The sequence below is a fragment of the Poecile atricapillus genome, chromosome 17 (assembly GCF_030490865.1).
Source record: "Poecile atricapillus isolate bPoeAtr1 chromosome 17, bPoeAtr1.hap1, whole genome shotgun sequence".
NCBI classification, from domain to species: domain Eukaryota; kingdom Metazoa; phylum Chordata; class Aves; order Passeriformes; family Paridae; genus Poecile; species Poecile atricapillus.
This window is the reverse complement of record NC_081265.1, coordinates 7,283,359-7,421,321: the sequence shown is the minus strand read 5'-3', so window position 1 is coordinate 7,421,321 and position 137,963 is coordinate 7,283,359. Positions and strand designations below refer to the sequence as shown.

Here is a 137,963-nt window from a genome sequence, read left to right as displayed (position 1 = left end):
TCTGGCTGAGCTGAAGGCCAAGAGGCTGGAAGGACCTTCTTTTCCCTGGCAATTGGCAGGCTGGCTTTCGTAATCCCTGGGAGGACACTGCTGCTTGTAAACTCTTCTCCCCTCGCTGAGACCCAGCCAGGCTGACACCAGCAAAGTCCACATCCTTGGACCTCAGATTCTGCCTGAGGCCCTGAGCTTTCTCCTTCAGGGACTTGTTTATAACCACACAGCCCTCCCTAACCAAACAGGGCACCATCACTGGGCTGCTCAAGCATCCCCCTGTGGGCACAAGCCCTGGGTGCTCCCTGAGTGAGAGAGGCAGCCCAGTCAGGGGCAATGCCTGAGTGCTGGTCCCTGCACTCACTTGGGTGACCTCTGCAATGAAAAACACGTCTTCTGGAATCAATTGACTTTGGCACTGAGGTCATTGGGTGACCTTGGGAGACAAAACTCACCCCTGTGCGGGAATGTATCACCTCCAAACACTCTTGATTGATGCTGAGAGGTGCTTGGTTCAAAGGCAAGGTAATGTGAGTGGATTAGTTAATGCTTCTTGCCCTGGCCCTTGAAAGCAGGGCTGGAATGACGGGGCAGACAATGGGTTTTGAAGGCTTTTCTTTTTAAGATATGAATCAATGAAGCTGTACAAGGAGCATGGATAATGTGATCAGAATAAGAATCAGGGCTTGTCTTTGAACCAGAGCGAAGTCCCTGACGGTGTTTACTTCATGTCCTGGCACCAAATGTGAGATGATATGAATATATTAGCTTACTGGCTTTCCTAAGCAACCTCTGCCATGCTCAGACCAGCTTCAGGAAGGAAAAGAGCAGCAAAGAGAATCAGTTTGGAAGCGTCGACTTGTTTTCCAATAACCTTGTCACCCTTGCTTACCACTGAAGAGGTGGAAGAGCTGGGTCCTGGGGGTGAAGGGGAAGGTGGTGACACCAGAGACTGCTCAGGATCTGGGGAAGTTTACCAGCTGCCTAATGTCTTGCTCATGAAGCCCTGTGGTGCTGGATCTCTCCTCTGCTTCCTGGGTGTCTCTTGCTTCATCTCCCTCAGTTGAATCACAGGGTTTCAGTTTCTTCAAATCCCAGTGTGGAACTGGGAGTTTTTGCAACATTCCCAGTCCAGGAACAGGTTGGTCTGGGTTGGAAGTGTTCTCCAGGGTTGTCTTGGCAGCACCTCACCCTGCCCTACCCTGCCCTGCCCTGTCCTGACAGAGAGCTCTAGGCAGCACCAGCCCCACCTCCCAAGGCTCCTTTCTTCCTGTTCCCCTGGATTTCCTAATCCTTGGGGGTTTTTAGATTGTGTGGGATGGTAGGGATTTTTTGGAGAGGAAGCCAAAGGCTGTCATGAGGTTTAAGGTCATGGGGAGGTTGTGTTGACCCCATCACACCCAGGGCCTCTACCCTGCCTGCTGCTGCCAAGGGTCTTCATCCAGACATCACCTCAGTGCTGCTGCTGTCCCAGTCCCCAGCATCCCACACCTTCCTGCTCCCACACATGGGGGTGGTGAGCTGAGACTGGAGTGGCCACACGGTTTGGGGTCCCCTCTGGGATCTGGGGGCTTGGGGCAGGGTGCCACTCCCAGAGCAGAGGAACCCTGTTCCCATGTAAGAAGGAACTGGTCGTTTAAGCCCATTCCCCGCAGCTCTGGCAGCACCACCTGCAGTCTGGATTCCATCAGCAGAGGAATGTCTGCTCCCAGCTTTGCCCCTCACCACAGCCCACATATCACAGAGCTGCCCAGGGCTGGGAGGGGACAGCAGCTCTCATCATTGTCACTTCCCTGTCTCTTCCCAGCCAAGCTGAAGACAAATGGAAATGGGGAAGCCCCAGTTTCTTGGTACTTCAGCTCTTTCTGAGGAAAGCGGTGACCAAGCCTTCCAGCAATGTGGAAGTGGATAAACTGGGATCATCCCCACCTTGGGATGGGGATTCAGGCAGCAATCCAACCCCAGCTGGATATGGGGGGGTCCTGCTGCCTGCAGCCCCTTCTGTCCTCCAGCCTGATCCTGCAGAGATGGCTCAGGACACAGGTACTGCCAGCACAGAGCTGGAGCATCAGGATTGCACACAGGTCTCCTGGGATCAGAGGAGCTGGGGGAAGGAAACCTGCAATAAGCACAGAGCATTTATACAGGCTTTAGGCTAAATCCTTCCCTCCCTGGGTAGCAGCACTGCAAAGCCATTTCCTAAAGTCTTGTTATTCCTTTTCAGGCCAGGACTTTGCAGTTGACAGCAGGGCTGGATTAGGAAAGGGGAGAGAGAGGCCTGGCCTGCTGAGAGAATTTCTGGGTGAGCTGGGCTGGCAACCAGAGGCTTTGTTTCAGTGAAGGTCAGGGTGACAATCCAGTATCTCCAGGTCAGGTACTGCAGCAGCCCAGAGTGGCTCTGGGAGGAGAATGAAGGAGGAACACCCAACCTGGCATGCACCACACTGGTGCCTTCAGCCTTATTCCACCCAGAAGACTGCTCCTGTTCTGGCCAGGTTGGTGTCTTGAGGGTCTGGAGAAGGGATCCTCGCTGCACCCCTGGAATCCCCCCAGCAGCGAGGCCTTGGGGCAGCTCCTGCAGCTCCTCCCCAAAGCACTCCCTGATGGATCTCATGTGGTGTCTTCCTGGGATCACCCCAAGTAATGGTGTCTGTCACAAGGTCCCAGGGAGCTGACATTGCATGGGACACAAGAAGTGACCTGTTATTCTCCAGGAACCAGATACCAAGGCTGTCCCCCTGCACCAGGAAGGGTGGACTCAGACCCAAAGGCCTGGATTTGGGGTGTCTGCCTCCGCCCCAGAGACAGTGAAGTCAAAGGTGGGGATCTGCCATCATCCACATCCCACACACCGCTGTGGAGATGAAGTCTTGGGGTTTTTTGCCTTCACCTCCCACTCAAGGATTAGGAGCCAAGTACATTTCTCATTGCACCCAGCACATAAGAGGAGGAGAGGCAACGTGGGAGGGCACGGGAGGAGTGGGAGAAGCCGTCGGCAGGTGGGTACGGACCCCTCAGGAGCACGGCATGCCACAAGCAGAGGCTTGGAGGGCCTGGAAACCCATCCTCACCTGCTGCAGCCAGGATGGAGGATGGCCTGAACAAGCACTTGATCTCCTCCTGCTGTGCAGAAGCTCTGGGAGAAGCAGGCTCAGGCTCAGCAGGGACATGGCACCACAGTGTCACCCCACCACAGGGACAGGTCCACAGGAAGGAGATGGAAAGCAGGAGGGCTGTGATGCTCAGCTGGTGAGGGGAGAGGGATCAGGGTGTTGAATCAGGATCTGAGAGAGATGGATTGATTTCTTCAGTATGGATTATGCAGGCTGACCCCATCTCAGCCTCTGCACTGGCCGTGGGGACCAAGTTCTCTGTCCCCCTCCTTGAGTCCCATGGTTCTGAGCTGCCCTGAGCAGCAGACACCGTGCTGAGCTCCCCTCTGGGCCAGCAGGCAGCAATGGTGTCAACACAGCATCTTTCTCCTTCTGGAACAAGTCTCCTCCTAACCCCAAGCCCTTGAGAGCAACAGTCATGGGAAACCATGGAAACGGGTGGCAGGCACGTGACAGCGTGTGCCTGCACTCCTGCCCTTGATTTATGTTCCACGTCTGGGACCAGACGCAGAAATGCAGGGCTGTTGGGATCATTTGGGATTTTGAGGCAGTGTAGAATCACCAGTGCTTTACTCCCCGTCTCCTTTTGTGGAGCAAGATGGGAATGGGGCTGGGCTCCTGCCAGGGCCAGACGTGATGAGCCCAGAGAGGGAGGCAGAAACCTGGAAAAGGCTGGGGGATTTCTCACTTACTTTTCTAATGTTTTCTAATATTTTATTATTTCTAAATGGAGACTTTTGAGCCCTGATATTTTGACTCCTGGTGCCAGGGAGTGAGGAAAAGCACTTGCTGCACCCAGGAACCACGTGCCAGGCTGTGAACCTGGGGTTGACTAAGCCACCAGATACAAAAGCTCAAAGACTTCTTTTCTGTAAACACACAGCAAGTGATAACTAATGCTCGACCCAGATTACCCTCCCCAGGGTTCACATTGGTCAGAATTTGATTTTTCCCCTTTTTGACAGCACTTGCCCTGCATTGCAGTTTTGTTCTGGGTTTAAGCTGGGTCTTTCTGGGTTTAAGCTAAGTCTAAAGCACCTCTTCCTCTGCACCTGAAGGGAAGGTGATAAGCTTGGCTGTGCCATCCCGTGTCCAGAGGGGTTTCTCTGCTGCCTGGTGACCACCTGGGGACCTTGTAGTTAATGTTTGAGCTGGGGCCCATGGCTGTTCATCCCAGGGGCTAATGGGCACAAGGCAAATCCAAACTTGGTGAGAAGCTGATGATTCAGCAGCTGCTGCTGGTGGTATTGAACAATTCCTGACCTCTGGCCACTCCAGGCTGGCCACAGGGCTCTGCTGTGCCACTGCGGGGTTCAGCAGCTCGCAGTTGAGCTTTGCTGTGGATCCAAGGAGCTCTGGGATGTGTGGGGCTCCCGGTCTGTCCCAGCACAGGTTCCCTGGGGTCCCACACAGGGGGATCTGCGGGCATCACGTTCTCCACCAGCTCTCATCAGCTCTGCAAGAGCAAATTTGCTGACACCACCAGTCTGGCGGCTGCTAATGGGGAGGTGGCCAAGGCTGGTTTGGAGGAGAAATACAGCAAAAAAAAAAAAAAGCCTCGACAGCTCTGCAGTAACAAAGCTGCAGCCCCTCAAGGGGCTCAGCCACCCCGCAGCCCGTCTGTCCGTCTGTCCGTCCGTCTGCCCTGTCCTGGGGGGCGGCGGGGAGCGCTCTCTGCTCCGCTGCTCGCTGTTCCCTCCCGGGGGGACTCGCGGTTATTTCAAATCCCCGTAGGATTTTCCTGCTCTCTGTGCTAATGGACTGGGTTTAACACGCCGGATTGTCAGGGAGCTGGGAATGGCATTTGGGTAAAAAGCAGCCCCAAAAGCACACCCACGGAGGCGGCGGGGAGCCTGGAGTGGAGGTGTTCCCTGCCAAGGCGCTGCCAGGAGCGATGCAATCCACAATAATACCTTCATTTCACAAGTGCCTTAACTCTGGCTCCTGCCACAAGAACGGAGAGCAAATTCTCAGCATTAAAAAAGTCCCTTTGGGACAGACCTCGATCTCTTTTGGGGGGCAGAGAGATTCTCGCAGCTCTCTCGACCCAGCTCTTCGCAGCCCAAGAACTGGAGGTGAGGGGTTTGTCCTTCTGAACTTCCAGCAAAATCAGGGAGTGCAAAGAGCACAGCCGGGGCAGAACTCGGCGCAGCCAGCGGGATAAAACCTAACTTTAACTCAGCACTCTGGGTTCTGAATTTCCTCTGAGCTGTTTACAAAGGGCTAGGAAAAAAAACTTCCAGCACTACCTCCCCCCGCCAGCCCCGTCCTGATGTTGCCCAGAACATCTCTCTCATCCCTCCCTTTCAGGGAGAGAAAAAAAAAAAAAAAGAAAAAAAAAAAAAAAGAAAGGAGGGAGGGAGGAGTGGGAGAGAGGAGGAGAGAGGGAGAAAGTGAGCTCACGTTCACACATTGGTGAAGAGGCTGGTCTTGCAATGCCTTTGAATATTTTACTTTTAGGCAGTTCCTCATCAGTCAGCCACACACATCCGAGGCGAGCTGAAGCTAACTACAGCCATGGACAGCACTAGGAGATCTCAAATCTAATCGCACGCATCATTCCTCCAGGATATTTTTTAAATTCCATATCTAAACACGCTGACAGGCAGCTGCACTCACACTCTCTCACACACACATCCACATCCACACGTCGCAGAGCCGCCGAGCAAACACCTTGTCTCCTCTCGCAGGATATACCCGCTCACACACATCTCTCTTTATCTCCTCCTGGCTTCCTGGAGGATCCTGCCGGCTGTTTTTCATGGAGAAAGTCCAGGGAGAAATGGAGATTGAGAGATGGGAAAGAAGTGAAGAGATTTCAGACGCAGAAAAAAAGGTTATTCAAGAGATATGGAGCAGAGTATATGCAAACTGCGAGGACGTTGGGGTCTCCATACTCATCAGGTATTTAAAAAACAAACCAAAAAAAGGAAGCAGCAAATCCAACTGAATCTCTTTATAGCTGAGAAAGAGGCAGAACAATATATAGAACTGAGTGGAGATGAATGACAGCGAGTGGGGAGCTGGCTGGGTGTATTTGCTGCCTGGGAGCAGGGAGGGATTCACAGCGCTCCTCGGATTCCCACACCTTTGAGCCGGGTGGCAGAGCAGGGGGAGCGGGGGGAGCCTCTCCGGGGACTTTGGGGGAAGCTGTTTCCATGCAAAGGTCACCTTAAGCTGCGGCCGGGGCTGGGGGCGGCGGAGGCGGGGGCAGCTCAGCCCCGGCTGCGGGTGGCTTTGGGGGCCTGGGGTTTGTGCCCCCCCAGGGAGCGGCGTGAGGATGGCACGGGTCCGTAGCAGGCTGGCGGGTGAAATAATGCGAGTTGGGAGCCAAGATAAAACCCAAGCAGGTGTGTCTCCGAGGGCACCATCTGTCCCTCCGGCGGCAGCGTCGGCGGGAAGGAGAGCGCTGAAGTTGGCGGTGGAAGGGGGCTGTGGGGGGCACAGGAGGGCGAGGGGGGCAGGGGGGGACAGCAGCCCCGGGAGGGGGGTGCGGAGCATCTCCCGATGGCAGTGGGGCACAGACAGCAGCTCAGAGCTCTGCACATGCAACCAGAGCAGGGGAGATGCTCTGGAGGTGGGGAGCAGAGGCAGGCGGGGGTTCTTGTGTTGTCTGGGAGTAAAACCATGTCCAGGTACACCGGGAAGGCGCCAAGTGGAAATGCCACAGGGTGCCACAGGCACTGGGAGTTTGGGGTATCGGTGGGGTATGGCACCAACAGGCCGTTTCCTCTGTTTAGGAGGGGATGGGAGGATGGGCAGGGCAAGGAGAGGGGCAGGTGAGATGCCTGCAATGACCTACGGGCAATCAGCAAAGATCCTGTCCAGAGAGTCACAGCGCTCATCCCTGGGGTCAGCAATGCTGGGGTGTCCCCGGTCAGACCCCCACCTGCACCAAACCAGGCACCCCAGGTGGGAGACCTGAGACTGGGTTGTGTCCTTCCCATCTTCTCCTGCAGCAGGGGACTGTGGGTGTGCAGGGAACTCCTTGGATGGATGTGCTGTTTACTAATAATCATCTGAAAGTTTTCCAGCTGACTGAGCTGAAGCCCAGAGCCCGTGGGGTCTGCAGGGAGCAGAGCCTCCCTGGACATCACAAGCAGAGCCAGTTCCCTCCCGGCTCGCTGCCAGCACTGCAATGGGATTTTCTTACCAAGACCCCTCTGCAGATTCCAAAATGACATTGGAGCCCCTCTCCATCTCCTTCACAAACATTTCCTTCTCTCAGAGCCAGCTGATGGCTGAGCCCATTCTCGTGGCCCCCACTCCGTGTAGGCAGTCAGGGCAGTCAGGAGGTGTGACAGCTCCACGGCTGGGGACACCAAACCTACCTAGGCTGGGGTTGAAGTAGAAGGAGCAGAGATCTGGGGGCTACATGATTCCCCTCAGCCCCATCCCATGAAGTTCAGCCTGGGGCTTGGCCACCAGCCATGCATGGCCAGCCCCTTGCCCAGCATCTGGGTCATGCCATGGCCCCATCTGCCAGCACTTCCAGGTGCCCGCTGCCCACAGACACAGGGAGGGGGGCTGTGTGCCCACAGCTGGCACCGAGGGACTCGTGGCAATGCCATGGGGATTCACCCAGGGCAACTCGTTGCTTTTGGAGTCCCCATGGTGCTTGGAGCAAGGTTGGGCACGAGGGGAATTGAGATGTGGCAGTGGGGACCGGGCAGCTGAGCTCTGATCCCAACTCAAACTTTCCCAGCAGAAGTTTTTGGTCCAGTTTGTTTTTTATTTTAAATCCAGGCAGAGTTGTGCACTGTGGTGAAGGTTTTGTCCTGCTGTGACAACAGGGCAGGACAGAGCTGCCTGCTAGGATGAACCCTGGCTCTTTGGGAGTCTTTACATCCTTAGTCATGGCACATGCCCTGGCACATCCCAGCTAAACCCACCTGAGCCAGAGCTTCCCTGGGATGCCTAAAGTGCAGTTTGGCCTTGTGCATGTCCCTGGGGACAGTGATGCAATTTGGGAGAGGTACCGTCCCCTCCAGCAGCACCGGCTGGAGCAGCACATCCCCCTGCACCCGCATGGCACAGCTGTCCCCAGGTCACAAACCCTGTCCCCAAAGAGACCTTTGCGCTGCTGCTCTGCCCCGCTGTGAGCTTTGAGCTGCACCTGAGCTCCCTGGGGAAGCAGGTGCGGGGAAAGCAGGGCAGCCCTGGCCGGGGCTGGCAGCTCGGGCACTGCCGCTCTCCCGGCCGCGCTGGCAGCTGGCAGCAGCCAGGAGAAGTGGGTCATGCGTGAGCCCGGCCCGGAGGCAGACACTTCCCAAGACGTGATTCAGCAGCTCCAGAGGTCGGGGCTGCGGAGGGGGCAGTGGCTGGCCGCTGGTGGGGTCGGTGAGAGGTGACCCAGCACATTTTGGATGGGCACACACACGACGTGCCGGGGGCTGGGAGCTGCCCCAGTCAGCCTCTGTTTCACCAGTGCCCGCCTGGTGCTGCTGCTCACCTTGCTAGGGAAACTGAGGCAGGAAGGGGTTTGCACCGGTGTGGCCAGGGAGAAGGAAGGGGGATGCGTGGCTGTGGACCTGCCTTTGCTGTAGCCCCCGCGGGCAGAGCGGTGAGAGCAGGTAAATCTATCAGCACGTCTTGTGGTCGGGGTCACAACTTGGCTCCAGGGACCTGGTGGCAGAGGGTCTCTCCCTGCTTACCTGCTCCATCCTCTCTCCATCCCTTCAGAGCTGCTGAGGGCAGGGAATTCCATTTTCCCACGTGGGAAGGCCTGGGGGGTTCGCAGCAGTATTGAAATTAATCTGGGGCTGATCCTGTGCCCCAAGGGGGGAGGAAGGGAGGCAGCAATGCCCCCCAAAAAGCAGTGATGGGGGGTCTGCGGTGTTGCCATCCTGCAGGAGCCCAGTCCAGCTCCCTCTGCCCCTAACCAGCATCCCACCCCTCCACCCCCAGCCTTTCCATGCTTTGCAGGTGGGGAAACTGAGGCACAGAGCTGGGCATCATGCTCCCATCGCTCGTGGCTGCTGCTGGTGCTTGAACCCACAGCAAACCCCTGGAGTCCTGCCCTAGCACGATGGGTCCCTGATCTCACAGAGCTCTGGGACCCCGGGGGACACAAAAAAGAATAATGGGGGCTACGGCTGAGCAGCCACCGGATCCTGGGAATCTGCGCTCTGTGGTTAAAACTATGTCACTAATTGACAATTTCCTCGGTGGGGAGCCTCGCCCCGGAGGAAGCAGAGTCTCCTCGCCACGCTCATCTTCCTCCTCGGGAGCTCTGGGGCCTCTGCAGGCTCCATCTCACAGCTGCCTTAACCCTTGCTGGAGCAGGAGCTGGGGCTGGAGCCGGAGCCTGGAGCGGCTCAGCGGGGCTGTGGCTCCTTGGCTGAGTGGTTCCCAGGAAGGCCGGCTGGGAGCCCTGGGCTGAAGCTCTCCCGGAGCCTCCCCATGCCCCCAGGCTCGCTGCTGCGCCTCAGTTTCCCCGCTGTTATTTGGAAAGCAGTCCTTTTTGAACCCTCGCTCACCACAGAGAGCAGGGCAGCCTTCAGAACCTGCATTAGCCCTGGCTGTGCAGTGCAGGAGCCCTCCAGCATGTGGCCATCCCTCCCAGGGTCCCCCTTTCCCTTCCAGTACTTTATTGGCAATACTCTGAGACAGAGCTGGGGGATGCAAACACCTGGGGGTGGCTCAGAGCACCCAGGGGTGAACATCAGAGGGGGTTTGGGACCCTCTCTCCTTTGCAGACCCCAACTAAGCCCAGCACCCAGGGCTAAAACCGCAGCCTGTCCCAGCGCTTGCTCCCACACCCACACACACGTACCAAGGCACAGATGTGGGACCACAAAACTTTATGGATCCCATCAGGGGACAAAACCCAGGGATAGTTTCTATTAGATCCCAGGAGAATCTGGACCAAATGTTAATGCCATGCCAAGTGCAGGGAACACAACCCGGCTCAGCCACCACGGGCTGTGCCACCTCCACAGGGCTTCTCCATCACTGCTCCCTCCGTCTGCACTTCAGAGCCATCAGCATTCCAAATTTCCACCTTCTCCATCACTCCTGATGTGCTTTTTCCCCCCCAAAAAGTGTAGGAGGGGAAGCAAAAGGTTTTCCAATGCAGGATCAGGCCCCTGGATTTCAACGGCTGCTTAGTCTGAGCAAACACACCTGGATTCAGACAGTTTGCAAAGAGATTTAAAATATGAAAGCACTCCTTGGATGCCAGACGTTATTGTGAGTTCTAGGTTAAAATAGCAAAAAATCTGAGTAATGAGTCTGGCAATGCAGAAAACCATTTTTTTTCCAGCTGAATCAAAAAAGTATGGTTTGAATCTACCCAAAAATAGCATTTAAAGAAGGGATTTTGCAGCTACCCCCAAAGCCAACATGTGTTTTGCGGAGGCGTCCATAGGGAAAGGCTCCGTTCCTGGCTGATGAAGGACACATTTCAGGGCAAAGTGGCTCAGAGAGATGCAGAATCTTTCTTTGAAAAGAGCCCACTGAAAAGACCAGCAGCAGAGTCCCTGTCCCATGTTCACGAATGGTTGTGGTCGAGCTGAGATGTTTTCTCTGGGGACAAGGAGAGCCAGAGGGCAGCGGGGCCCTGCTCTGCTGGCACAGGCAAGCGTAAGGGACATTTCCCAACCTTACAACCACGAGCAGTGAGTGTTTAATAAGCTCAGTCTCAGAACAGCCCTTTCTCCTACCACTGTCTCTGATCACAGCTCCCAGGACCAGCTCTTCTGGCTTCTTCATGGCCAAGGCAGCTGTGTGGGGATGCCTGTGGCACATCCCACACCAGCCACAGCCTCGGGGCTGCCAGCAGCTCTTGGGATGTCCAGAGAAGAGCCTTTCCCATGTTCCCTGTCCCCGTGCTGCCCTTGCATCACCTGCAAGGCACTGAAGTAGAAAAGCCCCGCTCAACACGCCGAGAGCTGCGAGGACATCCATGACCAAGGCAAGCAAAGGCACAGAGGGTGAGCGGTTTCCCTGGCCACTTTCCCTGGCTGTGGCTGAGGATGGGTCGGTGGCAGCCGTGACAATCCCTCCTCCAGAGCAGGCGGTGAGGGCAGGCTGAGGCTCGGCTCTGCTGCTGCTGCTGTGGAGCGGGGCCATGCCCGCCTGCCCAGCTTCAGGGCTCATTAGGGGCAGGGAAATGCCAGGACAGCCCTGGCCAGGCTGGCACTGAGGGTGCCTGGGCAATGCAGGGTGCTGGCCCGCTGGCCATCCTGCCCGAGCACAGGCACGGCTCAGCCGGGGCTGCTGGAAATCGCCAAGGGAGCGTTGGAGGGCAGAGGTGGTGGACACCAGTGACACACAGGTTCACAGTGTTAGTGGAACATGGACTACGTCCTTGTGGATGTGTGTCACTCACCTCTTTACCCAGCCAGGGGTCTCCTTCCAGCTCCAAGGGAGGTGGGTCTCCAGAGACATGTGGGAAAGCTGCTTTGGCACTGTTAATTCACTTCTCCCGTGAAAGGTGTCCTTACCCCTACCCTAAAGGTTCATCTGTGCAGCCAAGAGGCTTTTGGCTGAATCCACATTTGTGGTATGGAAAAACAACAGCAATGAAGACTTGGAGGTGTGAGTTGTGCACACAGAATGGAGCAGGACATGCCCCTGGGAGTTTCCAGCTCACATCCAAACATATTTGGTGGAATCTTTGCTGCTGAGTCCACTCCCAGACTCACTGGGGTGTCCTGGTCCCTCTGCCTTGGGGCATTACAGCCTCTGAGCACGGTTCAGTGCTGTGCAGGATTGGGAGCCTGAAGCTTGGATTGAACCTGTTGAGCAGATTCAGTGTTGTGCTGGATTCTGCCCCCAAGGCTTTGCAGTGGGATGTGGGTTTCACCTGGAGGAAGGCCAGCTACACACTCCCCTCAGCTGCAGAAGCTGAATTTAGCATTACTGTGTGGATGGGGGGCTTGGCCCTCTTCCCTCCAGCCCTCCCATGACAGAGATGTTGCCCACCACCATCTCCACCTGTCCAGGAGCTTTCAGAGAGAGGACATGGGAGCAGGCAAGCACAACCCCTTTTTTATTTGTTAGATTTGCCTTTTTCTCTCTTGCTGAGCTGCGGCATCGACACCTGTGAGACCTTCCTCACCCTGGGTTGGGTAAACAGCCAGGCAGCATTTCCCCAGCCTGAAAAGGGGATGATGGGCTACAGGTGGCTGGGAGGAGCAGGGGGAACGTGCAGGCGAAGCGGTGAGACAGCCCTTGGCATAATAAATAGCATCACACACCACCTGCCTACCCATTATCAGCTGCTTTGTAGGCACCCGAGCAGAGAGGAGTTGGAAGGAGAGGTTTGAAAAGGGGACAGGGAGGCTCCAGGCTGCCTTAGAGTTTCTCCCACGTAGAGGGACGAGGCGAGAGAAAACACGAAAGCATTGGTAGGGTTGAGTCACCAGCCCTGGAGGGAGATAGGGATGTGTACATGTGGCACTTGGGGACATGTTTTACTGGTGGGCTTGGCAGTGCTGGGTTAAGAGATGGACTTGGTGGTCTTAAAGTCCTCTTCCAACCTGAATGATTCTGTGGAAATCTAGAAAAAAAGCAGTCTCTAAGTGCTGGCTGGGGGTTCAGCTGAAGCCTCCCAGCAGATCTGAGGGCTCACAAGCATTTTCACCTCACAGTTTGCAAACAGAGTAAGTGAAGTATCAAGAGTTTAGGTGCTTGGGGGAACCACACAGCATCCAAGTATCCTCTTTCCAGCTGGGGATGCAAGGAGGTGGCTGGGTCTGGAGGTTTCCTCCATGCAGGATTTGCTCTGCATGCTCTGGGGAGATGGAGGAGACACCACTCCTCCCTAACAGAAAACAGGTTTCCAGTAACTGCAGTGGGTTTGCACCTTAATTATTTCCTTTGGCTCTGCTACTGGGAATGGTTGTGTCCTTAAAGTTGTTATAAGGGCAAAAGAGAGAGGAAAAGCAATCCTGGCATCCTGTCCACTGGGTCCAGATGTAGCTGGCAGAGTACAAATTAGCGGGTGGAGAATGGAATCACTTAAAAAGAAATTTAATGAGATCGGTATGCAGGCATCTGGTTCCTATCAATCATCATTTTCTGTGATATGAAATGGTAAATATCATCTTTTAATGACTCTGATGAAGAAAAAAAAGCCCAAACCGCACGCACATAATGATCAAAAAAAACGTACAGAACCCAAGAGGTTTCAACTCTCAAAATTTTCTGGAGATGGAAAAACCCCAACCAACACCTCTTGTAACTCACTGTTGTTGGAACTATTTTATTTTTTCTCCTTTCCTCTGGTTATATTTAACCTTTGTGTTAAATTAATCTTCTCTGTTTATTAACAACTACCACTGAGTGAATCTCCTTCCCCTTTCTTTGTGGTTTGACAGCTCAAATATTTGCTCCAGGCAGAAGTTCTTGCTGCAGGCGCCTGCTGCTCTCCAAGGAGAGGTGGCTGCAGGTCTCTGGCCATCCATGGGCTTGCAAAGATGTTTTAGGGCTCCTCTGTTTCAGTTCCCCACCAAAGAAATCCAGCAGATACAGGATTGAACATGAGCTGAGGGTTTGATGGTTTTACATCCCCAGCACTGCAGATCCCCTGGGAAAGCTGCTGGGCTCAGCTCCTGTAGGGCCATCACCCGAGGCTCTGCAAAGCAGGAAAGATGGAAACCCAGTATTTGGATCCTTCATTTGTCTGGTCTCATGCAGGTTGGGGTATTTTGAGGATTTAACCAGTCTTTGCTCCTGGCATATCTGGCCAAGAGCGGGGAGAGGTGGAGGTGATGGTCCCAGGGCCTCCTTTTGGCCCTTCTCTTCTTGGGGACTCACTGTAAATCCTGATGATGCAGAGATCAGTCCCCCCTTGCTATTCCCTTCCTGGTTCAGACCAGGAATTTTTCTCAACTCATTTCCCGTGCCTTCAGAACATCCTGCTCTTCAGCTGAGATAAAATACAGCTTTTCAGGGAGCTTCCTGTGGTTTGGGGTTCAGAGGCTGAGGCATGCAGGGACCAGCTGGCAGCCTCCATCCCCTGTCTGGGGCAGCAGGTCCCACTTCCAGTGACATCCCTTGTTCCCAGTGCCTGGGGGGAGCGTGTTAAGGGGAAAGATCCACTAGCAGGGATGGTAAAAGCCTGAGCTCTGACCCCAGCAGGATGATCCCTGTTGGAGCTAGAGGGCTTTGCTGGGTGACTGCAGCTGCAACAGCTTGAATAGAGGTGGGGAGAGATGGGATGGGGGCAGAGGGATGCTGGGTCCAGCTGGAAAAAATGATTCCATTAAATCAGAGTGGAACATTTGCCCTTCTGTGGGGAAATGCCCAGGGCAGAAGCCTTAAATCCTGGGAATGATGTTATCCATGGAGCCGTGGCCAGCTCCATCCCCCAGCACCTCTCTGACAGCTCTGGGCTGAAGGACCGAGCATCTCTGTGGCAGCAGGAGCTGGAGACAGCCAGACCTGGGAGTGATTTCTCCCAACAGGGACCAGATGTGTCAGGAGGAGCTGTGCTGGGGGTAGGAGGCTGCACAACAACAAGAGGAGTTTTGTCATGGGTCTCCTCTTGGTTTTAAAAGCAACACCTTATCTCCCCCTTCCACCTTCCTTCCTCCCCCACCCTTTCTGCTGCACACTCTTCACACCTCCAAAACCTATTTTGGGCCATCTGATGAATCCCAGATGCCTTGGGGAAGCAACAGAAGCGATGGTGCACTCCAGGCGCTGCTTCACGCCGCTTCCTTGGCAATGCCCCCAAGCTTTCACAAGCCAAGGGAGCGGGGGAAGGAAGGGAGGGGGGAAAAAGGAGGATAACAAATTGGTAAAGGAGCCTGGTACTCAATATTGTGATTATTCATGGAGTGGTGAGTGGAGAAGAGGATCCCACCTGGTTCTGGAGAGAAGCAGTGATGGTTGGAGAGAGAGGTGGGATGGGTTCAGGTTCCTGTGGTTTGGGATGGTGCTTGGGATGGGGGTTAGGGAGGGGAGCAGGCAGCCTGCCTGGAGCCAGGAATGGTGGGGGACAGCCTGAGAGCACTCTGCTGCCTCCTGAGCATCCTTCAGCAGTCCATAGCCAGGGAGAGCCCCGTAGGAGGGAGGGAGCTGTGTGAAAGCGGGGAACAAACACTGACGTGGTTCTCTCCTGCATAAATTAGGGGGAAGGGGGTGGTTAATGTGACTCAAGTGGCAGCCCCAGCTGCAATCCTGGCATGGGTGGTGTTGGCAATGGTGGCTCCAGCCCTGCTCTCTGTTACCTTGTACCCTTCAACTCCCTGCCCTCTCCAGCCCTCCACCTCCCTGGGGAGCTCAGCACATCGGCTGTGACCACAACTTCATTTCTTTCAGCTGCATTTCATTGGGGTTGATTTAATCCTGCAGAAAATAGGGTCCCCAGACCACACACACACAGAGGGGCTGGTGAGTTTTGGGAGTATCCTTGTGCTGGGAAAAATGTCACGAATGAGCAGTGACATCAGCTCAGGCCTTAGGTCCTGCTGGAGACTCAGGTGGGGCAGCTCGGACAAGGGGAGACTGTTCTGGGTGGCAATGCAGAAATAAAGCCCATGGGAGCAAGGAGAGGCTGGGTGGGATAGAGAGAGGTTTTCCTGCTCATCTCCAGCTCTCTGAGGCAGGATGTGATGTTCTGATATATGTGGGCACGTATCCAGCATCTGGCATGCCTGGGTGGCATCTCTGGGTATCAAGAACTCGGTCTTGCTTCTGCTTTGGGAATGAATATCCAGCTGTGATGACCTTGTAGCAGATGGGGTTTGGGGAAAAGGCATCAACCTGCTGGTTTTCAGACAGCTGAATGCTGCAGCTCCTGGGGAATTAGATAGCAAAATCAGCCCTGGCTGTGTGAGATGCAGGGGGTGGCTTCCAGCATCTCCATCCCCTGTGCTTTGCTTTAACCCTCCAGCCTGCTCTCCCCCTCCTGATGGCATTTCCTCTCTGTTCCTTCTGGAAGGTTTTTTGTGAATTTCCCCTCGGCCAAGCAGTACTTCAGCCAGTTCAAGCACATGGAGGACCCTCTGGAGATGGAGAGGAGCTTGCAGCTGCGCAAGCACGCTCGGAGGGTCATGGGGGCCATCAACACCGTGGTGGAGAACCTCAACGACTCTGAGAAAGTCTCCTCCGTCCTGGCCCTGGTGGGCAAGGCCCACGCCCTCAAGCACAAAGTGGAGCCCATCTACTTTAAGGTAAAAGATAGGAGCAAAATAACCTTTGGGCTGCTTTAGGAAGAGGGCAGGGGAGCAGGAGCTGGTGCTGCCTGTCCTCGGCTGGAGAAGCTGGGCTGGATGTGGGGGCTGCTCCCCACACAGCTGGAGTGTCCCACTGTGACACTGTCCTGTGGAGACCACCATCCCCACACCCAGCCAGTGCCAGAGCCCCCAGCACCTCCCCCTGCCCAGGGAAACACCCCTGCCTGTGTCCATGTTGTGCCTGTGTTGCCCTTCTTTTGGAAATAAAGCACGATAGCAGGGACTCAATTAGCTGGCTAATTAACTGATTAGAGTAATAACACCAAGACCACAGGTTTGAGCCACACGTTGCCATCCACTTAAGAATTGGACTTGATGATTCTTATGGGTCCCTTCCAACTTGGAATATTCTGTGATTCTGCAAATAATTTGAGGTGCCCAGACTGGGGAGATGCTTCAACCTGCCAGCAGCTCCCTCCCCATGCCTGGGTCTCTGTCCTGCTGCCTGGGCAGGCTGGTTACCTGTCCTGTGTGCTCCCAGGGCTGTCAACTGACCTCCAGGACATCTGTGTCCTACAGACAGCAAGAGGGTTCCAGTGTTTCTGTAGGAAAGAGCTGAATTTGCTGTGAGCAGCTCCCTGGAGAGTTGCTAACCCCTTGCTTGCTGTGTGCCTCCCCTCAGAAACTGACTGGAGTCATGCTGGAGGTCATTGCTGAGGAATACCCCAACGACTTCACCCCCGAGGCACACGGAGCCTGGACCAAGATGAAGACCCTGATCTACACCCATGTGACAGCAGCCTACAAGGAGGTGGGCTGGGCTCAGTACCCCACTGCCACCCTGTGAGTGCCCAGGGGGCCACCAGAGGGGCAGGGAGGGCTTTGCTCACCCCAGGACTTCACTCTGGTCTCTTCTCAAGATCTTTGCTCGGTTTGGGGAGCCCGGTAGGGCCAGTTCTGTCAGCTGCCAAGTCACAATTTGATCTCCATGGGGTTTAAAAAACAAACTTAATAAGCCAAAAAAACCACAGAACCGTGAAGGGTGTGGGTGGGTCGGGGTGAAGCAGTTGAAGGGGATGCAGAGGGCGAGGGGAGAGCATTGGTTGTTGGCTCCATCTTCCTGTTCTGGCCTGTCCATCACCACCTCCCAAATCCTGCACCTCACTTGCACCATCTCAAAGTCCCTTGTACAAGTGCTGCCCCTTTCACTGACCAACAACACAACCCTCATTTTCCATGTGAAGCCCCTGGGTAAACCTGGCTTTTGGGGGCACACATGGAGACCTGCGACTGGCACCGAGAATGCTTTGCTTTGCACTTTCTGTATCACCTGGCAGGGCTGGCAGCCAGAGCCACTCTGGGTGCCCATCACCCTGTGCTCCAGGTGGGCAGCAGCCCTTCCCTCTCCTGTCACCCACAGTCCCTGCCCTTGGCTGGCTGCTGCAAACCCTCCTGGGCTGGGGGAGACTGGGAAGGAGGGGGATGCCTTTGGGCTGCCTCCCCTCGTGGCTCGGAGCACAGTGTGTAGGTGGGGTCCCTGTGCCACACGTGGGGAGCTGGTGAGCCCACCCACTGCCCTTCAGCTCCCTGAGGATGGGCTTGGGTGGCACATGATGTGCCACTGCCCTGGCAGGTGGTGTGTGTAGATCTGTCCCCCTCTCAGTGAAAAGAGGGGGTCAGGCTGTGACCAGGAGGAGAAAAGATGGCATGGACCTATCAGGAGGGATTTCTGGGTATGAGGAAAGGTCCCTTTTCTGTTAAAATTAGTAAATACCTTGTACAGAGCATATTCCTGCCCTCGTGGTGAGACTGGGCTCCTCCAAACAAAGTGCCTGGTAGAAATCAGCTCACGCAGGAGCTGTGTCCCTCTGGGGACAGCAGTGCTCCTGCCTGTGCCTGACAAAGGCTTCTCCCACACCCCCCAAAACGTGGCTGCATGGCTTGGAGCACTCATCCCGCCTCCAACACCAACTCCTCCTGAACCTTCGGGTCAGTCTACCTGATTTGTGCCTCAGTTTCCCCTGCAGTTATGAAAACGGGAGGAGGAGCAGCCCCTTCTGCCCACATGTGGTTGGATTTAAAGGATTTCTGGGAACTGAATGGCAAAGGATTGAGGATAAAATGTCAGATGCGCTGGGAAGCTTTGGAATCCTTGCCACCCAATATTTCCCTAAAGGCCTCTGCTATTTTTAGAGCTCTAGCAAGCAGTAAGGGCAATGTTATCTGTTGAAGAGGGAGGAGGGTTCCCTTCTGAGATTTCCTCTGGCCTCGCTCCACCGCTGTCCTGGAGAGCTGGCAGCTTCCTGAGAGAGACCAGCTCCTCTCCTGGATGCCAGCTGGGCAGGCAGCAAGCCCACAGTTCCAACTGGGATCCCTACAGCCACCTTGGGGACATCCCTCCACCGTGGGGACACTGCTGCAGGGGGCAGCGGTCACTCCTCCAGGCTGACCTCCCTCCTCCAGAGCAAACACACAGATGCTCCTGCTTTGCTCACCTGTGCTTTTAATCATCCCCAGGGACAGGTTTATTCTGTCTCAAAATAGCCCCAGGACTCCAATAATGTCACTACAGCCACTCTGGCCTCGCAGCTCTTTCCTTTCTGCATCCCACATTACCACTGATGGAGAGGAGCAGTGGAGCCTGGAGCAATGGCACATCCTGGGCATCCAGGGACAGCTGGGTGGCACCAACAGCTCGGGCACCGCTGTCCTTGGCCTGGCAGCATCCAGGGGGCTGTGGGGAGGGGACAGGCAGCGGGTGCTGAGCCATGCTGCTTTGCTCATGGGGCTGCTGTCAGAGTCAGCACCCCCAAAATTCAGCCCATCAGCCTGCACTGGTGAGGGTGCCACCAGCTGCTGCCTCCAGCTCACACTGGAGTGTCACAGCAGCTGCTCCTCCCTGAGTGCCAGTGGAGGCATCCCTCCAACAGCCGCTGCTGCCTGGGGCAGGGATGGATGGGAAAAACCTGTCCAGCCATTGACTTCCCTCCAGGGCAGGACTGGAGGGAGATGGCTTCGATCAAGACTGTTAGATGATATTTGTGTGTGTGCACATCACGGGACTCTCACGAGCACAGCTTTGCTGACTCCTGCCAAGGCCTTGAGGCCAGCAGCACGTATTTCTGATGAGTTCATGCACTCCCTGTGCTCTGCAGATGCTGGGCCAGGGATGTTTCCGTACAGGGACGTTTCATCTTTCGACAAAATTTGCACATTAGCCTTTGAGGTTAATAATCTCCAGGTGGAAATTTTATTTTTGCAGCGCAAACCCTTCCCCTCCCTTCCCACAATCAAAACTGGGCTCCCAGTCCACAGAGAAGCCACTTTAGAGTGTCTGGAAGTTCTCCATGTTCATACCCAACCTACCCGTGTGCCTTGGCTTTTGGGGAGCAGCATCAGGGAGGTTCCCCCCACCTCCCCATTAAACAGTGCTTTGGTTTCTCCTTTCTTTTTTTACACCCCTAGGAAAAGCTGGCCCGCGGCCTCGTGCGCCCACACGTGTGCATGTGCTGGGCTTGGGGTTTTTTCCAGGCACTTTTTCCTAAAGCAGATCCAGATGTGTGCAGCTGCTGTCCCTCGAGGAGCAAACCCCCCCATCAGCCAAATTGCAGGCCACTCCAATAGATGCAAACAAAAACATGTTTATTTTTATCAGCTTTGTAGGAAGTAACATGAAGCAGGAGGGCAGCCAGGGCAAAGCTCGGGAGGGGAGGAGATGGAGATAAAATGAACGCCCCCTCTTTGCCGCCCGCAGTAGAGGAGGCATTGCTTAAATCCAGGAACATTCTCCTCTGGGGAGAGATGAAGATCTACTGAATAAGGAAAAAGTACCATTCCAGAGTGACAGGGCTGATAAATGCCATGTGGAAGAGCAGAAAGGCTGTGTGTGGCTCTCTGGCACACACACATCCATGCACAGCCATTCCTTGTCACTGCCAGCCCACTGCTCCCCCCTGATCCCACCACAGCTGACTGGGGGCCCCTTATCCCTGCTTTGTTCAGGTCTTGCTCTCTGGGGCTTGACCTTTCACTTCCTGGCACACTTAGGCTGAGCTAAGGGCACTTTGGGCGGAGCTTTGCTCTCCTTGGTGGTGGCAGGTAAGGACCAGCTTACAAAGTCCTTCCCCGAAGCTCACAGGGGAGAAGCTGAGGCTCAGGGCATCCTTGCCAGCGCATGTTGGGGTCGGCTGGTCTCTCTCCTACCCTGTGGAGGACCCCTGTGCCTCCCAGCCCCAGCCCACCCCTGGCACTATCATCAGGGCTGGGAGCTGGGAGCAGGTGGGAAAGCCTTTGTGCCCCTGCCAGAGGTAGAGAAATGCTGAGTGAGGGGGGGATTCGGTGTCCCTGGGGCAGGGTTCCCCTTGAGCACCTCGTCCTGGCTCTCTTTGGCAGCACCCACTCATATCAACCAGCTCTCACCCCCTGCCCTGAAGCTCAGTGTTTGGTCAGAGGGAGGTGGGCACTGGAGGGAATGAGAGGCACTGGGTTGGGGTGGGGCACAGGTCCCACCCACCGTGTCTCCCCCTCCCACGGCAAACATTCACAGCAGGCTTAGCTCTGCAGGCACCCAGCTAGAGACACCCCCCAACACCACCAGAACCTCTATGGGCCTTGGGCCACCAACCTCATCTTCTCTTGGGAGGTGACAAATCCCCAAGGCAGCCGAGCCCTGAGCTCTCCCAGGGGAGTCCTCTCGCATCTCTGCCGCTCTGTCCCACCAAAGAGGTCGCAGTGTCCCCCCACTCTCTGAGGGGATGCTCAGCGACTGCAGGGGGGACCAGACATCACCTGGCTGGACTCTGGTGCCAGAGCTCAGCCTTCCCTGCCCCTTGCCATAGGGAAGCTGCCCCGGCGTGGGGATGTCAGAGCGAGGGCTGCTGGGGGCCAGCACCATCAACGCCAGGCAGAGGGATAAAAGCGAAACCCACGCGCTGACCTTGGACCAGCTTAGGGAAAGGGAGGGACAAAACCACCGGCCTGGCTCCCACCTCTTGCCAGGCTGCGGCGCTAATTATTTTCCATAGCTGAAGTCGTCTCTAATTGTTAGTACGTCTGAAGCAGCCCCAGCGTGACCCACAGATGTGAGCGGTCTGATGTAACTCCGTGTCTTTCCTGTTCCTGCTGCGGATCCTGTTCATGTTCGTGTTCCTCGGCGCTTCCGTGCTGGTTTTATACCTGCGTTCCGTGTATATGGGTGTAACTTGTTTTTTTCTTTTTGTAGGTTTTTAGTATGTTTGTAACCGGACAAAATGGTGTTATTAAACTGAAACTTGTATCTTCAGTGGATAAATCAATCAAACCCTCTCCAGCTCCGCTTGGTTTCTTTCTGATGGGGTGGCTGGAAGGTGAGGGGGTGTTGGGGGGCTGCCCCATGGCTGTGTGGGTCTGGGGGTTCCTGCTCATTCTCAGGGAGCTTTTTTGGCTGGAAAGCAGCAGCAAAGGGAGTGGATGTGCCCACCAAGGGTGGTAGAGGCATCTTAGCAGTGCACCCAGGTGGGGAGGGAAAGGTTTGTCCCTCCTCCAGGCTCTTCACTTGGCTTCCAGGTACATTGTGCAAACCAGTGGAGGGTCCCTGGATCAGGAGCTATTCCTGTGCCTTCGGCAGCCCAGCCAGCCCAAAATGCTCCCTGATGGCCACAACATGCAGCAACCACAACCACGGAGGGCTGTGAACCCATTCCCAGCCTGTAAAAATAACAAACAGCTCCCTGAGCAGCAGCAGCAGCCCCATTTTCCACATCTCAGTCCCTGGTGGCTCATCCTGTGCCTCTTGCTGAGGCTGGATCACGCTGCAGGGGGATGGGTCCCAGAAGGGTTGGGTCACTCTGTGGTTTCTCCCCATGGGTCTTTCCAGCTCCCTCATTTGTGAAACAGGCCCTCTCAAGTTCAGCTGACACCGGCCAACCTTTCCAAAGTTGTTTGCAGAGGATGGATGGACAGACAGACAGACTCATGCTATTGTCCCATAAGCTCCATTGCTGTGGGATACAGGGCTTGGAAAACAAGTTCAAGCAATCCTGTTTATTGTTACTCTTTACCCCGAGTACAGAACATTCTTTCAGGGATGGGAAAACCCATCCCACCAGGGTGGTGGAAAATACCAGCACCTGGCCACAAGCTATTTTACAGGGAGCAATCCCAGTTTCAGACTGAGGCTGGGGGGAAACAGTTCTGAGAGGGAGGAGGGCAGAGATTGGTGTCTTGGAGGCTGCTCAGGGTCTTGGAGAGCCTTGTGCCAACTTCTCCTGTTGGGCTGAGGGCAACAACGCCATTCTATACCCCCTTATGTTGGGAAAAACCAGCAGTTAAGTGTTGTAGTTTTGCATGGGCAGGCACTTGAGCTACTCTGGAGTCCCCAAGCCACAATTACAAGGGTGGTCTTACAAGGGGAAGCTTTTTCTTTCCCTACAGCTTCACAAAACTGAGCCCAACCAGCCACGGCCATGGAGAAGGATCCAGAAGCCTCCTCATGTGGGGAGGGGAAAAACTGCCTGGTTCAATCTGTCTTCTCCTGCTGTGTCTTTTCTTGTGGGGTAAAAAACCACTTGGTGTTGTTAATGTGATTAATAAGCCATCCTTGGAGTCTCTGCCACATCCTGTACACGCTTCCAGGCGGAAGTGAACAGTCAGCAAAGCCTGCAAACTGCTCTGCTCCAGATGGGAAACCACGGGCAAAAGGACTCAGCCCTGGGGTGGGGAGCCTGCAGTGGGGACCTGAAGGTCACAGACCTTTGCATGCTGAGCTGAGAGTAGTCAGGACCAGCAGTGGCCAGAGGGTGCTAAAATGGGGCTGTTTTTTCCAACAGCTTATTGAAAAGGAGCAGGGAATTTCAGCATTACCTTGCAGGGAGAAAATATGTACACAGCCCTTCACTTCGTACTAATATTTACCCCCAGATCCTGTCACGTCAGGGTGGCTGTGACGATCACGCCTTGACCCAGACCCTGTGGCCTCGCCAGTGCTCTGCAAGTGCTGGTGGAAAAGGAGACCGTGGGAGGCTGTGGCTCACACCACAGAGGAAAATTGGCCCAGGACAATGGGCCCACACCCTCACTGCCCTGTGCTCGTGGAGTGCTAAACCCACCTTGTTCCCAAGTGTCCCAGCCTGGGGATGCTGCTGTCCAGGAGCCACCCTTCACCCAAGGTGGAGATCCAGCTCTGAGAAAGCACCTTGGTGACCCCAGTGATGTTTTGTGGGCTGGGAGATGGAGGGGAGGAGGAATTTGATAGCTAAACCATGGCACAGGGTGTGTTTCTAGTCCACTTGCCATGCTCCAGCTCCAGGAAAGCCCCTCCATCCACTCCCCTGGCCACAGGGCCCACTGCTCCTTCCTGGGGGAATGATGGCTCCACCATCCTGTGCTGCTGTGGGATCAGAGGTGACACATCTGCACCGTGTGTCTATATCCTGCTGGCACCTGGTGACAGCTGAGGGGAGGGCCAGGAGGTCACTGTGAGGGCCAGGCAGAAATACAGCTGCAGGGGGGAGATTAGGAAAGAGAATATGCAATAACTGCACTGCAGTGTTTAATATGGTTATTGAAATTCCCCATGGAAAGCCCATCCCATGGAAGCTGGCAGTGAGGAGAAGTGCTCCCCTGGGTGTGGGGTAGCACAGGGTGAGAAACCTTGGGAGACAGAGCTTGCAGATTCCCACCAGCTTGAAGGACACGTCCCTTCTTCCTCTCTGTTATCTGCACCAGGATAAGAGCCAGGAGCTCCAGGCTTCGCTGGATGAACCCCGCCATGGCCACCCTCACCAGGGTGGGGGTTTTGGTGGCTCCTTGTTCTGAGCAAAGCCCCCAGGGAGAAGAAAAAAGGTAGGAAAATACCCTCGCAGCCCAGTGGGGCTGACACTGAGCAGGAGCCAGCCCTTCCTTCCGCGCCCGGCTCCTCTTCAGCTGCGCCGGCTGATATGGTTTATCTGAGCAGCGCTGAATGTAAACGCTGTCAGCGCCGGCCGGGATTAATTCCCGGGAGTTTGGCAGCCGAGATGAAATAACAGCGCTGCGGGGGGGGGAGAAAGGGGGGAAGTGCACATCTCAGACTGAAAAATCCTCCCGGTTAATTTACAGCCGGGTTTCTCTTCTCCCAGGCGCTCTTGAGAGAGAGCAAAGCCGGGGGCAGACGGAGGATGGGGAGAGGTCCAGCAGCAGGAGGAGCATTGCTGTAGCAAAAGGCTGGGATCCCAGGGAGGGGGGAGGGTTGTGAAACCACACTTTCCCCATGCTCAGGAGCTGATCCCATGGTGCCAGGGGCACATCTGGGGTGGGCTCATGGCCCCCATCCCATCCCATCCCATCCCACCCCATCCCATCCCATCCCATCCCATCCCATCCCATCCCATCCCATCCCATCCCATCCCATCCCATCCCATCCCATCCTATCCCATCCCATCCCAGCCCATCCCATCCCATCCCATCCCATCCCATCCCATCCCATCCCATCCCATCCCATCCCATCCCATCCCATCCCATCCCATCCCATCCCATCCCATCCCATCCCATCCCATCCCATCCCATCCCCTCCCAGCCGCCCTCCTGGCCCCCCGGTGCCGCTGGAGGCACGGGGATGCTCCAGACACCTGAAGCTTGAGGGGCGGCACCGTGCCCAGACAGGAGCCCCCTCTGCTCCCCGCTGGCCTGGGGGGCCACTCCCAGCACCCACTGCCCTTTCCTTGGGGAACAAACCACCAAAAAAACCCACATTCCCACTGAATATCCCACTGAATATCCCCGTCTCTCACCAAACACCATGAGATCACCCAAGGACTTTGCTGCTGGGGGCATTCCCAGCTCGAAATAGGTGGGACTTTTACTGCTGTTTATTGCAAATCCTTTCTATTAATTGGGAAATGTATTTTCTTTAAGGGAACACTTTGGAAAACTGCCCTGCAGATGCTGTTGTTTTGAGGTTGATGCTCCAAAAAGATCCTGAAATAAAATAATCATCAGGCTCTGCCACATTGCTGTGGTTTGTATTTATACAGCAGAGGGATTTGGTTTGAGGATCCTTTTCTAAGGAATAGTGTTGGTTTTCGTTTACTTTCTTTTGAAATTTAAGTAAATAACCACAAATGCATTCACTTATTTTCATTGTTTTCTTGGTAGAGGATTGGCTGGACTGAAAGCCCAGCAGTGCACAAACAGATAAATTGATTTATTTTGAACTTAGGAAAGCCCATGCCCCATCTGTCTGCCAAGAGCTGTGCACCACTTGGGGCTCTGCAGCCAGCAAATTATGATTATACTCAGGATTTAATATATTTTTATATATTTTATATCTACCTACATAAAATATAGTCCCTGGCCTGCATCTGCCAGGGCACTGGGTGCCATCTGCACCAGGTCGAGAGGTGAAGAGAGGGTGCAAAATGCAGGAAGCAGATCCTGGAAATGGTCCTGTCAGTTTTGGGAACGTGATTTAAAACTAATCCTCACGGTGGTGGCTGAGCAGGAGGTCAGGGAGACAGTGGCTGCTCCCCGCTCCAGGAAAACCTCCCCGTGCCGGGATCGGGGGCTGGCAGAGGGTTTGGGGTGATGAGAAAAAGGGTTCCCTGCGGGCTTGGGGTGTCTGTGCCTACAGGTAGCGGGGTGCCTGTGAGGAGAAGGGGTTCCAGCAGACACGTGGGGGATGCACAGGGGAATCGCCTGCCTTGGCAGTGCAGCCTCGCTCTCCACCAAACCCCCATCTCCCCTGGGATGTTGAACCCCCCTGGACCCCCAGCCAAGAGGGGCTGCTGGAGCTCTGCCTCCCTCCCCAGCGCAGCTGCTGGGTGCAGCACGGGCGGCAGGAGTGGAAGCTCTCCGGAGGTGAGCGCAGGTAAACACGGCGCTGAGAGCTGCAGCCTCTGCTCAGCCAGCCGCGGATCCGCCCAGCCCCGCGCACCGCCAGCCCCGGCAGAAGGAGCACTGGGAATGCTGGATAAATAGCAGTAGGCGAGGAAGATCGCTTCTCAAAGGTCAGCGCTTCCTCCGCGCTGCTGTGAACTCGCCCACCCGGATCCCTCCTCCCCTCCAGGGCAGCATCCTCTGCCCAGCCCCGGTCCCAGCAGCTCCCGCTAACCGACCCCAGGAACCGGGGGCAGAAACAGGTCCCCACCGAGCCCAGCTATTCCCAGCTTTGTCATCTGACCGGATAGTCGCTAGAAGGAAAATTCCCAAGGTTGGACTATCCTAGGTTATTTCACAGAGTCAAAGAATCACAGAATTTGCTGAGTTGAGGGAGTAGGCAGCTCCCAGCCTCCTGCCCTTTCCTGCTCCACTAAATCACTCCGGAGTCCTCCCAAGTGTTTATTCTTTGAGAAAGCAATAAAAGAGGAGGAAACCCCAGAAGACAAACTCCCACCAGCCTGCCTTTGATTACATTTGATATTGTTTTATTTCTTAATGCTTTCCCACTGCAGGCTGGCTGAGGAGGGAGGGAGGGCCAGAGGGCAGGAGGAGACAGTGCTTGAAAGGGGTAAATATACAATTTTTCCCACTGATATCTGTGGCTTAGGGTGGCTCAGTCAGGATCTGAGTGTAACAGTGGCTCTGAGGACGGATGTCAGGGTCCCCCAGTTGTCCAGGCTGTGAATTTGGGGTGAGCATTCTCTGCTGGGGCGCCGAGCATGGCACGGGTGGGCAGCGGGGGCTGGTCCCATGCCCCAGCCCTCGATGGCTGAGGCAGAGGAGCAGCAGGGACAGGCAGGTGAGAATGACACCACAAGCTCCCTCTGTCACACAGCCGGGGGGCGCCGCTGCCACCAGCTCCGTGATGCCGGTGGGAATACCTTGGAGGAGATTTTTCGGGCGCTCCGCCCTCCCAGAACCAGACCCGAGTTCCCAGTTTTCCCGACGGGAAAAAACCTCTCCCGCCTTTTCATGAAGCACCAAGAGCCGCAGGGCTGTCCCCAGGGCTCCTCGTGTCATCAGGAGCTGGGCAGGGGTGACAGCTGTGACACCCGGCGTGGCACCAGCAGAGCCGCTGGGAAGGAAGAGAGAGGGAAGGGAGCGCTCGCTGGGCGATGGCAGAGGCTGAGCATCCCCTGCTGCTGTTGCTGGAACAGCTTCCACCCCGCTCGGAGCGCGGCCACGGCCTGGCCTCTGCCGTTCGCACCGGGAACAGCAGCGCGGAGCATCCAGCTGCGGGCCCGGGGGCTGGCACTGCCCCCAAACGGGCTCTGCTGCCTTCCAGAGGGCCCGGGGGATGGTGGCAGCAGGGACACGCAGTTTGTAACCCTGAGAGAGGTGAGACAGCGTGGGGGCGGGACACGGAGGGTGAGGGATGGGGCGAGGTGTGTCCCCTCCATGTGCCCCGAGACCAGGGGATGAAGGGATGTGGGGGACAGGTGTCCGGAGGGGCTGTGGGGACACAAACCAAACCCATCTGCCTTCGTGTGGGAACAACTCAAGACAACCAGAGGGGTCTCACATCCATATAGGGGTTCATAAAAAGCCAATAATGGGGAAAAGAATCCTGGAGAACCTGGATATTTAAGGAAGAAGTTGGAAAGATTAGAAAACCTTGGACTGCAGCCTTGGGATGGGAGTGTGGAGTTTTTACAACACAAAAACTCTAAGGATGTGGAAACTGGGATCTTTTGTTCCAATCATCCTTGTGGCACTTCCTCTGAAAAGTCCCTGGAGTTGATGCCAAGCTCCTGGAGCTCCTCCGCAGGGGGGTGCCCACACAAAACACCATTCCCCCAGTTCCATCCAGTTCCAGCACATCCCATAATAGTGGTCCTTTCCACTTGCATCGCCCAGCCAGGGCTGGAGGTTTCTGGTGAGGGGGAAGATCAAACCCACAGCATGTAGAGATCCTTTTCCACAGGGAGCAGGAGCCTCTCGGCTCCACCAGCTCTCCCAAAACACGACAATGGGGTTGATGCCACATGTCACAGCCTCACTGAGCCTGGGTTTGTTCAGCAGCGTCCTTGGGAAGAAAAACTAGCTGCCATGCCTTCTTACAGCATACCTGAATAGCAGCAGAATCATAGAATGGTTTGGCTTGGAAGGGACCACAAATCTCATCTCTTGCTAGAGGGTACAAGGCCAAGAAAAGCAGAGCCCAGTTTGCCCCTGAAAATCCTCTTTTAAATCCCCTGAAACCTTCCCTGCTGTGGTTCCTACAGAAGGCTGGTGCTGCTCAGATCTCCTGCAATGCTCCTCCACACCCAGGGACAGAACCTGCCCCAGCAGCCGCCACCTCCCAGCCCTGGGTGGGCAGTGAGCAGCAGGACCTTGCTGGCTCTGGGCTGCTGGGAACAGATCTCGCCCTGGAGGGTTTCATGGCATAAGAGGGAGGAATGTCTCTTGCTGAGATATCCCAGTCCTGGGCCCAGCAAATCACTCTGGGGGCTTCCAGCACCCTGCATGGGATGGTCTCCCAGCACTGGGATACACAGTGCTGTGTCCCCTCCCTGCTTTCCTTGGAATACAGAGCAGCCAGAACACTTCTGGCCAGGCTGTGGAGCAGTTTGCTCCACAAAGGGAAGTGCTCTGCAGAGCGTCTCCCCAGCAGTGATGCAACACCCTCTCATTGGTGCCTTGGGGTTTTTCAGTCATTTCTTTTGCTTCCTTATTGCCCAATGCTCAGCAGGGTTGGCACAGGTGGCAGTCACTCTCCTCCCTTCCCTTCTGTGGGCTTTGCCATCCAGCCTGGCTCCTCCATGGAAGCCCCCCTTCCATCACAGGGGGAAGTGGGTGCGTGTCCTGGCGGGGTGACCCAGGACACAAGCGTGGAGCAGGATGCAGGCAGGGCCACGGCACCGATGGGTTTTGTCAGCTGTTGTTTATCCCACCCAAAGGTTGTTCTGTGCCTTCCCAAATGCAGGGAGCAGATCTGGCACCTTGGCACAGGTCCCTGCTTGCCACCTGTGCCTCACCCTTTGCTCACCCCTGAGTCACGGGCAGGAACAGCCTGGCACTGCCCGCGTCGGGTGTCTGTGGCCAGACACCCACCCCGGCACCTGCCGGGCTCTCCCTTCTCCACCCGCTTCAAACCACAGCTTCAAAGGAGCCGGCAGGAACCGAAAGCTTCCTCCACCCTCCTTTCTACCAGGAGCCAGGAGCAGATCTGCTGAGCATGAAGCCGTGGAAGGCGGAGGGTTGATGAGAGCACCAGGGATCAGTGAATCCAGACTGCACCACCCAAAGTCAGGTTCAGCACTGTGGGTGTGCAGGTGAAAAAAAATGTAAGGGGAAATTGTAGTTTCAGATAGTGAGGCATAAAATTCCTGGTCCTGCCTGGTCCCAGCTGTAAATTCAGCTGGTGGGCGCCTGGAAACTGTAGCCAGTTGTGCATCAAGAATTTATTTTGTGGCGAAATCCAGGGCATATTGTCCTGTATAGACCCCTCAGAAATACAGCCGTGCTGAGCCCCATCTGCAAAGGTCTCTCCTCAGCCCCCACATCCTGTGAGCACTGAGTCTCTCCCTCAGGGATGGAGGGGAGCTGAATGTGAGGCTGTTGTGGAGGAACAACCCAGCGCTGATGGTGAAGGAGCAGGTGCAGCTCCCGAGGGGCTGAGCTCTGCCAGCCCCAGGATGAGTCAGGCTGTGAAAGCCGACAGGACCAGCCACACTGCCCCAGCCCGTGCATCACCACATCCACCCGGGCAGTGCCTGGGCCTGCAGAGCCCCCGGGGCTGTGCCAGCCTGCACCGGGCCTGCCACGCTGCCTGGCACCCCGGAGTGCCCACTGCTTGGATGTGGGGTCAGCGAGCCATAGAGTCCTGATGGTGGCCACTTCTGCTCGTGATTGGTCCTAATAATGACCAGCCCTAATACAGAGCAGTTCTTATTGTGACCTGTCCTAATGGTGACCTGTCCTAATGGTGACCGGTCCTAATGGTGACCGGTCCTAATGGTGACCGGTCCTAATGGTACCTAGTTCTTATAGTGGCTGGTCCCAATAAAGCCCAGTCCTAATACTGAGCAATCCTAATAGTGACCAGTTCTTATACTGAACAGTCCTAATTGGGACTGTTCCTAGTAATGACCATTCCTAATGGTTACTAGTTCTAATAGTAACAGGTCCTAATAGCCGCCAGTTCTAATAGTGACAGGTCCTTATGGTGACTGGTCCTAATAGCGCCTGGTCCTAATAGTGACCGGTTGTTATAGTGGCTGGTCCCGATAGCTCCCGGTCCTGCCTGGGTGAGGCTCGCAGCTCCCGGTGCCGCGGGGCCGCAGGGGCTCATCCCCCCCGGGAGATTCCCCATGGATGGGGCCGGTGTCGGACGGGAGGACCCCGGGAGGAGACCCCGGGAGGAGACCCCCGGAGGAGACCCCGGGAGGAGACCCCCGGAGGAGACCCCGCCCCGGGACACGCCCCGGCCCCGGCCCGGCCCCGCCCCCAGCCCCGCCCGGCCCAGGTGGAGGCGGCGGCGGCTGCCGCGGGACCGGCACCGGCACCGGGAGTGGCACCGGGGGCAGGACCGGCTCCGGGCCGAGGTGAGCGGGGCCGAGCAGGGGAGCAGAGCGGGGCGGGGGGTCCCGGTGCCTCCGCGCCGCTCCGTGACCGCCCGGTTTGTTGCTGCTTTGTGAGCGCCGCGTCCCGCCAGCTTCCTCCTCCGCCCCGCGCCTCCCGCCCGGCCCGGCCCGACCCGGCCCGGCCCGGTCCCGCGGGGCTGCCCCTGCCCACCCCGGACCCTTCGCGGATCCCCCTGCCCGGGGTCGTGCCCTGCCCGGCGCCACCAGGGCGGGCACCCGGACGGGTGGCGGGGGCCGGGCTCTTCCTCCTCCTCCTCCTCCTCCTCCTCCTCTCCATCACAGGGGGAAGTGTGGGTGCGTGTCCCGGCGGGGTGACCCGGCCGGAGGGAAAACCCTGCCCGGCCGAGGCAGGGAGGAAAGCGCTAACCTACTTTCTGGCGCCGGTGGCCCGATAAGCAGGCGGGCGGGTGGTTTTTGTTTGTGTTTGCTGATTTTCCCTCTCCCCAGGTGAGCGGGGCTCCCTTCAGGAGCGGCAGCAGGCGAGGGCAGCTGGGCGGGGACCGGGTCCCTGACCCCGAGCATCCTCCTGCCCTCCCGCCCGCCAGGGCTTTGTTGTTGTAGCTGGTTTGAGGTCTGGCTGAGGGCTCTGGGACGCTCACACGTGCTGCCTGGAGTGGCGAGTGCTGCCACCAGCCCTTCGCAGGCGAACAAAACCCTTACAGAGCAGGGCTCAGGTCATCCTCCGTCCGTGTGTACACGGGAGCAGAGGGACGCTATGTGTGGATATTTTAGTCAGATTTTTTGCTGTTGGTCCTCCAGGTTTGGGATGGAGGGGTGAGGCTGAGCTCTACCCCATCCTGCCCTGCCTTGCTGCCAGGCCAGCAGGACTGGGCAGACACAGTCCTTCCAGGCTCCCTGCAGCCAGGTTGTGGTGCCCACGGTGATCTGAGACCCTGCAGTTCTCACTCAGCCCCCCAGATCCACGTTCTGCAGGGGAAAGGCGACCTGAGAGGCTGCATTGTCACCACTGGGTCACTGTGGCAAAGAGGAAGTGTCTGCCCTCTTCCCCAGCCTGGCGTCATCCTTCTCGCCACGAGGAGCCAGGACATTCTCCTGCTCGCACGTTCCCAGTCCCTGGATGGCTGCTCCTGGGGATTTCCAGGGTGAACTCATCACACTGCTGCTGTCCTGGGCACACAGCCTCCCAGCCCAGCCGGGGAACGGGGCAGTGCAGCCCACCACAGTGCCATGGCAATCCTGAGCAAGGGAATGCTGCCTGCTCAGATCACTCCATTGTGCCCTCTGAAGCAGCATCCTTTGGCTCCTGCCTTTTTCCCAAGTGGAGAATAACCAGCTTGGAATTGCCCTACCTCCAAAATGATCTGGAGGGTTCAAGTGCAGCTAAGCCTTCGAGAAACCAGAGCTGCCTCTGCCTGTGCTGCCCTGCTCAGCTCTGGCTTCACATGTGGCTCCCTGGGCTCCCAGCCGCTGGGCTCTGCCCTTCCCAGCTCCTTTGCAGTTAATGGGGTGATCAGAACCTTTTGTTCATGTGGAGGTGGCTCCTGCCAGCCCTGCTCCGGTTTGCTGTGAAGCAGGTGACCACCACCTACCACTTCCCCATCATGGGGGTTCTCTGGCACCGCTGCAGCTGCGCTGGGACACCTGCAGCTGCTGCAAGCCCCGGAGTGAGAAAGGGGACAAGCCAGGAATCAGAACAGAGCTCATTACCAAAGAAAGCAGGAGACAGGTGATGGAGAACCAGCTGGGGGGGAGTTGCAGAGCTGCCCAGACCAACATGGGGCTTGTGAGGCATTTCCACATTTCCCATGGGCATTGGGAGTCCTGCAGGGACCTGACCCGGAGGAACAAGTGCAGGCTTGGCGCTCTCAGGGGCTCAGCACTGAAGGAGTCAATTAGTGAAAGCTGAAAATTAATTACTTAAATCTATATGAGCCCACAAGTGATGGGATCATGAACTCTCCTCCTCTTGAGGGGCTTTTTACCTAATGACTTTTGGTTTCCGCTGTCCTGCCGGTGAGATGTCTGATAACACAGCGAGCTCTCAGTGGGGGTGGGCACAATCCCTTTTAATTACAGAGATCCAGGAGCTGTGGTCCTTTGGGAGCATGCAGTGCTTTGAGTTATGGTCATTTCCTGGCATCTGAGTCGGCCTGGAGAGCTCTGTGTGTGCTGGTAGGTATGGAGGAAACCCTTGGCATTGGTGCCCCTTTTTTCTACTTAAACCCTGTTATTTAAAAAAAAAAACAACAAAAAAGCAGCTGTTTGCTGGTTGCTTTCTTAATGAGGCATTTAAGGTGGAGAATGGAGCCAGGGAGGAGCCCAGACCAACCCTGCCTCTGCTTGCCCACCACACGGGACCCCTGTGTCAGTGTCCCCCTTGTCCTTGGGGACAAGCACTATGGGGTGCTGGTCACATTAGCTGACACAGGACAGAGGTGACCCCGAAATAACTGCTCTGGGAGGGCAGGGGAGCAAATATTTACAGGGTTTGCATGTGAGGGTTTCCTCCTCCACCCTTGTCCTCCAGGAACTTCAAAATGGGAGAGTTGTGTGGGCTTCGATAGAGAAGGAACCAGCTCCCTGCCTGTGGGGCAGCAGCAGGGTGAGGAGGCAGGGAGTGCCTCAGTTTCCCCACTTATGAAATGCCACAAAGGTGTCAGAAAGCATGGAGGTGTCCAGTGGAACTGCAGCTTTTCACCTCGGGGACAGCTTGTGCAGCCCCAAGAGCAGGGCTGATGCTGTGGCTGTGCCTTGGGGAGTGCAGGTATGAACAAACCCACTCAATGCTGTGTGCCAGAGGCTGCGGTGGGACATGGGACAGGAGGGAGCAGGACAACACCCAGGGATGCTCCCTGGCCTTTTCCCAAGCTGTTGACACTGGATGGGAGGAAGAAACGCAGCAGTGTGGAGGGCACATGGTCATGGCTGCATGTCCAGCCCCGTGAGGAGCCGTTCAGGGTCACTCAGTGGATGCTCCTGCCTTACAGCCATCCCACAGGACCATCCCTCCCATCTGCAGACGCCTTTTCCAGCTGCTGCAGCTCCCAGGGCAATGGAGCTCTCCTTCGAGCAGCCTCTGTTGGTTTGTGGTTTATTGATTCCTTGCTTAAAAGTAATATTTCCTGATGTAATTCTTCTGGTCTGACAGTCCCACTTGGGGCAGAAGAAGTGTGGCTGGTGTCCCCCAATATGCCCAGTGTGCCTGTGCCCCCTCCCATGGGCCTGGATTCACTCCCCATGTGTCATGCTGCACACTGGGGGTCTGATGTAGATATTTCTGTAATTTTCCAGCCTGCAGGAATGCCAGGGAGGGTTGGGAGTGACCTCCTGTTCTGTGTGAGCCCAAAGGCTGCGCTCTGTGTCCGTGGGGAGATGGGGAATCCCCAGCCCTCGGTGCTGGAGTGTCCTGCCCAGCCTCAGCTCCCCCATGGGATGGGCAGGGATGTGTCACCAGGGCTGTGCTGTTGTCATACGGCTTTCCCAAGGGTGATCCCATAACCAGTCACCCCTTGTACCTGGTGACTTAACCCAGTCCAAGCTCCCCTGGGCAGGACATGGAGGTGGCTCCTTAAAAAGCAGCACATGCAGCCCCTGGCTGAGCTGCGTGGCTTCCCTGTGGGTGCAGCATCCCAGGGGTGGGATAGCAGGCAGGAGGAGGATGAAGATGGTTGAGGAGACCCCATCTCCAGCTCTTGGCAGCTGAGAGGCTGCAAAGTGCCTGCCTGGCACAGGTCCATGGAGATGCTGTGGTGGGAAGAGCATCACATTCCACAGGCAGCAGTGAGTGTAGGATTCCCTGTGCTGGGTTTGCTCCGTGCTGGGTGGGGATGAGCTGTTCCCAGTCGGGCTTTCCTCTACAGGGTGCAGGTCTGGGCGCTTCAGGCCTCCTGCAATCAGGAGGGGAAGGAAGGAAGGCGAGGAGTGGCCCACCCACGCTCAGCTGCTGCTGGTCAGGAGGAGGGAGGAGCAGCTTCCCCCAGTTGTCCTGGGAGCACTGAGACTTAATGGGGTGTCTGGGGGACAGCCTCCACCCCCTGCCAGCAGAGCTGTCACCATCCACAGCCCAAAGGGACACCACAAGGTCCTTTTCCCCTCTCCTCAGGGAGCTGCTGGCCCTGGAATGGGGAAGGAGGTGGCTGCTGGTGTCCACCCAGGGCTCCCCCTTGCACAGGGGTTGTCAGGGCGAGCAGCACTTGGTACAAGCCTTGGAATGGCTGTGTTGAGATAAGGAGTCTGTTCCCAGAGATAGGCAGCTGCAGCCAAGGGGGCTGGTCCTGCTGCCAGCCCAGGGCTCGTCTCGTCCCTGGGATGAGCCAAATTCCTGCACAGGGCTGAGCACCACCTCCCACTGCTGCATCCCACACAGCATGGGGATGGTCAGAGCCCAGGGCAAGGGAACCCTCTGTAAATACGGGGCATTTCTGCCAGCCCTGTGCTGCTCTGGGTGCCTCAGTGTGCTCTGAAACGGGCAGCAGGGGACTGGGGAAGCCTGCAAGCCCAGCCAGAGCCCTGGCACCAAGAGCTGCTGGAAGAATGAGTGTTCAGCAGAAGAACCAGAGGGAGGAGCGTCCCCTCCAGCCCCACTGACCTTTCATACAAAGAATTTTGCTTCGGGGAGGGAAGTGGGAGTGAACTCAGTAATGACCTGCAGCATGGGATGGCAGGCACATGGCCTGCAGGCAGGCTGTCCCCTTCCCTCGGGAAATACCAACCTGGGACCCCTCAGCCCCTTCCAGAAGGTGCAGCCAGGGCTGAAATACTTGCACCATCATGTCTGTGCCCTCTGTGTTTAAGCCAAGCTAATAAGGAATTGGAGTTGATTTGAGTAAGTAATCAGTTCTTAGGTAAAACCGAGTTAAATCAATCCTGGTAGGCTGGGGAAAAACGAAAATGAGCTTTCCTTGTGTGTGCTGTGGCCGTGCCCGTGACCCCTCTGCACATTCACCCGCGGAGCTGCTGCGCTTCCCTCGCTCCCGGGGGAGACTTTGGCCCTTTGCTCTCCCCGAAGCCATTGGGGTGTCTCAGAGTCTCAGCCTGCATGTCCCTCCCTTGGCTTGAGCTGCAGCCTGAGGAGGGGAGCAGCGTGCTGAGGGTCCCCTCCAGCAGCAGCCACCAGGCCATTGTGGGTTTGCTCTCTGCTGCCTGCTTGGGGATGTTGTGCTCTGGGGGTGCACAGACCCCAGGGAAGTGGGGAGATGTGGGGTGGGTGGCCAGTGGCACAGAGGGACCCTGGCCCACACCCACCCCAGCAGGTTGGGAAGCCTTTGGGTGTCAGCTGTGCTGGGCTGGGTGGGGGTTGTTCTGCTGCTAAAAATTAACGAGAGAGGGAAATGGGCTGTGGCTGGGATGTGGGAAATCCTCCACATGGCTTTTTCTACCAGCTCCCAGGCACTGCAGGCAGGTCCTTCCCTCTCCAAGCCTAGGGATGGCATCAGCCAGGGCTGCTGGGGAGCCCAGGGCTGTGTTCCTGCTCCCCAGCCCTTGCAGCAGGCTGTGGTGTGCAGTGGTGCGAGTGGCCCCGCTCCTCGTGTCCCTCCCCGGGGCAGGGCTTGCTTTATCAGCAGGTCCAGCACAGCTCCCCAGCCGCTTTCCTTCCTCCTGGGGCGTGTCGTGTTCCCAGCTCGCCTGCTGCCATTGCCCAATGTCCTTCCCAACGGAGGAAAATGGGCGAGGATGTTTTAATGGTGGTGTGGGTGAGGTGTGTGCTGGCTGCCTGCACGCCCTGGGCATCAGACAGGATCTCAGCACTCATCCATGCCCCATCTTCCTACCCCAGCATCACAGAGATGCAGATTGAAGCCCCTGTGGGTGTCTGTGCTGCCCGTGTGGCTCAGTGATAAGGGAGAGGGCAGCTAACCATTCCCCCTGAAGCACAGAGGGCCTCTCTCAATACTCAGAACGAAACCTTGCGTCTCAGAGTTTTGCCATCCATTTCCTTTGTGACAGGGATGGGACACGTGGGGGGAAAAAATGGATTGTTTTTCTCTTTTTTTCTCCAGTAATACGTTTTTATTTCTAGAGCTGTTTGTGTTTTGGCTCCGTTTCTCCGTGCCTGAAACCTGAGACTGCAAAGTGGTAAAAAGCTTTTTGAAAGGGAGCAGAAGCAGAGAAGCTGCTGGGTCTCTGCTCGGGTGTGAGTCCACAGGAGCTCGATGCTCAGAGCAGTTGCACAAATTGAGTTTCCTATCCAGAGCTCTTAATAACTGGGAGCACCTTTTAACGCGGCTCCAGCCTTGAGAGAGGTCTTTAAGGTGCTTGTGAATCATTGATGGGCGCATCAATGCCTGATGGGCTCCTGGGTGCCAGCGGAGGCTGTGGGGGTGTGTGGGGCTCTGTGGCACTGCTGGCCCCTTTCTCACTGCCCTGTGGAGGTGAAGAGCTGGGGCTCATCGTGCCCAGGGTGATGGGTATGATGGGTGCTCATGGGGGTCCCACTCCCTGCCCCACACCCTTGGGTGGCTCAGAGCTGCTTTCTCTGTTGTTCCAGTAATGTCCCTTCCCCCAGTGCCGGCTCAGGGAGAGAGATCCCAATCCTTCCCCAAGCATCCATTAACCCGCTGCATCCAACCAGGGCTGCTCTGCAGTGCTGTCTCTGCTGTCTTGTGCTATGGCTGATGATCCCTTTGTGTTGCTTGGACCATCAGTGACACTTTTTATGGATCACATAATTTTTCCCATCCCTTTCTTCCTTGGGTGTGCTTCCTCTGGTCAGTGCTTGTTGTGATTTGCTCTGGGACTGGGAGCCAGCCCTGGTCACCTTCCTTCCTTCCTTGTGTTTTTTGGTTGGAGGCTCAAACCTCATCTCAGTTGCTCCCCAGTGGCCTCAGCACATCTGCCCTCCTGGGAACAGGTGGGGCCTTCACCCCCCTGCTGCTGTGGGAGCACAGGCTGTGTCCCTCACTGCTGGGTGTCAGGCTTTGGTGACCTTCAGCCAAAAGCTTTGGGAGGGGACATGGTGATAGTGGGGGATCTCAGCAACAAGACCAGGCGGTGCTCCCTCCATGCCCTGCCTGTTTATCGCTCTCTGTGGGTCAATGGCAACACCTCCAGCGCATGGAGATCTTTTCCAGCCTGAAGTGGCAGCGTGCTGCCCCCAGGACCCTTCCTGCAGCCCAAAACACAGCTCCTACCAAGCTCAGGACATGCCTGTGGCTGTCACCCCCTGCTGCTGTGACCTGCCCTTTCCCTGCAGCAGGGCATGTCCTCAGCCGTCCCCCCACGTCAGCTCCGTGTGTCGCCTTTCACTTCCCTTTTCTGTCCCCAGGACAAAGCCACCATGTCCACCCTGAGTGTCCAAGGACTGGGCTGAGGCTCCCTGGGGACCTGCAGCTGAGCTGTGCTCTGTGATGGGGTGGCTGCCAGGGCTGCCGGGCAGGGAGCCACGCTCCTGCTGACAGAGCCCTCCATGCCAGGGCTGGGGGTGACAGGGACCTGGGAGAGCAGGGGACCTCGAGGGCCAGGCTTGTGGCTGTCTCTGGGTGGAGGCACCGTCTGGCCCTTTCCCACGCTGAGCACGCCAGCTCCAGGCACGTGGTGAGTGGGAAAACACCTTCCAGCACCGTCTGCTGGGGATTTCTCTGCCTAGCACGGGATAAGGCTCCTGGTGGCTCAGGATCTGTGCTCAGGGGGTGGCTGCTGCCTCCAGCCTGTGTGCCAAGGGAACCTTGAGCTCTTGGGGCCGCTGCCCTCCTCCCCCTCCCGCTCAATGCCAAATTGCCGATGCACAGAGCCGTGACAGGCGCTCCGGCCGCGTGACCGTGACTGGACAGCAGGTGCCTGCCGGGCTGTGCCAGCTCCCCTGGGACTGAGGCACCTCGGGGGAGCCCAGTCCAGCCCTCCACCCCTGCATGGGGAGCTGCTGGGAAGCGAGACCAGGATTTTAAACACCCTGCAAACCTGCTTTACTGGGAAGCACAGAGATCTGGGGCTGTGCAGCCTGTGGTGGGAGCAGTTGGGGAAGGGATTTTGGGATAGGGGTGTAAGAGCTGGCTCCAATTTCTGTGCTTCAGGCTGTTCTGGTTCTCACCACTCCGAGCCATTCCCCAGAGCTGCAGAAGGATGAGGGGGCCACAGGGATTGCTCTGATCCCAGCGTGTTCCCATTCCCAGCTGCCATCTCGGGCTCGTTGCTGGCTGCCCTGAGAGGAAAACAAACACAGTCTCCAGCTCACCAGTGGGATGGAAAGTTTTACTTGCTGGGGCTGGCACTCTCCCAGTTTAGCAGCTATGAAATACCCAGTGAGGCACTCATGTTCCAAGCTTGCTCTTCCTGGGTGTCTTGCTTCCCAAGAGATTTACCTGGCAGCAGCAGGGGAAAACTCTCTGCCATGGGGCATTGCTGTAAATGGGGGCTTTTCCTCCTCCTGCTGCCCTGTGCCAGCGGCTGATCCCTGTCCCTGGTGTCCAGCCACCTGCAGCCCTGTCCCCAAGGTCTAGGGAGCACTGAGCTCAGCTCTCCCTGTGCCAGGATGCTCCTGCAGCCCTTGCCTGCTTTCCCACACATGGCTTTTCATCACAGCCTCTCCCCACAGGAGGAATTGGGCCGTGTCCCCGGGCTCCCGTGCGTGAAGGACAGAGGCAGAGGAAGGCTGCTGTGGGTGTTTGCCATCACTGTGCAGGATCCCTGTCACTCTTATGAGGTGAGGAGACCCTCCTGGGGACCAGCACTGGCTGAACCCCCAGGGGAAATTTGGGAGTTGATTGCTCCCAGCTTTGGTGCTGGAGAGGGAGCCCAGCACCCATTTTAATGCAGGAGCAGAAGGCTATCACATGGCCCAGGAGCTGATGGAGGGCAGCAATGCCAGCTAGTGCTGCCAACTCCAGGCTTTCCCATCCCTGGGGAGCTGGTTCTGGACTCCTGCATCCCCACAAAGCTGATTCCTTGGGCACCCCATGCTCCTTAAGCCAGGCTTTGCTTATGGTGTGGTCTAAGGGGAGGATTGTGTTCAGGATTGTGTCCAAGTGCTAAAGGAGCTGCAAAAGTGTCCCTGTCCCTGACTCTTGCTTTGGGAATGGGCTGCCAATGGGATCCTGTTGCAGAGGGGGCTGGTGGGATCTCAGTCACTCATCTGGTTGCTCAAGTGATGTTACCTAAGGAGAGCAGAGCTGTCAGAATCTGGTCTTTGGGATCTTGGGCAGGGAGAGGAACCAGGCCTGGGGATCAAGCTGGCATTTTGCAGCCAGTGGCACTGCAAACATGTCAGGTGACACCATTCTCATGGCCATGGCTGTCCTGGGGGAAAAGAGATGCTTGTGAGACCTGTGTGAGTCCCCTGGGCACTGGCACGTGGTCAAGGAGGATGGGAAGAAGTCAGAGAGGGCTGTGCCTCCCTTCTGATTGCCCTCATAGTCTCTAATAGGATCTGGGACTTGTTCTCTTGCACTCGGATGGAATTACTTTTCCTGCAAAGCCCTGCCTGGTAGAGCTGGCTTCAGGGACCCTTGGGAGGGGATTTCTCGAGGAATTAACCACGTCTTGGCTGTTAAGCTTCCCTCTCCTTGCACATGGTGCCAGGGAGGATTCAGTCTCCCAGCCTGATGTGTGCATGCACGTGACAAAGGGGAATGTCCCGCATCTCCCCTTCGTGGGGCACCCCAACACACAGCAGGTCCACGTGGGAGCTGTGGGGATGTGGATCAGGTGTTTTCAGGCCTTGTGCATCCCCTCCTTTCCCACCCTGCTCAGGTAAGAGGAGCTCCTTGCAGACATCCCCTGCAATCTCCCCTTGGCTCCCTTGCCAGACTGGGAGGGCTGGTGTTTCCATGTGCTGCAGCTGTGAGCCACGGGTCTGGCCAGGGCTTGCTGGGGTCCCCCATATTTCCGAGGCACATGGTCAGGCTCATCCTGGCGGGGTGTGAAAGCTGGATGTCCCACAGGGATGTGATGGGGATGCTCTGACCTGGGCACTGTTGCCATCCCTGCCCTACTGCCAGCAGGTGAAGGGGTGGCGTTGGTGACCCCCCCAGGGGACTGGAGTGAGTGGTTGATATAAGCCTTGGGTTGATATAACCGAAACTCAGGGATGGAATGTGGGTTTTGGGGATGCAGCAGCTGGGCTCATGATGGCAAGGTCTCACCAGCCACAGGGACACAGGGGGCTCAGTCTGGTGATGTCCCACCGGGACAGCCACATCTCCTACTGGGACCCAGCCCTTCCTCACACACAAGCTCCTGGGGGAATAGTTCTCCCCTGTGGCTGACTCCCTGCACTCTGCCAGCCTGCCGACCACCAGCGGCCCAAGATGTCAGCCGGGGACAAGAACGGGGGCAGCCGCTCCAGCAGCAGCCGCCTGCAGAGCAAGAAACCCCCCAACCTGTCCATTGTCATCCCCCCGCGGGAGGCAGAGGAGGACGGTGCCCACAAGGAGGTGAGTGGTGGAGCTGCATCCGTCCTACGCTGGGCTTGGGGGGCTGCTGGATGCCATCCTGTCCCTAATGCCCTGCTCTGCCTTCCAGCCCTCCAAGGTGCCCGTCTACCGCAAGAGCAAGAGCCTGCAGGAGCCTCGCCCGGAGCGCCGGCCCGGCTTCCGCCGGCAGACATCCCTGTCCCAGAGCATCCGCAAGTGAGGGCGGGGTGGGCGCCAGTCATGGCTGGGTCACTCAGAGGGGACCGTGTCAGGACATTTTGGACACAGACAGAGGACTTGGGGTGGGGTTGGAGAGTTGTGTCTCAGAAGGGAATGCAAGAATCACTTTCTTCCACTTCCCTTTGACCCATAGCTGAGTCAAAACTGCCCAGCTGCAGCCTGGGCTGAGACACCCCAACCCCAAGCGCCTGCCAGAGGGGACACCTGGGTGGGATGGTGGTACCTGGTGTGGGGGAGCAGCTGTGTGACAGGTGTGCCCACTGTGTGTCCAGGGGCACAGCGCAGTGGTTCGGCGTCAGTGGTGACTGGGAGGGGAAGCGACAGCAGTGGCAGCGCAAGAGCCTGCAGCACTGCAGCATGAGGTACGGCAAGCTGAAGCCCGCCTATCGCGACATGGAGCTGCCCAGCCAGGAGGTGCCCTCCTTCCAGGCCACTGAGTCACCCAAGCCCGCCAAGATGCCCAAGGTAGAGCTCGGGGTGAGGGGTCCCACTCCCAGCCTTGCTCTCCCAGCACTGACATCTCTTCCCTCCCCCAGATCGTGGACCCGCTGGCCAGGGGCCGTCCCTTCCGCCATCCCGATGAGACTGACCGTCCCCACACGCCCCACCACGTCCTGCCCCCGCTCACCCCTGGCGTTGTCTCCTTGGCATCCTTCAACAGCATCCGCTCGGGCTACGGCCGCCTGCCGCGCAGGAAGAGGGAGTCTGTCGCCCACATGAGCTTCAAGGCGGCCGCAGCCCTTCTCCGAGTGAGTTTTGGGAGTGTGAGGGGAATCATCTTCCTAAGCTGGGTTTCAGTTCTGTCCTTCACCCATCATCTTTGTCTCTTGGCTGTTTGCTTTGCATGGAGGCTGCTGTCCCTCCAGGGCAGGATTGAGGGGGGAGATTGGTTTGTTTAACCTGAGCTCTACTTCAAAGTAGAAGTTTTGGTAAAAATTGGACAATCTGAAAAAAAAATCCAATTTCTGCATTCCATTGCTGAGGGGCAAGGAAACCTCTCCAGCAATTTTATTGCTTCCAAGGAGCCCTGGGCAAACCTTGGGGATAGGTTTGTGGGTATGAGACCAGATGAATTCAGAGGTCACTTGTCACACTGACTAACGTGGCCATGGTCCAGTGCAGATTCTGAGAAGCTAAAGGCAGCATCTTCTGCCAGTTCCTCCCCACGTGAGTGGCTATGGTGGCTGATTGGGATTTAGTCCCTGCCCCTTGGCTTTGAAGAGGGAAGATCTGATAAACCCTCAGTGCTGCAAACACTGGGGGCTTCTGGTTGCTTACCTTCATTTGCTTGCGCTGCCAAAGGGACGCTCTGTCCTGGAGCCGCTGGCTCCCAAGCGAAGGAGCAAGAGGAGCTTCCTGTACCCCAGCTTCATGGACGAGGACATGGTGGATGCTGCTGATACCCTGGACTCGTCTTTCTTCAGTAAGGCAAGCGACGTTCCATGCTGGCTGCTGGAGCTGGGGCATGTCCCAGTGCCCTGTGCTGGGTGTGGAGCAGGGCTCTCACAAGGAGCCCTGTGCTGGCACTCCACCCAGTAGTGACAGAGGCATCGGTGGCTGCTGTGCCCCAGCCTTGGTGACAGGGAATGATGTTGCCATCGGGGCACATTTCACACCCTGTGATGAGCCATCAGTGGGATGTCATTGGGGATCACCCACTCCCCTTGGCCAGTCAGGGGGTTTCTGACCCATCACACGTATCCAAGGACACGTATCCATCCCCTCTCCAGATGGACATGCACGATGAGACGTACTCCATGCCCGATGACGTCTTTGAGTCACCTCCTCTATCCGCCACGTACTTACGCATGCACCAGGTGGGGGAGGATGCCAGGGTATCCCCCGAGGTGGAGCAGCCCACCCCGTGAGTACCACCCCTCAGCAGGTGTTGTCCCCAAGGCTGCCCAGGTGCCCTGCTGCAGGCAGGACAATGTCCCCAGCCATCCCTGCCACGGGCACCAGGCACTTCCATGATAATCCTGGGAGAATGGAGCCAGGAGGTGCTCAGAGCCTCATCTCAGGGCATCCTCGGGGCTCTGGCCATGGGGTGTTTGTCAGCTGGTCCTTTTTGGCAGGTGTGATGTTTCTCCTCTCTCCACAGGCGGGAGGGTGTCCGGCTGGCCTCAGTGCCGGGCAGCGCGGGCCCGGCTCCGCGGCGGGGCAGGCGCATCGCCTCCAAAGTGAAGCACTTTGCCTTCGACCGCAAGAAACGCTACTACGGGCTGGGGGTGGTGGGCAAGTGGCTGAACAGGACGTACCGGCGCAGCCTGAGCAGCATCGTGCAGTCCCAGCTGGAGATCACCGACAGCCACCGGTGAGGGACACCAAACACCCCGGCACGGATGTGTGTCCCCCTCAATGCTTGGGGATCAGCGTCTGGGGGACTGCGGTGTCCCTTTGCCCAGCTTTGACCAATTCCAATTTTGGGTCCTGTCCCCTCCAGGCCGTATTTCACATACTGGATCACCTTTGTCCACATTCTCATCACCCTGCTGGTCATCGGCACCTACGGCATCGCTCCCATTGGCTTCACCCAGCACGTGACGACAGAGTTAGTAAGTTTAAGAGCCATCTTTCAGGGGAGACTGTAACCACCACGGTGTCTCTGCGAGGACTGGGAGCACCATGTGGCACTCCAGCATTTGAGAGGCTCTGTGAAAGAGCCAGGGCAAGGGAAGGAGCAGCACCGTGTTGCAGCAGAATATGTGGTGGGAGCAGAGCTGTTCCTCTCTCCTGCCTTGCTGCTGGGACCCAGCAGCCCTTCCCCTCGGATGTAGGAGCTGCTCAGCCCCTTTTGAGTGGAGGGAGACAGGGGCACACCCCCTCAGAACTCACCCCTTCAGTGGGAGCTGACCCTGGCCTCTCTTGGCAGGTGCTGAGGAACAAAGGTGTCTACGAGAGCGTCAAGTACATCCAGCAGGAAAACTTCTGGATCGGGCCCAGCTCGGTATGGACCCAGCCAGACCCTTGGCCCCTGGTCTCACACTCTGCTTCCCCTGCCCTGAGCTGAGGGGGTTCTCTGAGGTGCTCCTCTCCTCAGGGGGGCAAAGCTTAACCTCCTCACTCCAGCCTGCCGCCCTGGGCCCCTGGGCCCCCATCCCACTGGGACATGTGGCATCACAGTGGGATGGTCTTGCCTTCCCTCCACTGGGATGACAGAGACCATTGTCTACTGCCTGTGGAGACCTCCTGCTCCTGCTAAACTCTCCCTGGGGGTGGCTGGAGCAAGGGGAGGTGCACAGACAAAGCATCCCCTCTATCCCCAGATCGACCTGATCCACCTGGGAGCCAAGTTCTCCCCCTGCATCCGGAAGGACCGGCAGGTGGAGCGTCTCATCCAGCGCGAGCGGGACCGGGAGCGCGGCTCCGGCTGCTGCGTCCAGAACGACAACTCAGGCTGCATCCAGACCCTGCCACAGGACTGCTCGGTGTGTGCCCCTGCCATGGGCACCTGGAAGGGCTGGGGATCCCTGGGGAAAAACAGGGGAAACCATCTCAACCCTGCAGTGCACCAGGGCAGGATACATGTGGGGTCAGAGCCGTGCATTCCCTACTGCATCCTCAGTCTCTCCATGCTTCCTGCAGGAGACACTGGCAACATTCATCAAGTGGCCGGGCAGCAACGCACCAGCCATGGGCTCAGGAGAGAAGCGAACCTCGGGGGCTGTGTGTCACCAGGACCCCAGGTAGAAGTAGCAGCTGCGTGGAGGTGGCCAGGTCACCTGGCTGTGTGTGGGACATGGCAGAAGGGGCTGCCTTTCCAGCTTGGATGCCTTGAATCCTCTTGTCTGTGGGGATGGAAGGCTTTTTCACACCATAGGAGAGTGATAAAGAAGAGGGAAGTGGGGAAACTGAGGTGGGGCCTGTCCTAAACACAGGCAGCAGCAGGTGATGCTGTTGTGCTTGTCCCTGTCCTGCTGGGATGGGAACATCCATGGGCATCAGTGGGGTTGTCCAGCAGCTCAGAGTTCCCTGGCAGAAGGAGCTGCTGTGGGGTGTTGTGGGCAGGATCGAGGCAGGTTCCAGAGCAGTCTGTGCCTGAGGGGGTTACTGCTCTGCAGGGGGGGATGTGTTGGGGGGACACACCCGACTCACCTCCCTCCTCCTGCCAGGACATGTGAGGAGCCAGCATCCAACCCACCCCATGTGTGGCCAGATGACATCACCAAGTGGCCGGTAAGAGCCTGGTGCCACCATCAGCTGGTGGCTCCATGGTGGCGGTGGCAATGAGCCCAGCAGGGGGCTGCAGGGACAGCCTGGAGCCCTGGAACTCTTGACCAGTGCCTCTTTCCCTCCTGCTTCTAGATCTGCACCTACGAGACCAAAACCAACCACACGGGCTTTGCCCACCTGGACTGCGAGATCAAGGGCAGGCCCTGCTGCATCGGCACCAAGGGCAGGTGGGTCACAGCAAAGGGGACACCTGGCTTGGCTCCCCGCTCTGCACCCCTGCCTCGTGTTGTCCCATCAGTGCCCAGAGCTGTGCCTGGGGGCAGAGGGAGGTTACAGAGCCTTGAGGAGTGGGAAGCACAGTAGCAGCAGGCTGGGAGCAGAGGGGGATGCTCAGGGGTGTCCTGAGTGTGCCCTGCCCCCAGCGAGCCCCCTCCTGCCCCCTGCCAGCTGCGAGATCACTACGCGGGAGTACTGCGACTTCATGCACGGCTACTTCCACGAGGAGGCAACGCTCTGCTCGCAGGTGAGCAGGGCCAGGGAGGCATGGCAGGGCGTGTGAGGTACAACCCCAGCAGCCATGCTGATGCCAAAAGGCTTTGAAGTATCCTACCAGGAATGGGCCGTGGTTGGGATGGGCGTGAGCAGGGGTGATGCGAGGTGCAGAGGCTTTCCCAGCTACTGGCTGGGCTCCTGCTGCTGTGCTCACCTTGCTGGTGTGGTGCCCCACACCATCCAGAATCCCCTCACAGCTGCCACATGGCATCATTGGCAACCCATCCCTGTGACCCATCCTTTGCTCACCTGTGCCTTTGCAGGTGCACTGCCTGGACGAGGTCTGTGGGCTCCTGCCCTTCCTGAACCCGGAGGTCCCTGACCAGTTCTACCGCCTGTGGCTGTCCCTGTTCCTGCATGCCGGGTGAGCCAGAGCCCCCCATAGCCCAGGGATGGGGTGGGAGAGAAGAGGGAAGGGCACCCCCAGACTACGGTGACAGGTGCCTTCAGTGGGGGTGTTCTGTGAGCTGTCTCGTGCCCTGGGGCACTGGGTGGGAGGGCTGGGCAGGGGTCTCTAACCCAGGGCCTCTCCCCAGCATCATCCACTGCCTGGTGTCGGTGACGTTCCAGATGACAGTGCTGCGGGATCTGGAGAAGCTGGCAGGCTGGCATCGCATCTCCATCATCTTCATCCTCAGCGGCATTACGGGCAACCTGGCCAGTGCCATCTTCCTACCCTACAGGGCAGAGGTGAGGGTTCGGGGGCTCTGTCCTAAATCCTGTCAGCTCCCAGGGAACCAGAGGACATCCCTCTCCATCCCCATCCTGGGCTGAGATTTGGGGAAGGGGCTGGAGCACAGATTCTCACCCCCTGGCAGGGTTTTCTGTGGGAGATGGGGAGGTGTCCCTGTCCCACGTGTGGTGGTGGCACATGCCATGTGTGTCACATGTCACCACGTGTCCGTGAGCGTGCGGGGTCCCTGGACAGGCAGATGGCTAATCTGCTGCCAGCCAAACCCTGTCAGGCTTTAAATGAGATCATGCCAAGGGCCCTAATCCCCCCACAGGTGTGCCAGGATGGGGCTGTGGTCTGGGAGGGGGTGATGCTGTCTGGCTGCTGAGTCACAGAAGGTATCAGCTCTGCCAAAACAGCACCACCCTGCTTCCCTCCTCATCCCCCTGTGCCAGGGTCCCACCCCTGAGCCCCATGCAGGATCCTGCACAGGGATGCAGGAGCCAAATGCACTTTGCTAGGGGAGGAGAGGATCCCTGGGGGACGTGAGGTGTGTCTGGGGTGACACAGTGTCCAGCCCAGTGTCCCCCATCCCTGCAGGTGGGCCCTGCCGGGTCCCAGTTCGGCTTGCTGGCCTGCCTCTTCGTGGAGCTCTTCCAAAGCTGGCAAGTGCTGGAGAAACCCTGGAAAGCCTTCCTCAACCTCTTTGGCATCGTCCTCTTCCTCTTCATCTGCGGCCTCTTGCCCTGGATCGACAACATCGCTCACCTCTTTGGCTTCCTGAGCGGCCTCCTGCTGTCCTTCGCCTTCCTGCCCTACATCACCTTCGGCACGGTGGACAAGTACCGCAAGCGGGCCATGATCATCGTGTCCCTGCTGGTCTTCGTGGGGCTCTTTGGCTCGCTGGTGGTGTGGCTGTACGTGTACCCCATCAACTGGCGCTGGGTGGAGTACCTCACCTGCCTGCCCTTCACCAGCAAGTTCTGCGAGAAGTACGAGCTGGAGCAGGTCCTGCACTGACCCTGCCGGCAGGGATGGGGCTGGGATGGGCAATTGTTTTCCATGGGGTGGGTCCTTCCCTGCCTGTGGGAGATGGTGGTGGCTGCTCCAGGATGGGGCAGATCCTGGGCATGGCTCCATCCTCAGGGATGGTGGGTTTGGGGTACCCCTTGCTCAACGCTGGGGATGCAGGGCTGAGCCAGCCCTGCCTTCAACCCTTCTGGGGCTCCTTCCTGATGCTGGAAAGCCATAACTGCTTTGGGGACTGACTCTGGCTGCTGCCTGTGTGGGGAAAGGGCTGAGGGAAGTGGGATTTTGGTGTATCCATGGCCAGGCTGGACTCCCAGTCCTTGGGTGAAGCTGCTGAAGTCTCCAGCCTGTGCCCCTGCCTGCCTGGGGCCCCATCCCACCTCAGTGCTCTGCAGCACTGCAGCTCATACTGTGAACAAAACCCCCTTTTTGCAGGGGCACTTTTTTTATCCACAGCTCTTTAGGTCCAGGGTTTCTCCATTTTGGGCTCCCTGGAGTCTCTGTCGTGGCTCCAAGATGTTCAGAGCTGAGCTTCAAATATATTTTTCAGTCCTGTTCTCTCTGAGGGCCCCAAGGAGGCTTGTGCCTTCCCACATGGCTCCTCATGGAGAGGCAGGACTTGGGACAGGGGGCTTCTCTTTCCCTTATTTCAGTGAAATTCTCTTTTGGGAAGGGGAGGAGTGGCAAGGACCACATTTGTAGTGCCATGGTGTGAGGCAGACATGGAGAAGAACCCCTTGGGGAGCTCGTGTGGCTGCTTCTGGAGCCCACAGACCTCTCAGGAAGCTGTTGGTGCTCCAACCTCCTGCCTTGAGTCCCTGCTGTTTCCCTTTTCCCTTTGTCAAAGCGTGGAGATGCTGGTAGCCCTCCCTTCCTCCAGTGGTGCTGGTCAGATGGGGAAGTGCAGGATGGGGCAGTCACCTTCCCTCTTCCCTGCCTGAGGCTGCACATTCCCACCTGCCCCCAGCCCTGGGCTGCTCTCCCCAGCGTCTCCTCCTCCTTCCCATCAGCCATGGCACGAAGGCAGGTCCTTCCAGGGGTCTGGGTGACCCCTCTGGGCTGCTCTGGACCCAGGCTGGTGCCAGGCTGTCTCTCCCCTGAGATGTGTTGCTTTGGTGCTGGAGGCCTCAGTGCTTTTAAAGCAGGGGGGCAGGTGGGAGTCCTCCAGTTCAGATGTCCTGGGATGAATATTCAAGGGCTGAGGGCCTGGCTCCCTCTCTACAACCACTTCTGAGTGAGCCCAGGAGCATCTGCATCCGTCCCTGCATCCCTCCCTCCACCCTGGGCCAGTTTTCAGCCCCACTCTGTCCCCCCAGTTGCTGCTCCAGCCAAAGACAGACACTTCACCTCATTTTGTCTCTTTTTGATACTTTTTTAAAAAGCTGAGGGTTCCCCCCCTTAATAAATTTCTACCTGTATTTAATGAGATGCATGAGGCCTTTTCTCCCTTCTTGGGCGTGGGGACACTGCACTTTTTGGGGGTTCTGGTTGTTTTGGTGATGGCTGGTGTGGCAGGGAGGGAGAACAAGCTGGGGCTGGTGCCCTGATGAGCCACTGAAACCCCTCCCTGGGAGGAGACAGGGCTTGGAGGGTGTCAAGCAGAAGGAGAATCCAAATACTTGGATCCATGGAACCTCCTGATCCTGCTTGAGGGGAGAGCCACCCGTGCCTTTATCCCACCCTTCACTGAATGACCTGAGCCTGGATTTTCCCCTTCTCCCTTGAGGCTGAGGTGGCCCAAGAGGTCCTGGATTGCTCCCCTGGTACCAGCTGGTGCCCTCCCTCTGGCCATTGTGCTGGGGTCATGATCAAAGCAGGGCAGGAACACACATGGGCTGTGTAGAAAATCACCACCACATCTTTATTTGCTGCTTTCCAACAACCTGAGTTGTTTGCAGAAGGCTTGTCCTGGACCTGCTGTGGGTCTGGGACAGGGAGGATCAAATGGTTTGGACTGATTCCCTGGGGAGGCTCTGCAATGTGCAGCTGAAGGTGGCCATGGGCAGGGGGAATGTGCTCCAAGGGGTCTGGAAGGATGTCTGGGGGCTGCTCAGGGAGGGCTTGGCCATGGTGTGCTCCACTCGTGGTGGTGGTGTTGGTTGGAGGGGTGCCAGGCTGGGGCACGTGTTTGCAGGAGCTCTGCTGGGTGTCTCAGCAAACTGCAGCAGGTGGAGGTGTCCTCAAACCAGCAGAGCCCCCAGCCATTCCCAGGGCAAAGCCTTTCCATCCCAGGGGGGCTCGTGGCCCTGCAGCCTGCCCAGACCTGCCAGCACAGCCCTGGCTAAAGCAGAACCCGGGGAACCGATGCCTCCAGCAGGATCTGGCAGGAATTTCTGTGCCCAGCCCTGCAGGGATGGGACAGGGCCAGGCTGATGTGGCTGGAAGGCGGATGTGACAGAGGGAATAGCTGTATCCAGGGCCAGCCAGGGAAGATGGATCACAGTGGTGGGGATGGAGAGGGGTTGCAGCCTCTCATCCCCCCAGGCAGAGGAGCCTCAGCAGCCGCTGTTCCTGCGCATGAAGGCGTGTCCCCGCACGGGGTGCTGCATCTCCACGAAGGCCAGGTCCCTCACGGTCACCTCGCAGGGCCCCAGCGCCTCGAAGCCGCACTTCTGGTAGAAGGGCACGAGGAAGTGCTCGCACATGAGCAGGGCGCGGCGGGCGAAGGGCAGGCAGCGCAGGTGCTGCAGGTAGCGCCACATCAGGATGGAGCCCTTGCCCTGCTGGCGGACGGTGCGGTGCACGGCCAGCACGTGGATGTGCACGGCTGAGCCCTGAGGCTTGTGCAGGGTCAGTGCTGCCTGCCAGGGGGGGGACAGGGGTTAGCAGGACCAGGGTGGGTCCCATCCTGCTTCTTAGTCCTCACCCCAAAGAACCAGGGTCCTCCCCATCCCTGTTCACCTCCTGCCATCATCCTCGGAGGGTTTATCATTTTAAAATGAATGTTGATGGGAATTACTCAGCATATTTTTTAACAGCAGTGTTTAAATTAATTAATGAGAAGGTTCATTTCCACCAGAGCAGCCCTGTAGCAGTTAGTCCTGGGGGAAGATTTTGGGGTTAGCCTCAGGGCCCCAGGGAGGCTGGTCCCCAGGCTCTGGCAGTGCCTCTCCCAGTGCACGAGGTGGGTCATACCTGGCTGAGCCTCTCCTGGTCCCAGAGGGAGCCGATGATGAATGCCACCAGCCGCCCTTCCTCAAACCAGCCGAGGGACAGCTCCGGGCACAGGCTCAGAAAGTGGCGGATCTCATCCAGGTGCAGGGGACAGTCCCCAGAAACTGATATAAAGGCTGGAGGGGGGCAGTGGTGAACACACTGAGAGACAAAGCACACCCAACCCAGAAAAACTCCTAGCACTGATGTGGAGGAGGGAAAGTGAGATGTGATGAGAGATGGCATGTGTCCTGCTGCCTACTAGGCCTGAAGGAGTTGTGAGGGACACAAGTGGTTCTAGGGAGCAGCTGTGCTTCTCCAGAGGCAGTTCCCACCACCCAGTGACCAGCTCCTAACTCTGCTGATTCCAGAGTTATGGCATTGAATTGAACCCTCCCTCTCAGCATCTCCCTGTCCTTGGAGAGGGCAGAGAAATGGGCTGGGTGAGTCTGGGTGAGGGAAGCTATGGTGAAGGAAGCAGGGAAAGGTTGCCAGGGTGGCGCCTCAAGTGCCCCTGTGCAGTAGGAGACAGTGTAGTGTCCTTCCTCCCACTTCCCCTTTCCCTATCCCATCTTTCACAGGTTGCTTTGGGAGAGCTGCTCCTCACTCACCTGGTCCTACTCAGCACCACCTCCCACCATCCCCACCCCAGGGCGAGCTGTGGCTCTCCAGCTCATTAACCACAGTTAATTAGGGAGCCCGCCGTGGCCTGGCCACAAGTCCCGGCCACCGCATCCCTCCTCCGAGGGCACACTCGGGGGACCTGGCCATTAGCAGGAGCACGAGAGGCTGCAAACAGATGCCAAGGGATCCCCTGGGTCCCCCTTACCTTCACGCTCGATCTCGAACACGCTGACAGCATCCTCGGGGCTGAGGCAGCGGAACTCGCTGGCGGGCAGCGTGTGCCGGCGCTGGCCCCCGGGCGAGCTGCGGGGCGACCGCAGGTGCACCGGCTTCAGGAAGGGCAACGTGCTGAGAGCCGACATCCTCCTCCTCCTCCTGCCTGGCTTCCCACCGCTCCCTCTGTTCGGGGCAGCCTCTGCCGGCTCCCACGCCCTTTATTCCAGCCGAGCTTCTCCAGCAGCGTTAGCCAGCAGAAGTATCTGTGGTTCACAGATAGGATTGGGCTGCTTGTCCCCCTTTTCCTATGGATATGTGTGTGTACATACAGCAAATTTCACCCACAGTGGTGCCATCTGCCCTCCCTTTGAGCTGGGGGCACAGGAGGCTGGCACCAGCTGTGAGCTGAGCAAGCCCCAGGGACCAGGGGGACAAAAGCAGTGTCCCAGTGGTGGGACAGAGCAGGGAGAAGAGCTGTTAGAGATGGAGCAGGTGGGGGGCTGAGCATCCTGCCCAACATTGCCCAGCCCCTGACAGCACCAGGCAGTGGGATGGGCAGGAGAGCCCTAGAGCAAGTCCAGCTGCTGCCCTGGGGACAGGAAGGGTGGGATGTGCCTGCAGGAAGCCAAGAACCATAAAACAAGCATCTATCTGTGTGAAAGTTCCTTATGATCCTCTGGTGTCTGTGGAACAGCCCAGCTGTGCTGGAGTAAGAGGTCAGTGCCAGACCACAGAGGTGCCCTGACAGGGACACACATCAGACAGCCAGAGCCACCTCCTCCAGACAGCACAAGCTGACAGGATTCACCCCCTTCTCTGACTCACTGAGCAGCTGAGTGACACAGCTTAACCTCTTTTGGCTTCTTAGGTCATGTCCACGCTCACAGGGGTGGGTCCCTGGCAGGGCTGAGCAGGTGACTGATGCTGAAAGCCTCGGGTGTCCTCCCTGGTGAAGAGCTTTGGGTAGCAGGATCCCAGCAGACACAGCCCAGGCCAGGACACTCCACCTTCAACATGGGATCCCCCAGGAGGGTCACCAGCGCTGAAGGTCACCTAGCAGCACCCATTCTGCACAGCCCAGACAAATCCTTTGACCTGGATCAGAGCCTGTAGCTTCAATCTGCCCCTGCTTTCATGTGCAACTGAAGCAAGTTATCAAACCCAGAGAGAAGCACAAACTGCGTGAATAACTTCACTTAGCACACACATCCTGCAGACAGAAATAGTGGGAATGGCTATCAGAGCCATCCATTCAACCATCCATCCAAACTCAGACCAATATACAAGCAATTTCCAGCCAAGCCAGAGCAAAGCTGGGTCATTTTTGATTATTGTTTCAGAGGTGCCGGCTTTCCCTGCTAATTATAGGCTTGCCTCCAGCTAATAGGATTTGTGGAAACAAAAGCATTACCAGCACAAACATTGCACAGGGCACAACAGGCACAAGCTGGGAATTTTCCATCCAGAAATGCCAAGGGCTGGATGCTTGAAATGCCAGTCTTATCCAGTCTGAGGTGAGACAAGGTGGTCTTTGGATTTATTTTCAATGAATTGCTGGTTTGGTTGTGGGTGTGTATCTAAGGGATCAGATCATTAGAGAGGGTTTCCTTGTCAGGGGGATTATTTAGGTTCCCCAGTGCTCATTCCAGTCACCAAGGACTGACTGAACTCAGGCTGAGAATGGGTGGTTCATGCTCCTGCAGGAGGGAAGTAAAACAGGGTGAGCTGATGGGGAAAGTGGGGTGCTGGGGGAGTGGGGGGTGGGTGTAGTGCGTGTAGAGCTTATTATCAAATCTTCTGGAGCTCCTTGTCCTACTAATTGGATTAGGGACTCATCTGCATGAATAAATCCCAGAGTAGGTAAGAGGGTAAGCTCAGGGGACCTTGAAAATGCAGTGGTGGTTTGATCCTGGGGGGTGCTGAGTGCCTGGGGAGAGTTCTGGGGATGCTGCTGGATCAGGCTGGGGATGGCTGTGCAGGGATGGCAGGGCAGAGAGGGCAGTTGAATATGGCCTCAGGCAGGGCTGCCACTTCAGTTGCCATGGGAATTAGGGAGCTGGATTGTGGAATCATAGAATGGTTTGGGTTGGAAAGGACTGTTAAAGGCTATGCAGTTCACCCCCCTGCAGTGAACGGGCACCTTCCACCAGCCCAGGTTCCTCAGGGGTGTTTGTTCTCCAGGGGCCACCATGACCAAGAGCAAGTCTCTATCCCAGAGCATATGAAGGCTGGAAATCCTGAGTCACAAGAAGTCTCTACAGGGACATCCACTGAACTGAAGGGCTCAGAATCTCGTGTTTAAATGGCTGCTCCAATCCCATCAGAGAAAACTGGGAAAGGGCAATCAGGTCCCTTCAGCTATTTCTAGAAATTGCCTGAGACCCCAGCCAGCAACACCCTGGAGCAGTAGTCAGGGAAGGAGAAAGGTTGCTCCTTGCTTGTTTTCCTTGTATTTTTTCCCCTCCAGCAAGTTATTCCTAGCAACCCAGGTTATACAGCTGAAGGGCTGACATATTTATGTTTGTTTTCTGGAAATGAACTTTTTGCTTTGCTTCCCAGCTCCCTGAAGAGTCAAAGCTCTTCTGGGGAGGGAGGGAGGGATGCATAGAACCTGCTGAGCCCAGAGGAGCCAACAGTGCTCCCTACCCCTGGAGAAAACCACGAGCCCTGCACAGCCATAGGGGTAACCATGGGAAGCATCAAACCTGCAGAAGAGAAGGAAACTCTGCCCAGATCCCACAGTAAGTGAGAAACAGTGATGAGGAAAATTCTCCATGGCTCATCTGTCCTCTGATGCTTCAGCAAAGCCTTCTGTATTTGTTCCAGTCACTTATACCCCAGGCTGAACTTTGTGCTGTGGCTCCTTGCCAGACCTGTCTGAGATGAGCCCACTATGTTTGTGTGTCATAGCAGTGAACCAAGAGCTTGCTCTGTAAATTTTTCCTGCCATTACTTGTGTTTGTGCACCAGAAATCAGAGCATCCCCATGGTCCAGAGAGATGCTCACAGGTAAATAAACAGGCAGGTGCACAGTACCTCCCCTTGCAGCATCTTTTACTAAGTTATGAATTGTCTGCCTGGGTTTGGAGCTGGATTTTTTTAATTAGTTGATATTTAATTAGTTATTCACCCAGTCTTAAAGTCAAACACTCTGTGCAAAAGAGCTCAAGTTTTTCCCCCATCCAGAACACGGAGGGTTTCAGTGAGAAGAGTCCCTTGTTGGAAATGTAGGGGTGTCAGGGGCTGGGATGAGAGTCACACCCTTCCCTGTGCCAAAACCACTTCTCAGCAAGCTCAGCTCTGTATACCAACCTCCCACCCCTCTGGGGAAATTTCCCCCATCCTGGCATACAGGGGCAAGTGGCAGTGGCCAGGGGAGCAGCAGCTGTCCCCGAGGCTGTCAGTACCCCCGGGATATGACAGAAATGTGGGTGCTTACCAGCCGAGGTCCCCGAGCCGCTGCCTGCCTCCAGGGGAGCCGTCTCAGCGCTGGCAGGAGAGGAGGACCTGGGGTTTTGCCTCCCCTCCCCTGACTGCTGCATCCTCCACAGCCCCTGTTTATATATATTTGTTATTTATGGAGCACGTGATGACATCCTAAGGAGTTTAGAACTCCGATGAAAGACAGGGAGAGGTGAGAGGCTTTGAAGTGTCAGGCTGGCAAAGGGATCACTTCAGGGGTTTGGTTTGTTTTTATTCCCCTGGCATGACTGGCTGCAGAGGGATAAAGTATTTAGCTGATTGCTCTGCTCTGCGGGCTGGGACTCAGCCAGGAAAGAGAGCACTGTCCTGTGCCTGATCCTGACTTCTCCAGCAGCACCATAGGAAGCCAAAGGCAGCCCTGCCCAGAGTGGATGAGCTTTATTTGGGGAAGGATGGGGAGGCTGCTGGTTGTGCCAGGCATGATCTGTGCTTGGGCTTGAGCAGGGGGTCGCTTCTCAAGGGAATCAGCTGACTCCTTGTGGGATGGGGAGTCAGACCTAAGGTTTCTTACCCAAAGAGCTTTTCCCAAAACCCAATCATCTCTCCCCTGTGCAGCCCTCTGTCCCTGGGAGCTGTTACATAAGAAACTGGACAGGCAGAACCAGCAATGTTTGTCCTCATCAAGACACGTGTAATAAAAGGGAGATTATCCCAGGCAGGAGCATGATGTTGGCATCATCATTATCATTGGGAACAAGATGCAGCCCTGAAAGGAGCCTGGAGCAGGAGGCAAGAGCTGGTTTTACTCCCCTGGAGACATTTCCAGGGCAGATCTGGACCTGCTTTAGCTTCCTGCCATGGGAAAAATGACCTGGAGCTACACCCTTATCTCTCTCTTTTAAGTTTTTTCATGGAATCGAAACAGAAATATAACCCAGCAGCTTTTTGCTCTTCGGAAATGGCATTTTGGAGCAACTCCCAGCCATTAAAACAGCCCGGCAGAACAGAGGTTGGCCCGTGGCTGGAATAGTCAATCAGGGATGCCGCATTCCACAGTTTTAGCTGGGTCTGTCTCTTCCTGCTCCCACACAGCTGCAAAGGGTCAACAACTCCATTAAATTAGAGCCACAGCAGTGTGCCTAGATTTGCATATTTAGCAGCTCTCTCAGCATCTTCAAAGAGCCCCGAGCTGTCGCTGCGGCCCCGCAGCCGGGCTGGTCCCTCTGCTGGAGTACCCACTCAGGAAGACAGCAATTATCTCCGGGTAGGATTTGCAGCGAGGGGTGACATGTGGGAGGCAGATGAATCACGGCTCGGCCCCCCCCGTGCCAGGGTTTGGGAATGAAGCCATGCACACGCAGCTCAGGGCTCCCCGGCTGTGCCGTGCTGTGCCTCCGGCCCCATTATCCTGGTGCTCAGAGGATTAAGCTGCTTGTGGTGTCTGCAGCCTCGGCTTTGAGGCAGGGTCTGCCATCACGGGATTCAGATGGCATGGGGATCCTTCCCTGTGTGACGCCGTTGGAGAGGTTTCTCTCTCAGACTCACGTAATTGCATAATTCCCAAGCTGGACGCTGTTTACATGCCTGTCCAGCACCTCCCTCTGGCTTGGCCACGGGGACACACATTTCCGAGAGGATGATGCTTTTCTCCGGGCAATGACCTAAAAGCAAGGCTCTGTAGTTTGGCATCACTGCAGGGTCAGCTGCGGGCTCTGATTCCCCTCTCCCTCACCTCCTTCCTTTTCATCTCTCGTGCTGGTGTTTATTGTTGCTGGAACTTCCAGCAGGATGTGGCTCTTTGGACACACTCGGTATTCCCATCATTTCAAGCATTCAGGTTGCCCACCTGCTGCTTCTATCCCCCAGTGCTCCCTCTCAGGCTGCCAGGAGTGGTTTTAATTCACCAGCAGCTCCTGAGAAGCCGGTGTGCTTCCAGCCTTTCCTCTGGAGCAGGACATTGTGGTTTAGGAACCTGCTGGCTGCTGCTCTTTCGAAACAGCAATACAGGGAGGGTGGCCAGCCCCACGCTCTGAACAGGCCCTGGAGGGGTGAGTTCACCTCTGTGCTCTGAAGTGTTTCTATATATACAAATATATATATATTATATTAATAACATGCAAATATACATGTATATGTCTTTCTTCTGGCATATTCCCTTTGGCCCATCAGTGGTGGGACTGATTCTCTCCACAGACACTCTCAGGGAGCTGGGGAAGGGATGAAAGGATGCTACTTCACAGCTTGTTTGGGTTCTCATCAATGGTTAGAGGAACGGGCTTTGAACTCTGGCTTTGGCCTGCAGTAGATAAACAGGGCTAGTGTATCTTGCTGCTCCTCTACCTTTGAGAAAGCAGAACAAACAAGTCTGGCAGTTTCAGCCATGTCTACTTGGCCATGGCAACCTCAGCCAAAAGCAGGAGATCGGGTGCCAGGACCCAGCCAGGACCTCTTTTGTTCCCCGCCTGGAGCACAGCGCTGCTGGTGATTAACCTCCTCTCCTCTCTGTGATCTGGGGTTTGTAAATAGGTCATGGCCACTCACTGCACAGTCCTCGGGGGAAGGGGGTCAGTGGGGGCTGCAGGAGCTTCTGGAGGGAGGAGAGGGCCTGGCAGGTGGAAAGGAGCTCAAGAGAGGCAGCCCCACCCTCCAGACCCAGACCTCCGAGCAGTTTGGAGCCAAACAGGTTTCGGGAGATTCCAGAAGTCTGGCAATAGTTGGGGCATCCTGTTGTTTATAGGGCAGCCCTCGATCCAGCTGTAACCCTGGCACACTGCTACTGGGAGCCAGGGTGACCCGTGGACATGGCTGGGACCAGATGCCACCCACAGGAGAGGGAAATCCTGGAGGGCAAGGCTGAGCCTGGACCAACCCCGTTGGGGGAGTTCTGAGGTCTTGGTCTCAGTGGAAATGCTGAGAGGAGGGGGCAGAGGAGGATCACGCTCACATCGAGGTGTTCATGTACGAGGTGATGCTGCTCTGGGTTATTTGTAGGAGAGCCAGCAGTGTTTGGTCAGGGCAGCACAACCAGAGAGGGAAGGGCTGTGTAATCACGATTCCTGCAGGATCATGGACTGGCTTGAGATGGAAGGGATGTCACAGACCATCTCATTCCCTGCCCACACAGCCCCCGGAGGCTCTCTGGGATCACGGAGACAGGATGAAGTATTGCCATATGCTGCATTACTTGCTTATGTTTCTGTTCCCTGATGTTGATGGGGACACAGGGACTCCTTCTGACCTTTTGCCTGCGTGATGATGAAGATAAACCCCCAGCTCTCCCTGTGGGACGGTCTGCAGGCATTCCCTGCGACACGAGCTGCTCTGAAAGACCTTTCCTGAAGGCATCAGCTCTTCCCAGCAGGGAAGGAACAGGGACTCTGCGCCCCTGCGAAGCAGCAAAAGAGAGAAATACTGGGAGGATTGGCCAAGGAGAGGCTGCAGAGCGGAGCAGAGGGGGCTGGAGCGCTCGGCCCGGCGGACGGAGCCCGGCTGCAGCGGCGGAGCTCCGAGCGGAGCTGCTGTCCCCGGGGAGCCGCTGGCCGGTGTCCCCGCTCCCCCCGGCGCACCGGAGCTGCCGGCAGGCGACAGCCCACGAGATGGCACCAGAGCCCCGCCGCAGCCCGGCACCGGCACCGAGAGGACATCGCGGGACCCTGCGAGCACCAACCGTGCCCCGGCACCACGGTACCCTTGGCTCCCTCCGGGAGTGCCCGGTGGGCATCCCGGCACCCAGCGGTCATTCCAGTACCTCTGGACATCCCAGGCAGACATCCCCAACACCCAGCAGGCATCCCGGTACCCTGCTGGCATCCTTGGCACCTGCCGTGCCTCCTTGTGTCCTCTGGGTACCCCAGGACCTGGCAGCGCCCCCAGCACCCTGTGGGCACCTGTCCCTTAAACCCTGCACGGGCTGTGCAAAGATGGCCTGTGAGAGAACCAAAGAGGAAGGGTTTGCCTTTCACCAGTATTTCTACAGGGAGATAAAGGGTGTCCCAGGTATCTCGGCACCCCCTGGGTATTCTGGCACCCTCCGGGCATTCTGACACGCCCTCTGGGCAGCAGTATCTCAGCAGGGAGATGCTGGTGATCTAACCTGAGTGCCATAAGGTGGTTAGATCACAGGGACAGCTTGGTTCCAGGGAGGATGTTCTCCTGCAGAGTAAAGGCCATCCCTTCCCAAAACAGCCTTACCAGCAAGAATTGTCCCTAAACTGGGCAGGGAGGCTCCTTGACATGTGTCACTTTGCAGAAGTCCTGCGTGTTTTGCTGGGTGGTGTGGACTCGCAGAGGTGCCTCAGTGGACATCTGGATAGTGACGTTAAATGGGAGATGCTCATTTTGATACCCAGACACTGTAAAAGCTGAAGGTCGTCAATTTTGTGACAGCTCAGGCCCTGGGCTGTTGTGTCCTAAAAAAAGCAATCAGTCCTCCTTCAGTGCCACTTCCTGATGGAAGCATATCAGAGCTCCAGCTGGGATCAGAGTGCAAAAACACACCCGGCTCGACTCCTGCTAACGAGCAAACAGCCCTGACTTGTCCCCATTATAATCCCCCTGCCGTGAGCCCGGTCAGGGGTATAATGTGATTGTTTTCATGGCTATTTGTGGCTACCTGAAACCCCACCACTGCTCTTCAGCACATAATTGCCCTGAAGAGGGACAGTTTCCATCTCCACACATGATGGTGCCCATTACTGTATCTATATTTTATTAGTGGCTGTTGCAATGTACATTAAGGAGATGATGAGGAGCATCACTGTGCTGAATAAAGCTCTGCTTTGAAACCTTGAGAAGACATGGCATCAGATTAAATGGAGTCAAAGGGCACCTTCTGCCTTTCTCAAAGGCGTGATTCTGCTTCCACAAAGGCACAATTTTCCCTAGCTACAGAGGGAGAGGGGTTGGTACCTTGTCCACAGCTCCAGGTGGGCTGGATGAACACCCTGGGGAGATGTGTCATATTCCCTGCTCCAGCACAGAGATAGTCAGAGGGTGAAATCCTCATGCCACAGGCACTCAGGTGCTCTAGAAGTTCTGAATGCTGCCTATCAACCCTACACACCGTGTCCACTTCACAGAGGTCAGGATGGATGCAGGTCTGTATTCCCAGGAGCACATCCCTAGAAACAGCTGTAAAGCCACAGTGGCACTGACTGGATATTTAAACCTCCTTTCCCTAGGGGGCATGCTGCTATTTAGTCACCAAATGGTCCCTTTTAGCTCTACTCTGTTTCTTATCCCTAGGGTTGAAGCCAAGAAATGCTCCAGCGAGGAATCGCAACAACACGCTGCCTTTCTGATTAACAGGATGCTGTGGGGAGCGATTAAATGCTGGGCTGGAGGCTGGGTTGGCCTGGGAGAAGACAAGGGCTGAAGGGTTTCACTGCCTGCAGCTCCCTGATTTGGAGCAGGACAGGGATAGTTTGTAGTTCTCCACCCCTTCGAGCACCGTGCTGCCCTGCCACTCCCATGCAGGAGCAGAGAGGAGCTGGGCAGAGCTCCCAGGGCATCCATCACCCCCACACTGCCTGTCCCCTTCTCAGCTGCTTCACAGGGCTTTAGGGCTATTTGCAAGATTGGAAAAACCCAGTCTTGAGGAAAGGGTTCCAGAATTTAGGAAGCAAGCACAGGCAGACTTTTATCCTGGTTGCTTTTCCTTGGAATGTGGACTGAAACTTGGCTTGGTTGATCCAGCCAAGGCACAGCAGTCTGGGAGGGAGAGGGCTCTGCTGCTCCTGGGGTCTTTTCTGCTGGAGAACAAATTAGGCTGAGGATTTCAGGCATTTTCTTGCTATTCAAGCCAGCACTGCACAGGCAGGAAGGTCTAGAGAGAGAAAGAGGCAGGATGTGTTGTGGTAAAAGATAGGCAGTGAAGGCTATTTTGGATTCCTTTAGTCCTTTGCCTGCCAGAGCAGCAGGACCTGCTCAAAAAAACTTTTCTATTTACAAAATCTCTGCAGACAGAAGGGAAAAATCCTCGGAGTCAATGAAGCCAAATATTTGGCTCATTTGCACACCCTAATGAGGGCTTCTAGGAGCCTTGAAAAGAAGACCAGGCTTTGATGTCAGCTAAAGAGCAGCTCCCAACATCGAGCAGTGCCCAGTGCCAGGATGGACCCCCACCTGTGCCCAGACAGAGGGGTCTGTAAACAGCACAGCCCCCATCACTGGGGAGTGGGAGACGGTGCAGGACAGCCCGCAGTGACTGAGAACGGGAGGATGATGCAGTGCAGTGTCCCCCCATCCCTGGGGCTCAGGGACGATGCAGTGCAGCCTCCCCATCTCCAGGGACCAGGGCATGATGCAGTGCAGGTTCTTCCATCCCTGGGGATGATACAATGCAGTCTCCCTCGCCATCCCAGGGCTTCCTGGGATGATGCAGCACAGCACCCCTACACCGGGGATCAAAGGATGATGCAGCGCAGCCCCCCCATCCCCGGGGATCAGAGGATGACCAGTTCCACCCCCCATCCCTGGGGATGATGATGCAGTCCCCATTCTCGGGATGATGCAGAGCAGCCCCACATCCCTGGGGGTCAGAGGAGGATGCATTCCCCCCCCCCCCCCCCCCCCATTCCTTGGAACGATGATGCAATCCCCCTATCCCTGGGGAATAGAGAAAGATGCACCCCCTCCCCTCCATCCCTGGGGCCAATGGCGCAGTGCAGCCCCCATCCCTGGGGGCGATGATGCCCCTCCATTCCCGGGGGGCAGCAGGCGGTGCAGCCCCCCATCCCTGGGGGCGATGATGCCCTCCATTCCCGGGGGGGAGCAGGCGGTGCAGCCCCCCATCCCTGGGGGCGATGATGCCCCTCCATTCCCGGGGAGCAGCAGGCGGTGCAGCCCCCCATCCCTGGGGGCGATGATGCCCCTCCATTCCCGGGGGGCGATGATGCCCCTCCATTCCCGGGGGGCAGCAGGCGGTGCAGCCCCCCATCCCTGGGGGCGATGATGCCCCTCCATTCCCGGGGGGCAGCAGGCGGTGCAGCCCCCCATCCCTGGGGCGATGATGCCCCTCCATTCCCGGGGGGCGATGATGCCCTCCATTCCCGGGGGACAGCAGGCGGTGCAGCTCCCCATCCCTGGGGGCGATGATGCCCTCCATTCCCGGGGGGCAGCAGGCGGTGCAGCCCCCCATCCCTGGGGGCGATGATGCCCCTCCATTCCCGGGGAGCAGCAGGCTGTGCAGCCCCCCATCCCTGGGGGCGATGATGCCCCTCCATTCCCGGGGGGCAGCAGGCGATGCAGCCCCCCATCCCTGGGGGCGATGATGCCCTCCATTCCCGGGGGGCAGCAGGCGGTGCAGCCCCCCATCCCTGGGGGCGATGATGCCCCTCCATTCCCGGGGGGCAGCAGGCGGTGCAGCCCCCCATCCCTGGGGGCGATGATGCCCTCCATTCCCGGGGGGCAGCAGGCGGTGCAGCCCCCCCGTCCCGGGGCCGGGAACGCAGCGCAGCCCCCGCCGCTCCCGGCCCCGCCCACAATGGGCGTGGTCTCCCCGGCCCCGCCCCTGGGCCGTTACTTGCTGCCCCTCCCCTGCCCTCCCCCTCCTGCCGGCCGCGCGCTCCCGCTCACCGGCGCCATGGCGGAACAGCCCGAGGAGGGGGCACCGGCACCGCCGGCACCGGCACCCCCGGCTCCCCCCGCCGCGCTGCCCCTCTCCGCCCCGCCGGGCGGCTCCCAGCGCCTCCTCTTCTCCCACGACCTGGTGTCGGGCCGCTACCGCGGCTCCGTGCGCTTCGGCCTGGTGCGCCTCATCCACGGCGAGGACTCGGAGGAGGACTCTGAGGAGGGCGGGCGCGGGACCGCGGCCGGCGGCGCCGCCAGCTCGGGCGGCTCTGAGTCGGGAGGCCCTGGCGCCGGCGGCGGGGAGGAGGGCCGCGCTAGCCCGCTGCGGCGGGGCTACGTGCGGGTGCAGTGGTACCCGGAGGGCATCAAGCAGCACGTCAAGGAGACCAAGGTAACCGGGGCGGGGGGCGGCCCGCGGCCTGCACGGGTCCGGGTCCCTCCCCGGGGGGGCTGGCGCCGGTTGCGAGACCGGGGCGCCGCCTTGGAGGCCTCCCGGGGCAGGGCCTGCACGGCCTGCGGGGCTGCGGGGTGGGCTGCGCTGGAAGCTCCCGAGCAGGAGGAGGTTGCTGCCCCGTTTTCCCCGTGACGCCCGTCCTTGCCCGCCCGTGCAGCGAGCGGCCGGAGCGGGGAAGGGGGACGGTGTTCTGGAGAGTGTGAAATCGCATTCTCTCCCTTCATCACGCTCCCTCGGGCAGCCCAGCATGGATGCTGCTGCTGCCTTGCGCTGAGGGCAGAGCACGGCTGCTCTGCTGAGGCAGTGGGACTTGCTGGCATAAGGAGAAGCGTGCCTGTGAAGGTGATTTGAGCGAACTTCCAGACATCTCTTACTTGCTGGAGTTGTAGGCCAGTGCCTCAGCCTTTATTGCACAGTGTCGTCATCGCCTGTTCTGGGGGAGTCAGCAGTCGAGCAGGGAAAACACCCCTGGATAAAGATTTCAGCAGGAAGCAAACACGGTTTGGATCTGCCCTTGTTTACGTGAGCATTTACCCCTTGCTAATGAGGCACACGTAAATCTGTGGCATCTTAATTATATCTGACGAGCCACAAGGTGTAAGTCTGCGTTGGAATATTCCCATTTCCTAAAGTTGGGCTGGCTGGGGTTTTAGCCCAGGCTGACTGACAGTTCAGAGACAAAAGCGGGCGAGGGGGGCACTGTAATCGAGCACAAAGGGGCTGCCAGGGATGGGCGTTGCACTGAACAGAACGGGTGCCTGCACTGTCCCTGCGGGGTCCCCCTGCTCCTCTGGGCTGGCAGTGCGAAGCAGGAGGCTTCTGGAGAACCGTCTGCTTTGCTGTTTCAGAAACGGCCCCACACGCCGCAGGAGGGAGGGGAGACAGAGGAAGAAAGGTGTGTTGCAGTCCTAAAGGCATCGCTAGGATTGCCAGTGCTACAGAATGAGCTAAATTTAGGTGGTAGTGTCATTAGACACGTGACTGCATGGAGATAAGGAAAATGAAAACAGGTATTCTGAAAAGATACTGCTACATGATGTATTTCTACCTTAAAAAAAAAAGCCTCTCTTCTCTAAAAAAAAACTCCATAATTCAATCACTGCAGCCTTCCAGTAAAATCTTTGTGTGTTGTTGCAGCAAAAATTTGTCCCAAGTTGTGTTTGGTTTTCAGCATCTAAACAAAGCCACCTCCATTTAGGTGAGTAAACACAGATTTAGTTGGTGCTGCTGGGTTCCCAAAACCAGAAGTGTTATCTCTGACTTCAGTCACTTGGTAACTGCACCCATTGCAGTGTTAGAAAAAGCATGAGGAGGATCAGAAATCAAAGACAGTTATGTAAATAAACAGTCTGTCTTCCCTTTTAGTGCTGCTGCCCTGGTGTAGGTGCCTTTACCATGCGGGTAATGGACCCTGGGGAGAAGTTTCCTGAGTGCTTGAGAAATTTAGGTGTACTTCTATTGATTTTTTTTTTTTTTTAAATTGGAAAGCTGCCCACTAACCAAATTGAGAGGCATTGTGTACAGTCTGCACTGCAGTTTGGGATTGCTGAAAACAAACCTGATGCCACTGGAAACATGCAGTAATTGGGTTTTTTAGCTGTCTGCTGGCCCTGCTCCTTTTGGGTTCCCCTTTTGGGTATGTGAGAACCAGCCAGGTAAGCCTGACATGCTTGTCATTGTCATGCTGGGAGGGGTACAAACCATAGGCATTATATATGGTTACCCTGGGTCTGAGGTTTTTTGGTGCTGTTACCAAGTACATCTTTTGGCTGTGCCTGACTCTCTAGCATCTTTTGCTTGTGAGAGTTTTATTTGACATCCTTACAACATTAACATTAAGCTGTCCTGGTGGCAGCTAACCCATGGACTCCAGAGGATGCTTGTTGCACTCTTTTATTTTCCTTAAATCTGAAATGGGAGGAAGGTAAAGGTGCTCTTGGGTCCAGGGCTTTTGTGTGTCTTTAGTGTATCAGATCCTGATTCTACACAGAAAGCTGGCTGCCTGTCTACCTCCTGTTTGTCAGGTGCTTCAGGATCTGGGAATCCTGGTGTGTGTGTTGGATAGAGCAAGTGTGGTAATCGAGGGACAAATAAAGTTGTTGGAAATTTTGGGTCCAGTGAAACAGCACCTTTGGCTTCCAGTGCAAAGGTCAAAAGCAACCTTCTGTACCCAATTATAATCCTCAAGCTTTCCTGTCTTTTCTTGGACAGTTTGGGTTTTTTTGATGTAGGTTGTCCAGTCATTTTTGCAGTTGCTTCTGGAAGTTCAATGCTTGCTATTGCTCTTTGCTGTTGGGAATGGTAGGCAGAATGCCACTTAAACCCAGGCACACAATTCCTGATGTTAATCAGGAATAGAAACTTTCTCTTGAGATAGAGCTTAGCAGTTGGCGCAAAACACGACCAGCTCCTCCAAGAATTTGTATATGTGTGCACAGTTCCTGCCTTTGGTTCCCCTGTTGATAGTCATTAGCAGCAGAACAATGATGTGAATAAAGAAGAGCCAGGATTTCTTTCTCTCTGGCTTCAAGTGCTCCTTTACTGCAGTCCATGGTCATATCACCCATTTAAGACACTGGGAAATCACTGTTGCTGCGTACTGTAAAACCTAAGCAGATCTGGAAGGAGAAAGCTTCCCATTCCAAATATATTTGCCATCCATGACTTGCCTGACCCAGCAAATCTGCAGAGCAGTTTCTCTGGCTGGCTAAAGCTACATCTCTGGATGTAATTTGGAAGGCAGATTTGGAAGTACTATTAACTGCTGTGAACACTTGATACTTTTTCTAACAAATTATCCGGAGTACTTGGGGCCCATCTGAATTTTAATTTCAGGATCTCTCTGCTGTAGCTCAGGATTCCTACTGCACACTCGAGCTGCCTTTCGGAACTTTATGGAAATGCTTAAACATACTAGGTATTAGTGAGGCTCTGGGGTCTTTAAAATGCTGCTGCCCTTCCTCCTGCTTCTCCCCTGAAAGCCTCAGAGCTCTCTGCCACATTTAATTTTCACAAAGCCTGGGCAAGGCAGATAGGCCTCTTGTGCAGCTGGGGGAAATGGAAAGTGCAGGTGTTGTGTTTCAGCACCTTATCTGAAGGCCTTCAGCCAGCCAGGCCTCCCGAGTTCCCTGTGCCTGCCTCTGGGAGTGAGGGCTTGGTGTGATGCTGTGATACACAGGCAGTGCTGGCTGATGTAGGTGTAGGGACCATTGCAGGACCCCAGGTTTGCCCTAAGAGTCCAGGTGCAATTTTTAAAAAGTTCTTATCAGACTTTTTTGTAAAGTCTAGAATATGATTTAGTTTGAATTACTCTCTTACCTCATTCAACTCTACTTTAGAAACAGATTCAAACTATCAAGACTCCTCAGACATAAGCTGGTGGCTGATAAACTCATCACCTGGAAATTACCTGATGCTATCTCGAAAAACCTCTCCATGAATTTAGCTCTGCTTCATCCCACACAGACCTGTTCTTTTCCACCCTTTGCTCCTGTAATTTCCTGACCTCCAGATATTGGGTCATGGATCTCATACAAGGTCACAGGAGAAGTTTTTGAAGATCCTCAAGGTCTGTGTTTTCCCTGTGTCCGTTCACGGCCATTCTGAGCCCTCACTGCTGGGATCCCAGCCCACAAGCATGTGCCCTTCAGATGTTAATCCTAGCTGGTGACTCTGCAACTTATTTACAACTGAGGCAGGAAAACAGCCTTAAAAATCTTCCATCTTCAGACCTGGCAAAGTGTTGGCCATGTGGAAGTGCAATGATGCCGTGTGGGTACATTGGGCAGGTGAAGAGGGATAGAGGATCCTTCTCTGGGCCGTGAGGAAATGCTGGCCACAGTGCCAAACTCTGGTTCTGTTGCAGCACACAAATTCCGTGCCCATAAACTATTAATAGTGGGTTTTACTGCATGAGGAAGCTGTATCTAACCCTCTTCTTGCATCTGACATTTCAGTTAGTCTCCCAGGGGGTTCTCTGAAACCACCTGATGTTTGTAGCTGTTAGAGACAGAAGAGAAAAGGCTTACTGGAATTTTTGCAGTTCTGCATAATACAGAACCAATTAATGTGCGACCTTTCCATCCTGTAAGTATCCATTGCAAGGTTAGGTACCCTTGGGTCAATTCCCTGTTTTACTTTGATTTGTTTGGCTCTTCTGATATAGACTTGGAGATCATCATTAATATTTTACTGCAAAAGTGGAATCCGGCACAATTCACAGTGTGGAAGTCTCAGGAGTACTAAATATTGTACATTGTTACTGCTTTGTGTACTGTGTGCAGAGTGAATTGGTAATTTAGGAGTTGAAAGTGGCCATCTGGGCTAAGCCATTTATTATAATTATTCTAAATGTAGACAGGAGTGTTATTTTTAAAATGGACGAAGCTTGTCCTCAAGCAAGCAGTGTTTGTGATGTGCTCTCTTCCAAGGTGTGCTCCCTTTCAGTGTGCTGCTATAGCTTAAAAAAAACCCAAACTAAATTAGTAATGCTTTTAGGACTAGTAAACAAACTAATGTGCACTAAAAGCTTTAGAGGGAATCAATCAATGCCCGTGACAGGCTCTGAAATACCTGTGTGGATGAGACATTTTGCTGCAGCTTTCTCATATGAGTTTATTTGCTGATGCAACGCAGCTCCAGTTCAGACTTTGGCAAAAAAAGGACTTCAAGTAATTTTATAAATTTTCTTTTTTGGCTGAAGATTCTTTATTGAAGTTAAATAGCAGTAGCTTTGACAGATGGTTTTTGAGACAAGGTCTTGCTTGCCTGTGGTAGCTGTCCGCTGTTCCTCTCCTCTCTTCAGGGGAAAGACATTATTTTTAATGTTCAACATCTGTGTTGGTGTGGGAAATAATTGGTGTTTAGAAAGCTAAAAGCCACTTCTCCTTTGACTGTTTAATTGCTTGGGGGATTTCAAAGGCTCAGAAGGTGATGACACCTTCCTAACTGCTACTTAGGAAAACCCTGTCTCATTTTTTCCATTCTGCTGTTACCTCCCACCATATGCAGAGTCTTTGCCCAAAGGGACCTGTGTTTAGGTCACCCTAAGTACGGGGCCTGATCATTTGAACTGAAATCCTTGTGCTTGCTTTTGAGGTTGGCAGTCCTGGCTTTCCTGGAACTGAGAGATATGAGATGATGGCTTGGCTTCTGCTTTTTATGTAGTTCTCCAGAGTACTTGACCTGTGATTTGGCTCAGGCTCTACCTTGTGTACCTGGTGTGTCCCATTCCTGAGACCTTTAGACCTGTGGCAAGGTATAAGGATGTTAATTTCTAGAGAGAAAAAAAAACCTGGAGGGAGACTCCATGGTAATGTTTGGGCTTTCTTCCATTTGTTTTTAGGCTGCTAAATAGGAATGTGCACATTTATGTCTGAATCAAAAATATTCTGCTAATTTGAATTTGTGAAGTTAAGCAAAAGTGATTTTCTCTTAATGGCAACGTCCAGGGACTGGGATAGGGTTTTTTTCTTTCTGAATGTTAAATGTTTCTGTGAAGGGAGCAGGAAACTTTGAGAGGTAATGATTGTTAGGGGTGATTAAAAACATCAAATACTTTGAACAGCATGTGATTTTGACAGTAAAGATGCTAGGGATTGCTGATTACTGTAATAGCTGCAGCACTTTCAGATGTGCCCAAGTTTCAGGTTGACAGGTGTCTTTTTAGCTTTAATGCTGTTTCTGGTCTGTGCTGACTGAATTTCAGAAGATCCTGTGCCTGTGGTGGTATGGAGCACACACAGCCCAGCTAGGTTGGGTTGGTGACTTAGCGACTTAGATGCATTTCTGGATAGAAAACATCTCTTCCTGTGCATTTCAGGGTTACTGTTACCTCCCTTGTCTGGCCAAAAGAAAGGGATGGAGTCATATGTCTGCTGTGCTTTCTGCCCCGTGTTTGGGAGCACCTGGACTAGGCCATGGAGGAGACACAAGAGGAAAATGTGAAAATTTACTGGGCTCAAATCTTCAGCGTGTGGTGTAGATGGAAACAAATACGGTGGTGCTGGATGTGGATTTGATAAATATGTTGGATATGTGTGTGTGCAGGAGAGGTAAGGGGAAGTACAGGTGATGTTATCTTTGTTTCCTGCCTTTAATTGTATTAAGGTTAAGCAACTTAATGGAGAGAGAGATCCAATAAGTACCTGTAGATAGAATTTCTTCCTCTCACAGAATGACCTGTAAATCAAGGCCAAAACCATGGTTTGCAAGTGAGCAGATTTGAAGACTAAGAAATCTGTACCTCTGTACATGTTTTGGATTGCTTTTTAAAGAAATGGCATCACTTTTATTCAACCTTCTCCATCAGTCAGGTGTAGGCTGTACCAGAGAGGCTCTGACTGCAGGGAGCTGCATTTCAGTTCAGGTTACTGGGAAAACTTAAGCTAAATAGCATTGATGCTTCTATGCTGTGAGATAAGAGCATGCACCATGTACCTGTGGACCTGCTGGTCTAAAATTTAACAAATGAATAGTTATTGTGCAGAAGTGGTGTCTTAGACCAGTATCTCAATGAGCCTCTGTAGTTTTGGTGGGGTTTTGGATTTGCTTGCTGTGTTGTCTGCTGGCATGAGGTTGCTTGGATATACAAGGTGGAAACCAAGATGCAAAATGCTTTTTGTGCGCATATGTTGAGATCTTGAAAGTGGGACACATCAAGCTACACCATAAATAATCCGTCCAGTTTTTCAAAGGGTTTGAACAACCAGCTCCCTGATTATGTATGTTGGATGCTCTAGGTAGGTAGGCTTCTTTGGGATTACAAAGCTGGGGTTTTTTCCATGCTTTTGCCATTGTCTTTAAAATCATGACCTCTGTTTCTTTCCTCAACAGCTGGTGCTGCTGCTCTCTGTGTGAAAGAATGGGCAGTGTGAAGGCTGTTGGCAGGAGGTGACACCAAGGACTGGCAGCAGAGCAGGGCAAGAGAGGACAGGAGCACTTGGTGTCTCACTGTAGCTTCCAGGCCAGGAAAAATTAAATTCACAGGAGTACATTAGGAACAAGGAGACCACACTCAGCTCACATTTGCAGTGGTATCACTTCACAGCCTCTGGTTACAGGCTCTTGAGTTGAAGAGAAACTGTACAGCCATACCCTTGGTCCATTAAGCAGGATTGGTTTTGTACAATAAAACAGCAGCAGTGGTACCGTGTGGTTCTGTATTCAGCACACATCAGACACAGTCTCAGTGGTTTGCTCTTACTGCTGCCTGTAAAACCTTTAGTTTTTCTGCTTGTGAGGGAGAGGTTTGGAGACAGACAAGTGAAGAGGGCTATTTAATCACCAGCTGAAAAGATGAGGAGCTTAAGGCTTTTAACTATTTTTCTTAGCCCAGAGCTGGAAGTTCTGGTACCTTATTCCTGTGGAAGTGACTGGGTACAGTTGTCATTTGTCAGTGGATGATGAATCTTCTGCTTAGTAAAATACACTAATACTGTGAGCTGGAATTAGTTCCATCATGACTGATTTATTTTTTACCTACTTTTGAAAGGATGTAACTTCTTTGAGAATAAAAGAACTTTGCGTATGAATCATTTGGGTGTAAGAAATGGTGCTGCTTTTCTGCTGATAAAGGATACTTAGCAAATAAGTAGCACTTTTCATCTTCAAAGCATTTTCTGGCCTCTGATGTGGCAGTGGGTGTTGGAAAGGTGACAAAAACTTCCCTCAGGTGAATCTGGGTAGGACAGCCAGCATTAGTGCTGCCAGGTGATGTTTTCCTGGTGTGTGCTCAGTGCTTTCTCTATTTGATCATTTCCAGAGCTCAAGAGCATGAGCTGGCTCTGAAAAAAACTTTTTGACATTCCTCAGTGCAGTTACAGCTAGAGATTTGTCTGGGAAAATTAATCTCAGGCAGAGCCACAATACATTGGTTATTTGACATATGTGTGAAATGGGATGCTTGGGAACTCATTACTTGGCATTAACTCAAGTTTGGTTTGGTTTCACTTATGTGAGGAGCTAAACTGAGTAACCCAGTGTTTTAAAAGTTAGTTTAGGTGTCAATCTAGTGAGCTGGGGTTTTTGCAAGTGAGAAGTGTAGTCAGTGAAGAGCAGCTGAGATTAACTCTTAAGTTAGTTCATACTAGTATTTCTAGAATCAAGTGGTTGTTTCAGACTTCTTGGCTCAAGATCTGTTGTTAGAGAATTGGTCCTGGATCTCAGTCCTCAATGAAATTGTTGGCAGCAGCTATCCTGAAAGAGTTGCAGCTTGAGCAATACTGATCACCAAGGAACCTTTGTATTTTCCTTTACCCACATGGCACTAAAATGGCTATTCTGCTTTACCTGCTGCTGGAGAGGACTTGGAGGTACCAGCAGTGTGAGGGGCTGCTGCCCATCCCAAGTGTCCAGTGCTGCCTCTGCTCTCTGCCCTCACTCACATCTTTGCTTTTCAGTGCTTGGAGTGAGTGTGCAGGGAGCAATGCTTAATATTTTTGTTGAGAGTTGATGGGATTTCCAGCAGGGCCCTACTTGTCCTTTGGCTTTGCCCTTCTGTCTGCTTTTGAAGATGAAAGTCAAGGGTTTTTTCCCTCTTGGAAGGTGGGTTATGTATCTAATCCAAGTGAATAAATCTTCTGACTGTTGCGAGTAATATTTAGGCTTCCGTTCTAGCCTCTGAGTCCAAGTTCCTTGAAACAACATTAGTCTTGAGACAAAATAGCCACATTTGCTAAATTTAGTGTTACTACACAGTTGGATAACTGGCTGGAAATGATACATCATGAACCGCCTCTTCAGATTTGTTTTGTCCTTAGCGCATGCAACTTCTGTCAGAAGTCTTTTCTCTGTCCTTGTGCTGCAGGTTGTTGAAGTTACTTTGATTTCCCATGCTGTGGTACACACTTCTCGCTTGTCTTAGTGAGCTGTCCATGGGTTCAGTTCACAGCAGAAAGTGGGAGCAGGGAAGAGAGAGGAATCTCCATCCTTTAAAACTTGCTTTTGTGTTTTTTTGTTTCTTAAAGTGTGCAGATGTGGATGATTCATTTGCTTCCTGTAAGGGGTGGTCTGGCCAACGTTTAAGTGTATTCCAAAGAGCTTAGGAAGCTCATCCTAGGTGTAGTAGTACATAATCACAGAACTTCCTCAACTGTGCATCTCTGTACATTCCTGAAATACAAGAAGGAAGAGAGCATCCTGTGGAATGCTACAGCAGGGAAGGTGACACTGTGCAGGAAGCACCAGCATTCCTGGCTGCTTAGTTTAGGAAGAAACTTAATGATGGTTTTCTTAATTCATTAACTGATACTTTTATCATCCTAATGTCGATGTTGTGGGATCTCACTTTGTGTTAGAATTGGACAAGCAGATCCAGGGTATATCATTGACTCAGTAACTAGTTTTTCACCCACAACATCTGACCTGCATAGCTGATTTGGCTTTTTGGTGCTTTTGACTCTGGGGCCAGAAACTTCCTCTGCTTAGTTTTGTGTGGTGGTGGGGATTGTGCTGGTACATGATGGAGAAAAATGTCGTTTGGTTCACAAATGAAATCTGCCCTGTAATGGTAAAGTATAGTGCAGGGTAACTATTGCAACAAAATGTGTGGGGCAGGAACTCCCTGTGAGCGCTCTAGGCTGGTGCTGCTGAGGGCATCACTGCAGAAGCAGCCTGCTCTCTCAGAGAAATTCCATTAGAGAGTCAACTCTTTGCTCTGATTCCTTGAATTAGCAACCTGTCCCAGTCTGGATGAGAAAAGTTGTAATTTCTAGCATAAACATGCAAACAGCTTACACCCATCTCCTCTAGTAAAAAGCAAACCTAACTCCTAAATAGCTGCTTGTCTTTAAAAATGTGTTATTATTGTGCTGAAGCACAGTTATTTTCTCCCTTTTCACCCTCAGACTGTATATCACTAACTTCCTTCCTGGAGAGGCTCTTTCCCTGCTGTTCCTGCAGCCCTTGTCCACACTTACTCCAGCTCACACCGTGCTTTCTTCACCCGAGTTGGCTCTGGTGATCAACCTTGAGTGCCTTGTTGAATGCTATTAATGTTTCTTTTCTGAGCCCAAGTGTTAGATGAAAACAATTCCCACATCAAGCACTCTTTGTATTTTACAGGAGTACAATGGGATCTACTCTTGTGTTTCTTGTTCTGTTGTGGAGCATAGAGAAAACTTAGATTATGGAAAATAAATATCACCAATATGGTAATTGCTCTGGTCACTTCAGTGAATGTGTAAACTCTTCAGTTAGAAGAGTCTTTCTGTTTTTTTTAGTGCTGACACTTTGAACTTTGGAAGAAATCCAGGCTGAATTCCTGGCTTCCTCTTAATTGTGCTGTCTTTGTTCTTTTTTCTATTCTCAGTAACATAATTTAGTACCAAATTGCCATCCATAGATATTGGTTACCATTTGAAATCTTATCTGCTTGTACAAAATCGTTAAAATAATTGTGATTCGAATTTCCTCTTATTTTAGTGTAGTGAATGCAGCCCAAGTGTGTGTTGCACTAATTCCATGTACTCTGCTGCTTAATTGGCACTGGGTGCAAACACACCATGTGTATTCACACTTCACATCTCCCTCACAGGCCTGCTTTAGTTTCTTTTGGTTTCTTTTGTTAGTGCCCCACACAGTTGATTTCTCTTGAGCTCCAGCAGTCTCTGATTAGCCTACATACAGCTGTGCAGGGCAGCTCTGGAGGAAATGCTCTTATCTGAGAGCTCCCAAAGCTGCCATGCTCGCTCTAAAGTCAGTTCTGCAAACAGGGAGCTGCAAAAGCATTTTTTTTCCCTTCAGTGGTTTTGACAGATTGGAAACTGGCAGTGCTGGAAACCCACCCATCCTGTTGGATTTGACAAGCAATGTTTGACTATGGTCAGTTGGATAGAGAGGTCTCAGCACCCACCCTAGCTGTGAGAGTAACTACTGAGTGCACTTTACTGTCCTGGTGACTGACAAGAACCTTAACTTTCTCTTGTGATAATCTCTTCTAATCTGGGAGTGATAAGTGCTTGCTCTCTGGAGAGCTGTGATGAGAAATGAAGGGACTGCAAAATCATCTTTGAAGGTGGTGTTTGTAAGGCAGTTTCCCATCTCTGTACTCCTGTACCTGTGTCTCTGAATGAGTGTTGTGCTCTTGTACTGCTGAGAGGGCAACAAACTCAGGGTGGAGAGTTCCTTTCTGGAACTGGCATCTTTGTGGCTGCTTGCTACTGTTGGGGCTAGCAAGCCATTCTATAAAAGCCTTTATGAGCAATCTTAGAACTCTGCTGTGTGTCTCCTTTCTGCTTCTTCTTGGTGCTGGAAGAATTGGTGGTGGTGGCAGCAAACTAAGCACCCCAGAAGCTAGAAGGTCCATGATACTTGTTCTGGAAAGCAGCCTAAGGAGTCTTTATGAAATGCCAGTTGTTCCTGTTAGTGCTGCTAACTTAGCCCACCTTTAGCACAGTTCGGGTTGCCTGCCTCTGATCTGCAGTGCTGGCAATGCTTGAATAAAGCCTTAAAACAAAAGATCAAGGATTAGAGGCAAAATTTTATTCAGAGCATCATTGTCCACCTTGTATATTCAACTAAGCATGGTAGAAAAGACACCAAATTGCAGTTCTCAAGTATTTTCTAGTTGGGCTCTTGGCTCAGCTGGTTCCTGCTGTGCTGTAAGAGGATCAAGTACTGCTGCTGTACACCAAAGTTTATTGTTGTAGCAGGTTGTTTTTTTGTAACTTTCTTTGATTTTGATACCATTTGGCTGCTTCAGAGCTCCTGAAGTGTTCATGACCTTTGATTAGGTTTAGTTTTCTTGCCAGACCTGGAGAGACTCAAAGACCCTTTCTCTTCACATCTCTTATCTTTGCTATTTTCATTGTTCTTTGGGAATTGAGTTATTCAGGGCAATAGCATGTTCATTGCTCCTGAGATTGGTCCCTACCCTGCACTGGATGGCTGGCAGGGCATCCATTTGCCCTCTCAATTTTCCAGTTTCATCAGAAAAAGATACCTAGATATTCTCAAAATGCTTAACAGATTAATTATAACCCTCTAGCCTGGGAGTGTTTCATCTGAACTGAGGAGTGATGTTGAGCTGAACTTTTGGGTTTTCCTGCTAGTGAACAATGCTGGCATTTGAGCTAAAAGAGCATTTCCCCTCTTCCCCTCCACCCCAATTGCTTTAGGGTGTATAAAATGAAGCAGGATTATCTGTGTTCTAAAGAAGAATAAAACAAAGTATGTTTCTTCTGTTCTCATGGAATGAGGCTCCAGGAGGAACACTGCAAGGTTAGTATGTGCTGTGTGCATACCTAGTGCTGCTGCTTCAGCTTAGTCTCATCCAAACAGTGCCTTTATCTCCTGCTTTCAGGAGAACCAGGCACCTGCCATGTTCAGCTACAGTGTGATTTAGCAAAGTGGCAAATCTTCATTAGAGACCAGGAAGAGCTTTTAATCAGAAATGACAACACACAGTCTGTGATTTACACCCAGGCCTCAAGTGATGGGTGAAATCACCCTTCTCAACACCCACCTTGCTATAAATAGCTGTTTTCACTAGGGGCAGGTGCTACTGAAATGTCACTTGGGTGAAATCTGAGTGATGTGTTGAGTGTGTGTCAGAGCCGAGAGAGGCATTGTCTTTGTTGGATGTATTGAAACGTGTGTGTCTCTGCCAAGAGATGTTGTAATGGTGAGATAGATATCGATCAGAGCTACTCTTGAAGTGTTTTGAAACTCTAATACTTCCTTGAATCATCTCAGTGCTCCATTCACAAAAGCTGTTGTTAAAATGTCACGCTGTTAGGTATGTCTTGGTTTTATCCCACCCTATTCTGCCACCGTAAGGGATACTTTTTCAGGGAGCTCTCGACTTTTTCAGTTCCCTACTTTTGTGCACATCACAAGGGGTTATTTTCTCCCCATTGTTATGAACAGAAGTGTTGTTTGAGTGCCCAGACAGTTGGTAACATCTGGCAGTCTGCTTTTTGGTGGAGTGTTAAGTATCTTCACAGTTCTGTTTTTATAATTGTCCTCTGAAAGAGTGAGCCATGGTGACTTTCCTAATGGAATATTTATCTGTCACATGCTGTCTCTGCAGTGTTGTTGTAGGACTATACTTTTGACAATGACAGTTCCTGCAAGAGGAAAATTAGTTTGTCTTGATCCATCCATTCAGCTCTGGAATGTTTTTTGAACTTTGTAGAAGGGTCTGAGATGAGTACATGTGGTAGAAGAAAAATGGGACTCAATTGCAAATTGCCATTATTATGATCAGTTTCTCAGATTAAATCTACCAATCGTCACTTGGTCTTGAGAGCAGCAGCTTCTTTTTAAACTTCATTGATGTCTTTTTTTAAAAGCAACTTTATGCAAAACATCTTTGCTAGATGAAATAGGTTTGGGACATGTGAGTTACAGACTTTCATTTTAAGCAGACTTCAGGTCTTTGGGCTGTTCCTGTTCAAAAGGTGTGTGACACTTAAATGCTTTAACACTGAGGCTCCTGAGCACCTGGCTGGAGAGCTTGGAAACCCAAAGCCCATGGAAGTTATCCCTGTGTTGCCCTGCCTTTGGCTGTCAAGGAGGATTTTAGTGCAGAAGCCTCTGGGTAATGGCATTGTGGTGACGATGTAACCCTGAAAAGGATCTGGAGCATGGTGGTGGCAGACTCAAGCTGATGGGCAGGTGTGTACCACACCTGTATAAATGATTTTCAGTAACTCCTATTTTTGTCTTACATCTGTCTCAGCGTGGTCTGACTGAGAGCTGTAAAGGGCTCTGAATTTGGGGCTGAAGCAGCATGTAAGTTGTACAGAGTGAGGGTTCCTACTGGCACACAGTTGGATTTGTGAGCTTTGTTTCATTTCCCCAAGTTTGGTACATGGGATGGAGAAGTTTTAGATGCGATGCTGAACAGCACCAGGAACCTGAGAAGTACTGGTGCTGCAGTGAGGGGGTGGATATCATAGAACTGGTGTCTGTGGTGCTGGGTCCTGCTGGAGAGTGAGAGTCAGGTCTGTCCTGTCTTAGGGAGCCTGGATTTGGATGTGGTCTGGCTGCCTGACCACTGCCTTAGTGCAAAGTTCTTTTCACTGACATTTCCCAGCCAGTGTCTCAGAAGAGGTGCCCAAAAAAAGGAAGGTGTTTATACTATGAAAAAGGAAAGGATGTGCTTGTTTCCTTCCAATTACAGGGAACTTTAAGCCTGATTTCTCCTTAGTTTTTTCTGTTTGTAGTGATACGAACCAGAGGAAAAATCGTGGGATTTTCTTCATCTGTGATTTTCTTACCCCGCCCCTGGTGATCTCATATCGGTTAAAATCTGAGACCTATTTCTGTGCACCATAATCCTTGTTGTTTTGTGACAGCTTATTGTATGCACATTCTGTGTGTGCATCTCCTGCTCTTAAGTGCTTAGTGTGTACCAAAGCAGGAGTTATTTTTACTGCTGTCAGTGGTGTTGAGCTTTGCAGCACTGGGCGTATCCTGTTCTGCATCCTGCATCCACAGAGCAAGCAGCCTTTAGAGGAATCAGGGACTTGTACTGCTGCTGGTGATGGAGAGGGCAGAAAAAACATGAGGTTCAGCTTGTTAAAACTGTTGGGTTTTTGAATATCTAAAATTGATATGGGATTGAAAAACATATCTGAAACAAATTCCAGTGGGGAAAATGCACTGCTCAAATGTGTGTTTTCCAAAGGCTGTGGCAGTGAGGTGTGTTCTTCTGTCAATGCTTTTTCTGCCTTTCCTCAGTTCCTATTGCATTCTGATGACCTCATTGTGAGCTGTTGTCCCTGATGCCCTGCTGACAGACTGTGTCCATGTCCCTGGTGTGCCCAGGGGAAGCTCTGAGCAGCTCAAGCTGCAGCTCTGAGGGATGGGCCTGGCTCCCTGGATATGCTGCCCCAGAGCAGCTTTACACAAATTCCTTCTCTTTTGAACTTTGTGTTTCATTTTTGGTTTCTCAGGGACTTTCTTTGGGTGGGTTGGGTGTGTGTGTTTTGTGGGGTTGGTTTTTGCTGGCTCTGCATTATTAAAGGCTGGAATTGAAAGTAGTTTGAATTTCCCAAACTTCTGGGACACAAGGGTTAGCTGTAATCTTTACATGTGAGCTGCTGCTCTTTTTGTATTTTAGTGCAGCCCGTGAGTCTGCTTGTCTTTGTTGTCTTCACTAATAGCTCACAGGCTCCTTTCCTGTGGAGACAAGAGTTGAGATTGCTGAGTGCCCCAAAGCCATATTCTGAATTTGTCTTCCTCCTCAAATCTGATCTTGACTTCTCTAGGAGACAAGCCCTTGTCCAACAAGGTAAAGCAGCTGGCCAGGCTCACTTGGGGCATGTGGAAGCTTTGGTGTTCATCAGTCCCAGTGCTCTCTGGAGCAGAGTGTGCCCATCAGATCAGGTTGCAGGTAGTGCCTGCCATTATTTGAACCTGGTGGCTTTTTTTACCACTGTCTCGTGGAGCTTCTGTGAGCTGTGTTATCTGAAGAGACATAAGGCCACTCCATCCATCCCTGCTGAACCCTGAAAAAATGCTGGAGCTGATTAAAGAGGCACATTCCCTCTGGAGATGGGGTTCCTTTGAGCAAAGGAATGTAGGTCATGGTTAAGTATATAAAATGAAAAACTGCACCATTGTAGTGGCAGCATTTCCAGTGAGGTCCTTGTACTAATAGCAAACCTGTTCTCATATATATGCTATTTAATATGACTCATTAAGCAAGCCTAATTAAATAGCAGCTTCAGCCTTACTGAATGACATGGCACTTAGAGTCCTTAAGGTTTTAGTGTTGGTATCCTGACCAGTTCATCCTCCTGTGTGCCATGGTTTCATTGTCCAAATCATAGTTCTCTGGTGTCAGAGCCCAAGGCCAGGGTGAGCAGTGAGGCTTGAGGCCCCTTTAGGTATCTGATAGGATAAAGGTAACAGTGCATCCATGGCAGTCTGAGCCAGGCATGGAGCTCTGGGGTAATGAGAAATTAATCCAAATGGAGGAATTAAGCAGGATGGAAGCTGGCTGTTAGGGGAGAAGGAGGTGCTCTGTGGTCACTGCTTGACTTTGTTGCAAAGGTGTGTGTTGTAACATACAGGAGACCACCTAATGTGCACCTGATATGGGATGTATCCCCCAAAAAATTCTGATGAGAAGATGAGGAATGCCTGTCAGCAGCAAGCCTCAGGCTGGTGGTTGTTATGCAGATGTTCATGAGGACTTTTCAATAAAGATTCTAGTGCATCAGGTGCTTTCTGGATTTTGTGGGTCATTTCATTTCCTAGCAAAAGTGTCAGTTTTGTGGCTTTTTCTGTATGCTCAACATACATTTCAATCTTGACAGTATCTTGAGTATGAGTAGATACTTGAGTATATGCAGAGTGTTCACCTTTGCATGGAGAAGTGCCATTTTCTTGGTGTATTACTGTCCTCAGTTTAACAATGCACCTAGTTTTTCACAGGTACCAAATTCAACCCCAGTGCTGCTGCATTTATTTCAGTGGCTGATGGCACAGTACCCTGCATATGCCTGCAAAGCTGAGCAACCTTTGTTAAGTAAAAATCACTGTTGTAAGCATAGGAGTGTCCTGGCAGTGCCTGGAGTTGCTTGCTGGGAGTTGACTCAGTTGGAGTTGCTGCTGGGGGTTACATCTCCTGCTCAGGAGCCTGCCACATCTGAGTAGTGTACAGTGGCAATTAATGAGCAGGGGCAGTTTTAAGGAGGAACTTAGTTTGTGTGTTTAATTAGGAATGACAGGCCATATAATGCAGCCTAAGGCTTATCAACCCATGGATCCTTCCTGGAACATGGCTGGGACTCAGCACCTTGGAGCAGTTCTGCTTACGGTTGTTCTAATGCTGTTTAGTTCATGCCATGTGACTTTTCAGCAACTCTGAAATCTGCTGTCCAGTCATTCCTTTCCTCAGTCACAGGCCTGCAGCTTTGTCCCTGTTTCAAGGCTTTTCAGAACAGTCCTCACTGTGGCGTTTTGTCAGTGCTGGGTAAAGGCAGAGTTCAGTTAACTTCAGTTTTTCTGAAGAGGAAGACACAGAGCACTGCTCTAGCTGTCAGGGGAGCAGAGCCCTCTCAATCATCTTGCAAGGGTATTTTTATGGTGTTTGCAAATCTGCTCTACCTGTGTTTATGGCTCAGTGTTTCACTGGGGCTGTGATGAGCTGAAATCCCTCTTACAGCTGAAGTCCTTAAAGCAAAGAACGTGTTATGTATGTATGGCACATAACAGAATCTGGTGTTAAAGCAAAATGCTCACTTATCTATTGTATATGTGCATAGCAATATATCTTCAAAAAAGGTAATTTTCCAAAGTAGGCATCAAATGAATTACAGTTCCAGGAAATATGGGGCTTGCTGTCAAGGATAACAGACTTGGCTTAAGAAGGTAAAATTTATTTTTCAGAGGAGACTATTGATTAGTTGTTCACCAGACTGTTTTTATTGTTTGATGTGTGGATGCAAAGGCATCCAGATGTACAAAGCATGCACTGGGAGTCAAGCTGCTGCAGGGATAGGGATCAGTGGCTTTGTAATGGATTAGCTTTATCATTTGTCCTTAGTATTTTTTCTTCTTGGTTAAGATACTTGCTGTTCGCACAGGTACAGTGCAAGACTCTGTATTGCATCTGTGCTAGGACCTGGTATCTTTCTGCTTTGGATGCTTTTTTTTAGAGGGGAAAAAACAGCCACTCACTGCCTGGCCCTGTGGCCATTTGGAGGCAGAATTGCTGACTTTGGGCAAACTGGCTTTTACTGCTTTTTGCTTGTGCTGTCTGGAGTGAGCGCTTCCTTCTCTAAGGGCATCTCAGTAGAGCTGCTTACATCCAGTTAGGTTACTGAGTGTCCACAGTGCAGGTGCTTTAGATGAAAGACCTTGGCTCATCTCAGACTTTAGGCTGAGCTGGCACATCTGAAGGAGGGGTGGGAAGGACAGGAGGGGAACAAACGCACTTAGTAAATGTGAAACATTTGACAGTTTCCAAGTCAAACATGACATCACCCAATGCTATTTTAGCATCTTCTCTAACCAGCTCTGTATTGAAATACCTTACAGGTGATGTTACTGTGTGATGTTGATGACATTGGGCCAAGAAGACACTAAGGAAGCTTTCCTGCTAGGAGCAGCTTCCCAATCTGTGTGCAAGGTGAAGGATGCAGCAAAGCATCCCTTAGAACAGTTTTAAACCCCAGTTTGGAAAATTCTGTGGCTTTAGTCTTTGACAGTTACAGGGAAATAGTCAGCTCTGAGGTGTGTTCTGCTAGCAATCAATCTCGCCTTGCTTGCATATAAGAGGTGACCTTTCAGAAATGTTTTTAGTGAAGGGGCAGTTCCAGGTCTCTCAGAAACATTCTTCTTGTTAAAAATGGAATATTTCACAGCTTCCTGGTTGGTCTAGAAGTATGTTACTCCCCTGGGGACTCTTCAGATGCTGGGTCTCCTAAACACACAAGCCTTCCTTGAAAACTGGATTTGAGTATCCTGGGAGACATTTTTTCCCAGTAATTTTTGACTGCTCTGTAGCTGTTGGGCTGTAGAGCCTGTGCAGAGCAGAGGAGCATAAAGGTGTATTCCTACAGGAAGTTTGTAGCTGTCCAGAGGAAAACCATGTTATGTCCAGAGGCATATAATCCACTGGCAAGGATCAATGCATGTAGAAAGGATTTAGCCTTAAAAGATGTGTAGAGGAGAAATTAGTAATCTGCCTTTGAGCTGTGTGTACATTGTACAAAACCAGGGAACATCTGGTTGATTGCTCCTGTGGTTCCTGTGTCATTGCTGTAAGTGTTTACTTACACCAGGGGCTCAGTGAGTTCTGTGAGCCATCTCTAGATGTGCTGCTTGGTTGCTTAGTTCCCAAGGAAGAGATGGGGAGGAAAGAAGATTCCCCAAGCTATAACCTTGAATTATTGTCACATCAAATATGCTGCTGAATAACTGAACCTGCAGAGTAATGTAGAGAGGAGAGTAGTGTTTCCATGTGGATGCTGGATGTTCTGCTGGGCAAATGCTGTGTTGTCTCAGGCTGCTGGCAGAATCTGGAGAGCTTATAGTAAATGGTTTAGAAGTCAGCCAAGAAAATACCCGAAGGCAAAATGATACAGGAGTGTTGTATGATGACATTGATGAGTTTTAAAAATGGTGTTGGAAGGTTTGTGCTCTGGCTGAGATGGGAAGGAAGAAAAAGCCAGTCCAGTAGACTTACCTGTGCAAGGAGGGAGAAACAAGGCTTTGCTTCAGGAGTATTAAGTCAGATCCTGCAGGGCTTTAATATTTCTGTCTCTATTGCATCCTAACTGTCACCAGTTCTTGTTGAGATTTTTCTCAGATTTATTGAAAGGAATTGAAGGTTGGTTGCTTTTGTATTATAGAGTGTAGAAGCAGAAGGCAGTGAATTAAACTTGCTGTGCCTGGGAGATGTTTTAGTCTTCCCCCAGCCATTCCGCAGGTGGTAGATCCACCCCTCACAGAAAGGGATGTCACAGTGCAGGGGTTGCAGAAATCCAGTCATTAAATATCTGAGCTTCTGTAGCTTGGTATATGGATTCAGTAGGGGCTGTTCCTCCGTTCTGTAATGGCCAATACAGCATTTATGTATGTGGGGGATAACTGAAACTCTTTCAGTGAATAGAAAATGCAGCTGAGGTTTTTTAGGCAATGATGCAATTGTGCTGCATTGTCCCAGTAGCATTCACATACTCTTCTGCAGTGTGAGCTGGGGGAGTGGCTTTGCTGTTTATCAGAAATAAATGCATGCACGGGGTACCCACGCTGCCACTGAATTTTGTGTGGATTCTCTAGCATTCCAGAGGTTGCTTCAGCTGAATGTAAAGGCTTTGATTATTTTTTTAAGCCATGTCTGACTTAACTGTGGATACAGCTGGCTCAGAAGCCGTGTTATTTAACAGGAAGCCTTTGCAGAATGCTTGCTCTGCCTTGGAGCAAGCATTGGCCACTGTACCTCTTAAAGCAGTGTTTGCCTTTGCCCTGTGCCAGGAGGCAGCGAGGTGACCCCAGACCTCTGCCCTGGCTGTGTCCCCACGAAGAGCCAGTACCACGGGTTTCCTTGTCAGCTAAATTTGAGTGTCCCCAGAGTGCTCTGAATCACTAGCTGTGGAAACTGCCCCCAAGGCCAGCCTGAGCATCCTGTATTTCTCAGCTAAGCTATCCAGGTTCTCATCGGCTTCTGGAATCCACTGCCCTCCCTCTTCTCCTTGGGCTGCAGGCAGCCTGTCTGTCCATGCAGCATTCCTCCCATGTAACAGAGCACTAAGGCACTGCAGTGTGTTTGGGGAGTGTGTTCTGCATGTGAGATCAACCAGGAATATTTCTCCAGGGGGATGCTCTGATTCCAGAGCAGGCATGAAACTCAGAGAAGGTACAAGGGAGGCTGGGCAGCTTCATGTGCTCACTGCCTGGGATTGACTTGGGAATGTGGCATGACACAGCATTTGCTGTGCTTTCAGCTACAGCTATTTATACATTGCTTTTCAGGGTTATTTTGTCTCCTCTAGGAGATTCTGTACTTGATAAAATATTCCTGCTCAAGTTTATTAAATTTGCTGAAGTTCCTAGACCTATTTGAGTATTTTGGCTCTGTGGCAGTGCTCTAGCTCTGGATCCAAACCAGGCTGAATGTGAAGGAATTTTTTCTTTAAGATATGTCTGTATTCAGTCCCCTACAGTAATTTGACCTGCAGACTGGACTTGCATTGGGTCTCATATGTGAACTAAAACAGACACACTAGGGATTTAAGGATAACGCACTAATATCTTCCCTCTTTCCTAGGAGAGAAAATTGCAGCAATTGTGAAACATTGCTGTCTGTGGGGGAAGGGACTCCTGTGAGGGTGGTAGTGGAGGCTCTGGGTGAAAGAAAGGGAAAGGAGAGTGGGCTGTATTACACTAACCATCCTGTGTCAACCTCCTACGTTTGGGTGTCGCATGGCTGACATCCTATCAAAGAGCTCTGGCTGTGTCCAGAATTTTAAGCAGCTTTATAAATAGTGTTGCTTAAACTGCCTGTGTGTGCAGAGACTGTGAACGACTGGGGTAGACCAAAATATTATTGGTTTAATTTTTAAACCAGTCCAAAAATGGGAGCAAGAAAGAGTAGAAACCTGAAGTGTAGAAACACCCATGGATTATCTCCTTCCTCTGCAATGCCTGGCGTACATCTGGGGGGTCTGTGAGAAAGGCAGCGTTGCTGGAGATGGCAGGCTGTGAGACTTGTAAGGCATGAATATGTGAATCTTGTCAAGGCATCTGAAACCATTCTTTCTCTCCTACTTGCCTGACGTCTTCCTGCTTTCAGGTTATGCTGCGTCTGAATAATCGTGAACAATTAGAAGCTAATTTAAATGGCTGGTTTGTATTCACAGCAGCAGCAAATGAGCTAACCAGCTGGAAAGCAGACACGGTGATTTTCTGTTGATATGTCTCCCTCTTGTTGTTCCCTGGCAGTTTTTGCAAGGTGGATTTTTTGCTGTGGGCTAATAAGGAGTTTCTCCTGTGTGCTGCTGACCTGATTGCAAAGGGGAAGGAGAATGCTTTGTGCCCCAGCACAGAGTTACCACCAACCCAGCAGAGTCCAGTTTAGTTCAGCAAAAGAGCCCACCCTGGTTTGCTTCAGGAATGTGGAACAAAGGAGTATTTTTTTTGTGGATACACTCCTCTACTCTAAAAGACGATGTAGAAAGGTGAAGTACACCTGTTGTGCCTCGGGAGTGAATTGGCCAGCAACAGTCACACAGATTTCCTCACAGCATCCTTTTTATCCTCTGAAAGGCAGATGGAGATCTGAGCAGCCTCACTCTTTCCTCCAGACCTGGCAATATGCCCCAAATGCAGCTCAGAGTGGCCAGTGACTAATTTCTGTGTTGCTGATGCTGTCCAGATGGCATCCCCATCCATCCAGGTCCAGCAAGAGCCTGGAAAACCTGTTGCATAATAACAACTGCCATCTTCTTCCCAAGGCAACAATTTGAGAAATTCTTTTACTTCAGGTAAACGAAAGAGCTACTGGACAGACTATTTTTGAACACAAGGAGGAGCACACCTTAATTGGCAAGTTAAAACAGTGGGCTGTTGGGAATCCTGGGAATCCAGACTGGAGGCTGAAATGGGAATCTCTTCTTCCTATCACACTGGATGGTGTCAGCATCCATGTGAGCTCCTCAGGAGAGTTTCTTCTAGCACTCAAATGCATCTCCCTGAGGGATTATCAGGTGCTGCTGAAAAGAGCAGCACAGCCATTGCTTTCACTTGCATGGTCAGATGTTCACCAGGGTCTCCACAGCCATTCCTTAGGTCCTGTTGGAACTGGGCATCTCTTGACACGCTGGGCTTGGGGCTTTGTGGAGCTGCTGGGTTCCTCACAGCAGTTTCTCCCTAGGGTTTGCTGGCTCTGATCTGTACTTTGGGTGAGGCTTTACTGTGGGAGCGTTGAGGCAGCCTCTGTGAGCAGTGTTGGCTGATGTATAGGCAAAATGTTGTCCACTTTCCTGCTTACTGCTCTCCAGCAGCTTCTCCTGTGCCTGTAACTCCAGTCTCCTGCGGTTTTCCTCAGGTAACAGTGCCATCTGGTGCTGGAGCACTGCTCTTGGTCAAGCTTTCCTCAAATATGTAGGCAGAGGTGATAGAGTAATATTGCTTTTACTCAGCCATTCTAATGTAAGAAGATGGGATGGGGTGTCCTGTAATAATCTTTGCTTTTGGGACATTGCACCTGGAGATTATCCTTTTGTCTTTTCTATTTAACAGTTGATGTTCCCAGAACTGGTGTACCCAGAAGATTGAGTACATGAGGCAAGAACTGTAAACACTGAGAAGGGAGATAATTTTTTACTATAAACTGCTGCTAAGAACTAAGATCCAACATTTAGATTAAATCTTGTAACTGGGGACATCTTTGAAAGATTCCCTGTAGGACTCTAAGTGACTTCCTAGTCACTAAATCTTCTCTTGAAAGATCTTTGCATGTTTTCTAGTCATAGCCACATACTTTCAAACCTTACCCTTCTGTATCTTTATGCTGAGCATGCTTTTTTTTAAAAGTTCATGCTTTCTGAATTGTTTTTCTTTATTATTTTGTTTTATTATTTTTATATCCTCTAAAGTTTTGGAAACCTTTTTGCAGACACAGGGTTTGATTGTGTTCCCAGATGAAAGTCCTGGTTATTGGTTGATGGGAGTGAGTATATGGAATGTACTGTTTGAACAAACAGCACTTGATGACAAGGTTGGCAAAATTCAAACTATTCTGTGATTTTTTTTCTTCCTATATCAGGTTGTCTTTGTTGCTTTACCCCTTGTACAGGCACCCAACCCAGGCTGGCACATGCGGGTGTGTGGTGGTATTGAGCATTTGCACACCAGACAGAAAAGTGAGGCTGAGGATACTGAAAAGCTGAGAGTGGCTATTGTTTATGCAGCTTTCCATTTATGCAGCTTTCTACTTCCAGGTTCCTCCTCTCTCCCAACCACATTCTGTCTTCTGGGAAATGTTTCCAAATCTACTTAATTTCCTTTAAAAAATAACCCAGTAACTTTGCTGCTGTCTTATCTTCCTTCCCTTGAACTACTGCCTTGTACTTTGTTTTCAGAGTGGTAGATTCATTGGGCCAGGGAATCTGTGTTGTAGTGTTTTCCAAAATATCATGTAAATATGCAGAGCCACAGAAGTGATTTGTTGCCAGTAAAATTTATAAATAATACTTCTTGGACAAAGGAAATCCAAGTAGATTTACTTTTGCTTAGCAAAAGATTTCTGTTAAATGCTCCAAAGCACAGCACTTACCCACGTTATAATTACAGTGAACTTTTGTTTCATCCAATGACTTATTCAAACTTTTTAACCAATCTCTACCTTGGAAAAGGAAAGTAGAATCTTGGTGTCTTTTCTGCCAAGGGGCTCAAAGGTGGTATTTGTTGGGAGGAGGGGAAGATCCTGCATTGTTTGGCTGTGGCTGAAAGATCAGAACTTTGCTGTGGAAGGAGGTTTGTGCTTTATTACCCAAAAATAATTAGGAAGACAAAAATAAAAACCAATAGGTTGTGGGAGCAGAAATATGAACAGGAGCAACAATAGCTACAAGTCCATTGCAGATCATTGTGGAAATAGGGGAGCCTCAGGAAGCTTCAGCCTGAAATTGGAAGGGACTCAACTGAGGGACTTCAGGTTTCTGTGTCTCCATAATATGTCATGAAGACAAATTACAGAGCTGTGACTTTGTCTTACAAGAGCTGCAGATCCCCAGGGAGGCTTTGCAGCTTTGGGAGATTATCAGAACTAATGACACAGCTGGATTTCAGAGCTGCTGTGTTACAAGCCTTCCTGCACCTCTAGCAGTGTCAAAAGGGAACAGTGATGTGGAGTCAGTGATCTGGTTCTCATTTTTCAGACTGCCTGCTCTCCTGTGGGTGTTGCAGAGACTTCTCTTCTTTGCTGCCTGCCATGAACTCACTTGTTGTTTACTCAGCGACTCTACATGATGGCAGGTGCTGCCTGGCTCTGGCAGCCCTGGATTCAGCTTGTGTGTAATTAGATAAAAAATCATGTTCCCTTAGTACAGGGGTTTAGAGTTTTGTAGACATTCAGCTGGTGACAGGCAAGTGTGTTTTATAGCAGTGTGTGCTGGCCTGGGGCTGGAAACTGCTGTGTTCATCCCTACCACTGATGGAATCTTCATGAGCTAATTAGGAAATTCTACTTTAGGCCATGCCTTTTTCTTGTTTTCTGAAAAAAAATTGTTATGTTAAAATTGTACAATCAATCCACAGTAGTTTGCAGGTAGCAGGCACTACTTGGGGTTGGCTTAGTGGTGAATCTTAGTTTGTGCCGCTGTGGATGTGCTGAATGTTGGATGATTGGCAGATTCAGAGCTCCTGGTTGCATGAACAAAAGAATTGTAATCTATGATCAGGTGACTGCCTGCAGGTAGAGCTGCTGCCACGCAAAGCTGTCTTGGTTTCATCTTAGCCTCTGTGAAGTGTTGTAAAGCATTTATTTCAGATCAGGGAGCATTTTAGCACCCTCACTGCCTACCCGTGTTCTGTCCTGTACCTGAAGTTAATCATCAACCTGACCTTTCACAGAGGGGTGTTTTGCACTGCCCAAAGCAGCCTCATGAACAGGCTTTTGGACTCTTGCACAGAACACAGGAAACAAAGGTCCTGCTAACTGTCCTTCTTTGTCCAAACCAAATGGAACTGTGTGTTCCTGAAGCACTCAAGACTCTTGAGAGTTAGTTCAGTTGTTCATATTCATATTGAACAAATTTTTAATCTTCTGATGCAATTCCTAAGTAACTTAAGTATTTTCTCCTTTTGTGATTCTTCAAGTGCCTTCAGATGACAAGCAATATCATGATGTTATGAAAATGCAGAATGATGCTAAAGTAAAATGTGTGAAAATCTCTGTATGTCTCCAGGTTGCCCAGAGAAGCTGTGCTTGCCCCATCCCTGGAAGTGTTAATGGCCAGGTTGGATGGGGCTTGGAGCAACCTGATATAGTGGAAGGTGTCCCTGTCCATGACAGGGGGTGGAACAAGATGGTTTTAAAGTCCCTTCCAGCCCCCACCATTCTTTGAATTAAAGGTATGAGTTATGTGGCAGAGCAGTGACCAGCTCAGTTCTGTGCTGGTGTAAAAAGCCACATAATCCTCTGACATTTAATATTTGTGCAGGCAAAAGTTTAGACCTTGCCCCAGAAGGGTGCAGTTCTGCAAGTAATGCAGCCTCCTGTCTCCAGCAGATTGTGAATTCTTTTTTGTCTGAAAGAGCCACAGACTACTTGTGCTTGCCATGTAGGAGTAGCCAGGAGGTGTCATAGGCAGAACTTTTGTACCAATCAGTGCAAAAGATTTATTTTCATATTTTTGCAGCTGCATCCCTCAAGGGTTGTTTTTAAAACCCTCTGTATTGTGTAGCTCATTGTTCAGCTCTTCTGAGTAGTAGAATTTTAGTTCTCGGGAGTCTTAAGTTTCTAGTAGCCTGTCTTCCGTCCCATTAGCCCATCTTTCTTTCCCATAAAACCCCAGCATGGCTGGAAAACTCCAGTTAGAAGTGAAACATGTGCCACTTCAAATGTCACAGTGTGAATCAACTCTGAGCTTCCAGGGGATTCTCTGCTGTTGCTTTGTCTTCTCGCTTTTTACAGCTGCTCATGTGCAGTGCAGCCTGATCAGTTTAACACAAGTCTTTCAAAGGAAGTGAATTTGGATGTGGAACATATTTTTCCAAGAGTAGTGTGTGATGCCATTGGTAATGTGTTGATACTGAAAAGATATTAAAATATCTTAGCTTCAGATCTTCTGGGTCATTGAATTTCTGAACCTTTGTCATCTAGCTTGGTGTATCTATGCTATATTTGGACAGCTGACTTGCTTTTTTAGACACCTCATCTAGATTTAAAATAAAAACAGCTTGTGTTGAATTGATTGCTACACTACTGTTTCAGCTGAAGTGAATTTGGATGTGTAATCAGACCTTAGAGTTAAAAAAATAAGAGCTGGGGGATGCTAAGTTGGGTTGGCTGCTACCAGTTGTGCTTGCTCCTGCCATGAGCACCCATCCCAAAGCCATTCCAGTGCCAAGGCAGCTCTGGAGCTGCTTTGTTTTCTCCTAGTCCCACTAGGATCTAGTGGTGGCCAGGAGCTGCTTCATGTAGTAAGGAGGTTTCCTCTTAACCTGACAATTAAAAGCCTGGCAGTGGTCCCAGTCACAAACCAGTGCATCTGGTGGAGGTTTCCAAGTCACAGCTTCAGGACTGGACAAAAGGATCTATTTGCTTTTGGGTTTAGAAACCAGGCAAGGGAACTGTGGTACATCATGTCCTGTTTCAGGTGCTGAGAGGCTGTCCAGGTCCTTCAAAATGCCTCCAAGGAGCCTGTCTGTCAGTTCAGCGAAGCAAGGTTTTACCTTTTCCCAGCACCAGACATTTGGATTTAGCTTTAACTGGTTATAGAGTTGTGGTACTGAGGTTTGGAGAGATCTGTTACCTGTTACCTTGTTACCTGTTGCTGCAGTACTTGATTTCCCTGTGGTTTGCTCTTAACCTGTGGGTTTTCTTCATCTTCTAGCATTGATGTTACAAGTTTCCATGGCAACTTCCAAGCTCTCAAGTAAGTGCTGTCCATTCAAAACAGAATGCTAATGTGGGGATTGTAGGACACTGACAGTCCTGGTGACCCTGGAGGAATGTCCCAGGGCGTGGATTAATTTTTAACTCCAGAACAGATTCAGATATTGGCTTGCCAAGAGAGCTCTCCAGTGCAGCTTAAAAAAAACCCCTCCATCTGTGTGAGTCTAAAGTTCTAACTGTTGATGTTGGACAGAAATCAGGCACCTAGTTCATGTCTCCTCCATCACAATGTTTGTTCATTGTCACAAAAAGAAAAAGTGTGACATGTTTTCTATGGCTTGCCTAAAAAGGAGACCAGAAAATGATAATACATCTAAAAAAGACATGATTATTTTTCCCCTCACACTCTCTTTCTTAGTCCCATTGAGAGAATTCAAAATAGGCTTCACAAAATAGCAAGTAATGTCTTCTTTTTTTTACAGTTTTTTTGTTTATAGTTGTAGGTGCAGAGCCTGGGAGCTGTGCTTTAAATGAGATCAGTTACATAAGATGTGCAAGGCGAGGGTTGGGACCTGTGAGATGGACAAGTAGCCCAGACTTGAATAGAAGTGACAGGTCTGTGCAGGTCTGAGCCTGGCCTCTCTGCCCTTGTGGTGGCCACTGCTGTCCAAGTCCTTGTTTAAGTCAAGAGGCAGAAGCAGCTTTCATAATAGATAATTCACTTCTGAGTCAGCTGGATAAACATCTCAACCATCATACAGCAGTTCAGGTCAACATACAGAGTTTCATATCCAGCATTGTGCTTTCCTACTTTTTTTTTGGTGGTGCTTTGTATTCTCATTTTTATAAGCAGATACCAATGTGTGTGTGCTGCTTTTTCTCCTCCATCTGTACGAGCTTATTCTCAGAGCTCTTGTTTTGGAGGATGAAATTCAGAATGTGTCTGGAATAGAAAGTGATGTTGTCACCACAGCGATTGTGTTGGAGGTAGAGGCTGTGAGATCACACTGTCATCCTTGAGCAAATGTAATTCTTTATTGGTCAGACATCCCAGTTCTTTAGGTTGGAAAAGACCTTTGAGTTCAACCATTAACTCAGCACTGCCAAACCCACCACTTAATGCTGTCCCCCAAGTTCTACAGCTGCACATCTTTTAAATCCCTCCAGAGATGGTGACTCTGCCACTTTCCTGGGCATCCTGTGCCAGTGCTTGACAGCCCTTTTGATGAAGGAATTTATCCTAATATGGTCAGTTTTTCATCCTTACCTCCTGTGACAATCTTGTCTACCTGCAGTGCAGTGTGGCAGTAGCAAACCAAAATGCTCTTTGCAGGCAGAATTGCGACCTTCTATTCCTCCTAAAGTGAAATACCAAGACTCCTGCCCCCTGCAGAAAAGAAACCATGTGGGAATAGGAAAGAAAGAATGTGCTGGCAGCAAGCGTGAATGAGTTGTCCTTTCTCCTTTGTTGGATAAAATTCTGAGGATGGTGACACTGGTAGCTGTAGCCTGTGTAGAAGTGGTTTTGTCCACTGTTGGGTATCAATTTATAAGCAAACCTAAATTGCTAATTAGTGAATTTAAGCTCTGCTTTAGGTGTGCAGAGAGAGACCAGGGATTTATGCCATTACTGAGTATCTCAGGTACTCAGTTTGTTTGGATACACACCACCCAGGACTGGCTGTCCCTATATTAATCCCAGCAACTCCTATATTATTTGTCACTGAACTTGAGATGTGATTGTTGCTTATTTACCTGCCACAATACTTGGCATTTGTGGCTAGTCCAGATCATCAAAGTAGATTGTTCTGGTTTTGAGCTCTTGTCAGCAGGGAGTTGTTGGAGAGAAAAATTGGCACCATATCTTGTATTTGTTAAATGGACTTCAGAGATTAAACCCATAGAATTACACTGGGAGTTTAGCCCATCCCTGCCCAGGGATGTTTGCACCTCACTGCCAAATTGTTTGCTGAAGTGAGGATCCAGCTTTCTGCCACAGACGTCTCTCTCAACCTCTGCTGTTAGTTTAAACAAACAAAACCCAAACCACAAAGATTTTGTTTCAAATGACAAGTTTGTAATAAAAAATTAGGCAAGTGTCCGAAAGCAGAAAGCTCCCAAGTCTTAACGAGTTAATGCTCAGTGGAAATGTCTGTTCTCTCCCCATCTGCCCAGTTCCAGGTGTGAGCCCTGATGGCTCCCTTACTTCATTTGAGGTGAGATGACTCAGGTGAAAAGGGGAATGTGGTCCTGTTGGTGCTTGTTCTCTATGCAGAAAATCGGAATTTATGTACCCCTCCTGCTGTGTGTGGTTTGAGAGCATCATCAGCCCTGGTAAAGTATCAGGTGTTCTCCAGATTGCAGCTGCTGCCTTTTGATGAGTAAATTTCCTATAGAGCTCAGGCACTGATTCAGTGCTGAGCACCAAGAGATCATCTGAATAGCAAAGGAAATAAATGAGGGCCAGAACTATTCTGCTACTTCTTTTTGCAGTCAAGGCTGTAAGGAACATAACTGACCCCAGGCTGGGTGTGTCATCCCTCTTCACCAGGGTAAAATGTATGTGTAGTGATGAGTGTCTTTGGTTTGCCTTAATAGTGGATTTATTTTTTAAAAAGGCAACACAAAACACATTTTGCATTTGAGGAGGGAGCTCAGCTTGGCAACAGGAGCATAGGATCCCTCAGAGCATCTCTGGGAAACTGCTTTTTCTCATTCTTGGGGCTATTACTGAGGCACATGGCTAGAATATAAACCCAGCTGTGTTAATACTGACTTTCATAGATGTAAATATAGCAACTGAGCAGTGAGGACCTATTTTAAAAGTGCTTCTGCAACAGAATTCCCTTGGTGCTGAAGGAGGGGGCTGTCCATCAGTTGATGATCACATTGCTCTGGGTGTGACAGAGGACAGGAGGAATGACTGAACTGTTGTGTTCATCAACAGCCATTACAGCTTTGGTCGGGTTTCTTGTGGGTTTTGAATCTTTAGTGACATGACAGACCTGTGAAGTATTTATTGCTGATGCTGGCATTCTGCCTTCTCCTTGGCTTGCTTTTCCTTGCGACTGAGACAGGTGGGTCTGGCACATGAAGCTGAAAATAGTGCTGCCTTTAAAAGCCAAGAGACCTGAAAATAGGTTAAATATAGTCTCCCTGTAGAGAAAGTTTTGCTTTGGGAAGAATTTGTATGATTATATTCTTGAGGAAGAATCACAAAATGGGAATGCTGCTTATTTACAGCTTCTGTGATTTACCAGCATTGACTAACCCAAAGATATTGCTGCTGCTGGGTAACATTGAATCATCTTGACAATCTGGGTTCTTCAGAGGCTGCATCATAGGGAGAAGCATGGCTCAGTGATGTGTTGAAACATAATGCATCAATTTAAGCCCTAATGCATTTTGAAATGAAGGTATCATACACTTGGAGCTGTGCAGCGAGAAAACTTCAGTTACAATACCCAAACTGCTGCTCATGCCTGAGTACTTACTGGAATGTGAGTGTTGCAGCCTGATTGTGGATTTTAAAAGGCTGCCTATACAGTACTTACTTTAACAAATAATTTTAGAAAGCTGTATAAAAATTGATGTCTATCTATATACCGCAGTGGGATGTGGGAGGCAGTGAAAACACTTCTACAATCTGGAAATGGGCTGTGAGCTTCAGGTTTCCCGCTCCGGTGTGGTTCTGACTCCAGAAGTTGGGTCTAAAAGCCTGGCTGGCTGGATCCCTTCCTCTCTTACTGAAACATGCAGTCAAGAAGATGATAAATGCTCAGGTCCTTTGGTTTGATTCCAGATCCTGTTCTTGGATTATAGATTTGTTTAATTTAGTAAAGCAGGCTGTAAGCCAGGGAGTGGGTTAGGATGAAATGCTGACAAAGCACAGTGGAGTTCAGGCTGGGGATGAAGAAGGAAAAGCCGGGAATGCAGCAGCAGTGGCACGGTTGGTTCAGAAAGTGACATGTAAAAGAGGCTCTGTCCCTGATGGTGCATTCATGTGTCACTTCCCAGAGCACAGGGTGCGTAATTAATGTGTTTGCAGGGCTCAGAGTGATGTACCAATGCAAATGACTTCTGGACCACTGAAATGCAGATTATGCTTCTCCCTGTTCAGCAGAGGGAGATTTTACCTGAGTTACTGGGAGGATGAGCAAGCCTGAAATTGGAGTTCACTCTTGTGGCCTCCTGTAGAACATCATCTCTCATGTAGCATTCCAGTGTATTCAATGGCAGCTGCAATTTGTCATTTTAAGCTTGTTGAAAACACTTAATGAAATAGCCTGCAAGTTGTCTTGAGGTCACTGAAAGAGCTGGATGAAGGGCCACTTTTGGAAGGACATCACTTGGTAAATCACTGGAGATTCATCAAGTGATACATTGCCTTTCCAGGAGCACTCCTGGTGCCCACAGGTCTGTGTGAGCTGCTGTAGGGTATGTAAGGATGGTCCAACCACATCCTTTGTTGCCAGAACAAGCTCTTTGCCAGCAAGTGCTTTAGCAGGAGCTGGAATAAGCAGTACTTTGAGTTTATCCATGGTCTTACTGATGTTTTGTTACCTGTGTGTACCTGAGAGCTTCTAAGTGCAGAAACAGCCATTTCTTTTCCTTTTTTTTCAAGACAAGTGCTTGCTGCAGTGGGTTTGTCACCTGTTCCCCTGCCAGCCAAGACTTCTTACTGTACAAGACCTTGCTTTATGTGTCCCAGGCCAAACAGGCTTTCCACAGATATTTGGAAGTATCTTGGGTGAAACCGTGCAGGATGAGATGCAACTGTGGTGTGATGTGCTGCTTTGTGTGTCTTCTGTCTTCTCTACTACATATGCTGGATGTGGGTAGGAAATGATGTGTGGTGCAGGAAGAGGGGAGGGAAACTTGAGGGGATGAATGAGTCAATGTCTGCACCCTTTTTGATGTGTCTGCTGACTTAGAGCACAGTCATGGATGGAGCCCCTGGTTGCTGATGTCAGATCTGTCAACTGGATTTCGCTACTGTGCCAAGGGGATTAACTCTGTGTATGGAAGTGCCTCAGCATCATCCGCTGCAATCCTCCTCAGTCTGGAGGGTTGGGATACTGTGCATTTGTATTTGTCATGTTATTTCTGACTGAGTATCATGTGGGGTCACCACTAAAGCCAACCTCTCTTTCTCTCTCCTCTTAGCTGAAACTTGAAGATCGCTCAGTGGTCCCTCGAGATGTGGTCAGACACATGAGCTCCAGCGTAAGTGCTTTCTTTCCTTTATCCCTTTTTGACTGTGATACTGCTGCATGGATTTCTGGGATGTGCCAAATTGCCTGAATGGAGCTGGACACTAATGCTTTGAGCATGTTCTATTTTAAGTATGTTGGATAGACTTAGCTGCATCCAGTGAAAATGGAATTCTGCTAAGGCTGCCTCTCTGCAGTTGCATATCTGCAAAGGTCTCCTGAGCAAGCAATCCCAGTCATGCTCAGGGAAGGAGACAAGAAGCCTGTCCACCCTGCCATTCCTAAAGTTTTATATTAATCCATTCTGAGATATGGGGACTGTGGACCTGCTCTCCCAGATTTAACAGGGAGGTTGGAGCGAGGGCAGATCCCAGTTTCACTGCTTGCCTTTGCCTTTTTGTGTGCTCTGGTAGAGAATTTGGAGGGAGTATTTTCAGACACGCCTCTCAGTCTACAGTGAGCAGCATCTTTTCGAGCTTCTCACAGAAATGCAGAAACCCAACACTGCTGGAGCATCCAGCACAGCTAGGTTGACAGAAAGCAAGCTGGTTCTTAAACAGCAGCTGATAATTGTTCCCTTTGCTCTTTCTGGATGCTGTTCCATGTCCCAGCCACTGTTCTAGTTGTGTGGCCGTTGTGCCTATCAGAGATGTGTGGATTTGGGTTTTGTGTAGGGAATACTGGGGAGATTGTTGAGTATCAATGATGAGATAGGATGTGCTCTCTTTAGGAGCTCAGCAAGGTTGGCAGTTTCTTGCTGTGGCTCAGAACTAACCTCTAACCCTGAGCCATATGGCCCTGCCATGTGCTTGCCTCTATCTTCTCTTGACTTGCTTCCAGCAATGTGGCTACCAAGGCTGTGATGAAGGAAGCAGCTGGCCACTAACTGCTGCAGTTGCACCACATGGTGTGCAGCCTGGTGCAGGGATAGAGAAGGCTATTCTCTGACCTGCCTGGCTTGTTTGGGTTTTTGTTATTTTTAAATCAAGCCTCTTTTTTTGTCAATTAATAGAAATAAACTCACCCCCTTTTTCACAGAATATTACAAAGAAGAAAAAAAGTAATGAAGAGCTTGAATGATAATTTGGAAATTGCTGAAGCAAAGTATTTCCTTAAGAAATTTAATGGTTGTTTGAAATGGAAATTTGAAGTCAACATATTAAAACTGCAGCTTTATGAAAGGGTTCTCATCCGAAACAATGAACACATAGAAATGAGAATTATTGGCTGTTCAGTGTTGTACCTGGCACAGCTGGAGCCATCAGTATTTTTCTCACTCAGGGGGATGCTTTGAGTCCTATCTCTAAACTGTTTGATCCAGTGCTTCTTAAAGTCATTTTAAGCTTTCAGGACAGCAGGTTGTTCTCCTCTTGGCAAACATGGATGTGCTGCTTTTGTTTGCCATTTCCATACTCATTTGAGCAGAAATTGGCTCCCCTGGCTTGCTGCACATGTTTTGGTAGATATGTACCCAGCAGTTGTCTTGTACATTCATTTTTGTCGGTTTGCATGTTTAAATAATGGTATTTGCTTGAATCTTGTGCCCAGTAACTTCATTTTTTCAATCAATGGAATGGTGAGGTTATAACTTAATTTCTTCTGTCTATTAGAAAGCATAACAAATCTGAGTATGACTTACATTTCCTCATCCTGAAATGTTTTTAAATGTTAGTGGTAAATTAAACAATAAACCCCCCTTTATCCCAAAGAAAACCTTCACTTGCTAACAGATATATTCTAAAAATTACAGAAGCGTTTAAAATAGAAAACCTGCAAGTGTCAGCCTGCCAAATTCAGGATGTGGGATGGTTGCCCTGCGCCAGTTGGCCTGGCAAATGGGGAATGTGGAACTTATTCTGTATTCAACACACCCTCTTAGGGCTTGTTTTTAACCTTGAGCGGGAAGGACTCAAAATCCTCTGTTCCTCAAGAGAGGAGAGCTGACTCAAATCCATGTGCTTCTCATTGAGCACTGAGTGTGGGAAAAGACTGCTTCAGGGGGAAATGCATAAAATGAGATCATTTTCACTGAGTGCAGTTGGGCCTGAAAGTCTAATCCAGCTGGATGAGAAGCGGGAAGAGTGCCAGAGTTAATTCTTCCAGGTGATATGCTAATTTGGGGAAAAGGTAAGAAGCAGGTCTGTAATCTGTCAGACACCTGGATTTTGTTGCTTCAAAGGATGCTGGGCTATGCTGTCCATTTTAAACAAAGGAAAAAGGGTGGTATAAAAATCCTCTTATTAGAAAAGAGAGTGCTGAGGGAAAGAGAAGGATGGGAGGTGGAAGATACGGGATAGGAGGCTGTGTTTGCTGCTCTCTTGGATGGGATTTTGCTGGTCTGCCTTAAAACCTTTTCTCCGATGGGGAAGGAATCCATTCACTGCTTAAATATTCAGTATCTCCAGTGTGGTACATGATGTCAGGGTGTACCAGAAGAAGCATGAACAAGGTCTAGTGAGTGCGCTCAGTTGTGGAGTGAGTGGGGCTTGAACCCATCGGCTCTCCTCACTCAATTCAGTTACCTCCCTTTTCCAGTTCTGCTGTTGGAATTAGTGGAAATTGATTTTAGTAACAGAACTGTGACATGCCAGCTCATTTCATTTGGCCCCTCTTTTAATGGAATCAGCTAATAAAAGGATGGGTGTGTTTGAGCTGTTCCTAGCTGAGGACCTGCCTTAAAGATGAGACAAGTTGGCGATGTCTCTTTCTGGGACTGCACTGCTGAGCACTGCTATAAACTCAGAGTGATTCAGCAGAACCCCTCAGCCTGCAAATCTGCATCCTCTGTTGCAGGCTAATATTTCATGTGACAGGGAAATAAGTAAACTCATCATAAAGGAAGGTTCAGTGGCAGGTGAGGGAGGAGAACAGTGATTTGACAGCCCTCTAGGTTCTGGGGCTGCTCATAACATTGATCTCTGCTTTCTTAACCACAAACAGCACTCTACACTTGTTTAAGCCTTTTATAACAGGAAGGAGAAGCAAGCTGAGCTAAACCTGTTGCTCTTGGCCATGACTAATAGCATCCAACTGTTCTAGGTGGGAGGCACCTTGATGGTGGTGCAGGGACTTTCTCCATGGGGAAAACTTACTTAGAGAACAAATAGAGGGTGCTAGAGTACATCAGTCACTCCAGTCCTGGTTTTATTGCTTGCTATACTTTCACCATCCATTAAAGGGGTTTTAGACCAGGAGACAGTATGATCCACAGAAATCACAGGTGTTGGATTGTATCATGTCTCAGAGCTGCTGTCGTGTTGGCTGCTGATAGAGGAAAAATTAATTCTGAAATGTGCAGTGTAGGGCAAGGAATTTGTTTCTGGAGGGTTTTTTGGTTCTGACTAACGAACAGTCTAAAACACAAGGCCTGAACTGCAAAGCACAGCCAGAGGATGGTGTGGGTATACTTGTTTTAGCTTACTCTGGAGGAAAAGCAGGGCAGGTGGCTGTGCTGTAGCCTGCAGAAGCTGTGGGTTTGTTGAGCAGGTGCCACTTCTGAGCAAGCCTCACTCATCCCACGGCTCAAATCGTGCTGGCAGCAGCTGTTATGAAGCCAATGTAGTTCTGGCCAACCCTTTTCAGGTGAGAGTGATGGTACAGCTCTGCTGGGCTCTTTCCTGGCAGCCTGTGCAGGCAACAAGCTTAGCTGCAGTCTGTTGTGGTGGAGCTGAAACTGGGAAAGGCTCCCTTTGCTTCCCAGCCCTTCTGGAAAGGAATGGGAGTGATATATGGAGCAGCTGGAGGGAATGAGCCTCGGCTGCTTTGTGGTCTGCCAGCCTGGCTCCCCCAGCCCTCCTGGCCATGCTGGCACAGCTCTGCCTGGGGCAGGTCCCACTGTCCTCATCCCATTGCCTTGGGAGCCTCAGGGCTGTAAGGCACTGGGCTGGTGTGGTGTGAGGACAGAACTAGCAGCAGGCAGGTGGAAAGCAAGCCAGGCAAAAGGGCTGAGCAGTCTGTCCAGGAATTACCCTGGACTGTCTTTGCTCCAACTACCAGTTCTCAAGATGAAACTGAATGAGTTGAGCACCAACAAACTCCTGAACTCCCACAAGGGCTGCCCAGGGCTCTGAGTGAAAGCCTTGACTAAACATTTCCTGTGGTTGACAGAACAGAACTGAGCAAACAAATCCACATCTTGCAGGGTATAAGCCCTTTGAGTGTTGTGCTCAAGTCCTGCTTGGAGCAGAGACCTTGATGTTTGAGATAAGGACAGCTCATACCAGCACATTTGTCATGCTGGCCCTCAGTCAGCTTTGATAATGGACTTGTGGTCTTCAATAAATAAGAATATCGATTGTCCCAGCTGTCAGGAGGCCAGGGCAGCTGCTGCCTTTGACAGTGTTTGGGTTAGCAGCCCTTCCTTGCAGGCCGCCACCATATGTGTGAGCAATGTGCACATTGTGTGCTCCCTGCCAAGCTGCCCCCAGAAGGCTCATGACAGCATGCCTTCTTTTCTTGGGGACAAAAAAGATTAAAACTTCGTTAAAAAGTGAGGGAGATAATGACAGACCATCTTATAATTAGACCAACTGTAAATTAGCTGGCTGCAAACCTTGAAATTTGACCACAGGTGCCAGATATTTTTTTTCAGTATGACACAAAATAAAGACCATTTATAATGTCCTGCAAAATCATATGAGTTAAAGTCACAACAGCATTAAAAGAACTTGTTTTGTTGCTGATCTACCCCTGCCTTTGCTGACTCAAGGCAGTACCTGCAAGGTGGTCCTATGGAGCTGGGAGCCATGCTGATTTTAAAGCAAGTAAACACTAATCACCTGATATAGTGTGGTCTTATTTGACCAGGTGCAGGAGTCTCTGCTTTAGCAGCCTTTTCTGATTCTAACTGGGAAGAAAACACTACAGGTCTGTAAGAGTGGTCTCACCATCTGAGCTCTCATACTGTTGCATGAAATGCCCCTGCAGACTAAGGAACTGAAGGGTAAGAGGGGGTTTAGTCTTAAAGTTTATTTGTCTCTGAACTTATGACTTGTACTCAAAACACATACATTTGTATGTAGGACCTTCCCTAGGTAAGAAACCTTTTTTCCCTTTTGTGTTTTCAGGACAGTCAGTGTGGAACCGTCATTGACGTCAACATCGAGTGTGCTGTGAAGCTGGTGGGAACCAACTGCATCCTTTACCCTGTCAACAGCAAAGACCTGCAGCATATCTGGGTGAGAACACAGCCAAATTACACATGAGAGCCAGGGCCTGGTGGTTTGGAGGGCTGCTGCTGTACTTCAAGTTGCTCTTGGAGGCAAAGCATCCATGTTGTGCAAGATGCATCTGCAGTTTGGTTTTATTTTAAACTTGCTTCAAGCAACCTCCCTGGCAGAAGATGATGCAGCATCTCCTCGTCTCCCCATCTGTTCTGTGTTTCTCATCACATTGCTGAGACCAAATTGTTTTGAAGGGCTAGACTGACATTAAATTGTGTTAGAACTCCTGCACTGAGTGTGGAAAGCTGGTGTGGGGACCTGACCAGGGCAGCCCGTGGCTATGGCCCAGAGCTGCTGAGCTGTGACACCACTGTTGTTTAAACAGGCTATAAAAATGCTGAGATGAGTCAAGCATGTTTCTGTTGAGCTGGAACAGACATCTGTTTCTCTCTTTGAGTGGATAGGTGATTTCCAGAGATCAGGTGGGATAGGATTTAATTTTCCTTTTTCCTCTGAGATAAAGAGAATTTGGGAGTGAAGAGCAGGAATGTCATAACTCATCCCAAGTTACACCCTGCAGGAAGACAGTAGGATATGAGCTCCTCTGGGGATGAAAAATTAGTCTTAGTGATAAAAATTTGCTCCAGTTACAACAATTATATAAAGCTTTGTTTCCTGTTTTCATCACAGCCTTTCATGTATGGTGACTACATAGCCTATGACTGCTGGCTGGGCAAGGTCTATGACTTGAAGAACCAGGTCATCCTGAAGCTCTCCAATGGAGCAAGGTATTTCTGTCCTTCTGTGGAAGACTGTCCCCCCTGGCTATCACAATCTTGATCTGTTTTATGAGAACAAGAAATGGTTTGGGCTTCATTTACATAGTGATAAGTTATCCACTTGCGTAATCTTCAGATGTAGAGCAAGAGAACACATCTTTCTCTGAAAACATTGAGATTCATTGACTACCCTCTGGAAAAGTCTGAAAGGTGGCAATTTTTTTTCAACCCCAGCAGATTAGTGCTCCAGAACTAAAGCACGTTGTTCTTTAAACTGTGCTTCTTCTCTTCTCTGCAAAAGTAGCTGTTTAAGATGTGTGGTTGTTCCAGACTATTTCTCAGTAGGACAGAATAACTTACCTGCTGCAGGGAGAATTCTTACTTTAAAAAAGGGTCTGTGAAATGGTGGAAATTTGCAGGATAGTGTTTTTTATCAAAGATGAAAGAGCAGCCTGATAGAACAGCTTTCTTTTTCACTGATTTTTTTTTATAGATGAAAACACAATTCAAAGTCTAAAGAAAGATTTGACCAGAGATCTTGAAGGAAATACATGGTGAAATTTCTGCAAAGCTAGCAGAAGGATCTGAATTCTTGTCTTCTTGCAGATGAGATAGTGACTTGTGTGCTAACCCTTATAAATTCACTATGTTCACTCTGTTACTGAGGCCTTTCTTATCCAACAAACTCTTGATGCAAGGAAAGGAAGGAACCAAGGTGTAGGGCCAAGCGATGACCAGGCCTGGCAGCTGGGGAATAACCTATGTGTCATGTAAATTGAGTGTTGACAATGCTGCTTAAAACACAATCCCCAATCCTGCAGCCAACTCTGGGTCTGTCTAAGAAAAGTGAGTAATGTGGGAGCTGTAGCAGATGATTGATGGATGTATTTGAGAGTTTGACTGTGTTACTGTGCAATTAACCCAGGCTGGAAGGTTCTTAGGTGTACGTTAAACTCTAGGAGTGAAAAATAGCCACATCTGTATTTGTAATGCCTGCAGTTACTGGTGCAATTTAAAACTTTGCTTGGAATCTTTTACCAGCTCCTGCACAGCTGTGTAAAGTGCTGTTTGCAAAACCTCTTCCTAATGGATCATTTGAAATGCCACCAGAACTTACTCTGGAAATGAAATTATTACTGAAGAAAATATGCCCAAATTGCCTTTAGGTCCCAGCACGGCATGAATGGGACCTTTGCAGCAGACAGATGTTGTCCAGCACACAGCCTGTTACTGAGCTTGGTTTTTTACCCTAAAAAGGTCCCATGTTGGATGGGACCTTTAAATACTTTTAATGCTTTTACAGCTTGCTTATAACCAGTTTTTCTCTGGACCATAAAAGCTCAGTGATACACTGCTGGGTGTATGGCCAGATGTGCTCAGGCAGTGTCAGTTCCTTGGGTGCTGTTTGCTTTTGGGGTGGGTGGCTCTGGAAATGTGACCACGTGTCTCCTGTCTGTTTTCCAGGTGTTCCATGAGCACAGAAGATGGAGCCAAGCTGTATGACGTTTGTCCCCACGTCAGTGACTCGGTGAGCTGCTGGCTCTACTGAGAGTCCTTTTGATCAACTTTGTCTTGGAAACTTTTTGTGCAGAAGGGAGAAGGCAAAATTCATAGGCATTTATTAATACTAAGAATGTATCACTTACAGTAAGGGTTTAAAGGTAATGTTAGTAATGAGCAGGGTTTGGGGAGGTTTACAGTTAATACATCCAACGGGTTTCTTTGTAAACAACTTGTGTGACACACTGTCAGATGGCTGGTGTCAAGGCAGTTCACTCACTGCTCTATCTGCACATGCTTCTAAAGGCTCTTACTCCATTTAGTGCTTTTAAAAACTGTTCTTCTGGAAAAAGGTATTTTGTTTAACAGGTGTTCTGCTAGAAGCAGGTTTTCAGGTCATTTAAAATAATGTCTCCTGTTACTGCAGTCCATGGCGTTTTTTGAACAGAGACCTGCCACCATACTGGCGTTTTCCAAATCACATGGCAGGGAAGGATTTGCTGGCTTTTGGGTAAAACAGTTTGCTGTGTGATGGGATCTAACCTCTCTCACCTTCAAAGGCTGATGACAGCTTGCTTGTTCTTCCAAAGGGCCTTGCTGCACTCCTGGCAGCAGAGCTGGGAGATGACAGAGGATGACGTGTGATTCTCAGGAACTAGCAAAGCTCTGAGCTCTTATCCTTCCCAGCCTTCAAAGCAAAGGTCCCTTTGATCTAAAACTGCACTTCTGCTAAAACTTGATGCCAGCTTGTTGAAGAGTAAATGGAATATCAGTTCAATAGGATTTGCTGCTGTGGTTTTCTGGTTCTGTACAGAAAGGAGTGGTCTGTCGCTCGATATTCTCCAATACCTCAGTGTCTGCTACTTTGAGTTGTGCAGTGTGTTTTCTGCTTGCTAAATCAATGTTGTAGCAACATTTAGCTTCTGGTTACCCAATTTGGAGATGGCTTGTTTTGAGTCAGGCTGCCATTAAAGTATACAGAGTCCTCTGGGGAATCACAGTTTGGGCTGAATAACAGGCTGTCTCCAGTGTTACTCTTGATCCTGTGCTCAGAATTGCTGTGTGTTAGATGCTTACCTGACTTAGATCTTGTCACACTGCTGTTATCCCTTCTGACAAATTACAAGACTCGATGCAGTTTTGTGCTCAGTATTTATCTACCCTAAACTGCTCTGTCCGCCCCCACACTCTGAATCTCAGTATCAGTGGGAAGGAGCTCTAGGAAAGCAATTGTTGTGTTTACTGTCCTGTTTTTGTTTTCAAAGAACTGTCATACTAACTAATCCACCTGAGACAGGAATAATACTTACACACTTAATTTGACAAGCAAAGGAGTGAAGGCACACATTCTCTGCCTGTGAAAGATGTAGGTGCTTGAATTAGAGCATGGAAAAAAGATGTCCCGGCGTGGCAGACCTTGGCTACCTTGTTACTGAGAACCTCTGTGTGGAAATATGCATCTTTTGTTTCTTGCAAGTACCTTTGCTTCTCCTGCACCAAGTCCTGGTCCTGTTTGGATGTGTGACAGAGCAGGTTGCTATAGGAACTGTTAGGCTTCAGGAAAGGATGAGCTACAGGAGATGGGCATCTTGCAGACTTTACCTTTATAGTTAATTTTGATCACAAAAGATGGAAGGGAAATGCTGGAATATTAAATCTTGGAGTCCTTTATGCTGTTTTTCTCCCCTCCATTTCTCCCACAGGGTCTCTTCTTTGATGATTCATACGGCTTTTATCCTGGACAAGTCCTCATTGGGCCATCTAAAGTGTTTTCTAGTGTGCAGTGGCTCTCGGGTGTGAAGCCTGTTCTGAGCACAAAGAGCAAGTTCAGAGTGGTGGTGGAAGAGGTAAGGACTGACACATGGCCACCTTCTGCCTTGCATGGTCCCTGGCTGGCTGTTTGGAGCAGAGTCAGCTTGCCATGGTAACCTCCCAAGAGCAAATGTGCTGTGGCTGTGGTGTTCTGAGGTGACAGATTTCTCACTGGGGACTGACAGGACTTTTGAGCATCGTAGCAAGGGTCCCTGCTGGCACCCTGTAAAGTGATCACATGTCAGCACACTCAGAGGGCAGCACTGCTGATCATTAGGGCAGTAGGAGCACATCTTCTATTGAAACTTAATGTTGCATGCTGTCCAAAAAGGGAGAAATATTGCTGACTCTTTGCTTAAAGAAGGAGCAGCTCCAAGTCAATTAGCATATCTCTTTGTGACATTGGACTGCTGATTTATATGTACCATAGCATCCTTCCCAAACCACTTGTCTTTCCTTGAAGCTAAAAGCTGTAGAATCTCTGTTGTCAGGGGTCAGGCTGTGTGATTGTCCTGGATGTGGTGAAACTGCATTTGCCCATATTAAATTAAATTAAAAAAGCAGGTTTGCCTCGGTATGTAAACTTCCAGATCTGACACACTGGTCTGGGAAGGTCTCTGAAATGTTAAATTGTCTTTCCTATCACTACATTGTAGGTACAGGTGGTAGAACTAAAGGTTACTTGGATCACTAAAAGCTTTTGTCCTGGAGGTACTGACAGTGTGAGCCCTCCTCCCTCGATAATCAGCCAGGAGAAGCTGTCCAGGTGAGATCCCTTAAAAACCCTTTTTCACTCCCAGCACTCTGGCCCTGCAGACTTGGGTGATAGTGAGAAAGTACTTTCTCAATAAGTTCAGTACCAAGTGAAGAGACACAATTTCCCTGTTTCCAGCGGGTGGTTTTTTTTTCTTATGTTGCATGCCTGCATACCCTAGAGCTTCAAAAATACGAGAGAACAACTTCCAAATTAGTTTAGCACTCTTGAGTTACCGGCACAAGGGCAAGCATCCCGCTAATGCCAAGTTCTCTCCAGCTGACAGGTGCACAGAGTGGTGTCTGGCAGCAGCTTCGTTCTTCCCTTTTCCTTTGACTCCTGCCTGGAGCAGGCTGCAGCTCCCTGTGTGTCAGGGGTGGGGCTCAGGGGTGCGGCTGCAGCCCGGGCTGGTGCTGAGCAGTAACTGGTGCCCTCTGCAGGCTGCAGCTGCTGGAATGGGCTGGGAAAGCTCAAAAGACAAGTCAGATGAGCAGCAGCACTGTCATTGTGGGTCCTGCCTGGAGCTCATGTGCTGAAGAGGAGCAGCTTTCAAATTACAGCAAAAAACCTCAGATGTCTCTTGGCAGCTCCCTCTGGGGGGAAGGGGGGAGCTACAGGGAGAGGGAGTGACTTGTGTCCCACCCAAACCCTTTGTATCCCCACCCAGTCCCTGGTGGGATTCCCACTTTTCCTTTAGAATTGTGTGCCTGGAAATGATTTGGTGTGGTGCTGTGCCACCCCTGAAGCAGCACTGTTGGTGTGAAGCCATGCCAGCCTTGTGAAGGCCCTGGGCACTGCTGGCTTCTGTTCCTGTTCTATGCTCATGGCTCTCCTCTTCTGCCAGGGTAAAGCGTCTGGGGTGCTTTGACCATGCCCAACGGCAGCTTGGGGAAAGGTGCCTCTACGTGTTCCCAGACAAAGTGGAACCTGCAAAAATCACCTGTGAATGTCCAGAGAGGAACTGTGTCCTGGGTGAAGGATCAGTTGCCAAAAAGGTGAGTTGAGACGTCGAGGGAGGTGTTGAATTCTGTAAGCATTTGTGGTCACTGTGGCTTTTAAAGCAGAGATCTTCCTGGTAGTCATGTGGTCTGAAATGTGACTCCTGAAGTGGTTGTGAAGAGTAATGGCTTGTTGTTGCCAGCAGGGAAGTCACCTTGTGGAGCAGTCTGAGTGCTCTGGGTGAAGCATGCAGCTGACACCTTGAGTGAATGTGAACAGGGCCTCAACACAGAAGTGTCACCTTGCAGGGGTCAAGTGTGCTCTGACAGCTGGGACTTAAAAAACATGTTGTTTTCCTTAGCATTCTCATGGAGCTGAAATGTTCAGTTAAATCCTTGCTATGGTGAAACAAGGAAGTTGTTTTTGCTTCCTAGGCCAAGTGAGTTGTGCTACTTACTGTCTGTACCTGCCAGCTGTAGAGCCATGGTGTTCCTAGGATAACAGAATGTCTTCAGTGTGCCAATGGTGACCTCTCTGCATGTCTGTGCTTGTTACATGGATTAACTTGTGCAGCTTATTCTGATCTTCCATAACAAAAAAGTTCAAAACATGTTTAAAATAAGATGAAGGAGCAAAGCTCACTTTACTTGGGCTAGTGCAGTGCTGCTCCTGAGCAGAGCACTGTGAGATGCTGATTTGAAGAGCAGTCTGGTGCAGGTGAAATTTGCAGAGTCCCATGGGTGCTGTTTTTCCTTGCACAAAGCTGAGCATTCCCCAGGCTGGCTGGCAGCCTGCTGAGTGTCCAGGCACAGGTCTGACCCACGTCTGCTCTCTCCAGGTGAGACGGCTGCTGAAGAAGCAGATCGTGAAGATCATGTCGTGCTCCCCGGAGTCTCAGGGCACCAGTGAAACCCCTGACAAAGAGTCTGCTGCAGCTGCTGACCAAAAATCAGAAGAGCTTAAGCCTGAATCCAACTGTGAGCTTGATGATTCTTCCAACAGTGCACCAAGTCCTGGGGAGAGAAAGGAGGAGCAGCCTGAAGAAACAGGGAAGGAGAAAGGGGGAGCAGCAGCGCGGCAGCAGCAGCAGCAGCAGCCTCCCTTTCTCCTGAAGGATGAAGGGCTGCCTGACTACCGGCTGCAGTCCATGGAGCAGGATGCTGACGATGAGGCAGCTGATGACACTGATGACACCAGTTCTGTCACCTCTTCAGCTAGCTCCACTGCCTCGTCCCAGAGTGGCAGCGGCACCTGCCGCAAGAAGAGCATCCCTCTTTCCATCAAAAACTTGAAGCGGAAACACAAGAAGAAGAAGACCAAGGTTTCACGAGAGTTTAAGCCAGGAGACAGGTGAGCTGGATTCCCACACCCATGTGTTATTGCCAGAATCTCCCTTACCCAAGTGCTCAGCTGGAAAGCAGCACCCCTTGAACTCAGGTGCAGGATGTTGGGGAGTTTGGGCACCACTTGGTAGTAACTTACAGCAGTTATCTTGTGGTGACTGTGCAGTGGCCTGTGTGGAATCAGCTTGGTCTCAGTCCAGCTTCTGATGAAACTGGGGCCATGTGACCTGACACTGATGCTATTCCATTTCAGCTGTGCCTCAGGGCATTGACAGCATATCTGTGCTGTGCTAGACTCTGTGCAGAGAAAGAGGTGAATAAAGATCACACAGCTTAAACATGACACTAATTGGTTACCTTATTGGCAGCTTCTGCAGAGAGGCTGAGGACAGACCATGCTCTAGGAATGGACAGCTTATCATAGAGAGGTGTCTCCAGAGCAGCACAGAGCTCTGAGCTGGCAGGTGGTAGTGCTGCCATGGTCCCTATTATGCTTACCCTGCTCTGCAGAGATTTGCAATTTTTGCCAGAAGTATACTTCTTAATATTAGAATTTTTTAGTGAACAAATTGCACTCACTCCTGGAGAGCCTTGGAGGAATTGATTTCAGTAGCTTGGGGGAGGGAACACTTCATGTATCTGCCCATTTCTAGGTAAAACTGAATCTCAGCAGCTTTTGTCCTTAACTTAGGAATGTTTAAACTGTTTTCATGGGATGCAAGAACATCTGACAAGTGGTCTGCCTGTCTGCTGGCTTCTCTGGGCTGCTTAGTTGTGTACAGATTGTGCATCAACTGGTACAAGAGAGCATGTGGGAATTCTTCCAGGAAAGTGACATTATTCAAGAGATCCAGTAGTTTGAGAATGTCATGAACTTCATTTGCATTTTTTGGAGGTATTTAGCCTTGCCTGTGAGTGGTTCTTGTAATCCATATGAGTTTTTGAGAAATAAGATTTGAAGGTCACAAAGCCCAGCAGAGCACTATCCAAGTGTGAGAAAAAATGGGAGTGTGTGATAGAGTTCTTGGGAACTTATTCTCAGTTCACTCATCACGTCTCACTCCCCCACTGAGTGTCTCTGTTTTACTGAAGGTTTTGCTAAGGAGAGTTTAGCTGGAGCACCTGGTGGCTCCCTGCACCATACAGGCAGTGGGGAGAAATCCCTGTGGCAGACCCAAGGAGCTCCAGTGCTGGATCAGGGCAGCTCCATGCAAGGAGATGCAGAGACAGACATGACACAGAGAGTAGGAGATAGAGGCTTTTTCAGCACAGACTGAGAGCCCCCAGCTGATGCTGTGAAGGGTACATGTGGCAGCTGGGCTCAGCTCAGTGTGAGGGGCCAGTGTTGTTGAATATTCCTCTGAGGCCATCAGAGATGTTCTTCTGCACTGCTGAGAAATGCCAAGTGCTTGGGCTGCCTGCACTTGGTCACCACATGTGATGTGTCAGCTCCTGGGCACTCTGGCTGCAGGGGCCTCCTCAGCATGTGGCTTTGCCATCAGTGAGTGACCTGCTGCAGCTGTCTGTGCAGCACACAGACCACTGGATATCTTTTAGTGAGGTTATACAGGGACTTTGATTAACACTGTCTTGATTTTTATTTGAAAATCACTGCTGCAGATGAGTTCCTCATTTCCTTGCACACCTTTTCCACTCCCATCCTCAGCTGCACATGTCCTATGTCCCCCAGAAGCTGTCTTGTTGTATATCACACACACACTTGGCCTGTTACAGACCTTTCTGTGGTAATTTCTACTGTTGAGTGCTGGCCCTACTAAAGACTTGATCTTGTTTCCACTTCAGAATATTTCTCTGACATTTATAAAAACAGGGCTGGTGGCAAACAGCTGTATTTGCCTATTGTATCTTCTTTCTGATTTGGTTCTGAAACCAACATAAATCCAGCACTTGTGTTATTCTGGAAGGCCTGGCCAGCAAAGTAAAGGGAAGATTTAAAGCCAATATGGGACTTGCTGTGTTCTGTGCTGTAGGAGAGATGAAATCAGTGGAGGGCTCATTAGAAGAGTGTCCAGCTAGGCTGTCCCTCCTGCCCCAAGCACTTGGCCTCCTCAAGCATCCCTGTCAAGCCCCACAGAAGAGAACTAGCATGTGGTCCATTGTGGCATGTTTGGGTTTAATTTCTGAGCCACAGGGATACGCATGTGTTTGAACAGCTGGGAAGGACATTTTTCTCTTTTAAACAAAATCCTTTTGGTTTACCCACATTCTGTGTGTTGCCTCTTTTCTTTTGGTTTTATTTGTTGTTTTTTTTTCTTTCTGGAAGGGCTGTGATGATTTATCTTTGCAGTCATGTGTTTTTCTAGTTTCAAAGACTTCTCAGAGCTGTCAGGCTGGAAGGTGCTCCAGTGGAGAAGATCTCAAGTTTCAAACTGTTTGAAGCTCCTGTCATGCTTCTGTCAGGGGCAGAAAATGGGTGCTAGTAGATGTTAATTTGCCTCCATAGGAATAAAAAGGAACTCAGCAGGAGCTCCCTGGGAAGTCAGTCCTCCTTCAGCAATGTAACACCACAGGGGTTGAGAACCCATCAAAACAAAGCCTTGCTGTGTAGCTGTGTCCATAGGCTCTACATGGTGGTTCCTGACTTGTTTCCCAGCCTGCTGATCCATGTACCTTTCTGCTGCTGAGGTCTATCTTGATCCCTGATGTTTCCTTTGGTAACTCATCCCCTTTCTGTGCTGCCAGGGTTGCTGTGGAAGTGGTGACCACGATGACTTCAGCTGACGTGATGTGGCAGGATGGCACCGTGGAGACAAACATCCGCTCCAATGAGCTGATCCCTGTCCATCATCTGGACAACAATGAGTTCTGCCCCGGCGATTTTGTGGTGGACAAAAGAGGTATTGGGTGTCAGAACAATGCTCTTAATTGCAAAGTATTGTTCAGTTTGGATCCCCTAATTTGCTCTGTAGCTGTTAGTACTCATTTGAGGTGAGCACTTGACAGTGATTCAGCTGACTTGGTGGGAATGGAAGCAGAGAACTATTATTTACGTACCAAAGTTGAGCTATGACGATAGGAAGGATGTGGAAGGAATAAATACCAAGGAGCCAAACTAGGATTTTCAGTATTTCTGCAGAGCAGGGGTTGCCCACCTTGAAAGGGCCAACAGTTCTGAGCTCTGTCCCAGAGTGAGAGGAGAAACAAACAGCTTACCTCAGGCTGTTTTCTCTCTATGGCTGGTCTATCATGACCCTCATGTTTTGGGATACAGAGGCATCTTTTTGAATCCCTTTTCTTCACCAAAAAATTGGTGATGAACACGGGACAAGTTCAAGGAGTCTTACAGCTTTTGGATACAAAATATTGATGTCTCAGCCCCTTTTCTAGCAAGGGTAGACCATCAGCAGTGGGGGCCAGAAGACACTCAGGCTGGGAAGCAGGAAAGCTGGCTGAGAATAAATAGAGGCTGTTTTATGTGGCCATTTCTGATGAGTAATAGTCTGACAGGTCTTCTGGGTTACATGTAGTCTGTGGAAACTAAAGTTACCCGTCAGCTCCAGCTCTACCATTCTAGTCTGGCAACAATTTTCATTGTGTAGGAAGAAGTGTTTTTCCTCATGCCATTCACAAGTGGATGGCTTCAGCCATGAGAGTCCAGGAGCTGACAGCCTCAGTCACTGAGCAAAGTCTGTGCTCCTTTGCCTGATTTGTCTGTTTTCTTCCCTACCATTGTGACCAAAAGCTCAGAGCTCCCAGGACCCTGGGTTGTATGGAGTGGTGCAGTCTGGGGACCACATCGGCCGTACCTGTGTGGTGAAGTGGTTCAAGCTGAAACCCAGCGGAGATGATGTGGAGGTAGGTGCAGGAGTCAGTGCCTGCTAGGAGAAAGCAGCCACAAAATAAAACAAGCCTCACAGATAGATAAGCCTGGAAATCAGCTCTGCATTGATTGTGTGTCCTTGAGGAAGGGAACAGTGCTTATGGGCCTGAGAGACTTAGCTGGAGGTGATGTCACTTCATATTTGTAGATGCCTGTGAGGTAGCAAAGACCAGGCAGATAATTTACATACTATGGTATCATCAGGCTCTGGTATGGATGAAGATTTTTGCTAAAGTCGTCACAGACAATTGATTACTTGTGTTCACTGTAAGAATTTTTCATCCCCATGTCTTTGCATGGTTCATAGAAAGAATCTATTGCACATTGTTGTGCTTGCCTTTGCCAGGTACTATTGCCCATAGTTACCCAAATACCTTTTGTTGAGATTTGTAGGAATGCTGTATTTTCCAGAGCCTTGATAGACTGCAGTCCAGTTGGAGATGAGAGGGGGCCTTGACACTGCTTTGTCTTAGCCTGCCAGACCACATTGTCATAACTGACACGGGCCCTTCGCATGCAGAAGCAGAACATGAGTCTGGCCTGGGGTTGTGCTCCACTTATTTCTCATAATTTGTGAGCCCCTAGTTCTCTTTCTCCAGGAGAAATCAAATGTTTCCCATTAAATGATATGTTTTTTTGTCAAATGCTCTCTGTTGCCTTAGTTAATTTCAAAAGTAAACTTTCACCCTTTGGGCCTCAGTGAGCTGCTTTCAGAAATCTGGGTGTTCAGAAGGGAATAAAACACTGTGGTTGCATGTCTCCTTGTGGTGACATGGACCCTGAGGTAAAAGTGAGGGTGAACAGATGAGACAGAATGTCTGCTTCCTTTCATTGTTGATTCACACACTACTGGTTGAGGTGACAAAGAGGGACAGCAGCAGCCCCTTGCAGGCTGTTGGAGCAGCTGAAAAGGAACAGAATAAAACACAAAATGCTTTGGAGTGCTGAAGTGTTCTGGGGGTCAGTGCAGGCTCGTGGGGCTGACGTGTTGCACTGTGTGTTGGTGCAGCTGATCGGGGAGGAGGAGGATGTGAGCGTGTACGACATCGCCGATCACCCAGACTTTCGCTTCCGCACCACCGACATCGTCATCCGCATCGGCAACTCCGACGGAGCCACGGCCAAGGAGGATGAGGTGGGTCCTGGGCACAGTGGAGTGATCACATTGTCACCAGGTATTGGAGGAGACACTTGGAAAAGTTGACAGGAAGGCTTTAGGCCCCACATGGGCATCCTGAACTCCCTAGACTGCCTGATTTTGTATTGGTGTCCCCTGCTCTCATGAGTAGCCCATCAGATCTCGGTCTGGTGGAGATGAAACCTTGGAATCCTTTGACCTTGATGACAGTCTGCAGCAGAGCAAGAGTGAAGATGAGACAAGAACTGAACATATGCCTGAGGGCTTTTCATAAAACTCTTGCTTAGGATTTCAGAGTAACTTGTAATAAAAGGATATTCTGTGGGCTCCTGAGCAACCATGAAGATGGATTTGTCATTAAACCGGTTTCACTTGGCAGCAGAAGGCTGGGGTTCAGCTATGGCAACTGAGCTATGTTCATGTTAATTTTGTTGAGCTGATTGATCTCCTTGGGGAAAGAAGCAGCAATTTATGTTGTAGAGGAAACACCCCTGGAGAGATCTCCAGCTTTGAGCCTGCTGTCCTAAAGTGTTAAAAGGTGTAGTGTAGCTCTTACAGCACAAAACACATCCCAGCCTGCATAGCTGACCTAAATAACCTGCTGCAGGGCTAGGTGCTCCTTGCCTGCACAGCTGTGGCTTGTCTGTTCATGCTTGCGCTCTCTGGAGAACCCCTGGTGCTGGGTGTTGGGGGGGCTGAGGGCACCCCACTAGAGGGCACCCCCATTCCATGGAGGATCCTGTCCCTTGTTGGCACTGAAAACCACTGGTCCTGTCAAAGATCAGGATCTCCTGCCAGAACAGCCCTCCTGCTCCTTGGGGAGAGGAGTTCTCCCCAGCTCCATGACAGAGTTGTGCAGTATCTGTATGTAGGATGCAGGTGTTGCTCTAGGTGATTCCTCCAGCTGGGGAATGTTTCTCAAATCCTTCCTGCTCTGAAGTGCCTGGGGAAGAAAAGGGACTGACAAACCTCTGTTGTCTCCACAGCCTTCGGTTGGACAGGTGGCTCGTGTGGATGTGAGCAGTAAGGTGGAAGTGGTGTGGGCTGACAATTCCAAGACTATCATTCTGCCTCAGGTGAGGTCCTGTTCCAGCTCCCAATATCACTGTAATTCTTAGCTGAGTGGCAAGACTTGGATTTACATCCTGTGTGTAGAGAGATTCACTGGGTAAGGGACTCTTGCTCTGTTGATTGGTGCACTCCCACGTGATAGGGTGGCTTCCCAATTCTGTTAGCAGAAAATACTTTCGTCAGGAGGTTTGGGCAACTAGTTGCTCATAACTGCTCTCTAATCTAGTAATTAGGAAAGCCTGGACAGGCTCTTTTTGCCTTCACAAGTCCAGTGCATGCTCCCAGCTCTGCCCACAGCCTTGCTCCTGGCTTCCAGCACCTGGTGCTTTACAGAGCTCAGGGATCATCAGTCCTGACTGGAGCCTGGGTTAGTGCATTGCCCAACCAGGGCACTGCTGAAAGACGATTGTGAAATGCCACCTTAGTGGGGTTTTCAGCTAAAGAAACTCCTCCAGAAGCTGGGCCTGAGCCACAGTTTGTCACCTTAGCTAACCTAGGGATCAGACTCAAATCTTATCCCAGGGCAGGGATGGAAAGGGTTGAGTGCAAGCTGAAAAATACAGATGCAGCCACACTGCTAATCCACTGCACCCTGCTGATTTGTCTGGGGTTCTTTTAAGGCTTTTGTTGTACTGTCTTGTACTCATACTTGCTGCTCCCCATACAGTTTCATCCCATGTCTTCTCTCCTTGTTGCCTGGAATGAAGGCAGACAGCCTAAAGATACAAAACAACCTACATCTGTAGGGTCCCATTCTGTCACTGGCAGAGCAACCACTGCCTCCACTGCAGAGATGCCTTAGCAAGTACAGAGTACTTGAGCAAGATTCCTTTTTAAACCAAGCAGCTCTGCATTAATTACAGTAGAATAGTCAATGCCTGCACTATGGCAGTGGACTGGGGCGTACAAAGCAGGCTGCTGTCTCCCTTCCCCCTGTTGTCACATGTGCTTGGATCACAGGCACAATCAGAGGTCTGATGCGTGCTCCACAAAGGGCTGTTCTCACACTGCGGTGCCGGGGCTCTGCAGCAGCTCCTGCTGTGTCACGCCAGTCCCTTCGATTCTGCTCCTCTGCGTAATTATGGAAGTTAGGGAAATGTCAGGAGCATGAATTATCAGTTGGTAAAACCATGATTTATCAATGCCTGACCATGTGCCCAGAGACGAGCTGTCTGGGTGCTTTTTCACAGCTCTAAAAATAAAGATGGCATAACGGGCTAATTAACTTTCCAACTCAGATTTGGATTAGCTTTGAGGGCAGTGAGTTTTGATGGCTTTTCCTGCCTGCAGTCACTTGTGTTGAACCCAGCTAACCTCTACTGGCTGCCTGTCTCTGAGTGGCACAGGACTGGCTCAACAATGCTGGTTCAGTTGAAGGCTTTGACAAGATGACTAAGGGTCCCTGTGTTTTAGCCTCTGGGGTCATATCTTGCAAGATTAAGAGGATTCTTGGGCTGTCACTCAAGTGTCAGAAGCTTGTGGATAAAATGCTCCCATCCTGTAACTGCAAACACAGCCCTGTAAAGGGCTTGCTCCCCTGGTTCTTTGTTGGTGCTTAAAGCTGGAGGAGGTCTGTAAACCTCTGCAGAGGGACCTCCTGAGACATAGCATGTGCAAAAGCAAGTTGTAGGAGGCGAGGCTGGATGGAGTGGGCATGTGTTCAGCTTCCAGTGGTGAGAGGGAAGAGAACATTTTATGTAAGAGCTTATTCAGCAACTTGGGTGAGGTTCCATTGTCCCAGCTGAATTTTAAGCAGTAGCCACACATAACAGCTAAAGCAGCCTAGCAAGGCTCTGTCAGCAAGTACTGTGTGCCACAGGAGAGGAGAGCTGCTATGGGAATGTGTTCCTGGTTCCAGCATTGTCTGTGGAAGGACAGAACGTGGAGGCAGCCAAACCAGGGCTCTGTGCCAACACAGTTGCTGGTGCAGAAGCAGGACCAGAAATACCAACTCCCTACCAAATACCTTCTGAGCTCTGTGTTCTGAAGCCCTGGGGTATCCAGGTAGCTGTGGTGCACCTGCCTGCACTCCAGGGCTGGATCCCAGACTCTGGGAGGATTGCAGCCCATCTAGAACTTGCCCTAATTTTACCCCCAATGCCATAGTTGGAAAAGTGGAGGATGGATGGGGCTGTGTGGTTTCACAATCTCTGCCAGCATAGATGGAATGGGTTTAAGCAGCCCAACCAATTCCAAATGGAAACTCCTTTTTCATAACATACTTTTAAAAACAACTAAAACTGTGATTCAGCCTAAGTCTCATGTAACTCTGCTCTTCTTTAGCACTTGTATAATATTGAATCAGAAATTGAGGAGTCAGACTATGATTCTGTTGACGGCAGCACCAGTGGGGCATCCTCAGAGTGGGAGGATGAAAGTGACAGCTGGGAGACAGATAATGGCCTCATGGAAGATGACCACCCAAAAATTGAGGACTTTGAGCCTGAGGAACCAGCAGCAGAGGAGGTGAAAAAAGTAGAAGAACAGGTCCAGGGAGCTGTGGCTATGGCAGTTGCAGATGTTGCTACAGAGAAAGCTGGCAAGGATGGAGCCCCAAAGAGCTTCCGGGAACTAAAGGAGGCCATCAAGATCCTGGAAAGCCTGAAAAATATGACTGTGGAGCAGCTGCTGACTGGCTCTCCCACCTCCCCAACTGTGGAACTGGAAAAACCCACTCGGGAGAAGAAGTTCTTGGACGATATTAAAAAGCTGCAGGAAAATCTAAAGAAGACCTTGGATAATGTGGCTATTGCTGAGGAGGAAAAGATGGAAGCCATGGTAGAGACAGAGAAGAAGGAAGAAAAAGCAGAGGCACAGACACCAGTGAGGTCAGAGTGGCCCAGTGAGACACCAGTGCTCTGCCAGCAGAGTGGAGGGAAGCCTGGAGTCACCTTCACCAGTGCCAAGGGGGAAGTGTTCTCTGTGTTGGAGTATGCTCCAGGTGAGTGTGGGATACTCGGTCCTTCGCTGCTGTCCTGCAGTGTTTCTTTATCCAAAACCTTTGCCTCAAACTTTTTGGATTCTGTATCCTTTCTTCTTCTTAGTCCTTCTCATAGCTCATTAACTGGAGAGGAGAAATTAAGCCAACTTCTGTAGCACATTGTGTTCTGGGATCTAAGCATGGCTTTTAGATAGCATCTCTAGGCACTCTTGCACCTTCCCAAGGCTCAGAAAGCTTCCCTCTTTCCCAGGGTGGTGACTAATGTTGGAGGGCTGCAGACATCAGTTGCTTTCCACTGCAGACATTTCCTTGCAGGTTGCAGGGTTTGTTCAGGCTCTTTTTTCAGGGCTGAATTGGTTGAGAAGCAAAGCAAAACCAGCTGGTGTTCTTGTCCTAGGTGTCCATGGTGAGTGAGTGTCCTTATTCACTGGCACCAATGTTAGTAGCCAGAAATCAAAAAACTGTGTGCGACATTGGTGACAGTGGAGCCCAAGGTACTCATGAGCCAGCCAGGCCAGACCTGGGAGGGAAAGGTGGCCAAACTGTTGTGAAGCTGCAGGTGTAGGCAAGAGAAAGTGGGGAGCTGTGCTTAGGTTTGGCAGAGAAAGGGCCATGGATTGCCCCAAGTGTGGGACAAGGCTCCTTGCTGAGCCATAGGGGACAGTGAGAACAGGAGATGCAGGTTGTGGTTGCTGTACTGTGTGGGAAATAATCTCTCCTGGCTCCTGGCTCAGCACCAAAGCAGGTTAACTCCTCTCTTCCACATGATGCATATTACACATGGGTAGATTTGCCTTCATGAGGAACCTGTGGCAGTTTCCAAAGGCAGGCTGTAATTCAGTTGTCTTCCTTGTCCCACAGATTCCCATGCCTTCAAGAAAATGGAATTCCAACCTCCAGAAGCCAAGAAGTTCTTTAGCACCGTGCGGAAAGAGATGGCTCTGCTGGCCACCTCCCTGCCTGATGGCATCATGGTGAAAACCTTTGAGGATCGAATGGCAAGTGCCCGCTCTCAGATGCCTCTGTGGTGGTGCTGGGCTCAGCATCAAGATCCCTGTCTTTGGAATTCCCTGCTTAGCCCTAATCCTTTGCATTAGAGCTGCAGGAATGTGTGCAGCATGTGAAACAGGGCTGTAATTACCCAAAATGGCTGCTTTCGCTGCTTTTGCATTCCCCGAGTCAGGGTGGCAAAAAAAGGAGCTGCTGATTGCAGGGAGCCTGTTCTGGGTGCTGAGTGGGAAGACAGGCAGGCAGCCAGCAAGGGGCTGTGTCAGCAGGGAGTAAGTTTGGGATTTTTTGCCCTCCTTAAAGCCCTGTTTCAGATGCAAAGGTTCACTTTGCTCTCAGGGTGCAACTTCTGGCAGGGGAAGGTGCCGTGAGATGTGTTGTTTGAGCTGACACTTGAAAGGGCCGAGTCAATCACATCCCCACTCCCTCTCTGTGTAAATACAGCTCTGCCAGGGTAAGAGGGTGTTTCCCAGTGCCTGACCTCCTGCCTCTCCCCACAGGATCTCTTCTCAGCACTTATCAAAGGGCCCACACGCACACCCTATGAAGATGGCCTCTTCCTCTTCGACATCCAGCTCCCCAACATCTACCCCGCTGTCCCGCCTCTCTTCCGCTACCTCTCCCAGTGCAGTGGGAGACTGAATCCCAACCTGTATGACAATGGCAAAGTGTGTGTCAGCCTCCTGGGGACCTGGATAGGCAAGGTAATGCCATCATCCATCTGTCCCTGCAGAGCAGGGGTTGTGCTGGGCTGCTTTTGGAACAAGGCACTCCTACCAGACCTGGGTGACTTCTGCTCTTGGGTGGTGCTTGAGCTGGGCTGCCTGGGGCTTTGGGCTCTGGTTTAGGTGTCTGGAGCAGATAATTGGCATAGTTTGGCTTTTTCTGGGTCTGTATTTGGCTCAGCTGTCTCTCCTCAATGAGAAGTCTGTGGTCAATCCAGCCACAGCAGAGATGCCAACACCAGCATGGGGTGTGCTATGGGTTAGGGCTCTGTCTTCCACACTGTGGGCAAATCATGTAGCGTAGTACAAAGTCCAGCTGGAGACTTGGAATAAGCAGAGACAGGGAAATACATTCTGAGCAGAACAGAGCAGCTGGGGAGGGGTTGGAACTGATGGCTGGTGTGTAAGGTTACACAGTTCCAGACAGAACTAGCCTGAGGGGGTGTGGTGCTGGTAAAAAAATAACGGAGAGATGTGTTGTTGAGATGGGACACCAGCACATCACGTGCTCGTGGAGTCCTGTTCCTGCCGTGAGCCACAGGATATCAGCAACAGGAATGCAGAGCAACTGGGGCCTCACTTCATCTGACAATAGTCACAGAACAAACTGATGGTGCTTCAGCCCTTCAACGTATTTGTGTATGCATTTCAGGGGACGGAACGGTGGACCAGTAAATCCAGTCTCCTTCAAGTACTCATCTCCATTCAAGGTAAATGCTCCTGCCAAGCCTGTGGGGCTCAAAAAGGCAGAGGGGGAAAAGGATGTTGGCTTATGGGGGGCACACAATTGGGATCTGCCACCCCAGTTGGGTTAGTGCTGCCTTTTGCTCTCACCTTGCTGGACAAAGCAGTGTCCTTCTCTCTGCTTGAGCAGTGGAAGCAGGTGCCAGCTTTCTTATGCCCAGAGTTCTGGCTGCATCCCAGGGCTCTGACACAATGCTTTCCCTTCTTCTTACTGCAGCAGCCAAACACAGAGTTGTCTGCTTGTTACTCTGAGCTGACAGAGGTGAACCATTGTGTCCTCAGCCTGTTACCAAAGTTAGCTCAAGTTGCTAAACTGGGCCAATTTGCTAGACTTTTTTTTTATCCCCACTGAGTCACCCACCCATCCTACCTGGGGCATGTTTTGCACATGATGCTGCTGTTTATGCTCCTACCAAAGCGGAGAATAATCAGGGGTGTGCCTAGACGAGCCTCAGGGCTTCCTGCCATGGGGCTTTGCTCTGCCCTATCCAGATTGGGAGCAGACAGACTAAACCACATAACTTCCTCATGGATGACTTTCTGTGCAGGGAGCTCAAGCATGTGATGAGAAACCTTTGACACAAAGCAAGTGTTCCTTCTGACTGGAACTCCTGCTCTGAACTTCCACAGTTCACCTGTATCCTCTTGTGGGAGAAGGACACCACTATAAAAGCCTTTTCTTGTTTCCAAAGCCAAGGATCCAAATTTAGAAAATGAAATACTAAATGTTTTACCAGAGCAACTTGGTGTTAGGGGAAAATCTTCTCTCCTGCTGCCTGGGTTTTGAGAGACTCATCATGTCCCCAGCTTTAATGCAACTTCTGGCAGGCTGCCAGCAGCCTGGCAGTGCTGATGATGTTGCTACATACCTGTAATTTCATTAGACCAGAAGTAAGCAGGAGAATTCATGGTAAAGGTGACTTGTCACAGTCTTCAGTGCCTCAGAACTGCACTGTCTAATAAGACTCTGCTGGATAGACCAACCTGGCCAGCTCAAAGCCTGTTGCTGCAGTCCAGCCTTTCCTTTGTTCTGATTAAGAGGAGGAAGGGGGGGAAAAAAGCTTTTGTTGTTGTTTGTAGGGGTTTTTTGCAGGAGGGAAGTGAAAGGAGCTGTGAAACCTCTCCCTTCCTGCCCTTTTGACCTCTTCTGCTGTTGTGTGCCCTCTGCATTGTGCTGGCAGAGGGCTGTTCTTGGATGCCACTCCCTGCATAGTCTGATGTCCCCATCACGTAACACACAGCTCTCCTTGCAACACCAGTCCTTTGCCTCCTGCAGGTTCTGGGGGCTCAGCCTTGCCTGTGCTTGAGCCTTGATCTTTACCCTCTTGGCACGTGTGGACTGCCAGGGGATGGCGATTCCCGGTGTTCCTGCCTTAACCCCTCTGTCTCCCGTTCTCCTGGCAGGTCTCATCCTGGTGAACGAGCCCTACTACAACGAGGCAGGCTTCGACAGCGACCGGGGGCTGCAGGAGGGCTACGAGAACAGCCGCTGCTACAACGAGATGACGCTGATCCGCGTGGTGCAGTCCATGATGCAGCTGCTGCGCCGGCCCGTGGAGGTCTTCGAGCACGAGATCCGGGAGCATTTCCGCTGCAACGGCTGGCGCCTGGTGTCCCGCATCGAGTCCTGGCTGGAGACCAACGAGCTGGTGGAGCGCAGCCACGAACAGGCCAACGGGGCGGATTCTGCCTCCCTCCTGTGCGACGGTGGCAGCCTGGCCGAGAGCCCCGGGGACACGGCGGGGGCGCTGGCAGAGTGCAGCTCGGAGCAGGGCGGGGGCGCCGAGCTGTCCGACTCGGCGCTGGACGGGAAGGAGGAGCTGGACGAGTCGGAGTTCCCGACCACGACGCCCAACGCCGGCGACCTCCAACAGTACTCAGACTCGGAGAGCACAGGCCAAGCCAGGGGGGACCTGGCCAGAGACCGAACGGACGAGGGGAAGGCTGCCCAGGACTCTGCCTCGCAGCCCAGTGTGAAACCAAAGAAAAGGAGAAAGAGCTACAGGAGTTTCCTGCCGGAGAAGAGCGGTTACCCTGATATTGGATTTCCCCTCTTCCCTTTGTCCAAGGGGTTCATTAAAAGCATCCGCGGTGTCTTGCAGCAGTACCGGGCTGCCTTAGCAGGGGCCAACATCCCGGAGTGGACAGAGGACAAATAAACCATCAGGTTAGGGACAGGCAGGTGCAGGGGAGAAGGGAAAGCAGCAAAAAGTAAATTGGCAAATGCTGTTACCGATCAACTGGCTTCTCCTTCCAGCTTTTCTTCCTCAGCTTGGTTTGTTCCAAAGAAGGTGCTAGGCCTGATTGCTCCTCTGAGGAAAGGTTGTTTAAGCATGAATAACTCTTTTCCCCCAACCCCTCTTCCTTCCCCCTGTCCCATGTACGTGCTCTTCTTGCAAGTTTGACCCTGCAATGGTAAGATTTGAGACCTGCACAGAAGCAGTCTTGCAGCCACGTTCCCTCTGCACTTTCATCTTGGGGCACCTTTCCACACAAGGACTCTTCCTACCCAGCGCTACACCCAGCAGGTTGTTCTGGTGGGGTTCCAGCCAGGAGAAGGGATTGCTGTAGTTTCTGGAAATGAAGGGCAATGCCCTCCCAGTCTTTTATTTTTCTCTGCATTCCCACAGGTTCTATGAAGTCTACCCCAGCTTATCTGTACTTAGACATTGGATTGTGTTTGCATTGGAGTTGTCTGCACCATACAGAGTTGCTCTAGTCTTAGTTGTTTACCCATAGCTACAAGGTTCTTCCAGTCGGGGTTGGTAGGCAGGGCCAGAGCTCTGCACTGGCGCTTGTGCTGCCCTGGGAGTGCTGCAGACTTTCCATCCAGTTCTGCAACTTCCAGGTCAGTCTCCTGGAGGCAAGTCTAGCCATCCCCACTTCTTTTTCTCCAGAGTGAGGCAAACTTCCCCTTCCCCACCATGCATGCCTGTCTTCTAGAAGTACATGGGATTCAGGGTATTGCCCTCGTTACTTGCTTAGGTATCCGAGTCTTTTGTTCCCAGCCATCCCGGCTGTCACACAGCACTACACCCACCCTGGATCCCAGCCTCACCCAGGCAGGCAGCAGTGAGTGATCCTGGGGCCTGTTGTAGATCTGGATGAACCTGGCATGGCTGCTGCTCCCTCACCCAGCTGTGCTCGGGTGTTCAGGAGCTCTGGGAGCCAGGGTCACCCCAGGAAAGCCGTGTCAGGGCGAGGCCCTGTTGTGGCAGCACCAGCTTGTGCCAGTTCCTGCGCTGTTACAGCAGCGCTGGTTTGGGCTGCTATCAGCTCCTTCCCTTGCCAGCTGTTTCCCATGGTGGCCTGGCTGAGGCCAGCAGCACTGTGGGCACAGCACTTCCCATCCCTAATCCCAGCCACGGCACTGCTGGATGCTCTGGGAAACACCTGGTGAGGGCAGCCTGTGTTTCACAGCCTGAGCTGGTGACTGTGAGCACTTTGAAGCAGTGACTGGCCAGAGTCCCCTGGTCAAGTCCCCTTCCTGGGGCCTCAGGTTCTGTCTGCACACACCTTCACTTGGAGCTGGGTGGTCCCACTCCAGCCCTGCTGCCTTTGCCCAGTGCTCAGGCATTGGAGAGGCACCCACGTAGCATCCACGGGGAGCACACTCTGTCAGCGAGAGTCCTTCCAGCTGCACAGGGAGGCAGTGGTGCCAGGCTTCCCAGGGAGGAGTCAGGCTGAGCAGATGGCTCTGCCAGAGGTAAGGATGAAGCCAAAGCTGTCTGCTCTTGCTCAGTATGGCTGCAGTTAGAAAAGGAGAACAGCAAGAGAATCCCAGCACATTGGCACAGTGCTTTTTGCTTCCAGAAGCACCAATGGCTGCACCCACCAGCCCAAATCCACTCGCCCTCTCCCTGCCCCAGGTGCTTTCCTGCTGCCCCCATGATGCTCCTGAGCCAGGGGCTGGCTGCACAAAGCCCCTCTCATGTCCCCATCCAGCATTAGGATTTTGGAAGACACGTCCTTCTTCTGGTGCTCCAGAGGATGCAGGGCTTGGCTGTGATGAAGACCTGGGCTCCAGAGCTCTCCAGACACCGCTCTGTGCGTGATGATGTGTGCAGCAGCTCCGGCCCCGCTGCAGGAGCCCTCCCTGCCTGGCAGGTGGGAAGTGGGGCAGACTTGGGGGTGCAGAGAGGGGCTGGGAGCCACGGGCAGGGCAGAGCAAGCTGGAGCTGTAACATGGCCACGCTCAGGAGGGAATGGATCCCTCTGAGCAGAGCACAGGAGTGTCTCAGAGGGCTGGGAGCAAGCGTGGGCAAGGGGTGAGGCCACTGCTCCAGGGCAGGGGAAGAACAGGCACGGAGGCTGATTCCAGGCACAGCCACGGTTGGTGAGCCAGACACTGACACCCTCTGTCCCCAGAGCCAGGCTGTGCTGCCCCTAGACCCACAGGACCAGTGACACAGGGAGGGAGAAACCCACTGGGGATGGAGGAGCTGTAGGGTTCCCCTTTCCCCCTCCTTTACTCTGCAGCTCTCATCTCACAGGGCAGGGGCCAGGCAGGCACCATGTCCTCCCCTTTGCCCAAAAGGTCTCTGATCCTACACAAGAGCTTTTGCACAGGCTGGGCTCCCTTCGAGGAGGTGGATGTTGGGCTGGAAGGGGACACTGCTCCCCCAGGCACCGCTCGCTCTCTGCAACTGTCCCAAACCCAAGCGTGCACAGAGGTTTACAAATTTTCTAAAGCTTTTGATAATGTGAAGCTCCTGGGTGATGAAGTTGGTGGTGAGCACACTGCAGCTATGTAATTTTTTGTGTATGTATGTAATATTTAAGGGTAACAAAATCTAAAAGGCTAAAACCTTAAAAAAAAATTAAAAACACACAAAAAAAGCCAAAGCATGATGCATATTGTTAGCCTTAAAACTGGCTACACGACTGTGTGATGTACAAATGAGAGCAGCCTGTAACTGTTTTAAGTGCTGGGGAGGGGGAAGAAGCATTACAAAATCAGTTTGTAGCCTTGATTCTGTACAGTATTTAATGAATTAAAAAAAAACCCGACTTGAGGCCATGCTTAGAGGTGTGTTGTTCACGTGCAGATGTGGATGCTTGGTTGCTTATATGTATAAAGTGCTGTGTGACCATTAAAACTTTTTTTACCTGCAGATTTTTTTTTTGTTTGGCTAACCAAGGTGTAATAAAGGAGGGAAGATGACTTGCCATTAAATTTTGCCTCTGTGAGTACTTCTGCGAGTTGTCTCTTTCTTTCCCCCACCATCCCCACCACACTTCTGGACAGGGTCCCGCTGGCTGAAGCCGAGGCCGGCGAGTCCAGAGGGATCCAGGCAGGTCTGGCAGGGAGGGACTGCCACTGTGGCTGTCTAGAAACTGTTCCCCAAGACCCTGATTTACAGTGGGCATCTGTCAGGCTGGAGTTTTTTGTTTTCTGTGGTCCTTGCTGCTGCTTGGGGCTTGCAGGTGGGCTCAGCTGTGTGCCCCAGCACGACTTCCAGCAGCCCCGCTCATCACGGCCAGACTCAGGCAAAAAGAACCCTTTTGTAGCCCCCAGCCTCGTAGACCCCTGGAGCTCTGCCCTGCCCTGCTCCTCACCTGTGCACAGGTAAGTGTGTGATGGATGAGGTTGGGCACAGCCGTGTCCCGGCCGCTGGGGGCCAAGGGCGTCCCGCACCTGCCGGGTGCTGCTGAAATCTGGAGCAGTGATGTGGAGTCGGGAGTCCTGACTTACATTTTGTCCCCCTGGGGGCCCTCCCTGCTCCCCCTCAGCCTGCAGGAGCAGCTCCAGGTGCACGGCACGGGCAGTGTCTCGGTGTGCTGGAGTTATTCACAGCACCCTCTGCCCCTCCCTCGGTGCCGGGAGCGAGGGGCTGTGCTGGAGCAGGGCCGGGGGCTCCCCGCGAAGGAAGAGCCCCTTGCTGCCGTCCAGCAGCTCTTGGAAGCAGATGGGTGATGGCAGAACCCCGGGAGAGGGAGGGCAAGGGCGATCCCGGCCAAGCTGCTGCTGCTGAGAGCCACACGGGATGGAGAGAGGAGCCTGAACAGCTCCGCTCTGCTGAGCCGCGTCCCTTGACAGAGACAGCGAGAGCTCCGAGCGCATCCTCTGCCCTGGGCTCTCCCTCCAGCAGCTCAGCAGGATTAGAGAGTTATTGCTCAGCCTGTTTTAACACCTGGCCCGATGCCACGGGGGAATTAACTTTATTTTGGGAGGTGGTTCCCAGCTGCGGCCTGCCCTGCTGGCTCAGATACAGGGCTCTTCTCCATGAGCAAGTGAGGCCATGGGGGGAAGGACAATCGTGCTCTTCTTTCCCGGATCTGCCGTCCTAATTGCATAGTTTGCAGTTGAATAAATGCAAACAGCCACCGCTGTTTACTCTTCTGCTTTGTACTTGAGCGCTGAAAATGAGGTTTAATTACTGCAATTTTATACCAAAGAGGCTGAGTAATCCCCCCCAGGAAAGCCCTAGGGCAGGGACCTGCAGCAGGGCTCCAGCTGGCCCCTCGCAGCCCGAGAAATGGGATGTAAGAGCCCCCCAAAGGGCCCCTGCTGCAGGCACAAAGCCAAACCCCTCAGCTTCAGCGACCCCTCCTTGAACCTCTTCCCTGAGTCCTTCCCTGCTGTGGCTCAGAGGCACCGAACTTTCCCCAGGATGTCCCCAAGTGTCACTGCAGGGCTCAGCTCCCCGGATATGATCAGCCCCAGCATGAGGCTGAGCAGGGAGCCATCGCTGCCCCCCAAAACCGGGGCTGGGTGGTGGCAGCAATGCTCCGTGTCCTGCATCCTCAGCATCTCCCCTGGGAGCATCTCCGGGGCCCCTCGCTCCGTGCTGCTCCTGGCCCCAGGATGTCAGGGAGCAAAAGGCTGCGGCGCTGAGCTAAACCTGTCCTGCCATCCGCCCAGCCCCTGCCAGCAGCCGTGAGCCAGGATTCAAAACCCAGGAAGGATATTTTTTGCAAACGCTAGATATTTATTTTGCATTTCTCACAAGAATAAACTCCGCTTCTACAGGAAGCTTCGGGTAGAAACATTCTTTAAAAAGTCGGTTTATTTTGTATTAGAGCTATTGGTCCTGACCCACCCTGGGGGGTGGCACTGGCTCCGGGGCAGGGACACAGCAATGCCACCGTGTGCGTCCGAGCCGGGGAGGGGACGGGGCTGTGCCGGCGCAGCCGCCTGGGGGCCGGGACCTCGTACCAGGATAAACCACGCTGGCATCTCGCCGGCACCGAGTACCTGATGGGGCTTGTGGCTCATTTTTGGAACAGCACTGGTAGCTGCCCCAAAAGGGTAAAGCTAAGCGTGGGGGCAAGCGAGGGGATGAGCCCCACGCCCCCCCAAGACCTATTGCTATGGAAGGAGGGGGTTCCTGAGTGGGAGGAAGGCTCTGCCACCCTCGCGCCGGGCCGTGCCGGCAGCTCAGCGCTGCAGGGAGGGCGAACGGGGAGCTCAGGAGCCGCTGAGGACGCGGCAGAGGCGGGCATGGACCTGGCCCTGCACGGGCTCGCAGGCCAGAGCCTCCCCATCCACGGTCATGATGCCCGCGGCCACCCGCGGCTCCAGGCGGAACGCCCGGACGGGGACGTAGCACAGGTGGGGACAGTTCAAGTCCAGGTGGGTCCCCCTGGACATGGCCAGGAAGAGCTTCAGCAGCGTCACGCGGCTGATGCCGGCCTTCATGTAGAAGAGGTGGATGCAGCCGTCGTGCAGCCGGGCCGCCGGTGCCATCAGCAGGTTGGTGCCCAGGTGGGACTGGTAGATGGCGTAGACCAGGACAAACTCCTCCTCGGGGACCACAGTCCAGTGCGCCGGCACGGGCTGGCCCAGCGGCACCAGCAGCGAGTCGGGGGGCAGGGGCCCGGGCGCCTCCGTCCCCGCCGGCTGCGGGATGTGGCCATTGGTGACGGGCGCGGGGGGGTCCCGGGCTGCCGGGGAGCTGCCCTGCTCTGCGGCCACGGGCAGGTAGGACAGGCGGCCCTGGTACACCCTGAGCTTGGCCAGGCACTGCAGGGTGCCCAGGGTGAAGCGGGCGCTGCCCAGCCAGCGGTACTTCTCGCTGTCGATGTCCACGTCCGAGATGAAGCCCCAGCCAAAGCCCAGGAAGGAGAAGAAGCGCTTGCCCGAGGCCGTGCTCAGCGACACCAGGTCCATCTGCGTGTACAGCCCCTTGCACAGGATGAAGGTGCAGTTTGTCAGCAGCTTTTTCTTGGCGACGTGGTCGTAGCTGTGAGGGATGGAGAGGGTGAGTTTGGAGCTCAGGGACCCCTCCTGCTGCCCCAGCATCCAACTGCAGACCTCACCCTTGTGTCATGGTTGGGACATGTCCCAGCTGGGTGACAGTGTCCCTCAGGAGCTGCTGGGAGTAGTTTTGCTGGGAATGGGAGGAATAAACCAGTTCTTGAAAGACCAGGGCAATCCTGGTCCCCCCCACCATGGGATTGGCTGTGTCTGGGGTGGATCCTTTGGGTTAAAGCTTTACCGGTCTTTTTACTGGTCTTCGAGCCCAGAGAAGAGAAAGGGAGTGAGGGGAGTAGGATACACAGGGATTAATCCCTTGCTCACAGCTGGGGCTGTGCTGCACCAGCCTGTGAGGAGTGAGGACCCTGCCAGGCACCCCTGGGCATCCCATCACCCTTCCCTGGGCTGGAGCCCCACAGAGCCTTTCTCTGCCCTCATCCTCGCCTGGTTCCAGTGCAGCCCTGCAGGGGGGCAGTGAATGTCCCATGGGGCTGGGACTCACCCTGCATAGTAGTTGATAGAGGCAGCCAGGGCATTCCCAGAGCCTCCTGGCAGGATGCACAGCGGCTTCTTCATGGCCTCCTTCCAGTCTGGACGTTCCATCAGCCCGTTCACCACCTGTGGGGATGAAGGAGCCTGTGGTACCCAAGGAACACAGCAGCCCCTGCCCAGGGCAGGACAGAGGTGATGGCTGCTTCGCTCCAAGCTTGGTCCATCTCTCCTTTGCCATTCCCTGCCTGACTTTGTGACTCAGAGCTTGGCTCCTGCCCCAGGCACCCCCTTCTGCCAGCACCTGCCCAGCCCCGAGGTGCCCCTCACCTCGAACAGCAGCCCGTCCCCAGACATGACCACCAATGTGTCCCACTGCGACAGGTCCTCATCTCGCACCTTCTCGTGCGCATGGTGGGGTCTTTCTGTTGGGGAAAGAGGAGAGATTTGGAGCATCACCCTCCATCCCTCTGCCCTCCCTGCTGCCACCCCCCAGACAGTGACCCCAGCCCCAGATGGTGACCCCAGCCAGGGATGCAGGAGGCAAGGCAGTCACTCCTCAAGTGCAACATCCTGTAGGACCCAAAGCTGTGCTGATGCAGAGTCAGAGGCCCTTGGAGGAACCAATCCCTCCCCACGTGGCAGGGCTCAGGAAGGATCCCAGGGAAGGGAGAAGGAGGAAGAGGAGCTGTTCATGGACTCACCAGTGACGAAGACAGTGGTGGCAATGTCTGCCTCGGCCAGCATGGGCTGCACCACTGCCTGGAAGTCATCAAGGGCACGGCCAGAGCCGCTCTGTGGATTCAGCAGCACCAGCGCGTGGCAGGGCCGGGGCAGCACCCCATAGCTGTCACCTGGGGAGGAACAGGGGGCTCAGGGTCATGGCCCTGCCCTGGGAGGGCTTTGCCAGCCAGGGCAGCATTTGCCAAAAACCAAAACGGGAAGGGGAACCGGCCCTTCCCCATCCTCACAAGTTCCCTGAGCTTCATCCCTACCCGGAGGCAGCGGGGGTGAGCAGGGATGGGAGGGTCCCTGCTGGGAATGCTGGGGAGGTGGCACAGACAGGACACAGGGGCCTGCAGGGACTCCTTTGAGCTCCCTCACAATCAGCAGAGATGGTCACACCCAGGATGGAGCCCTGAAGCACTCCAGCCTTACCGGAGTAGGGGGATGAGAGCTCCAGGTCCCAGTTCCCCGCATCCACTCAGATGGAGCGGGGCCAGGACAGACAGTTGTGCTGGCAGACGGACGCTCCTGCTTCCCCTGCTCCCCACGGGGCTCAGGTTTCGCCTGCGAGGGCCTGGGCAGGGCTGTAATTACAAGCCTGGCAGGGGTCCCATCCCTCTGCCTCCCCAGTTGCTTCCAGCCTCTCCTTCCCCAAGCCCAGGGGTCCCCATGCAGGGGGACAGGGGGAAGCCACTGAGTTGCCCTTTGAGGGAGGCACGGGGACGAGGAGGAGGGCAGGAACCCCGGGTGCTGCTGGGCACCCCAAGCCCCGAGGTGAGGAGGGGCAGTGGCCTCAGGCTGCCCCAGTGCCTCTGGAGATCCCTGGCTCTGCAGGGAGGAGCCCATTTTGGGGTTTTTGGGGATGTTCCCATCAGCTCTGCGCCCCCTGAGCTGGGCCCAGGGGGGTGTGGGTGCCCACCCCGGCACATGGGCCCAGCGTGAGGCTGCACCTGCTGACTCAGCAGGAAGAGTTGCTGAGTCAGCACAGCAGAGGCCTTTCCCAGCACTGTCCTGGGACAGGAATCCCCTCACAGCCCCCCTGGCGCTGTTGGTGCCCCCACCTCATTTGCACACATGCAATGATTTGTTTGAACACATGAGCTGGGGTTCTCCAGCTAAACCCCTCCAGCCACCCGCAGTGGGGACAGTGGTGGGGACAGGTGAACATGGGGCTGTGGAGGACACCACATGTGTCACTTCCTCTGGGTGACATCCAGCATCACACCAGTCATGGCCACGAGCTCCACAAGCTGCCTGGAGGGAGGTGGGACTGGAGCATCCCATCTCCACACAGGTCCCAGCTCTGGGAGCACACAGAGCTCTGCTGACTTCATCATCACCAGGATTATTTCCTGGCCCCATGGATGACCCAGCAGCGCTGTCACCCTCCAGGACACCTCCTTGTCCCCTTGCCAGCTGCTTGGGACCTGCCACCAAGTCCACAACAAAGATCTGCCTGTGAGAACCCCAGGGCTGAGCCTGGCTCTGGGCACTGGCTCCAGGCTGGCTCTGGGCACTGGCTCCAGGCTGGCTCTGGGCACTGGCTCCAGGCTGGCTCCAGGCACTGGCTCCAAGCTGGTTGTCCCCACTGCTGCCCAGAGCCAGTGACTCCCCCACCACCACCCTCCCCAGCCCCTTATCAGTGGGTTCCAGACACAAAGGGGCCAGCTGCTCTCGGGGAAAGCACTGAAGCGCCCAGAGCAGAGGCCACTCCAGCTTGGGTCACGAATAACAAAAAGCAACCCCAGGGCTGTGCTGACCCTGCTCCCAGCCCTTCAGAGCTTCCCTGGTCCCCACAGGCACTAAATGCCCTGAAGCAAATGCAGACAAGTGTCCACGCAGGGTTTGAACCCAAGCTCCAGCTGCTTTCTCTCTGGTGGGCTTTTCTCTCTCTTTCCCCACTCAAGTCCTGTATATTGAAAAGCAAAAGCCAAATACACTTCAAAAGCCTAAATGCAGTTTTTAACCCCGCAGTGTTAACCAGACACATTGTTTCTCGCACACACATGGAGCTGCAACTGAGTCTTGCCAAAAAATCCTGCCTGGACATGTGGGTGCTGCCCTGTGGCCTCCTCTGGGCAGCAGGGAAAGGCTGGGACCCCAAGCTCCTTGGCTGGAGGGGGAAAACAAACCCTGCTCAGAGCACAGAGGGATGCCACAACTCCCTCCCAAGGGAAAGATTGATGGTACCAGGCTGTGAGTAGTGACAGGAGTGATGCCAGTGTGGGACTGGTGACACCAGCAGCACCAGGCCCAGCCCTGTGGTGGAACTGGAGGGTGCTGGATCAGAGCTGGAGCCCAGCAATGCTGATGCACAGGGAGACAGATTTCAGCAGCATCCTGACCCATCCAACCCTTCCTGTTGCACAACACCGGTCAGTCCCTGGCATCCCAGAAAGATTCCACTTCCCAGCACAGTGTGGTCACTCTTTCAGCCTCAAATGCTGAGTAGAGCAGAATCTGAGTCAGTAGGAGGAAGGGGCTCCAGCTGCTGCCACAAACTCTGCTCCACTCCCTCTGCCCACATCCTCGCATGTGATGTGTCCTGGCTGTGCTCAGGCTGGGAGCACACTGCCACAGCTCCGCTGTCTTCAGCCCAAGCCACACCATTGCATCCCTGCATCCTTCTGGAAATTCTCTGGGCACAAGGAGCAAGTGTGCCAGGCAGAGTAAGGCTGGGGCTGAGCTTCCTGAGGCTGGATTTCCCTTCTGGGACACAAGCCAGGGGGAAGTTTGTTCCCTCCTAGATAGTTGCAGTTTGGGATATGCTGCAGGCACCCCCAGCTTTGGGGTTATCAGCTTCTAAGGGAATTTCTGTTTATCCCTTGGGGTGAAGTGAGGAGGGGGAATCATCCCTTCATCCCTGCTGCAGCATTCCGCAGGGCTTTCATCCCAGAGGATGCTGGAGCCGCAACAGCACCAGGATGGGATCTCTGGTGGCTCCCCAGGTCCCCTCCCCATGGGGACAGGGTGACAGGACTCACCGCAGCTTCCCAGTGTGGCCTTATCAGTCCCGCACAGGCCGCTCTGCCGGCACGTGCGAGCACAGGGTGTGGACGAGGGGCATTTTTAGCTCTGAGCCAAACTGAGGGAAGATTGCAAATCCTGATGGCCCTCAGCAAGGAGAGTGACTGCAAAAATTCTGCACTGCCTTCTCCCATCTTCTTTCCCCCCAGCTCCCCTGAGGGCCCTGCATGCAACCAGCTGCTCCTGCCCCAGCACCCTCGCACCGCCTGCTCACAGGGTGGAAAGTGCTTGGAGACTTCCAGCTGCAGAGTTCAGGCTGGAAATAGAGCTGGGGAACTGGTTCTGCCCTCACCCCATTCCACTGGATTTTTTTGTAATTCTTTAGGAAGAGAGACAGAAAGTTGTTTTGTAGCTGCAGGTCATGTAAAAAAAAGAGCTGCATTTTAAAATCCAAGCAAGGAAGAGCTGGGCTAAATGTGATTTGACAGGATCCCTCTAACCGCATGCCTCTTAATTTCCAAGTCTGATCAGAGCGACTGGACAGCCAAATAAATGAAGTAGTGCATATAATTGAATCTCTGCTCAGATGTTCAACTATCTGCCAGCACGCCCTGCCCTGCCTGTGGGAGCTGGGGGACACGGCCCCCGAGCAGGACCCTCCCCCTCCAGACACTGCCAGCTCCCGGGGGGAGCAGGATCACAAAGACAAACCCCACCAGGCTGCCCTGGGATCCTGCTGGACCGCGGGGGTCCTGGGGGGATCTGCCTGTCCCCAAATCCCAAGTGATGGATGGGACCTGCTGGGGACAGTGCCTGGCTCCCGTCCTGCCTGCGTCAGCAATGATTACTTTTTTTTCCTTGGATCATGCTGCCCTTTGGAGCTTTGGAGTTATCGAACGGTAGCAATGGGGGGGAGGGGGTGTACAAAGGGCCCCCACAGTGTGACCACGTCCCTGCTGCTCCTTCAAATTAAGGGTGAAAGGGGAGAGAAACAGCCAACCCCTGCCTGGGGCTGCGAGCAGGGATGTCCCTGTCCCCCCCAGACTCGCGGGAGGGCGGGGGAATGGGGGGTGTCCTAGTGACCCCACGGGGGCGCGGGTCCATCCCCGTCTGTGTCCCCCCCGTGCCCCCGGAACGCGACACCACGCAGGGCCCGCGGCTCTGGCACAGCCGTCCCGAGTGGGGCCCGGCGGCGGAGCGACCCCGACCCGCGCCCCCGCCCCCCGGCCGGGCCCGGCGGAGCGAGCCCCGCGGGGAGCGGTGCCGAGCGGGCGCGGGGGGGGGGCTCGGCACTCACCGTCCTGCGCGGGCACGGCGGGCACGGCGAGCTCGCGGATGCGGCGGCTCCAGGCCTGGGCGATGCGCAGGTTGCCCTCGGCGTCGGGACCCCGGCAGACGCGGAAGGTCCGCTCCAGGCGCTGGCGGGCGGGCGGCCCCCAGCGCGGCCCCCGCAGCGGGTAACACACCAGCGAGAAGCAGGCGGCGGCCGCGGCCGCGGGGAAGGCGGCCGAGCCCACGCAGTCGGCCAGGCGGAGCGCGGCGTCGGGACCGGCCGAGCCGCCCGGGCAGCCGCCGGCACGCCGCACCTGCAGCTCCCGGGCCGTCAGGGACAGCGAGCAGGCGGCGGCACCGGGGGCCGGCCCCGCGCCGAAGATGCCTTGAAGTAGCACCGGGCCCCCGCCGGGCTCCGGGGGAGCGCGGCGGCCGGCGGCCATCGGCGGAGCGGGCGCGGAGCGGAGCGGGAGGCACCGGGGAGCGCCGCCCGCCGCCGCTCGCTGCTGACGCCCGGCGATGGCAGGCGGGGCGGCCCCATTCATAAAAATTTAACCCACCCACCCCCCCAGCCACCCCTTCCCCCCCGAGGGGGGGCCCGTCCCGGGGCTGGTCCGGTCCCCCCCCCCCCCCGCCCCCCGCCAGCTGCCTCAGTTTCCCCAAGCGCCGCCCCGCGCTCCGGGCAGTGCTCCGCGGGGGAACCGGCTCTGCAGACGGGCGGGGGCAAAGCGACGCTGTGGGTTTTCCGCGAGTGGCTCTGCGCTGCCGGGGTGGGTGTCTGGCGTGGGTGCTCCCACGGTGCTGGGGATGGTAAGGAATAGACCCACGGTCACGCCGGGAGCGGGGAGGCAGAGCACCCGGCAGCCACCCCCGCCCCAGTTCCTGCACATCATCCCCAGCAAGGCACGGATGGGCGCTGGCAGGTGTCCCTGGAGCCCCCACGTTGGACTGAACAGCGATTTAATACCATTTCTGCATCTCTTCAAGCACCAAAGGAGTGAAGCAGGGGCCTGGAGAAATCGAGGCACGGCGAGGGGTGAGGACAGTGGGCAGACGGCGGGGGATACTTCCAGGAGGGAGGATGGAGACGGATGATGTCCTACCCGTTACTGGTGGCTCGCCATCGGGCATCCACGGGGGCTGGAGGTTGCCATGGGCATGAAGCCCCGTGGAGGGAGGTGGGCTGTGCTGTGAACCCCACCTTGGGGCACAGAGTTCTGGGGACAGAGCTCAGGGGACTTGTCTGGAGGGTGCCAGCCAGGCTGGGAGCTGCTTTGTCCTCACGGCAGCTGGCAAAAATCATTGACAGCAGTTTTTGCTGGCAACAGGACTGACCTCACCATCCCGAGGGACTGCTGGGCTCCAAGGGGTCTGGCCCAGCCCAACAAGGACTTGTTTTTTGCCAACCAATTCCCCATGGATATAACTCTGTCCTAACCTTGAGCTTGCACCTCAGGGAGGCATCATTCCTCACACTTGGGGCAGTTTAATTAGCACTGAGCCCTCTGTCCCTGCTTAAACCTTCTGGAACTTGCCAAGAAATTGCAGGGAGGGCACAGGATGACCAGCTGGGCAGATAACATGGTTGAGTCTCATTTTCTCATAGCAGACCTATGAGGAGAGCCGAGATGCTGTGATTTGGAGCACTGCGCTTTCCAGAAAGGCTTCCCTGGCCACTGTGGGTACAAAGAAATGCTCAGAGGGGCAAAACCTGCTCCCAGCCCTGATGCTTTTGGCTTGGGAACTGCAGCACTCGCAGCTGATTCTGGCTGAGATTTGGGCTCAGCCGCTTCCCTGGCTGCTGCCATGACACAGTCCAGCGTTTGTAAACAGCCCGAGGTTCCTCAGCAAGGTGTCATGGGAGGAAATAGCTGGATGCCGGGGAGTGCAGCGTCCTGACCTGCCCCTCACCCTTCTTGGTGACTAACCCGCTCCCAATTTCCGCTCAGGAAGGCATGAGTCGTGTTGGGAGGATGTGAGAGCAGCTGTCCCATTGCTCCTGGCAGGTGCCAGGGGATGATGAAGCTGCTTTGGGCTCTGTCCTCACCATGCTACATCCGTCCAAGGCCCTGTGACCCTGTGCCACAGGGATCCCCCTTCGACCTGTCAGCCTGTGCTTTAAGTAGGAGTGGAATGTCCATCCAGGCTCTGCTGGCAATGCTCGTGTTGTGAGGAAAGGGGTGAGAGGGACTTCATCGCAAGATGTCAGGGCCAGCAATGGGTGCAGGAAGGGGTGGGGAAGGGCTGCTCATGGTGGGGATGCCAAGGGCTGAGGGCTGCAGCCAGGTTTGTCTCAGATGGGGAATGGGACTGACACAGGCTCAGCCTCTGTGATGGCAGGGGAGACACAGGGCTTTTCCATCTCTGGTCTGTGGGGACTCCTCAGACCTGACGCTGTAGCACCCTTGGATGCCCACTCCATGCCGTGACCAGCGCGGTGCCACCACCAGCCCCAGGCGGGTCCCTTTGCTCTCCGCAGCCACAGGCTGATTGAACCCGGTCCCACACGGACACCACTTGTTTGCCTCTAGATGTGATGTCTAACGCAGAAGTGGGATCACTTCCTTCCCCGTGCTGATAACCACAGGGAAGGAAGGGGCTATCTTAATTATGAGAGCCTTAACGAGGCCCCTCGACCCCAAGGGCAGCCCGAAGGGTGCTCAGCAGCTCCCAGGCTGTGTGCAGGCGACTGCTGGTCGGGTTTGTCCTGATCGGCTCCATTCCCGCCCGCGCGGCGCTGCTCAGGCCGTGTGTGTGGGAGGGAAGTGCCGGGATGTGACGTGGGGATGTGGCACGGAGCAGGTGTGATGAGGGGACAGCCCGTGGGGATGTGGCACGGAGCAGGTGTGATGGGGGGAATGGTGGAGTATCCCCCCACTTCCTTCCTCACTGCAAAGGGGACTCGCCCATGGAGCAGAGCATCCAGTCCAGCCAGGACCACCAGTCTCCCCTCAAAAGCAAACACCCCTCCAGCTTCTGTCCCGGGAGGAGCCCTGGGGTATCCCAGCTGCCGCAGACATCATTTGGTGGAGAAGGTTTGTATATTTGAAGCACCGTGCCCTGGGTTCGCCGGGCAAGGTGATGGTGCCGAGTTTGGGGAAACAGAGGCAGAAACAGCAGACAAGGTTTGTCTTGAGTTGTGCAAGAAGCCAAGGGTTAAATACACCAAAAACCTCCCTCTGGCCCTCCTGCTCCTGCCCCCAGCTGCTGCAGGAGCTGATCTGCGCTGGGAGTTATCCTGGGGGAAGAAAAGCACAGAGCCTGGGGGCTTCCCACACCTTCCATAACCTTCATGCCCCTGCTGCAGCAGAGACCTGGGGCTCTCGGTGCCAGGACAGGCCCCTGTATCGGGGTCTCACTGCCACATCGCAGCCCCAGAGGAGGCATGCAGAGGACGTGCCTCTGTTGCAAGATGAACTGCAGCGTTTCCCTTCGAGGCACACAGCTCCTCCACATCCCTGCCCGCTCTGCCGCGTCTGCCGGCAGCCACCCGGGGATGGGAACGGGAGGGGGATGCACTCCTCCCGAATCCATCTCTTTTAGCATCGTTCCCACTGCTGAAGGTACATGTCTCAAGGTGGAGCCAGAAATAGCGCGGCTGGCGCTGCATCGGGGCTGGCAGGGCTGCAGGCTTGGCAGGGGGACAGGCACCGACTGCAGCAGTGGGAACTTTCCAGGCAGCTCCTGCGGGAGCGGAGCTGTTTCTGTGCAGACCCAGCCCCTGGACTGTGGATCAGCCCCTCTCAGGCTGGGGCTGACATGGGGGGACCAGCACAGAGCAGGAGGAACAGAGATAACAGGGATATCTCCTGGAGGAGAGTGACTCTGATCACATCCCACCTGAGCTAGGACACAGGTCTGGGCTCTACCACTGATTTGCTGCAGAACTCGTGAAAGTGACTGCACCTTCTACCTGCTTCCATGACCCAGGGGTGGCAGGTTTCCCTCAAAACCCAGCTTCTCTCGGGGCCCAGGGAGGATTCTCAGCCTCCAAGGAGCTCAGTTTTTTTGTGGCAGCTCCTAAATCACAGCCAGGCTCTGGAGCTCGGGGGCTGCTCCCCAGCGCTGACCCTCCGCTGAGCTCTCAGCAGCTGCCGGCACAGCCTGGGACCGCAGGGGTCACCGGGAGGCCCTGAACAATGCCGACGAGCTGAGCTCATTCTTCCCAGCTGATAATTTGCTTAAAAATATTTCTGAGCTCAGGCCTCCTCAGGGAAAACACTCCCAAACGCCAGGCAGAAAGCTGCTGAGTCTGGAGGAACCACACACCCACCACTCGCTCGCCGAGACGTCCCCCCGATGACAAGCCCTGGCGTCAGAGGGACTGAGGCCAAAGTCGGCCGTTTGATCTCCCCCTTCGCTGGGGGAAGCCGAATTTCAGGCCGTCCAAGGGTTTTACCACTTCCCGGTAGCGGTTTCCTGCCATGATGTGAGTGCAGGAATTTTTGGGAGGTGAGTCAGAGGCTGCAATGAGAACCACCTGGTTGGGGCTGGGCTGGGAGGTTCGATCCCGATCTAGGGGTGATCCCTGCTGCGATGCTGGATGCCTGCATTCCCAGAGTGGAATTACTTACTTGGGACACAACATCCCATCACAGACCCCATTTCTGGCCTGGAAAAGAAGAAGAGGGCTGCCTCAGTTCCCACGGCTCCTCCTTCCTTGCCGGGCTGGCATCGGTACACTCCGGCCACCCCACCCGGGCTCCAGGGAGAAGCTTGGGTAAGAATAAAGAGCAAAACCTCATCCAGCTCTGCAGGAAGCCGCTGGAATGGCTGTCCCGCCCCAGGACCGGGTTGTCCCGAGCACGGAACTGCTCCAAAGCAGCACCGAGGCTTGGTTTTCCCTGGGGAGCAATGCGGGAGTTGGCGGAGCTGAGAAACTGCCCTCCCTGGTCTTTGAAATTCAACATACAGAATGAGCTCCTGCTGAAGGAACCTCCCAGGTTTTGCCTCCTGGGCTATTAAAGCTCCGTGACCCCGTGCCCACTCTCTCCCCAGCATTACTCAAACTCCTCTGCGCAGAGAATAAGTGAGTCGAGTCCAGAGAGTGAGACTGAGCCGGGATAAGCCTTTGGAAAGGAGCTAAACCTGCTCAAAGCCGGCACTGTTCCCTGACCCGCCCTCCTAATCCTGCCTGGCTGATAATGGAATAATAAAGGGCTGCACAGCCTCGCTCTCTGCTGCTCTGTG

At 52.7% G+C, this 137,963-nt stretch overlaps 5 protein-coding genes across 7 annotated transcripts; 3 read left to right on the top strand and 2 right to left on the bottom strand.

The window, feature by feature from the left end:
• The first annotated feature begins 5,492 nt into the window (after window positions 1-5,492).
• CYGB (cytoglobin) lies at window positions 5,493-17,092 on the top strand. The gene is made up of 3 exons (XM_058852499.1): window positions 5,493-6,008; window positions 16,000-16,231; window positions 16,917-17,092. The coding sequence occupies exons 1-3, from the start codon at window positions 5,866-5,868 to the stop codon at window positions 17,079-17,081; spliced, it is 540 nt and encodes a 179-aa protein (XP_058708482.1). The 5' UTR covers window positions 5,493-5,865; the 3' UTR covers window positions 17,082-17,092.
• A 13,489-nt stretch (window positions 17,093-30,581) lies between these two features.
• On the top strand, window positions 30,582-49,115 carry RHBDF2 (rhomboid 5 homolog 2). The gene is made up of 19 exons (XM_058852528.1): window positions 30,582-30,675; window positions 39,206-39,313; window positions 40,893-41,042; window positions 41,131-41,237; window positions 41,534-41,726; window positions 41,798-42,010; window positions 42,564-42,689; window positions 42,992-43,125; window positions 43,363-43,575; window positions 43,705-43,816; window positions 44,134-44,208; window positions 44,528-44,689; window positions 44,847-44,947; window positions 45,374-45,437; window positions 45,567-45,661; window positions 45,882-45,957; window positions 46,250-46,350; window positions 46,523-46,676; window positions 47,260-49,115. The coding sequence occupies exons 3-19, from the start codon at window positions 40,917-40,919 to the stop codon at window positions 47,677-47,679; spliced, it is 2,472 nt and encodes an 823-aa protein (XP_058708511.1). The 5' UTR covers window positions 30,582-30,675; window positions 39,206-39,313; window positions 40,893-40,916; the 3' UTR covers window positions 47,680-49,115.
• A 280-nt stretch (window positions 49,116-49,395) lies between these two features.
• Window positions 49,396-62,802, bottom strand: AANAT (aralkylamine N-acetyltransferase). 2 transcript variants are annotated; one of them, XM_058852278.1, is made up of 4 exons: window positions 62,680-62,802; window positions 51,671-51,944; window positions 50,824-50,978; window positions 49,396-50,489 (listed from the first exon to the last, which is right to left on the bottom strand). In XM_058852278.1, exons 2-4 carry the CDS (start codon window positions 51,825-51,827, stop codon window positions 50,184-50,186), a joined length of 618 nt encoding a protein of 205 aa, XP_058708261.1. In that variant the 5' UTR covers window positions 51,828-51,944; window positions 62,680-62,802; the 3' UTR covers window positions 49,396-50,183. The 2 variants fall into 2 exon arrangements, with proteins under 2 accessions (XP_058708261.1, XP_058708260.1); XM_058852277.1 differs by lacking the exon at window positions 62,680-62,802 and adding an exon at window positions 55,121-55,514.
• UBE2O (ubiquitin conjugating enzyme E2 O) lies at window positions 62,654-124,312 on the top strand. 2 transcript variants are annotated; one of them, XM_058852275.1, is made up of 18 exons: window positions 62,654-63,064; window positions 95,316-95,375; window positions 100,429-100,539; window positions 101,215-101,312; window positions 102,768-102,831; window positions 104,507-104,650; window positions 105,272-105,381; window positions 106,214-106,364; window positions 107,147-107,658; window positions 110,355-110,509; window positions 111,355-111,467; window positions 112,502-112,627; window positions 113,617-113,706; window positions 115,985-116,642; window positions 117,504-117,640; window positions 118,151-118,354; window positions 119,028-119,085; window positions 120,524-124,312. In XM_058852275.1, the coding sequence occupies exons 1-18, from the start codon at window positions 62,687-62,689 to the stop codon at window positions 121,276-121,278; spliced, it is 3,924 nt and encodes a 1,307-aa protein (XP_058708258.1). In that variant the 5' UTR covers window positions 62,654-62,686; the 3' UTR covers window positions 121,279-124,312. The 2 variants fall into 2 exon arrangements, with proteins under 2 accessions (XP_058708258.1, XP_058708259.1); XM_058852276.1 differs by lacking the exon at window positions 62,654-63,064 and adding an exon at window positions 87,046-87,064.
• A 1,708-nt stretch (window positions 124,313-126,020) lies between these two features.
• SPHK1 (sphingosine kinase 1) lies at window positions 126,021-133,314 on the bottom strand. Its single transcript, XM_058852565.1, has 5 exons — window positions 132,799-133,314; window positions 128,513-128,662; window positions 128,139-128,233; window positions 127,822-127,937; window positions 126,021-127,305 (listed from the first exon to the last, which is right to left on the bottom strand). The coding sequence occupies exons 1-5, from the start codon at window positions 133,214-133,216 to the stop codon at window positions 126,531-126,533; spliced, it is 1,554 nt and encodes a 517-aa protein (XP_058708548.1). The 5' UTR covers window positions 133,217-133,314; the 3' UTR covers window positions 126,021-126,530.
• Window positions 133,315-137,963: the final 4,649 nt, after the last annotated feature.

Bases quoted from the DNA above. Each gene is read 5' to 3' on its own strand.
- CYGB (XM_058852499.1), top strand. From the start codon at position 5,866: ATGGAGAAAGTCCAGGGAGAAATGGAGATTGAGAGATGGGAAAGAAGT. The intron at 6,009-15,999 runs GTATTTAAAAAA...TCCTTCTGGAAG, and splicing joins GGGGTCTCCATACTCATCAG to GTTTTTTGTGAATTTCCCCT. The intron at 16,232-16,916 runs GTAAAAGATAGG...GCCTCCCCTCAG, and splicing joins TGGAGCCCATCTACTTTAAG to AAACTGACTGGAGTCATGCT.
- RHBDF2 (XM_058852528.1), top strand. From the start codon at position 40,917: ATGTCAGCCGGGGACAAGAACGGGGGCAGCCGCTCCAGCAGCAGCCGC. The intron at 43,817-44,133 runs GTAAGTTTAAGA...CTCTCTTGGCAG, and splicing joins AGCACGTGACGACAGAGTTA to GTGCTGAGGAACAAAGGTGT. The intron at 45,438-45,566 runs GTAAGAGCCTGG...TCCTGCTTCTAG, and splicing joins ATGACATCACCAAGTGGCCG to ATCTGCACCTACGAGACCAA.
- AANAT (XM_058852278.1), bottom strand. From the start codon at position 51,827: ATGTCGGCTCTCAGCACGTTGCCCTTCCTGAAGCCGGTGCACCTGCGG. The intron at 50,979-51,670 runs GTAAGGGGGACC...GCCCCCCTCCAG, and splicing joins GTTCGAGATCGAGCGTGAAG to CCTTTATATCAGTTTCTGGG. The intron at 50,490-50,823 runs GTATGACCCACC...CCCCCCTGGCAG, and splicing joins ACCAGGAGAGGCTCAGCCAG to GCAGCACTGACCCTGCACAA.
- UBE2O (XM_058852275.1), top strand. From the start codon at position 62,687: ATGGCGGAACAGCCCGAGGAGGGGGCACCGGCACCGCCGGCACCGGCA. The intron at 107,659-110,354 runs GTGAGCTGGATT...CTGTGCTGCCAG, and splicing joins GAGTTTAAGCCAGGAGACAG to GGTTGCTGTGGAAGTGGTGA. The intron at 112,628-113,616 runs GTGGGTCCTGGG...TTGTCTCCACAG, and splicing joins CCACGGCCAAGGAGGATGAG to CCTTCGGTTGGACAGGTGGC.
- SPHK1 (XM_058852565.1), bottom strand. From the start codon at position 133,216: ATGGCCGCCGGCCGCCGCGCTCCCCCGGAGCCCGGCGGGGGCCCGGTG. The intron at 128,663-132,798 runs GTGAGTGCCGAG...GTTCCTCCCCAG, and splicing joins CGCCGTGCCCGCGCAGGACG to GTGACAGCTATGGGGTGCTG. The intron at 127,306-127,821 runs GTGAGTCCCAGC...CATCCCTCACAG, and splicing joins TCTATCAACTACTATGCAGG to CTACGACCACGTCGCCAAGA.